The 144,179-nt window shown below is 35.6% G+C and overlaps 5 protein-coding genes and 3 non-coding genes across 8 annotated transcripts; 1 reads left to right on the top strand and 7 right to left on the bottom strand.

The window, feature by feature from the left end:
* Nucleotides 1-36,838: 36,838 nt before the first annotated feature.
* LOC112754762 (cationic amino acid transporter 2, vacuolar-like) lies at nt 36,839-45,230 on the bottom strand. Its single transcript, XM_025802519.3, has 14 exons — nt 44,784-45,230; nt 44,513-44,714; nt 44,177-44,261; nt 43,895-44,035; nt 43,703-43,821; nt 43,138-43,234; nt 41,898-42,070; nt 41,301-41,367; nt 40,708-40,866; nt 39,840-40,119; nt 38,891-38,996; nt 38,637-38,749; nt 38,224-38,299; nt 36,839-37,463 (listed from the first exon to the last, which is right to left on the bottom strand). The coding sequence occupies exons 1-14, from the start codon at nt 44,890-44,892 to the stop codon at nt 37,307-37,309; spliced, it is 1,884 nt and encodes a 627-aa protein (XP_025658304.1). The 5' UTR covers nt 44,893-45,230; the 3' UTR covers nt 36,839-37,306.
* Nucleotides 45,231-55,320: 10,090 nt separating this feature from the next.
* Nucleotides 55,321-58,655, top strand: LOC112758943 (uncharacterized). The gene is made up of 4 exons (XM_072219593.1): nt 55,321-56,355; nt 56,474-56,727; nt 57,686-57,793; nt 57,959-58,655. Exons 1-4 carry the CDS (start codon nt 56,337-56,339, stop codon nt 58,565-58,567), a joined length of 990 nt encoding a protein of 329 aa, XP_072075694.1. The 5' UTR covers nt 55,321-56,336; the 3' UTR covers nt 58,568-58,655.
* Nucleotides 58,656-60,722: 2,067 nt separating this feature from the next.
* Nucleotides 60,723-60,882, bottom strand: LOC112759845 (U1 spliceosomal RNA). The gene has a single exon (XR_003180313.2). It is a non-coding gene; the product is annotated as a U1 spliceosomal RNA (small nuclear RNA).
* Nucleotides 60,883-61,681: 799 nt separating this feature from the next.
* LOC112759844 (U1 spliceosomal RNA) lies at nt 61,682-61,841 on the bottom strand. Its single transcript, XR_003180312.1, has one exon. It is a non-coding gene; the product is annotated as a U1 spliceosomal RNA (small nuclear RNA).
* Nucleotides 61,842-64,146: 2,305 nt separating this feature from the next.
* Nucleotides 64,147-74,165, bottom strand: LOC112757426 (cationic amino acid transporter 4, vacuolar). The gene is made up of 14 exons (XM_025806016.2): nt 74,151-74,165; nt 69,320-69,545; nt 68,212-68,413; nt 67,815-67,899; nt 67,574-67,714; nt 67,367-67,485; nt 67,179-67,275; nt 66,585-66,757; nt 66,429-66,495; nt 65,924-66,082; nt 65,579-65,819; nt 64,785-64,893; nt 64,414-64,526; nt 64,147-64,226 (listed from the first exon to the last, which is right to left on the bottom strand). The coding sequence occupies exons 1-14, from the start codon at nt 74,163-74,165 to the stop codon at nt 64,147-64,149; spliced, it is 1,827 nt and encodes a 608-aa protein (XP_025661801.2).
* A 10,961-nt stretch (nt 74,166-85,126) lies between these two features.
* Nucleotides 85,127-89,208, bottom strand: LOC112754763 (pentatricopeptide repeat-containing protein At3g22150, chloroplastic). The gene is made up of 2 exons (XM_025802520.3): nt 85,563-89,208; nt 85,127-85,474 (listed from the first exon to the last, which is right to left on the bottom strand). Exon 1 carries the CDS (start codon nt 89,088-89,090, stop codon nt 86,544-86,546), a length of 2,547 nt encoding a protein of 848 aa, XP_025658305.1. The 5' UTR covers nt 89,091-89,208; the 3' UTR covers nt 85,127-85,474; nt 85,563-86,543.
* A 7,797-nt stretch (nt 89,209-97,005) lies between these two features.
* On the bottom strand, nt 97,006-97,113 carry LOC112760705 (small nucleolar RNA R71). Its single transcript, XR_003181134.1, has one exon. It is a non-coding gene; the product is annotated as a small nucleolar RNA R71 (small nucleolar RNA).
* Nucleotides 97,114-134,146: 37,033 nt separating this feature from the next.
* LOC112754764 (ferredoxin--NADP reductase, root isozyme, chloroplastic-like) lies at nt 134,147-137,510 on the bottom strand. Its single transcript, XM_025802521.3, has 5 exons — nt 137,204-137,510; nt 136,842-136,898; nt 136,146-136,474; nt 135,793-136,016; nt 134,147-134,873 (listed from the first exon to the last, which is right to left on the bottom strand). The coding sequence occupies exons 1-5, from the start codon at nt 137,225-137,227 to the stop codon at nt 134,374-134,376; spliced, it is 1,134 nt and encodes a 377-aa protein (XP_025658306.1). The 5' UTR covers nt 137,228-137,510; the 3' UTR covers nt 134,147-134,373.
* Between the last annotated feature and the right edge of the window lie 6,669 nt (nt 137,511-144,179).

Raw genomic sequence — 144,179 nt, forward strand, 5'->3', positions numbered from 1 at the left:
TTGGCTAAGGGGATTGAATGAATGAAGAAATGAGTTTCTTAGGTCATTCACAGTTCATTATAATAATGGTAACAAGTTAGAGTTTGACAATTAAACCATACTCTAAAGATTAACCAAGAGCTGAAAAGATGGAAGGAACTATACTTTGTTCTTCTCGGGTTTTTGGTAAAAATATATTATTTCATACTATCGGGTCATTAAGGAGTGTTGCTAGACGCCAATCTTGATTAGTAAATTTAGTATGACTAATTTACTAACTGCTTAGTATTGAACCTATGGGGTCACACACTAACGAGTGTTCTAATATTTGCTATAGAATTATTTAATTATTATTTTGATTTGATCAAATAAATAATTATATTAATTCAAAATAGAATATTATTATATTCTTTGCTAGCACCAAGAATATAATAATAGTATGATAATTGAGAATATTAAATGAGATTTGAGAATAATTAGTTATTTTATTTCTAAATTTGGATGAGATCCTAACTGATTCTGTTTCAAATTGAGTTATGATATGATTCATAAATTTGAAGGATTCAAATTTAGAATTTCAAGATATGTTTTAAATTTGAATTGAGATTCAAATTTAAAATCAGTAACAAATCTCATACTATATATATGTATGCCAAGAATAGAGGAAAGAGACGAAGATGAGAATAAAATACAAGAGTTTTATTAATTCCTTTACCTCTACATACATAAACGTATGTGAGTCTGATTCTTGGAGAAGAATTTTATGGCATGCAAAGAGTTGCAAGAGGTTTCTCAATTTAGATCAAATATCCATTGGTCAAGGAGTTGACAGCAAAGGTTGGTCTTGGTGTGGATACGCATAGAGTCTTCGTACAATCGAAGAATAAGTTTTTACTAAAGCGTCTAAAGGTATTTAGATCTGATCTATATTATATTATAGGAATAAAGTTTAAGCACAAAATAGATCTTAAGGATTACTTTATTTTCTTCCGCTGCGTGTAATGAACACATGGTAATCCTTCATGTGGCAGCGCAATAAGGTCTAATCTTGACGTCATCGGAATCGCAAAAGAGTGTAGGGTCTGTCCAACAAATTCCAATGTAGACGACGAAGAGGAAAAGGCAAATGTGGCGTCTTTCACTATCACATCCATTTTATTCTTTCTAGTGGCAGTGGTGTTTCTTGCTAGTAATGATTATTTTGTTGGATTAGAGTGTCTCAAAGTGGCCCCTTCTAAATTTGTTGGGTAGTGAGATATGTGGTTGATGTGTTTGATGATAAGTCATCTTATGCTAGCTTTTCAAGCATTTTTCACTTGTTTCATTAGGTTTTATGCACTTTCTTGCACTATAAGTAAGTGATTTGGAGTATATTTGCATGGTTATGTTAAACCAATCAACCATCATTTAATTGACACAAAATCATAGGGTTTAAGCTAGAATTAGTTGATTTTATGATTAATGCAGAGATCTTATGAATTTGGTGATGCTTTTTTTGGTTGGTTTAATTACTTGTAGGTGAAGAAATGATGAAGAAAAGAAAGAACCAGAAAAGCATGCTCAACCAAAGTGTGGCTGTAGCCATGAAAGCGTAGCCCATGGCCCAGGATATAAAAGCGTAGCACTCAAGGAACAAGGCCAAGCATAGCACTCACTAATTGAGCGGAGCGTTCAAAGAATGAACGCTAGTGTGGAGAGGCCAAGCAAGGGGAGCAAGGGCGCTGCGTTGAGTGCCCAAACGGAGCGCTCAAAGGAACCAAAGAAAGCAAGGGCGCTACGTTAACTCATTTACCTTTTTTGTGGCCTTCATGCAAAGAAAGCTAGGCGCAACACTCACAAAATGGGGCAACCAAGATTCGAAATGGGGGCAAGGCGCTACAAGGCTTGGCATGAGGAAATTGCAAGCAAGCAAAAGGAAACGGCCAGGGCTCGAAAGAGGGAACCATGCGCACAAGCAAAGGGCGCTACATTCTCTACTCCAACTGAGCGCTACATCACAAGGAGAATTGTCCCAAAATGAAAGGGCCAGGGCTCGAAGAAGGAAACGAATGCAAGCAAGGGGCGCTACGTTGCCTTACTAAACTGAGCGCTATGTATGAGGCCTGGTTCGAAGGGCTTGACACAAGCAAGGGAGCACTACGTTATTTAACTTCACTGAGCACTCCACTGGAGCCAGCACCCTTGGTCCAATTTCAATTAAAAAGCCATCTTGGATTCACTTCTTCACCAATTTGAAAAGCCCACTCCAAATCCTAAAAACCAAAAATTAGAAAGTGTATAAATAGGAGTTCATTTGATTTGTAGAGGATCTTTTTGGCTCATTTGAGTTTTACCTTTAGCTTTATTTTAGTTTTCACTTGGATTTGAATTGTTCTAAATTTGGGAATTGGATCTGGTTTTCTTTCTGCAATTTTTTCTTTCTTCTGCAACTTTTAATTTCTGTTCTTAGAATTTGAATTGAGATTGAAGAGCTTCATTGATTCTAAGTTTGAGAATCATCTTTTACCTCTCTTCTCAATTGTTCTAAGGATTGGATTTGAGTTTAATTTTCTGTTTTCATTTTCTTCTTCTGCAACTTTTAATTTTTTTTTGTTTTAGATCTTGAATTGAGATTGAGGAGCTCCATTGATTCAAATTCTGAGAATCATCTTCTACTCTTCCTCTCAATTGATCTAAGGATTTGGTTTTAATCTTCTCTGCTGTTTCTAACTTTCATTTTCTTTTGCAATTACTTTTCTACTTGATTAAAAGAGCAATTGAGATTTAGATCTGCTGTCTAATCTCATTTCTCTTCTTTGATCTTCAATTTCTCTTTAGAATTTCGTAATTGAGTTAAGTTTTCTTGCTGTTTGGTTCTTCAATCAATTTTACATTTCTGTTTGGCTGCTGAGCTGAATTTCAGCTCTCTGATCTGCTTTAACTTGCAATTCCTTATTCAATTCGAAATCCCAGCACCCAAATCCTTTTACTCTTCAAGCAATTTACATTTCTCAGCAATTTAGATTCAGTCATTTAGTTTTCTTGCACTTTAAGCTTCAGCCATTTACATTTCTTACAGTCTAAGTTTCAGTCGTTTACATTACTTGCACTTTAAGTTTCAGCTTAATCTACATTCTCTGCACTTTAGACTCTGACAATTTCCCCTCTCCTTTTTATTTCCATGTAATTTAGCTTCTGCTATTCAAGTTTCACTAAAATCAACAATTATTTGCTTAACTAAACTAACCACCTAACTAAAATTGTTCAATCCATCAATCCCTGTGGGATCGACCTCACTCATGTGAGTAATTACTACTTGATGCGACCCGGTACACTTGCTGGTGAGTTTTGGTGTGGAATCTGATTTCCACCCCATCAGTGTTGCAAGGGGCTATGTCCATTTTTGTTGATTTCAACAATGGTGGATTCGATGATGATTTTGGTGTCTCTAATGCAGTTTTTGAATGTGTCGATTTGCTTGACTTGTCCTTTAATGAGCGTAATTGGTTTGTTTCTGTCTACTTTTTCCAAATTAGAGCAACGTCAGATTTTTTTTATCTAGTTTTAAAAAACAAATTAATAACGAAATTAAAAACACACACGGTGTGAGGATGCTTTTTTTTAACCGCTATGTCCATTCTTAGCATCAGATTTTTTATTTAAATTAAATAAATATATAAATTACAAAAAAAAACATAAAATGTGAGGTATTTACAAAAATATGTATGCTTACACATCTCGGATGCTGAGGGGTAAGTTAAAAAGTGAACATATCTCGACGTCTGAGACTCCGTGCTATGACCGGGTGACGCCGAGACATATCTTGAGTGTACCCGAGATATGTGTTATTATGGATCGGGGACTGAGCACCCGAGATATGTGGCAACTATAAAAGGGGTCTTAGTACTCGAGATATATAAGATTTTTCTGATTGGGGTCTCAATATCCGAGATATAGTCAATGGTGTAATTTGGGTCTCAGCACCTGGGATATGTGTATTATGGTTTAGGTATCTTTGCACCTAAGATATATTGGAGAATAACTCTATTTATAGAGCCTATCCCTCAACCATCTCCTCACAATTCACAAGTCAATCTTTTCTTCCTCTTCTTTTTGTTTTGTTCTGATGGAGAATAATTAATTTATTTTTGTTATGATTTATCCCAATAGGATAGTAAAACACAGTGATGAAGGGAGTGATTTTCGAGTCTGATAAGACTGTCATGTTGCGCACCAATCGGATTGATACCCTACATGCGCTAAACATGGTCATACTGAGCAATACGGGGGAATAGATACCAAAGAGGTTGGGCAGGTTGCATATAGATTTTTGCACGTGCTTCCGAATGGTGAATTTACCAACAGGTTATTTTGGATTGATGGGATCAGCATTTGAGGGTCATGTTCGACGTACATACATGGCTAATGTCACAACATGTGATGGAGTTGTATGCTGTGGTTCATGACATAGTTGCTGGTGGTGGGCCGTCTCCTTCAAGTCCTGAAGTTGTCCCACTGGAGGCTACACCGACCCACTACTACATCCAGCCTCATGATAGTGTGACACCGATAGTGAGGGTGATTCAACTTATGTTGCTGGGTCCAAGTTGTCTAGCGATACTGCTTTCGCTAATGAGTATGTGCCGGAGACTCCTACCGGCAGTGTTAGTCGGTTTCTCCTGCCTCCCCCTTTGGCCATTTCTCAATTATCAAAAGTTCATAGTCATTATCACACTTTGAATTTGGATGCAATGCAACTGAGTGATCTTTTGAATGCCGGTGAAGGGAAGGATTACAATACAGATAGTGGGGTGGAATTTCAAGTTGGCTATAAGTTCAGGAACTGTGATGTAGTTCTAATAGCAGTGAAGAACTATAGTATTCGATGGAATGTGGAGTACAGAGTTTTGGAGTCGGATAGACTTAAATACTACTATCGTTGCAAGCAATTCACTCATAAGCTAGTTGGGCACAATCTAACGTAGCTGGAAATCCTCGTATGATGTACATTGAAAATGTTCACATAGTGTTAAAGTACCATAATTAGGAGCGACATACCAATGCATGAAATAATATAGAAACCAAAAAAGGTCATACCTGGTTAAATGTGAGGCCATCGATGCGACGACGTAGAGTCTGGATCCTGCCATCATGACGATCTTTACTTTGTTGCCCCAGTCCTGCCAACCTATGCAGAATAAAAATATTTGAATAGAATTTAATTAATTACATTAAGTAACACGCATTCAATGTCAACTACTTGTTAAATTAAAAATTATTTACAATATGCACAACCCAGGCACAACTCTCGGGAATTTGGCTGGGCCAATTGGATTCGCTCATCGACGCGTACACGTGAGCCACGCGCACGCGTGTGTAGTGAAAATTTGAAAATGACGCGTGCGTGATACGTAAAAATTAAGAATTCACGTAATTACCAGCAAGTATACCAGATCGTATCAAGTAGTAAAACTCACCGAAGTGAGGTCAATCCCACGGAAATTGGTGGATTAAGCAACTTTAGTTAAATGATATTCTAGTTAAGCAAACATTGTTTTGATTTCATGAGATTTGAATGCTTAAAAGAAATTGCAAGAAATTTAGTGACAAGAAATTTAAAGAACTAAAGTAAAGGGAAGCAAATTTAATGACTGAAAGTAAATAACGGAAACTTAGATTGCAAGAAACTTAAATGACATTAAAAGTAAATTGCAAGAATGTAAAAATGCAGGAATATAAAGTGCAGAAAATAAATTGCAAGTAATTGAGAGCTGAATTTAAATGGCAGGAATGCTAAATTACTTTAATATAAAAGAGAATTGGATAGTGGGCAATCAAAGAACTAGAGAACAAAGGAAATGAGAATTAATGGTGGAGAGATCATTAGGGATCAGAGATGGAAATTCTCATGAATTGATATTGATCAATTTCTTCTCAATCATGGATATAGATCCATGGCAGATTGTAGGTAATTGAATTCCAATCTCTTGGTAACTCAACATCAACACAATCAATTGCCACTCTCGTGATCTAATTGTTCATGAGAAGAGATGAAGCTCATTAACTAATCCTTCAAGCCACACAATTCCCAGGATCTCAACCAAGGGTGATTACATCTCACATACCAACCCAAGGTGTATTAATCAAGGAAATTATGAAAGGATGAACTCTAAACTGAATTAGGTGACTCCTTTCTCAAGTTCATCACACAATTCATGTAGATGCAACCCCTCTCTCGATGGTGATTGAATCTTTGAAGAACAAGAGTTTCCTCTTGGATGAACCACTTGAATTGAGAAGGAAAAGAAGAGTTATCAATTCATTCAAATAAACAGAGCTCTTCCCCCTAATGATAATGGGGTTTAGTAAATCATAGCTCAAATTTCAACAACAATTGCAAAGATGAAAATTAAACTAAGTGTAAAGAAGAATGAAGAAGAAGAAGAAGAAGAAGAAGAAGTATTCCTTCTAAATTCAAAGTTGCAAGAAAAACAAAATAGAAGACGGGTGAGATGCAGTAAAAAAATGATAGTGTAATAGTAAAAGTGTCTCTGTGTAAAAGTCTAAAAAAAAGTTATTTTTAAGTACAAAACTATTTTCTATTTATACCATTCCTAAAATTCCTTGAGATTCTCCATTTGGGTTAGAAATGTGGGCTTTGCTCTTGTTGATTTTGCTTAATGGAAGAATTGTTGCCAAACAGAGGAAGCAGAGCTCATTCCCATTGCTTCTGGCCCAATGGCCTGGCATTATCGGCAAACACGCCAGCCTTGTTGCATGTTGGCAACATGCTATGGCATTTCCTGGTCTTGGAGCTTGGTGCTTTGGGCGTTGTTGCCCAAGTTGTTGCCAAACACTTGGCCCATTCTTCCTTTGCAACTTCACTTTTCATGATTGATGTTGCCTGAACTTTGAGCTTCAATCCTTTGCTTCAATATGGACTATTATATATCATTGGAAAGCTCGGAATGTCTTCTTTCCAATGCATTTAGAATCATCTCAATTGGATCTTCCTAACTCAAGTTATGCTCCATTGAAGAGGGTAAGGTCAGGCTGCCTTGGTTGGGGCGTTTTTGCCAAACACGCCAGTGCCAACGTGCTAGTGAACTCCCCTAGCCCAATTTCTTGGCCTTGGCATTTTTTCTAGAGTTGCCAAGGAACATGCCAGTTCATCCCTTGCCTGGAAACGTGTTCGAGCCTCTTTTTGGTTCATTCATACCTCCTTGAATCTCATCTTCACATTCTTGTCTTTGGGGCCTACATATGACTCTGATTTGAGCTTCCATTTCATGTTACATTATAGATTATTATATATCGTTGGAAAGTTCTAGATGTCATCTTTCCAACGCAACTAGAAGCACTCAAATTGGATCTCTGTAACTCAATTTATGCATCTTTGAAGATAGTGAGGTCAAGCTGCCAACTTTGCTGGAGTTGTTGGTGAAGTTGTTACCAAACACGCCAGTGCCAACGCCAGTGAACTTCCTTTAGCCCAATTTCTTAGCTTTGGGCATTATTGCTGGCGTTATTGATGAACACGCCAGTTCAACCTCAAGGCAACAACGTCTTCGAGCTCTTCCTTGGCCCAATTTCTTAGCCTTGCGATGCCAAGGAACACGCCAACTCTCCCAGCGTTGGCAACGCTCAAGACCACTCTCCAGGACTACCTTTCAGTGGCCAGCATTGTTGCTGGTGTTATTGATGAACACACCAGTTCATCCTCTGCTGGGCAACGTGTTCGAGCTTCTCCAGAGATGCCTTGGAGTGGCCAGCGTTGTTGCTGGCGTTATTGCTAAACACCCCATGTTATCCCAAGCTAACAACGTGCTCGAGCCTTCCTTGGCCTAGCATTTCTTGGCCTAGCATTGTTGTGGGCGTTGCTGATGAACACGCTAGTTCATCCTCTGCTGGGCAACATGTTCGAGCTCCAATTCTTGCTCTGCTTCAAGATCCTGGCGTTGTTCACAAACACGCTGGAGTTGGCAACGTGCACTCCCCTGTTTCCTTGTAAAGATTGATGTATCTTCAAGCCTTCTGGCTCCATTGTCTTCTTGCTTCATCACCTAACATAAACCAAAAATCATTCTCAAAGTCTTGCCATCTTATGCAATGAATTTCAAGGGAATCATTCATATCAACTTGTTTATAAACTCCTTGAATCATTTGCATGGATTATGCCAAATTTTACTTAGTTCTTGGTTCATGAATGCATGGAGAGAAAACTCATAAAATTGCTTGTTTATTTTAGTAATAATGAATGAAATTAAACTAAAGCTAACCAAACTAACTAGTTAAAATAGCAAATATACGAATGCATCACAACACCAAACTTAAAATATTGCTTGTCCTCAAGCAAGAGATAAATAATTTGATAACAGAATTTAAGATGAACGAGTTAAGTATCTTAACAGAGAGGAACTTCTTTCAATAAATCTGTCATCCTCTGTTGTGTAGTTATTTGTTCAATGCAAATGATCAAGGCTAATTCAACTTCTTTAGTAAAGTGCTTGCTTCAATACTAAACTAGTTAGCTTCACTAGACTCCTTTTTCACGCCTTAGCATATAATCCTCAACTATTCTTTTTTTCTGCTTTTTTTTTTTAATTTGAGCTAAAAATCTTGTCTTAAGGCGGCTTTTTAGCATAAGCTTTCAATCAACAATCCCAAACCAGTTGGTTTAAGTTGTTAAATGTTGAAACACTCTTAAAGATTTACTAACTCAAGCCTCTCTCCTTAATACATTCAATTACAGGCATATAACTTTGAGATTTTACTTGGATAGTGGTATCCAGCACCTCTTTGGGCTGCTAAATGTTCTGTTGTAGGGCTACTCTTGAATGTGAGTTTTCAATCGATAATCCCGAGTTAGTTAACTCAAGTTATCGGGTGATGAAGCACCCCTCGGATTTACTAGCCCAAGTATATCCGCTAACATCAATCACCACAGACACATATCCAAATTTTGTCATTGATGCCTAGCTTTTCATCTTGTGTTCTCTGTTTTCTTTTCACCACTATATTACAACTTCTTGTCAAGGACTTTTGTGCTTCTAACTTCTTGAGTCTTGTAACCTTCAACCAACTAGTCTTGTGTGAGCAAGCATCCTTTTGATTTCTTGATCCCTGATTCATTCACAATGAAAGCAAGTATACTAGCACTTTTATAGGAAAAACTTTATTCTTACTAGGCTAGATTTCTCTCTGTTCTTGCTCAAATTACATCTTTTATTCAATTATCAAACAAAAGGGCTTAAGACAAGCATACATTCCAAGCATATGCGTGATACATGATGTAAACATGAAAATGCATATTGTAATCATGAAAGTGCAAAACATGAAAGTGCATAAAAAGAATCCTAGAAGGTATATCATGTTTCAGACATACATCTTCTTTATTTATTAAAATACTAAAAGAACTTTACCACCTTTAAGCTTTGGGTTCCTTTCCCTTGCTTGATTCTCCTTGCTTTCCTTTGCCTTTTGGATCCTCCCTTTTCTTCTTTCTTATTTCTCCTTGTTGTTTTGTTGTTGAACCCTCCTCCACTTTCCTCCATATCCCTGAGCTTACCATCTTATCTTTTAGCCTTTGAATGTTGAACTTCACCCTTGAGATTTCTTGTTCTTCCAACACCTTGTGTGCTTCATTGAATGTTTGGATTTGTTGGTTGAGCACTGGGAGTGTCCCACAAATGTAGCTGAGCTTTTCTTGAGTGGTCATATCATATTCAACTCTATCTATGTGTCTGGCCTCCTTGAACATTCTGTTTTCATTGAATTCTCTGTAAAGGGTGTCTTGTCTATCATCTATCCTTTGGAAGAGTTCCCTTTGTTGAGCTTGCTCTCTCCTCAACTGAACATGTTCTTGTATTACCTTATTCATGGATCTTTCATATTCAGCAGTTGAGTTGTTGATGGCTTCATGCATTTTGGTATATTGCTCTTGTTGTAGTTCCATCATGTGCATTTGCTGATCCATCCATTAAGCTTGAACTCCTCTTTGTTGATCCATCAATTGCCAAAGGTCCTTTTGTTGTTGAGCGTGTTCCTCTTGACTTCTTTGAATTTGTGAGTATTGCCCAGAGATTCCTTCCAAAGCGGCTTGGAGTTGATTCATGTTCAAGGCACTTGGTTCTTCCATTTCTTCATGCTCCTCCTCTAGTCTTGCTTCTTTCCTTTTCTTTCTTCTTGCTAGAGGCTGCCTCTCTAATTGGACTGTGGTGACATACTCTAATCTTTCCTTGGTGATAAGCTTCCCAATGGACACCACGTCTGTGTCTTCAAATTCTTTAAGTGGTACTCAAGCCTCTTCGCATAAGCGCAAGATAGTACTAGGATATCCTAGCCAACTATCTTGTTGGACATTTTCAGCTATGTGAATGATGTTCTTGGCTATGATTTCTCCCACATTGATCTCTCTTTCTTTTATTATGCAGTGGATCATTACTGCTCTATTTACTGTCACCTCTGAGTTGTTTGAGGTGGAGATTAATGATCTTCTCACTATATCATGCCATCCTTTTGCTTGAGGTACAAGATCACCCCTTCTAAGTTTGAGTGGTTATTTTTGTGAATCCAACACCCAATCTGTACCCACTTTGCATAGATCACTTAACACATCTACACACCTTGGGTCATATCCAATCCTCTCCTCATAGTAGGGTTGCTTAAACCATTTTAGCTTGGTCATTAGCACCCTATTGATGGTGTCTGGGCTAAAGTGGACCACCACCCCTCTTACATAGCTCAAGTATGGTTCTTCATCATCAGGTTTCTTTATGACATTGGCATAGAACTCATGGATGAGCGGCATACTTACAACTTGAGGTTGATTACAGAGAAGCTCCCATCCCCTTTTTCTAATCACTTTTTGTATCTCAGGGTATTCCTCCTTTCTTAGCTTAAAAGGCACCTCCGGAATAATGTCTTTGCTTATCATCCAATTAAAGATGCGCTCATGGTTTTTGGATTTGAACCTTCTCTCATCAAATGCGGTTTGCTCTTGTATGGGTTGCTTGCCTTTCCCTTTTTTAGCTCCTGATGATGAGGCCATTGGATTTCAATTGATGACCGAATCTTCCACACCAAACTTAGAGAAATGCTTGTCCTCAAGCATACAAGAAATGTAAATGAGTGAGGCTTAGAATGATAGGTTCATAAGGTAAGAAATGAAGGCTTGAAAATGATTGTGAAGGGGGGTAGGGAGTGGAGATGGTTTGGGTAGTCTTTAAGGAGAATGGTGCCTTATGAGCTTTGCATAGCAATTTTCAAGATTAAGGCTAAGATTTGTAAAACAAAGATGATTAATGGGGTGAGTGTGATTTCGGCTGAGGTGAATTGATGAAGTGTGGTGATGGAGAGTAGTAGATATAGGCGTGAGGACAAAGTGAGGTTTTATGGTTGTTGTTGGAGTGTTATGGCAACATTGATGATGGAATGTTAGTCTTGATGGCTCGGTCAAGTCATGGGGAGCATGAATCTTCTAGCTAATGCATGTGAAGGTGCTCTTCCCAATGCACAAAACCCAAGGCACATGTGACTTCTCCTTTCTTGTATGTGTATCCGTGATTCCGCTTCAAGATTCTCCCATCATTTCTTTCTTTCACTTTCCTGCAACAAGAATATAGAGGCTTTAGAATTCCTTGTAATGTTTGGACTAATACTACAATTTTTAAAGGGATTATGATGCAAAAAGAGACAAAATTGAAATCTAATGGTTGCTTCCATATGCCTAGGGGAAATGGCTACATGTTTGTTCTATGATCTAGCATTTCGTGTATATGTGGACACCAAACTTAGTTTGTGACTAAGTGTTAAAAATAACTTTTGCACTTGCTTCAAGATTAGCCACACCAAACTTAGTACCCTACACACACTATATGCTAATTCAATCGTTATTCCCTTAGATGTATATGGTTCAACCTTTTATTATTAATTACTAAAGCATGAAAGTAAAAGACTCCTGTGCATGGGTTGCCTCCCATGAAGCGCTTGTTTATTGTCCTTAGCTTGATATTGCAGCTCCCTTGCTTATGTTAATAAGTGTATTCTTTCCTCCTTGCTCCAAGGGCCACCAAGATAAAGTTTCACCCTATGCCCGTTGACTGTGAAAGTCTCTTTTGAGGTTTCATCAAGTTATTCCACATAGCCATGAGGAGATACTTTGGTGATGGTGTATGGACCAGTCCATCTAGATCTCAGCTTCCCAGGGAAGATCTTCAGTCTTGAGTTGAATAACAACACCTTTTGGCCTGGTTCGAATGTTCTTGGAGAGATCTTCTTGTCATGCCACCTTTTTGCTCTTTCCTTGTATATTCTGGTATTCTCATATGCCTCCAGTCTGAATTCTTCCAATTCATTGAGTTGTAGTAACCTCTTTTCTCCTGCTGCTTGAGCATCTAAATTCAATAGTTTAGTGGCCCAAAAAGCTTTGTGTTCAAGCTCTACAGACAGATGGCATGCTTTTCCATACACCAGCTGAAATGGAGATCTTCCTATGGGGTTTTGAATGCTGTCCTATATGCCCAAAGTGCATCATCCAGCTTCCTCACCCAATCCTTTCTTGTTGCTCTCACAGTTTTCTCCAAAATTCTCTTTAGCTCTCTGTTTGCAAGTTCAGCTTGTCCATTTGTCTGTGGGTGATATGGTGTGGCTACCTTGTGGGTTACTCCATATATATGGAGGAGAGAGTTCAATTGTTTATTGCAAAAGTGGCTTCCCTCATCGCTTATAAGTCCCTTCGGTACTCCAAACCTAGTGAAGATGTTTCTCCTTAGAAATTACAATACCACATTAGCATCACATGTGGTGGTGGCTATTGCCTCTACCCATTTTGAAACATACTCCACTGCCACCAAGATGTATTTGAATGTGTAGGATGGAGGGAAAGGTCCCATAAAGTCTATTCCCCATAAATCAAAGAGTTCCACTTCCAAAATGAACTTCTGAGGCATCTCATTCTTCTTTGTCAATCCTCCTGTTCTTTGGCATTCATTGTAATGACTCACAAATTCTCTAGCATCCTTGAAGATAGAGGGCCAATAAAACCCACTCTGGAGAACCTTTGCAGCAGTCCTTTCAGCTCCAAAATTACCACCATAGCTTGAGTTGTGACAGTGCCATAGTATGTCCTTCATTTCAACCTCTGGCACACATTTTCTAATCATTCCATATGGGCATCTTTTGAATAGGAAGGGCTCATCCCACAAGAATAACTTAGCTTCATGTAGCAGCTTCTGAACTTGTTTCCTTGTATACTCTTGTGGCATACTCCTTCCTGCTTTGTAGTTGGCCATGTCCGCAAACCAAGGAGTTTGTTGAATTTGCAAGAGGTGCTCATCTGGAAAATTTTCATTCACTGGTTGAGAGGTGTCTTGACTCGTCCCTTGTGGCAACCTTGATAGGTGGTCAGCAACTTGATTCTCACTACCCTTTTTATCCTTGATCTCAAAGTCAAACTCTTGTAGAAGCAATATCCATCTAATTAGCCTTGGTTTGGCATCCTGTTTTGACATTAGATACTTGAGAGCAGCATGATCAGTGTAAACTAAGGTTTTAGATCTAATCAAATATTGCCTAAATTTATCAAAAGTATACACCACGGCTAGTAGCTCTTTCTCCATTGTGGTATAATTTCTTTGAGCTTCATTCAATACTTTGCTTGCATAGTAGATGACATGGTGCTTCTTGTCCTTCCTCTGCCCCAGCACAGCACCAATTGCAAGGTCACTTGCATCATACATAAGTTCAAAAGGCAATCCCCAACTTGGGGGTGTGATAATTGGTGCCGTGGTGAGCTTAGCTTTTAGAGTCTCGAAGGCATGTTTACATTCATCATCAAAGGAGAAAGGATTGCTCACCACCAGCAAATTGCTTAGTGGTTTTGCTATTTTAGAAAAATCTTTGATGAATCGTCTATAGAATCCAGCATGGCCCAAGAAACTTCTAACAGCTTTTACATTTGTTGGCAGTGGAAATTTTTCTATAATCTCTACTTTTGCATTGTCCACCTTTATACCCTTTCTTGAAATTTTGTGACCAAGAACAATTCCTTCGAGTACCATAAAATGGAATTTCTCCCAGTTCAAAACTAAATTGGTTTCTTGGCACCTTTTCAAGACTAGGGTAAGATGGTGCAAGCAAGCATTGAAAGAATCACCAAAAACGGAGAAGTCATCCATAAAGACTTTAATAAATTTTTCTACCATGTCTGAGAAGATTGATAACATGCATCTCTGAAAGGTAGCTGGGGCATTACACAATCCGAATGGCATTCTTCTGTAAGCAAAAACTCCAAAAGGGCAGGTGAAGGAGGTCTTCTCTTGATCCATGGGGTCAACTACTATTTGATTATAGCCTGAATATCCATCAAGAAAGCAGTAATAAGCATGGCCAGCCAGCCTTTTGAGCATCTGGTTAATGAAAGGGAGGGGGAAGTGATCCTTTCGTGTGGCATCATTCAGCCTCCTATAGTCAATGCACATTCTCCATCCTATCACTGTTCTTGTTGGAATAAGCTCATTCTTCTCATTGACAATGACAGTCATCCCGCCTTTCTTGGGTACTACTTGCACTGGGCTAACCCATAGACTGTCAGAGATAGGGTAAATGATCCCAACTTTACGTAGCTTTAGTACTTCTTTTTGAACAACCTCCTTCATTGTGGGATTTAACATTCTTTGAGGTTGTACCACTGGTTTAGAATTTTCCTCCAAGAGTATTTTATGCATGCATATGGCAGGGCTTATGCCTTTCAAGTCATCAATGGTCCACCCCAATGCATCCTTGTGAGCTCTCAACACTACAAGGAGTTTTTCTTCTTCCTCTGCACTCAATATAGAGTTGATGATCACTGAGAAGCTATTCTTTTCACCAAGGAATGCATATTTAAGATGAGGGGGTAGTGGTTTCAACTCTTGTTGTGGCGCCTCTTCTTTCTTGGCTTCAATTGGTTCCTCTGGTGCTTGCGATGTGTTCTCTTCTTGTTCATGGATGTCCTGGACTTCCTCCTGATTCACTTGATGGCTTGCTTCAAATATTTCCTCAACTAAAGAATTCACCACATCAATCCTCATGCAGCTCTCTTTCTCAGCTGGATATTGCATTACCTTGAAGACATTTATGGTCATCTGCTCATCATGTACTCTGAAGATCATCTCCCCCTTCTCCACATCAATGATTATTCTAGCAGTGGCCAGAAAAGGTCTACCAAGAATGACCGAGTTACTCCCTTCTTCATTCATGTCCAACACTACAAAGTCGGCTGGGAATATAAAGTTTTCCACTTTTACCAAGAGGTTCTCCACTACTCCATTTGGTATTTTGAGGGATCTGTCAGCAAGTTGTAGTGACATCCTTGTAGGTTTAACCTCTTCTATCATCAGCTTCTTCATCATGGCAAGAGGCATTAAGTTAATGCTTGCTCCCAGGTCACAAAGTGATTTATCAATGGCCATGTTTCCAATTGTGCATGGTATGAGGAAGCTGCCTGGATCCTTAAGTTTCGGTGGAAGTCCCTTTTGAATGATGGCACTACACTCTTAAGTAAGGAGCACGGTTTCTTTCTCCTGCCAGCTTCTCTTCTTGGTGATCAATTCTTTAAGAAACTTTGCATATAATGGCATTTGCTCTAAAGCTTCGGCCAATAGAATGTTGATTTCAAGTTTCTTAAAGATTTCCAAGAATTTTGGGAATTGTTGGTCTCGTATTCCTTTGTGTAACCTTGTTGGGTAAGGGAGTTTGGGTGCATAAGATTTTACCCCTTCATTTCTTTCCTCTTGTTATGGCTTCACAATTTCCTTGTTGTTGGCATTGTTGTTTTGGGTTGGCAACTTGCTTAGTGGCTCCACAAGTTCTTTGCTCTTTTTGGATGTTGATGCCTTTTCATCCTCCTTCTTGTCTATTGTATCTTCCACTTCATGCCCTATTGCTTCTTTGTTGACTTCTCTTCCAACTACCTTGCCACTTCTCAACTGCACAGCTTTACATTCTTCCCTTGGGTTGGGGATTGTATCACTTGGGAGTACATTGGTTGGCCGTTCAGCTTGTTTGGCTAATTGTCCCACTTGTCGCTCAAGTTTCCTCATGGTGGCTTCATATCTCTCTTGTCCTTTGAGCAAATTTTGAGTGGTCTGAGCAATTGATTGTGTGCTTTGAGCAAGGTTTTGTAAGGCTGCTTCAAGACTTGAGATCCTAGTTTCATGATGGTCAATTGGTGGTATGATAGGGTGTGATTGTTGTTGCTGGAAGTTATTTGGGGAGATGGGATGATAGCTTTGTGAGTTGGATGTTGGTGCGGGGAAGGTATTTTGGTGAGTTTGTGAGTTGTTGTGAGGTGGTTGGTATGTGTTTTGTGGTTTCTTGTATTGGTTAGTGTTGTTAGATGAATGATTTTGGCTGTTTGTGTTGCAGGAATGGTTGGAGTTGTTGTTCTTCTGCCAATGGTTTTGATTATCACCCCCATCTCAGATTGGGGTGATTCCTCTAGGATGAGTTGTATGTGTCACCATAGAAGTCATTTTGAGAAGAATTTGAGGCATTTTGCACATATTGAACATGTTCTTGTTGCTGCTCAACGTTGCCTGCTTCATTTTGACCCTATTCAATTGAGGGTTGATTTGTTGTGTTCACTGAAGCTAGTTGGAGGCCATCTATTCTCTTAGCCATAATTTCCATTTGTTGCTGGATTTGTTGGTGCATCAACTTGTTCTGTGCCAAGATAGTGTCCACTCCTTCTAGTTCCAACACACCCTTCTTTTGAACGGGTTGGCGTTTGATAAACCACTATTTTATGGTTTATCTTGTACTCATTCGAGTGGTTTTTATCAAGTCCTTACTCACTTATTCATACTATTTGCATGGTTTTACATTTGCCTTCCTAATTATGTACTTTGATTGAAAACATGCTTCTTTGGCCTTAAGTTTCCTATGTTTAATCCTCTCTTATTACCATTAGATGCCTCAATATGTGTGTTAAGTAATTTCAGAGATTACAGGGCAGGAATGACTCAGAGGATGGAAAGGAAGCATGCAAAAGTGGAAGGAATACAAGAAGTTGGTGAAATTGCTAAAGTTGTCCAGCCTGACCTCTTCGCACTCAAACGGCTATAACTTTAGCTATAGAAGTCCAAATGACGCGGTTTCAGTTGCGTTGGAAAGCTAATGTTCGGGGCTTTGATTTGATATATAATTTGCCATAGTTGCCCTGACGCTAGGTGACGCGAATGCGTGCTCCATGTGGACGCGTTGCAGTGACGAAAATCAGCGTGGTAGATTTCTTCTCCAGCAATTTCTGGGCTGTTTTCGGCCCAGTTTTTGGCCCAGAAAACACATATTAGAGGCTATAAAGTGGGAAAATACATCCATTCATAATAATAAGCTCACAACACACAATTTTAGGTTTTAAATGTAGTTTTTAGAGAGAGAGGTTCTCTCCTCTCTCTTAGGTTTAGGATTAGGATTCCTTTTTAATTTTATTGCTTCAATACCAGGTTCAATATTTTCCTTTAATTAATGTTTCTCTTCTATTTTTAATTATTCCAATGCTTTTACTTGTTAATGTTCTAATTTAGCTTATGAACCTTCCCATGTTAAGATTTGAATGTTCTATTTAATATATTTTGAGGTATTTCAGAATTACGATTGCTCTCTTTAATTTATGTATTCAAATTATTTTCATTCAAGTAGATTCTCTTACCTTTTGGCTTTGGTTAAGTAATTGGTAACACTTGAGTTGTCAAACTCAGCAGTGGTTGAAATTGGCAGATTACCAATTGATCTAGATCGCTCTAAAACTAGTCTTCCCATGGGATTGACTAGGACTTGAGGGTCAAGCTAATTAGTCCACTTGACTTAACTAAGTGGGATTAAAACCCAATTCTCATCACACCTGATAAGGATAACTAGGATAGAAATTCCAAATTCTAATACCTTGCCAAGAGATTTTATTATTATTAATTTATTTTTCTTGTCATTTAAATTACTTGTTCCTTATTTTCAAAACCCCCAATTTACAAGACTCATAACCAATAATAAGAACACCTCCCTGCAATTCCTTGAGAAGACGACCCGAGGTTTAAATACTCGATTATCAATTTCAAAGGGGTTTGTTACTTGTGACAACCAAAACATTTGTAAGAAAGGACTTTTGTTGGTTTAGAAGCTATACCTGCAACGAGGATTTATCTGCGAATTTCTAGACCACGCAAAAGTCCTCTCTTCAAAATGGTGCCGTTGCTGGGGAATTGCAAACGTGTGCCTTATTATTGGTTATTGTAAATATTTACTTTCTGCTTGTTTATTTGTTTTTATTTTTGTTTTTATTTTTGCTTTTTCATAAATTAAGAGGTTATTGGTTTTTATTTAGTTATTAAAAAAAATTTCAAAAATTTTTTTTCTTGGTGTTCATTTTGATCTTCAAGTTGTTCTTCGTGTTCATCTTGACCTTCAAGTTGTTCTTAGTTGTTTTCTTCGTTTTGATCTAAAAATTTTAAGTTTAATGTCATTTTATTGTATTTTCTCTCTCCTCATTAAATTCAAAAAAATTCAAAATTTAAAACTCAAATTTCAAATTTCAAATTTCAATTTTCAAAATTCAAATTTAAAAAATTAATTAAAATTCAAATTTCAAAATTTAAATTTCAATAACCTTTTAATTTAAAATTTGTTTTTATTTTCGTTTTTAATTTTTATTTACTATTATGAGTTCTCACCCCTCTCGCTTTGAGTTTTGTTCCAATGTTGTTGCAAGGAATGGAAATTATAACAGAAACATGCATCAAGGTCAAAATAATCAAAAATGGAAGGAGTCACGAGGATCTGATCAACCCTTCCGGCAACAACACCTTCCACAGTACCACAGACAAAGACCTTTCCACAATGCATACCAAGACAATAGTTATGGTGGACCCTTCCGTGACAACCAACAACCACCAAACTACTATGGTCAAGAGCCATTCTAGGGAGCATACCAAGATGATGAATATGGTGAACCCCCTTGTAATTACCAACAAGGCCCACCACATGATTATGAACCGCCTCCTCAACACAACTCTGGACCACCATACTCACAAGCCCCTCATCACCAAACACCACCATATGACCCTAACCTATATCTACCACACCAACCATATAACCCACATCCACCATACCAACCACCCTATGAACCAAATGAACCATACATAGATCCACCCCAACCTCCATTGGATAATAATACACTCATCTCTAACATCATTGGTCTCACCTCTACACTCCAAAATCTTATATCCTGCATGAACCAACCATCTACCTCCAATATTCAACCCTCAAACTCTAGTGCACTTCCTTTTCAACCACATAATGATCTTTTCATCCCATCACCACCCTCCATAGGAGAGCACCGACATCCATCAATCCAAGAGCAAGATGAGATATGCTATTGATATAGAACAGGAAAAAAGGAATCATCTTCGCGAATCCATACTTCATAAGGAGCTAGAGGAGGCCCTACGGGTAAAGGTAGGAGAGACCCTTGAAGATGAAAGAGTAGTTGAAAGGAGTTGTCATGGAAAGAAAATCATCGAGGATGAGTACGATTTTATACTTAAACAACTGGACAAAGCATCAATTATTAAAAAGGAAGAAGTGGTTGCAGACTTAAGAGATGTTGTACCTCCATTGGAAAGTCCAGTCACAGAGCCTCCTTCCACGGTGTTTGATGTTGATGTTGAGGAGAGCGTACAACCTCCAAGGCAGATCATGGTTGAAGACTTTGTAGAGGTTGATCAAGAGATGGAAATTAAAGAAGAAGAAGCACAACCTCCTGTGCCCTTGGTAAGTAATGAAGAAGAGATTGAATTGGAAGAAAGCTACCAAGAGGAAGAGGTTGAAATTAAAGAAGTTTGCAAAGAGGTGGAAGTTGTCAAAGAGCACAAGGGAATGGAGCTTGAAATCACCTTGCCAAAGTTATTGGAGACCCCTCCCTCTAAGTTGTCATCATCCTTCACAACATTCAAGTAGGTAAAATTCATACCCCCTAGCTTTCTAATTCCACTTGAATATGGGCTACTGGAGACGGATGGTCAACTTAGAGCTCTTTGTGGCATTAAGAGTAAGAGGAAGATGGTTAGTGGTTGGAGTTGTCAAGCAAGGTTCAACATGGTTGCATATTCAAAGTTTAAATACAAAGGTTGGTATAAAGCTCAACTGAATGGGTCTAGGAAGTTGTTTGGATGCTTTAGTGAGAATTCAGATTGCTTATCACCCGGATAGAATCATGATGATCAACAAGAAGACGGGTGTAAAAGAAAGGTTTGGGACCCCGGAATTCAGTCCAGCAATCAACACTCTTGGGGCCTTGTCACTTGCTTCAACTTACTTGAAGGCTTTCTGCGCCTAGTTTGGGATCCCGGAGGCTACTGGAATTCCAAACATTGGTGGAGATTTCTGGATGAATTCAAGCACAAGCCACCATAACAGGAAGCTCATCAAATGTCCAACTTAAGGACTTTAACTAAAAGTGCTAGGTGGGAGACAACCCACCATGGTATGATCGTTCCTTTTTCATTTTTTATTTAGTTTTATTTATTTTTGAGTTTTATTTTATTTTATTGTATTGAACCTGGAGTTTTGCATAACATTCATATTAGCATTGCATTCTGCATCCTGCATTAAAAAAAAACACGCACGCGACGCGGCAGCGTCGCTGACGCGTCCGCGTCACCAGTACGTTTTGAAGAAAAGAGAATTGAACAGAGAGTCACGCGAGAGCGTGGATGGAGGCGTGCCTTTGGCACAAATTACCCCACGCGACCACGTCGCTGACGCATCCGCATCATTTTTGAAAACATACCTCCCACGCGTCCGCGTCACCCACGCGAACGCGTGCCCTAAAAATCGACGTAAATGGGTGTTTGGCAGCAAGTTAGGCTGGAATAGGGCTGGACTCGTGCTGGAAGCCCAAGCCCTCCCACGCGAACGCGTTCCCCACGCGGCCGCGTCGTTTTCCAAATATGGCCATCCACGCGATCGCGTCAACCACGCGACCGCGTCACCCAAAAATCTGGTGAAAAGAGTTTCGAACAGAGAGTTGCGCGAACGCGAGGCTGCACTCGCGCCAATCGCACAAATCAGGTCACGCGATCGCGTGACCCACGCATCCGCGTCGCCTGCGCCGCACAACTTATCTAGATCAGCGCCAATTATCTTTTCTTTTCTTTTCTAATCCTAATTTCTTCTATCTTTTCTTCTTTCTCTCTCCTTTCTTACTTACTTCTTCTTCCCTTCTTTCCCTTCCCATTCTTTTTATCTTTCATTTTATTTTACTTAATTTATTTGCATATTTCATTCATTGTATCTTAATTTTGTGCTTATTTTTATTTTCTTTTCTAAATTCATTATTTTTCCTTTGGTGTTAAAATTTTCTTATTTAACTGTTGCATCTTCTCTTGAATTATTTTGGGTGCTTAGTGACTTGTTTTATTCTGATTGGGTAATATTATTTAAATCAATGCCAATCTTTTATATCTGTATTACTTTTGCATTGACATGAATTTATATTATCTCTCCTTCCCCACTCTCTTTCCCATTGTTGCAAATTCTGCACCTTTGGTATGCCATGTGCTTTTATTATTTTTTCACGTACATGTTGAAGCTTCCATGTAAATGAGACCCTTATCAATTGGCATTAACCCACCCATACTTCATTTATTTTCTTATCTTTACTTCTGGGTTACTTTTCTTCCCTTTTTCTTTCAGGATGGCCACCCGGAAGGAAACCGGAAGACGTTTACATGGGGAGACAGACAAGTCCATCTGCACAATCTTTGGAGAAAAGCATCAGTTGGAGCAGCCCGTCCACTTGTACATCTTAGCATGCACCGAGGACGGTGCAATCTTTAAGTGTGGGGAGGTCGATACCGATCTCCATGGGTTAGCTATTTTTTTCTTTCCAACACCATTGTTTTATTTTCTTTGTTTGTTCATTTTGCATTTGCATGTTTAATTGCATGTTTGTTTGATTTTATGCATTTAGCTATTGCTTGGTTGAAAAATAATAAGTTTCTTTTTAAGACCCTATTTTTTGAAAAATTTCACTAATTTAAAATTGAAAAATTTTTATGTTAAATTTGTTTGAAGTTGTATTTGGAACATGGTTTTTTGAGCTAAAGAACACACAACCCGTGAGATTTTGAGCTTATTTACATGGTTACATTATTTAACCATAAATTTTTATTCTTGTGTATTTTCTTCTCTATGATTGTAATCTTTACTTTGTTCCACTCTATATGTCCATTATTTAGTGTATTTACATGCTTGCATATGATTGAGGCCATTATTTATTATTAGCTCACTTATCCCAAATAAGCTTACCTTTTACATCACCCTTGTTAGCCACTTTGAACTTTTTAACCCCCTTCTATTTCATAACCACATTACTAGCCTTAAGCAGAAAAATAAAATAAAAATCCCAAGTTAAATCCTTGGTTAGCTTAAGATAGATATTGTGTATAATTTAAGTATGGAGAATTTTATGGGAACATGGGATGATATAAAAAAGTAGGAAATTAAATTATTTGAAAATTTGGGAAGCATGCTCAGGTGAAATCAAAATAATTAAATTACCACGTGTATTGAAAGAAAAAAGAAAAAATATATTAAGTAATTAAATAAGGGGATACAAAAAAAAAGAGAGAGAAGAAAAGAAGAAAAATAATATTACCCCAAATGCAAAATAAAAAGAATCAATGCACATGGGACAAAAATTCAAAAATAAGTTTGATACATGAGCATGTAATACAAAAGTGGGAAAAATTTGGGTAGCTAGGTAAAGTATTTTAAAATTGTATAAAGTATGTATATGTTAGGTGAGATCTTAGACTAATCAAGGATTCACTTTATAAAGCTCACTTGGCCATACATATATCCTTACCTTTACCTCAGCCCCATTACAACCCTAAAAAGACCTCATGATGTTTGCATTGGAACATTAAATATTTGTTGATTGGTTAGATGAAGAACAAAGTTTTAGAAAGCATGACTAGAGAAGAGTAGAGTGATTGACCCTAGACACTTGAGAGTTAGAGTGATATACACTACTAGTAAAGGTTCAGTGCCTAATTTTATGTTCCCTGCTTTCATGAGCTATCTTCTTACAAGTTTACTTGTCTTTTATTATATGATATGAATTAGTGGAATTTGAATTATTTTTGTCTTGGAGAACTTGTTTATTCTTAACCAAGTAGATAGAAACATCTTAGCATATAGTTGCATTCATATAGATAGGTTGCATTTCATACTTTCTTACTTTCCTCATTCACTTTTATAGCTTCTCTTGAGCTTAGCATGAGGACATGCTAATGTTTAAGTGTGGGGAGGTTGATAAATCACTATTTTATGGTTTATCTTGTGCTCATTTGAGTGGTTTTTATCAAGTTCTTACCCACTTATTCATACTATTTGCATGGTTTTACATTTGCCTTCCTAATTATGTACTTTGATTGAAAACATGCTTCTTTGGCCTTAAGTTCCCTATGTTTAATCCTCTCTTATTACCATTATATGCCTCGATATGTGTGTTAAGTGATTTCAGAGATTACAGAAAAGGAATGGATCAGAGGATGAAAAGGAAGCATGCAAAAGTGGAAGGAATACAAGAAGTTGGAGAAATTGCTAAAGCTGTCCAGCCTGACCTCTTCGCACTCAAACAACTATAACTTTAGCTACAGAGGTCCAAATGATGCGGTTCCAGTTGCGTTGGAAAGATAACGTCTGGAGCTTCAATTTGATATATAATTTGTCATAGTTGCTCTGACGCTAGGCGATGCGAACGTGTGCTCCACGCGGACGCGTCGCAGTGGCAAAAATCAGCGTGGCAGATTTCTTCTTCATCGATTTCTGGGCTATTTTCGACCCAGTATTTGGCCCAGAAAATACAGATTAGAGGCTATAAAGTGGGGGAATATATCCATTCATAATAATAAGCTCACAACACACAGTTTTAGGTTTTAGATATAGTTTTTAGAGAGAGAGGTTCTCTCCTCTCTCTTAGGTTTAGGATTAGGATTCCTTTTTAATTTTATTGCTTCAATACCAGGTTCAATATTTTCTTTTAATTAATGTTTCTCTTCTATTTTTAATTATTCCAATGCTTTTACTTGTTAATGTTCCAATTTAGCTTATGAACCTTCCCATGTTAAGATTTGAATGTTCTATTTAATATATTTTGAGGTATTTCAGAATTACGATTGCTCTCTTTAATTTATGTATTCAAATTATTTTCATTCAAGTAGATTCTCTTTCCTTTTGGCTTTGGTTAAGTAATTGGTAACACTTGAGTTGTCAAACTCAGCAGTGGTTGAAATTGGCAGATTACTAATTGATCTAGATCGCTCTAAAGCTAGTCTTCCCACGGGATTGACTAGGACTTGAGGATCAAGCTAATTAGTCCACTTGACTTAACTAAGTGGGATTAAAACCCAATTCTCATCACACCTGATAAGGATAACTAGGATAGAAATTCCAAATTCTAATACCTTGCCAAGAGATTTTATTATTATTAATTTATTTTTCTTGTCATTTAAATTACCTGTTTCTTACTTTCAAAGCCCCCAATTTACAAGACTCATAACCAATAATAAGAACACCTCCCTGCAATTCCTTGAGAAGACGACCCGAGGTTTAAATACTCGGTTATCAATTTCAAAGGGGTTTGTTACTTGTGACAACCAAAACGTTTGTAAGAAAGGACTTTTGTTGGTTTAGAAGCTATACCTGCAACGAGGATTTATCTGCGAATTTCTAGACCACGCAAAATTCCTCTCTTCAGCGTTGCCTCTGATGAGCATAGAAATATTGGTTGTTTGCTACCATGTCTATGAGATTCTGGGCTTCCTCGGCTGTCTTCATCAATTGTAGCGAGCCTCCTGCAGAGTGATCCAAGGACTCTTGAGCTTTTAGAGTTAACCCCTTATAGAAATTTTGAAGTCTATCCCATTCACTGAACATCTCAGGTGGACATTTCCTAATCAGAGCTTTGTATCTTTCCCATGCATCATACAATGATTCCCCATCCATTTGAGTGAATATTTGCACCTCCGTCTTCAATCTGATGATCCTCTGAGGTGGGTAGAACTTAGATAGGAATTTATTCACCAAATCATCCCAAGTGTTGATGCTTTCTTTGGGGAATGTCTCAAGCCATTGAGATGCCTTGTCCCTTAAAGAAAATAGAAACAACAGCAGTTTGTAAATATCTGGATGCACACCATTTGTCTTGACAGTTTCACATATTCTTAGGAAGACAGATAGGTGTTGATTTGGATCCTCAAGGGGACCTCCTCCATAGGAACAATTGTTTTGCACCAGAGGGATAAGCTGAGGCTTCAATTCAAAGTTATTTGCGTGAACATTGGGAGTGAGTATACTGCTCCCACAGTTTCTGGGATTGGAGAAAGTGTAAGAAGCTAGAACTTTCCTTTGTGGTGGGCCGTTATTGTTGGCAACTCCCTCAGGATGGTTATGCAGATTGCCCTCCATGGTTTGGTCTTCTCCTTCTGAGTCTTCTTCACCGATTACTCCTTTCCCTCTTGCTTCTCTTCTCAATCTTTGGAGAGTTCTCTCGTCACTCTCACAAAAGGTGGAGACCTCTCTCCTTGCTTCTGACATACAACCAAACCAACAACACAAGTAAAATACTCTATTGCTAGAGTGAAGTTAAAGTTAATGAAACAAAATATCAAACAGTTAGTGGGTCTTAACAAAGAAAATAAAAATGCTTAATCTAAACTACCATTCACTTAATCATTGTTAATCTTTGCCAATCCCCGGCAACGGCGCCAAAAACTTGATACGTAAAAATTAAGAATTCACGTAATTACCGGCAAGTATACCGGATTGTATCAAGTAGTAAAACTCACCGGAGTGAGGTCAATTCCACGGAGATTAGTGGATTAAGCAACTTTAGTTAAATGGTATTCTAGTTAAGAAAACATTGTTTTGATTTCATGAGATTTGAATGCTTAAAAGAAATTGCAAGGAATTTAGTGACAAGAAATTTAAAGAACTAAAGTAAAGGGAAGCAAATTTAATGACTGAAAGTAAATAACGGAAACTTAGATTACAAGAAACTTAAATGACATCAAAAGTAAATTGCAAGAATGTAAAAACGCGGGAATATAAAGTGCAGAAAATAAATTGCAAGTAATTGAGAGCTGAATTTAAATGGCAGGAATGCTAAATTACTTTAATATAAAAGGGAATTGGATAGTGGGCAATCAAATAACTAGAGAACAAAGGAAATGATAATTAATGATGGAGAGATCATTAGGGATCAGAGATGCAAATTCTCATGAATTGATATTGATCAATTCCTTCTCAATCATGGATATAGATCCATGGCAGATTGTAGGTAATTGAATTCCAATCTCTTAGTAACTCAATTTATCATCAACACAATCAATTGCCACTCTCGTGATTTAATTGTTCATGAGAAGAGATGAAACTCATTAACTAATCCTTCAAGCCACACAATTCTCAGGATCTCAACCAAGGGTGATTACATCTCACATACCAACCCAAGGTGTATTAATCAAGGAAATTATGAAAGGATGAACTCTAAACTGAATTAGGTGACTCCTTTCTCAAGTTCATCACACAATTCATGTAGATGCAACCCCTCTCTCGATGGTGATTGAATCTTTGAAGAACAAGAGTTTTCTCTTGGATGAACCACTTGAATTGAGAAGGAAAAGAAGAGTTATCAATTCATTCAAATAAACAGAGCTCTTCCCCCTAATGATAATGGGGTTTAGTGAATCATAGCTCAAATTTTAACAACAATTGCAAAGATGAAAATTAAACTAAGTGTAGAGAAGAATGAAGAAGAAGAAGAAGAAGAAGAAGAAGAAGAAGAAGAAGAAGAAGAAGAAGAAGAAGAAGAAGAAGAAGAAGAAGAAGAAGTATTCCTTCTAAAACTCAAATTCAAAGTTGCAAGAAAAACAAAATAGAAGACAGGTGAGATGCAGTAAAAAAAATGATAGTGTAATAGTAAAAGTGTCTCCGTGTAAAAGTAAAAAAAAAAAGTCATTTTTAAGTACAAAACTATTTTCTATTTATACTATTCCTAAAATTCCTTGAGATTCTCCATTTGGGTTAGAAATTTGGGCCTTGCTCTTGTTGATTTTGCTTAATGGAAGAATTGTTGCCAAATAGAGGAAGCAGAGCTCATTCCCATTGCTTCTGGCCCAATGGCCTGGCGTTATTGGCAAACACGCTAGCCTTGTTGCACGTTGGCAATGTGCTATGGCATTTCCTGGGCTTGGAGCTTGGTGCTTTGGGCGTTGTTGCCCAAGTTGTTGCCAAATACTTGGCCCATTCTTCCTTTCCAACTTCACTTTTCATGATTGATGTTGCCTGAACTTTGAGCTTCAATCCTTTGCTTCAATATGGACTATTATATATAATTCGAAAGATCAAAATGTCTTCTTTCCAATGTACTTTGGATCATCTTAATTGGATCTTCCTAGCTCAAGTTATGCTCCATTGAAGAGGGTAAGGTCAGGCTACCTTGGTTGGGACGTTTTTGCCAAACACGCCAGTGCCAACGTGCTAGTGAACTCCCCTAGCCCAATTTCTTGGCCTTGGTATTGTTGCTGGAGTTGTCAAGGAACACGCCAGTTCATCCCTTGCCTAGCAATGTGTTCGAGCCTCTTTTTGGTTCATTCATACCTCCTTGAATCTCATCTTCATTTTCTTGTCTTTGGGGCCTAAAGATGACTCTGATTTGAGCTTTCATTTCATGCTACACTATAGACTATTATATATCATTGGAAAGTCTGGATGTCAGCTTTCCAACACAACTAGAAGCACTCAAATTGGATCTCTGTAACTCAATTTATGCATCTTTGAAGATAGTGAGGTCAAGTTGCCAACTTTGCTGGAGTTGTTGGTGAAGTTGTTACCAAACACGCTAGTGCCAACGCCAGTTAACTTCCTTTAGCCCAATTTCTTAGCTTTGGGTGTTGTTGCTGGCGTTGTTGATGAACACGCCAGTTTAACCTCAAGGCAACAACGTCTTCGAGCTCTTCTTTGGCCCAATTTCTTGGCCTTGCGTTGCCAAGGAACACGCCAACTCTCCCAGCATTGTTGCTGGCATTATTGATGAACACGCCAGTTCATCCTCTGCTGGGCAACGTGTTCGAGCTTCTCCAGAGATGCCTTGGAGTGGCCAGCATTGTTGCTGGCGTTATTGCCAAACACCCCATGTTATCCCAAGCCAACAACGTGCTCGAGCCTTCCTTGGCCTAGCATTTCTTGGCCTAGCATTGTTGTGGGCGTTGCTGATGAACACACTAGTTCATCCTCTGCTGGGCAACGTGTTCGAGCTCCAATTCTTGCTCTGCTTCAAGATCCTGGCGTTGTTCACAAACACGCTGGAGTTGGCAACGTGCACTCCCCTGTTTCCTTGCAAAGATTGATGTATCTTCAAGCCTTCTTGCTCCATTGTCTTCTTGCTTCATCACCTAACATAAACCAAAAATCCTCCTCAAAGTCTTGCCATCTTATGCAATGAATTTCAAGGAAATCATTCACATCAACTTGTTTATAAACTCCTTGAATCATTTGCATGGATTATGCCAAATTTTACTTAGTTCTTGGTTCATGAATGCATGGAGAGAAAACTCACAAAATTGCTTGTTTATTTTAGTAATAATGAATGAAATTAAACTAAAGCTAACCAAACTAACTAGTTAAAATAGCAAATATGCGAATGCATCAGTGCGCGTCGGCCACGCCTACGCGTGGGAGTGCTTTCTGCCAAAAATTTTTCTAAGTTAAAAAGCTGCAGAATTTACAGTTTAAAATCCCAATATTCCGATGGGCATAACTTCTCCGTTTCAAATCATTTTTCGCTCATTCTTCGAACGGCATAAACATCCCGGATCCAATTTCATTTCTAAATAAGTTTGACACAAAATAGGGATCCGGAGTCCAAGTTATGCTCCGCCAAAGTATGCCCAAAAACTACATTTTCATACAAAACCACAAAGAGCCATTTTCAAAACAAACTAATTCCAACCCTTTTGAAAATCAACCAAAACATATCAAAAATCAACTTCAAGCCTTCTCAACTTAAATGTTAACATTTTTATCAAAACCATAACCATCAACCCACTATATTGGCCAATCTCATCAAATAATCCAATTTAAAACACAATACCATTATATATATTTTCCTCATTCCAATTTCCAACAATACCATTTCCAATCAATCATCAATACATACAATTGTCACCACCCTCATTCTCAACATGGTTTCACCCACATTTCAACCTCAACTAATTATCAATCATATATCAAACATGCATATCTCTCATGCATCACACCACCAAATTATCAATATTCATAATCACATATATGACCATACAATTGATTTCAACCATTCAACAACATCAACAATTCAAAACCTATCTTAGGGCCTCTAGCCTAAGTTTTCACACCACATTACATTTTAGATACAGGAAACCGAGATCATACCTTAGCCGATTTCTCCGCTTAATCTGGAGCACTTCCAAATCACTTTTCCACAAGCCCTCAAGGTCTCAACACCTCCAAGAACAGATTTTTATCACACGAAAGTCCTTTTCCAACCTTCCCAAAATCTCAATCAAGCTTCAATATTCACATACGCACTACCTAAGCCACAATTATCACATCCAAACACAACAACTCAATACCCAACATCATAAATTATCAAATTCCACTAGGGTTGAGAATCTTACCACACCAAAGGATCAAGGAGACAAGATTACTCTTCTCCTTCAAGCTAGTTGGGTCCTATAACATCAAAGAGCCCAAAATCTCAACACTTTTAACCCAAAAATTCGAATTTAAGGGATGAGAAACTGGACTAATTTCGTGGCTTACCTCAAGTATAAAGTAGTGGATTTTTTAGATCTCTCCGCGGTGAACACGTGGCTGCAAACGGTGCGGAGATCGGAGCTCCGGATCAAAAGTTATAGTGGTTTGAAGATCAAATGAGAGGTAGAACTTTGAGAGAGTGTTCTTCCCCTCTCTTACTCTATTTCAGCGTGTTCTTGTGTTTAGTGAGGAGAGAAAGTACTGAAATGAGGGTTTTAGGTTTAGTTTGGTTAGACTAAGGGCCCAATATGGGTCCGGTTGGCTCGATTTGATCCGTTCGATCCAATCTTGGGTCGATTTCTATAAAATTGGTATCAAAATTTTCGTCTCAAGCTCCTCTATCATATTAAGCCATAAAAATTACATTTTTGGCTTTCTATAATAGATTCTCATTTATGGGATAATTAGTCATTAATTAACCGGGTTTTACATATATTCAATGAAATACAGATTCAGTCATTCATAATGTGAGAGAGAGAGAGAAAAAATTATCTGCAGACAGATAAATAGAGGAGGAAGACAGCGACACGCTCAGGAGAAAGGGGCTCCGGTGACAGGCTCACACAAAGCTGTAGCGACGACCAAGTGATAAGTCTGTGAAAGAAGAAAAGAAGAACTTAATAGACTCACAATGTGATGGGAGAGAGAGAGGGAGAGGAATTTACCTAGATAAAAGGGGCTCAACAGAAGGAAGGCGGCGACGGGCTTAAGGAATTTACCTAGAGGAAAATGGGCTCAGCAGAAAGGTAGCGACGGGCTCAACAACGACGGTGACGGGCTCAGCAGCGACAGCGACGAGAGCTGTGAAGGTAGGCAGTGACGGGTTCAGTAGCGAGACGACAGAAGCTGTGATGGCAATGAGAGCTGTGTGGTTTTCTGTGGAGAAGCCGAGAAGAAGAAGACTTTGGGTGAGGATGACTGAGTCTCTCTGATGTGGCTATAGAGTATGGACTCAGGCTGTGAATCATTGAATCTGTGATGTGAGGCAAATTCTAACCCATAAAAGGTATTTATATGTATATACCTTGAGGTGGGTACACCTTAAACCCGACCCCATTCTGTCTCGCTCGAACACTCGCCCTGAACGAAACCTGCCTCGCCTCGGGTCGAGTTATTATTCGTTTTGGCCGGGTAGGGACGGGTCGGATACTCACGGATTTCGATACTCCTGCTAAGTCTAACCACGTAGTGATACTCCATTTATTAAGGGTCAATCGCTTGCCAATGGATTGCTATGCACGCAAAGTGAGATTCGAACATCCTAATACTTGCTTAAGCGGACGAGTGAAATGGTCACTTAACAAACTCAAATTAATTAAGACAAATATTAATTATTTTTAATATTAAAAATCCTTAGAGTTTGATTTTAATTATAACTTTGTAAAATATTTATAATATTATTATATATATTTTTATTTAATTTTCTTTACTAAAAGTCTTTATATAATTTTATATATTATCCCGTACAGAGTACGGGAACATACACTAGTTCTATTATATAAAAATCGGATTTTTGCATTTAATGATAAAGCTGACGTGGTATACTTCTGAAAGTATTTTCTGATTTATTTCTTTTAACTCATTAAATACAATTTATTATGATAGATTAATTATATTAACTAATTGATTTGATTAGATATTTAAGTATCACACAATTTAATATTATGTATATTAATTAATTGAATATAATTGTTAGAGTATAATTAGGATCAATTAGATCAATTAACATTATTCAACATATCTGAATATTTATTATAAGATATTACGTTTTTATTATTTTGATTCTCTTAGCACCTATAAATACCCTTCTATATTGTATCATTCTACACAACTTGAATGCACACAAACTTTTTCTCTACTACTCTCTCTTACCATTTCTAATAATAATAAATACAATTTAATTTAGTTAGAAGTTCGTTGTTTTATATATATATATATATATATATATATATATATATATATATATATATATATATATATATATAAACATGACAAAATAAAATTATAAAAATAATCTTTTTATCATTTTGGATATTTTAACTCTTTTTTCTTTTTTTGTTCTTTACGTGTAATTTTGTTTTGTGTTAACTTTGTTTATTTAATGATAAAATATACTCATATTAATTTTATCATATAATAGTTTATTTTTTTCTATGTATTTTGATTGTATAGTTACTATTGATCTTGCTCTTTTCGTTTTCTTGAATTGTTCTTTATTTTTTGTATGACTTTATAATTTAAATAAAAAAAAAGCAAAAAAAAAATGATGGCCAAAGACGGAGGTTAGAAGCTTAAAGTAGTAACATCATTACTCAGCATTATTATTATCAATATGAATTTTATTATTTCTTTTCTAACATTCTTTAATATGAGCTTATTTTTTCTTCTTTATGATTATTAATACTTTTATTATTTTCTTTAATTATAAATCTCCCTATAATACTTCTTTGATAGAATAGTTTTTTGGTCTAATAGATTTTTTTCCTATTTTTTGTCAAAAATAATTTATATTAGGAGAAAAAAGAAGATATAAATTAAATTTTAAAATTCAAATTTAAATAAGATGTGCAAAGGGTAACTATTGAATTCATTTGATAGATTTAAACTCTTGTATTATCGTCATTGAAAATTTCAAATATTATTATAAAATTTTAGATATTTTTTATTTTATTGTTCTTAAATTATACATTATACTGTGTATTTGAAAATTTTCATCTTTTTTGAAATAAGTGTGACATTATATATTTTTTTGGATACAAAGAGATAATATGAAGTTGAAGTGAGTAAAATTAATTATATAATAAGATACAAATTTTTTAAATTTCTAACACAATTGACAAATTTTTAGTTTTAAAATAAATTTTTACTCTATTTTTTATCTTTTATTTGATTTTTTGTAATTTTTTTCTTGATTTTTTTAATTAACTGTGATTGTAATAATTCATCACAAATTTGTGTTTTGTAGAGAAAATTTATCAATCATAAAATACAGAAGACTTAACTAAAAAATTTAAAAAATATTGATTAATCACAAAATAAAAAATTATGAATTGTGCTTTAGTTATGTTGTAAAATACAAATTGGGACTATTTAAAATTAGTTTTTTACCATTAATGTTAACTTAAATTATAATAAGATAAAAAAATAAAAATTGTATATAATAATTTAATTTAATTATTTATACTACCAAAATTAATTTTTATTATATCTCATTTATTTTTACTCATTGGTGATCTTTAATTCTCTATTAAAAAATAAAAATTTGAATTGATTAATTTAATTTTTTTAATTAGTAATATAATTCTTATGACATTTGCTTTGCTCAGTAATATTTTTAATTTATTTAATATAATTAATAATCTTTTTCTTATTTTATGCTAATTTAATTAATTAAAGTTAATAAATTTCAATTATTTTAATTCTTGCAACTTTTTATTCTAATAATGTATTTCAATTAATGCACTAATACAATTTTAATATTTATATGTTACTAATAATAATAATAATCTCATTTTAAAGTGATATTTTATCCTGAATATTTATATATATAAAATATGTCTTTTTTTTTGTGACTATATATAAAATATGTCTAATTATATAAAAAAATCTATTATTTCTTTATACGATTATATTAGACGTATTTATATTTAATTTATTTGATTACTTAATTAGAATTAATTATATTAAATTGGATTAAGATGATGGTAGACTAATTATGTTGTTATTAATTAATTATAATAAAAGATTAAGATTATGATGAATTATTATTATTTTGTTACTTTTTATTTTTTATATTAATTCAGATATTTAGTTTTTTTTATTAATTTTTGTTTTTTTATTTTTATGCATTCATTCTCATAAATCTTGCTAAATTAAATAAGGTACTGTATATCTTCTTTTTATTCTTTTTTTATATACACATGCATAAAATTTATTAAATTATTTTTTTCTGTCTGATAATTTTGTTTCTCTTCTATTTATATTTTTTTCTTTAATATTTTATTAGTTTTTATTTTTCTAAAATTTATTTTAATTTATGTATTTGTTCTTATTACACCTAATATTTTTTATTTATGTGTAATATACATTCTTATATATGTTATAGAAATACGATTTGATTTCATTAACTTGTCAAATTTTTTTGAAAAATTTAAAGCTAAAACACAAAAATATATTTATAGATATTTTATTTTTTTAAATAAAAAATATAATATTTTTTTCATATTTGTTGAAATCCTAAGTTAAATATGAATATTGATTTTTGAAATAGAATAAATATATTTTAAATTTTTTGTATCTAAAAATAATATTCTATCAATGTTAAAATTATTTAGATGGATAAGTAACAGTGAATATAGAATTTTTTAGGATGGATAGAATTAAGGGCATCTTTTTTATTGAAAATACGAATTTAAAAATATTATATTCAATTCTCAATAGTCAACATCTCATTGAACCATTATATGTTTAAAAGATTTTTGAAGAAATGAAATAATTTTAGGTATATAATTTTTTGTAAAAATTTAATTAATTCAAGATATTTATTGTCGTTGATTAAAAAGGTAAAGTGAAATGACAATTTAATATTTCTATGCTCTTAAAATATTCTTTATTTATTTATTTAGCATTCTTTATCATCCAATGATCACATTAATATAATTTAATTCAAAAAAATTATTTATCATCATTTGATTGAATAAAAATTCTATTTTATTTAAAAATTTTAGGATTTTTCAATCTCAATATCATCCATGTTAAATTATTAAGAAATATAACTCAGGCGAGTTTGATGTGTTGGAGACCAAAATTCTGAAGTCATTGTTTACATTTGAGTGTGACACTTATTAAACCCTAAAACTCAAATAAAATAGTATCTATGGTTTTAATCTCATTTATCCAAATCAAAAAAAATAATAATTTATTTAATTTAATATTTATGACAATAAATGAGATCACCGTTATATAAGTCATTTAATGTAAAATTATGTAATTTGCGATTAAAATTAATATATGTATTATCCATAAATATATTAAGAAATAATAATTTTCTAACGATCTTTCACTTGGGCTATACATATATATATGTTCCTGAGATAATCACATCTTATAAATTTTTGCACACATCTAAATGTTATTTTCCTGATTACTTTAATAATCTGGTCTGTCTCATATATTAGTTATAAAATTACCGCAGTTTTTATCATATTAGTGTCACAACGAAACCACGATGATCGCCATACTAAAATACTCAACCACATAGATCAAAATTGGATGAGAAATTCAGAAATTACGTGCAAAACTGATCTCATGCATGCCTATTTTCAACTGGTCCAACTTAAATAAAGTTTCTATTTTATTCAGTGACAGGCTCAGATGAAACTGCAACGGCAATGCCAGGGCTCATAGTGACGATGACTAAGTGATAAGTCTGTGGAAGAAGAAGAGAAAAACTTAACAGACTCACAGAGAGAGAGGGAGAATTTACCTAGAGAAAAGGGACTCGGCAGGAGAAAGGTGATGACGGGCTCAGTAGCGACAGTAACAGAACATGAGTTGTGAAGGAAGATGAAAGCTGTGAAGGGGGTAGGCAGCAATGGGCTCAACAACGACAATGACGGGAGCTATGAGGTTTTTTTGTGAAGAAGTCGAGAAGAAGAAGACTATGAGTGAGGATGACTAGGTTTCTCTTGCATGGCTATAGAGTATGGACTGAAACTGTGAATCACTAAATCTGTGATGTGAGGCAAACCCTAAACCCGACCATGCCCTGTCCTGAGCAAAATCTGCCCCGACTCGGGTAAGTTATTACCCTCTCCAACCGGGTATGGACGAGTTGGGTACCCATATATTCGGGTACTCCTGTCAAGTCTAACCATATATTGATGCTCCATTTATTAAGAGTTTACTGCTAGTCAATGAATTGCTACACACACAAGGTGAGATTCTAACTCCTAATAATTGTTTGAACAGATGAGTGAGATGATCACTCAACAAACTCAAATTGATTAAGACAAATACTAATTATTTTTAATATTAAAAATTCTAAGAGTTTGATTTTAATTATAACTTTGTAAAATATTTATAATAATAATTACTATATATATTTTATTTAATTTATTTAAAAAAATTATATAATTTTATGTATTATCCCGTACAGAGTATGAGAACATACACTAGTTGAAATAAGAATGATGTTCTAATTTAATTTGCACAAAGAATAAAGTTGGAATTAATTAATTGAAATTGAGGTATTTTAGGTATAAAATGTTGTTAAAGTTTCAGTTTCTGTCCCCAAAAATTTTAGTCATCTATATTCCCATTTTTTAGAGGTACTGCAATATTGAAATTTTAGGGACAAAGATTAAAATTTTAGTACCAGTTTCTGAATTAATAAACATGGTACTGATTCTTAGTTTTTTAATTTCCGTCCTAATACTTCAAAATAAATGCTACCTTAGTAATAATCTTCTTGTGCATTAATAAATTAATGAAAAATATTAGGAGTCAACACTTTTTATCAATATTAGTCAATATTTTTATTAATATTTTATTTTTATATTATTAAAATTTAAAATTGATCAAATATTAGTAAAAAATAATAAATTTTATTAGTTAGATAACATTGCTCTAAATTAATTAACGACAGAAATGCAAATAAAAAGATACTTACTACTTAGTGTAAATTGCAAAATTTTCTTGAAAAACTTAACTGTCGACAAATGAATAACGTGAGCGACTGAGCGCCGTGAGAATATTTTATGGTGGATGTTATGGTGTTTATATATATATATATATATATATATATATAATTTATTAAAAAAGATAAAAATTAATATTTAATTTAAAAAATATAAAAATAAATAAATTTTAAATATTTAAAATTTATTATAAAAAGATAAGTTCGACAATTTTAACACTAAATTTATAAACATTACAAAATTTAGAGAAAGTCTAGTGAGTTAGCATTTTTATTAAAATTTGCCCAACATTTAACCATAAAAAAAAAAAATGAGTAATCTCATCTTATTAGATAAAATTTTACATCATTAAAAATATCAATAATAACTAATTGATAATTACAAATTACAAAACTTGGTTATCCTAACATTCCTATGTAGCCATATTTTATTATGCTTCTTCATATATTGCCTTCCCAATAGAGATACACTTTTAATATAGCTATCAGTTTCTGACCTGTTATTTTACTCTCACTGTTTCTCAACGAAAATTCTATTTACAATTTTAGATATTTACATGGTACAAAACTAGCTCTACACTACTCACTCAACATGACATCTTTCAACTTGTAACAACCAGTAATGAGAATAGTTGAGATAAAAATTTAAGTCAGATAGGAATAGCCTGGCCTTCTTTCTTGTAATAAACAAGTGATAAGCACAAATCGTAGAGAGATGCTTTTGTGGCATAAATTCCTTAGAGCCTAACGTATTGAGGTTTAAACAAGACAAGTTTTGGAAGCTCGATAAATTTCGTCGACTTGAATTGCTGGCACATAAATGACATCTTTCAAAGAGCTATGAGTTCTGCCATAAAATGCATAAACTAGCACTCCTCCTGCTAGCCATACAGAAACGCGCAACCACGTCCCCATGCTGAAACACATACACAACACCATTATATATACAACTTGTACATTGAAATTAAATATTCATAGTTATTCATAAAAAATATTATGTGTACATAAAAAATCAGCTACTAAATTAATCTTTATATATTTATGTAGAATTATACGTATAGTTTAACTTATTTTTATTGTGTATGTTATATTGTGACTGATTATAGTGTACATATAATAGGGTTATTATTCATATATACTATATAGTTTACGAAAAAAATGATATTTTAAGATTTTTTTTAATTTAATTTTAATATAATATTAGTGTAAATTTATATAATTTACGAAAAAAATGATATTTTAAGATTTTTTTTAATTTAATTTTAATATAATATTAGTGTAAATTTATATATATATATAGCCAATTATACAATGTCACATTAATAAAAATAACTATTTATTATGTTGACTGCAAATAATCATCTAAATTTGGATGTAATTTATAAAAATTTTAAATTGTTATTTTATTAAAATTACACTTTTTTTTACAAAAATAGTAAATAAAATTCAATTAAAATTTTTATTTATTATAAATATTCAATTACAAATTTTTAAATTATAAAAATTTCATTCAAAATTTGGTAAAATTATAAAAAAGAACAATAATTATCTAGCACCACACCTCAACCTTGGCACCCATATCAAAAAATTTAATTTCTTATATAAAGAAATAAATTAAAATTAAAATTAAAATTAAAATTAAAATTAAAATTAAAATTGTCAGCATTGATACTTACCTAAGATTAACTAGTAAATATGAATTGATGAGAATGCTAACTATGGGTAATAGTGGCACAAATGGGCAGACAAAACCTGAAAAAAGATATTAATATGAGAGTATTAATTTCTTTTTTTATACTAATGATGATAGAATTCAATAGTATAACATTAATTAAAATGATCTTCATGACATTCCTTAAATATTAATTAAAAAAAAATTTAGGGGCAGCAACTTTATTAAATTCTGACCAGCATGTAATTAGCAAAAGAAAAGTGAGTCATTGGATGAAATCTCACACCATTAAAATTATATTAATGACTACTTATTAATAGCTACAAATTAAATAACAAAAATTACTAGCCTAGCACTCCTCATTAATTAATACGAATGGAACACTCGCTAACAACACAATGGTAGCTAGGGCCATACCTCCAGAATGCCCAAAATTTTGACTTGCATCATCTTGCTCCATACTGCTTAGAAAGGCAAGAGTAGATAAAAGAGTAATGCCTCCAACTCCACACAATGTGAAGCGAACAAAACTGGTAGTAGTTATAAAAATAATGACAAATAAAACAACTTAATTAGAACATGAAAAAAATGCCCCCAATGCCTTAACAAGAAAAAAAATTTAACTATATGAGTTCCTGAGAAAATATATGGCAATATTCAATTGGACTAACCTATGAAGAGATAAATTAGAAGATGAATATGTGAGGACAAATGCCCCTAAGCATGTAAGTGCTATCATGCGTCCAGCAACTCTGCGCCTATTTTCGTTATTTACATCTACACATAAAAATAAATAAATAAATAAAAGTTCAAAAATTACAATAAAGTAATTATATATGGTCATAATTTGGCAGCACAGTACACAAATATCTCATCTTAATGCAGAATCTGAGAAAAGATCATATCCAAAAAATATAATGTAACTAGTTTATTCAATAACTAACCAATCTCGTTACGTTATCAACAGCATTTCTACCAACTTCTGCCAACTCTTATTTATAACTATGTTTAATGGAAGTGGGTTTATGGATGTGTCTAACAAAAATATCTGTTTTATAGCTGTGTTTAATAGAAGTGTCTTTATAGATATATTTTTTAGATGTGTCTCTTTATATATGTGTTTAAAATATAATAATTAACTATTATTGGTAATAAGTTGGCAGATAATATGTTGGTACCCTATACTTTTCCTTAACAAAAATACTATTCGTACACCAAAATCAGCCACTAAAATCAACTATCAATATATTTGTGTATAAATATATATGTGATTTAATTTATTTTCAATATGTATTTGTATTCCAACGTGTAGTTTATATTAATGGCTGACTTTGGTGACTAATTTTAATATACACACGGAGCATAGTCCATTTGATAATTACATCAGTGACTGGTTTTTTATATGATTTGGACTGAGAACTTAAGATGACAGAGACAACTTGATTGTTACTCCAAGTCTCTTTATATATGCTCATAGTTTGAATCAAATTAAACCCCAATGTGTGTATTATGAACAGGAAAGGTATTTGCTACTTAAATAACACACATTACAAATCTTGGGCACTAAAATAACATTATTTATAGGTTACTAAAAAGTAAGAAGTAAAGGTCAAAACTCACAGCGTTTGAGGGTAAAATATTCAGCAAAAAATGAACGTTCAATCCCAACATCATCATCCTTGACAATTAAAGGTTTTGTGTCCTCAGAAGTACCAGCAGCTTTTGTGTTTTCATATTTTGAACTAGTCTTTGCATTGTTTATATCATCATATTGCTTTGACACTGCAGCAATAGAGTCTTTGAGAGAAGGGGGCAATGGGACTTTATTTGGAGGAATATATCTTAGAATTAATACAGATGCTGCCACCATGGTGAATGCAAAGAGTGTACCCAAACTAACCTGCAATACACAGATGCTACATTCGGATTAATAATAACACTAGTTTCATGCCATAAAAATTGCTACTGAAACCATAGACAGAGATAAAGAGAGCTTTTGGGATAATCAGTAAATTTTATCCCATAATATTCGAGTCTTTATGAGTAATAAAAAAATGTAAATAGTCGTTTTTTGCATCTAAAATATTATAATTTTAATAAAATAGACTCTAAAATATGCAAATGACAAAATGATGATCTCCAAAAATATACTCTATTTAATAAAATAAACTAAAACTTATATAAATATATAATAAATTGACGAAATGTTTGATTTAGTTTGTCAAACATTTAGAGAGTCTTTTTGTCATTTGTATCTTTTAAAGTTTATTTTGTCAAAATCCTAATCTTTAAAAGTTAAATAGTTATTTAGACCTAATAAAAAGTTTGCATAAGATAAAAATAGATTTATATATAATTTACATTTTTGACACATATAATTATTCAAAAATATTATGCACATACAAAAAATCAGTTATCAAATTAATTATTATGTGTATTTGTGTGCAAATATATATGTTGGTAACAAAAATTAAGAAAGAGGACTTGCCATCCCTGCTAGTTCAGAAACTTCCATAAAAAATGCTAGGATTGCAGCACCAAGGCCAGTAACTATTGTGCTCTTCACAGGAATCTGAGTATGCTTATTTATGTCAGAAAAAAATGGTGGCAGTAACCCATCCCTTGCCATGGCCATCAAGATTCGTGGCTGAAAAATATTAAAAAAGAAAATTCAAAATTTTCTGGCAAATGAAATACTTTATAAGAAAAAAATGGTGGAAATTTGCAATGAAATGAACAAACAACTTAAACATAAAAAATGTTTGTGGGCATGAAAATAAGCCAAAAGCAGTTTATAGTTATTTTATATTCATTCATTATTAATAAAATAATTATTAATATTAAATATAATAAATATGAATTATAAATATTATATTAATAAAATTAAATTAAATAAAATAATTTTAAATTATTATCTTCTTAATATTTCGGAGTTTATACATAGAATATAACAATTTAAATGAAATCCAATACACTATACTTGAGTTAATTCAATACACCACATTATCCATTTAAATGTGTTACTATAGTTACCATTCATATATAAAGCAAAGCACAACAAAATTACTACTAATTATTTACCTGAGGAAGTATACCACCCATCAATGCTGAGCAAAGAGCTGTAAAAGCTCCAGCATTTATAATGTATCTGCAATCAAATAATAAGAAATAAAGTTTATTTGACTTTGATAATACTGAACCATCCAAATTTAATGACAAATTAGACACATGAGTACACAATAAAATTTTGGAAGTCGCTAATTTAATTTTTAGAAATTTTGGTTAATATTTGGCCACTATAAATATTAAATTATCTTTAACAAATAAATTTTATTTATGTGTGTAAATTATAATAAATGTGATTATATGAGTGAAAATTGTGTTAAATTATATGTTTAAATTCTAATTGATTAATATTTGGCTACTAAAAATATTAAAAACAAATAAATTTTATTAATTTATGTGTGTAAATTATAATAAATATGATTTTATATATATATGAAGGAACACTGTGTTAAACTTATATGTGTAAATTTTAATAAATATAAATATAAATTATATATTTTATGTGTATAAATCTTTATAAATATTAATATAAATTATTAATGATTAAATACTGATTTAAAATAATAATATTTATTGATTATATATATAGCATGATTGATATAATAAACTTACGCTGCCCAGTGCATGCCATGTTTGGCAAATGCAGATGAAATTGGGGTATCTGGATCAATTGCATAATAAGGTACTAATCCAACAACAACAATGGAAATCATCATGTAAAGTCCACAACATAGAAACAGGGCTCCACCGATACCAAGTGGTAAGTTTCGTTGAGGATTTTTCACCTGCTCATCCATCAAATAAAACCATTATATTTTATGTCTTTATGATGTTTCAACAAATATATAGGGAAAATTCCCCTCCCCTCCCCTGCGAGATTCTAAAATGACACTCTTCTCCCCTCTATTTTATAAATGTACATTTTTTTTTCTTCTAATTTTTAAAAAATCCCCTTTTTAGTCTATTTTAAATTTTTTGTATTAACTAATGTTAACTTTATCCATTTTTTAAGAAAAAATTATTTTAAAAAAATATCCATTAACAAAAATTTTATTTTTTATCATTAAATTTTACTTACCAAAATATCCTTTAATAAATTATCTTTTATTAATTAAATTATATTTTTAAAAAAATTTAATAATTATATTATTTTTTCTAAAATACCCTTCAATAATTTTTTAATTATTAAATTATAATTTTACCAAAATTTTCGTTAACAATTTTTTTTATATTTTACTATTCATTTTTCGATATCTATATATATATTATTTTAACATTAAATAAAAAAATTTTAGTAAAATTATTTTTTAATATCAATATATATTAATTATTATACATATTAACAGTGGTAAGATTTTTGTATTTAATGTTAAAATAATATATATTGATATCAAAAAATTAATAGTAAATATAAAAATAATTGTTAATAAAATTTTAGTAAAATCACAATTTAATAATTTAAAAATTATTGAAAGATAGGTATCTTAGAAAAAATTAATTTAATTATTAATTTTTTAAAAAATATTTTGGTAAAAATACAATTTAATCAATAAAAGAATAATTTATTAAAGGATATTTTGGTAAGTAAAATTTAATGATAAAAAATAAAATTTTGTTTAATGGACATTTTCTCAAAAATTAATTTATTTTTTCTTAAAAAATGGATAAAGTTAACATTAATTAACACAAAAAATTTAAAATGGATTAAAGAGGAGGTTTTTTAAAAGTTAGAAGAGAGAAAGATGTACATTTATAAAATAGAGGGGAAAGGAGTGTCATTTTAGTATCTCGCAGGAAAGGAGAATGGAATTTTCTCTAATATATATAATTGAAAATGCGTACAATACAATACCTCTTCAGCAGTGCTAGCAATTGCATCAAAACCTATATATGCAAAAAAGACTGTTGCAGAACCAGCAAGCATTCCATCAACCCCAAAAGGAAAATACCTATATATAGCATATGCAAAACACAAACAGATCATAATTAAAAAGAAGTGCTCATGTTTTCAGTAGTATCGAATGGAAATTTTATCAAACATTACCAAAAAAATTATTTTAGTTGATAATTTATTTTGTTTTTAACCGTAATAAGAAAAATAACTTTTAATAGACAATTAAACTTTGATCATCTTATATGTTATTAAAAAAATTTAGTAACAATTATAACAATCATCAATAAAAATCTTTTTAATCGCTATAAAAACTCTATGGCTTATCACCAAAAATAAGTTTAATAAAAGAAATAAGAATGTAATTTTAATACACTGACATTACAAGAAAAAATAACTATTTTTAATGATAATTAATGTCTGAATAACCATCTAATATACTATTAGTGTATTAAAGTTAAACTCAAGAAATAATAGTTTTCCACTCAAACTAGTTTTTCTTGAAAGGAAAAGAAAAGATAGGTACCCATTATGAAGATCATATCCAACCCATCCAAACTTAAAACCCAAGTAACTTCCGGCTGTTACGACAAAAAGCAAAGCGCATACGTTGATTGATGTAATTGTGCCTTGCACTACTGCAATCTGCATGTACGTATCAAATATTTCTTAATTGGTACAACATATTTGGGAATGGAGACAATTTAAAGAAAAATACCTCCTTAATCCCAATACACAAGAGTGCGGTTATAATGAATACTAGAATTGCTGCACATGGGTCCACAATAATATCTATTCCAGGAATATGCTGCCGTGATAAAAAGATGGGCAACTTGTCTGCTCCTCCAATAAGCGCAGCCTGATTAATGTGAATACTTATATCACTTACTTTAACCAACTTGCATTAAAAACATTGAAGAAGGCTATAAAAGATCAACCACAAAACATATAGTTGGACTAGGGTGATATAATCAACAGTCCGTTATGGAAATATATATACCAAATTAGGGGTTATGCCACGTGCAACAGTAGCGCTGCCAATTGTATATTCCAGTATTAATGCCCAGCCTATTAGCCAAGCAACACTGCAAACAAAGTAATTGCTTCAATTGATGATCAATGTATACAGCCCACTGTCAATCTGTATATATATATATATATATATATATATATATATATATATATATATATATATATATATATATATCTCCAAACCAAAGTTGCCAATAGATAGATAAAAGAGAAACCAATCTTTCTTCATTCCCTTGGCTTTTCACATATTGAAATGAAAGAAGAAGGATAAAGCAAAACTTTTATTTAAAATAAAAGAAAGTACCCTTCTCCAAGGCATATGTATGAATAGTGATATGCACTCCCAGCAGAAGGGCAGCGACTTGCAAGTTCTGCATAACAAAATGCTGAAAGAGCAGCTGCTATTCCCGCCAACAGAAATGAAATTGTCAAAGCTGGTCCTGCTTCCTCTCTTGCAACCGTTCCAACAAGAACATACACTCCAGCACCAATTGTTGAACCAACACCTAATATATCATCATCAATCAATTAAAGAATCAAAATAGTAATAAAGAATTATTTAATGAATTGATTACCAATTGCAATTAGATGAGGAACAGTTAACTCCTTGGCAAGGAGACCCTTGGTTTCAACTTCTACAGAATCAACTTGCTTTCTTCTGGTAAAAAATTTGAACGACCCCATGAACAAACCCAAACACCCATCAAAAGTTAGGGAACAAGCTTTGGTCAGCCCACAATAACCAACCAACCCAATTACAAATTATAATTAATCAAAATGAATTATGGGCACAAAAAAAGTGGTTGTTGTTATTGTTTCTTTTTTCTTTTAACCAGTGTGTTATGTTGTGGTCGCTCCTTCTCACGTTATTTGTGCCTAAGAAATGATTGAAAAGCTACGATTATACAATGCAAGGAAGATGATGACATGGAGAAAGGGATAAGTTGACAAAGATGGAGAAGTTGTTGGGAAGCATGCTTTACATTCTATGCTAATACATGAACTGCGTTTATCCACAGGATTGCTTGCAAGTAGGGGCACTCAAATATACGCATTTCCTAATTTTGTATCATTTTGGGCGCCCGAATTTCATTCTACGGTCATAGTTTTTCTTTTAGACCAAAATATTAGACTAATCATTAAAAATACTAATAAATTTTAATGATGCTTTAACTTTTATTTATTAATATTCTAATAGATAATTGGTTGTATTTAAAAGAATAATATTAGGTAATTAATTTTTTTAGCTATCAGTTAATTTTTTAAAAATTAATTTATTTATTTTAAATTCTAAATTTTAAAACATAAACTTTTAATCATATATAAATCCTAAATTTTAAACTAAAACACTAAAATTGATTAATAAAAATTTAGTTTTTTATACTTTCTGTTCGTATCTTAGTGTATAACTTAAAAGGGCCCAAAAAAAAAATTAAAGTCCAAAATATATTCTATAGATAATTAGGGCTGGTAATATATATCCTGCAGAATTTAAAGTTCACAAATTAATTAACAAGTACACCGGGTCATACCAAGTAGTACCTCAAATGAATGAGAATCGATCCCACGAGAATTGATAGACTAAGCAACGATAATTATGTGATTTACTTAGTTAGACAAACAGAAAATGGTGTTTTGAGAGTTCACAAGCATGCATTAACAGTAAATTTAGAATATCAGAAAGCAAGCAGTAAATTGGTGTGAATAATATGAGAGAAAAAAGTTAAAGTTTCAGAGATATTTATTTTTCGGATTAACTTTTCTTACCAACTATTTTAATCATGCAAGATTCAATTCATGGCAAACTATATGTGACTAAACCCTAATTTCTTAGACCTTTTTAGTCTCCTCTAACCTTCATCAACCACCAATTCCTTGGTCACTTGATTCCAATTAGAAGGTTAAGTTCAATTCTAGTTTATATGCCACAGGAATCCTAATTACCCAAATATAAGAGAATTATATGTCACGTATCCTGTTAAGTCCAGATAATTAGAAATTTAGGAGAAATTATTTTCAAGCTGTTGTTCAAGTAAAGAGCTTTTCCAAGTTTTACAAGAACTCAATTAGAATAAAGGTCATACTTTCGTTCCACCCAAATTCATAAGATAAAGAACGAAAACAATTCTTGAAATTGAAATCAATACATGAATTAAAATAGAACAGTAATAGTATTAATCCATGGAATAAACAGAGCTCCTAACCTTAATGGTGGAGGTTTAGTTGCTCATGGTTCAGAGAGAAAATAAGGATTCTGAAAAACTGTAAAGTGCGGAATGAGGTATGAGCAAAGAGAAGAGATGAAGGGCTGATTCTTTTTCCTTTTATATCTAATCCTAATTAATGTAAAATATATTTTCTAAAACTAAATAATATATTTTCCTATTTGTAATTAAAATAAAGTTTTAATCAAAATTAATAAAAGATCTTCGAATGAATGCTTGGAGGAGCGTGGGAACCATGTCTTGATTCAAGGTTGGCGCCTAACTTGGAGTTTTCCAAGTTAGGCGCCACTATGGCAGTGAACTTGGGAGTGCTTTACGTTGAACTGGCGCCTAAATTCACATTCATGGCGCCTAACTTCGTTGGTTTGGCCTTCCTGGCACCTAATAACTTTGAAATCATGGCGCCTAACTTGGGAAATTCCAAGTTAGGCGCCACATTGGCCGAACAAAATAAAGAAGAAGGGCATACTATTATAAATTGTTGGAAAGTTCTAAAAGTTAGCTTTCTAATTCCACTGGAATTACGTCAATTGAACCTCTATAGCTCAAGTTATATCCGTTAGAGTGCAGGGAGGTCAGGGTTGACAGCATCATCCACTTTCTGCCTCTTCTTCTATAAAACTCCGTCAAATCAATCCGAATGCTACCTGAAATAAACAGAATTGTACACAACTCAAAGTAGTATTCATAGTGGCTAAGAAGTATTTAAATCTTGATTAAACTCACAAATTTGAATGCAAATTCACTAAGAAAAGATAGGAAAGATGCTCACGCATCACAACACCAAACTTGAATTGTTGCTTGTCCTCAAGCAACCAAAACTAATATAGGCTTAGGGTGTGAATTTGCATGAGAAGTGAGTGTTCAATCAAGCTCCTGTCTCTTCTTAAAGTGGAGTTTATACACTGCAATTCTGAATAGTTTTGGCATCTCACTATCCTTTGAATAAGAGGAATGTCACTGTCATTTGGAATTAGATCCGGATAATATTATAAATTCTCTAATCTTTTATACTTCAGCTTAATCCTTGAACACAACAAATTTCCCTAGCCGTGACTTTAAATGCTTTGTTTCAAGCTTTACTTGACACAAAAATGCCACAAGTACTTAAATGGGGAACTCTCTTTTAGTTCTGATTTTTCTTTCAGTCACTCCCAAGCAGTAGTGCTCAAAGCCTTTGGCATACTTTGCTAAATACACTTGATCTCGACTCTTAGTGCTCTATCTCAAGGATTACTTGACACATTTACACCACAAGCATATGACTAGAGAAATAACTCTTTGAGCTTTTAATCATGTCTGACCACTCTAATCATTGGAACTTAAAGCCTTAGCTTGGACCTTGCTTTTATTTTTCTTTTGCTGTTTCTTTTGCTTCAAGGATTAAGCTTTTGTTTACTTCAGAGAATTCATAATAGTTCTCTAAATTCCTGTTCCTTGTACATCAACATCATTTGATTCAAATTCAAATATGCATGGTTCATGTCATGCATTCAGAATCACAAAAATACCACCACATTTAAGTAAATAAGACTACTCTTTCATATAAACTCTATTTCTCATGTAATACATCTTTTTCTTCTTGTTTTTCTTTTGAATTCTAGCTTAGTGAGCGGTACATGAGAAACTTTTTAGAATTAAAAGCAAATAACATAATGAAACTAAATCTAAGAACTGAAAGTACCAAAGATCATGTAGGCAATCAAAGCAACAGAAAACAGAAGACAACAAAATAAGAACGGAAGGAGAAATAGAATGAAAGGAATTCAACCACTTCAGTTATGCTGGTGGCCATCTCATTCCTTCGGCTGTGCTCCTCTATGAAGAACATTCATCTCCCTATGGTGCCACTGATGATAAGGTAAATAGAGAGCGCACTATACAACACCAAACTTAAAAGTTTGCTTGTCCCCAAGCCAAGGAGCTACCCCCTTGCTGGCATTCAACGCCCCAAGGAGACAAGCCAGCGTTGAACGCCCAAGAACCACCCTTTTTGGGGCGTTCAACACCCACCAAGAAGCAAGGAAGCATGGATCAACTCCCTAATGGGCGTTCAACGCCCCATTCCCTAAGTTGGACGCCAAGCTCAGCACAAGTACTCAACCAAAGTGGGCCCAAGGATGGATTTTCGCACCTCTAGTCTAGTCTGTCATACTTTTTGTACTTCTTAGCTATTAGGTTAGTATATATAAAACAAAGATCACCACTGTTAAGGATCTTTTCCCATTCGTACATTTCACCATTGGTTTCTGTAAAGCATGAGCAACTAAATCTCCTAAGTTAGGGTTAGGAGCTCTGCTGATTCTCATGGATTAATAATATTACTATTTCTATTTTAATATACGTTTGATTTCATTCTCTTGTGCATTTTCGTTCTTCATCTCATGAATTGAGGATGACCCGTGACAATCGTCCTTGTTCTACATGGGTTCCGTGTGAGTCCTGACCCGGATAGCATTGAACCATAGCTAGAGAGTGTACTGCAGATTCCAAGAGCGTGCCTGGGCGACTTTGGATAAGTGACATAAAATTTCGTTGACCCTGGGTTACTGAGGTCTCTGTGGCATTAAGGTTAGAGTCTGAGAAGCAGCGTTCCCTGATCCGGAAGATCCAACCTTGTCTGTGGCGTTTTGAGTATGATCGCGAAGGGGAGTGGATTGCTTAGTGCTTCACCTTCGGCTATAGTGGGAAGCCATGAGTTAACTTGATGAGGATGCTACATGAGTTAGTCAATTATGGCTGCTATTGAATGAATCATTCATTATTGAAGTAGACAGTAAGAAAAGTTAATTCGTAAAGAATACGCATCTCCGAAGCCTTAACTGAATATCTATCATCGCTTTCACACTAATCTGGTATTTCGTTTCCTTTACTATTTTGTTTATGCTTTCAAACAAACAATCATCTTTTCTAATCGCCTGACTAAGATCTACAAGATAGACACTACTTGCTCAATCTGACAATCTCCGTAGAATTCGACCCTCACTCACCTGAGGTATTACTTAGACGACCCGGTGCACTTGCCGATCTATCTGTGCAAAACTTGCGGAGTCCAATTTCGTGCACCAAGAATCAGGCCTAAATTCAAAACTCAGAATAAACAATTTTTCCTTCTTTGTTAATTTTCTTTTACTCATGCTTCTTATTTTTTGTTTTAGAATGTGGCGACTCACCTTTTCTATTAGGATAAGATTCTTTTTCTAGATTTGTTAATTGTTATACAGATTTGCTAAGCTGTGTGTTTTTCTTCCTGTATAATATATAACTTTTGTAATCATTAATCAATAATGAAAGAGTAATACACACTTCATTCATCTTTACACTTCTCTGCCTAATTCTTGTTTTAGTATTAGATCCATTACGGCTCTGTTCATACCCAAGCAATTGGCTAAAACTTCAAATCCTAATGTTCAAACACCATTATCTTTTCCTTCTTCTTAACCATATACCATGGACGTCTCTCAAGACCAATCTAGTCCCTATTATATACATCGTAGCAAAAATTTTACATCTATTCTTGTTACTCCTGTTCTAATAAGAAATAACTACCATTCTTAGAGCAGATTATTCACCATGGAAGTTATTTCTAAAAATAAACATAGTTTTCTCACCAGTATAATACATTTTTCTCTTCCTAATGATCTGCTTTTTTCAACCGGGGAACGGTTTAACAACCTTGAGCTTTCTTGGATTTTTCATTCCCTTTTTCCTTTCAAATTGTGCACGTTTTGTGGAAAAGGGGGGCATATTGTGGACGTTTGCTATAGGAAGCCCAATCCCTCCCCCCCCGGCATCCGCGATTCCTAGGACGATCGCACCTCTTCAGCAACAGGGCTCCTTCTTCTGTGATAGTGTCACGGCCTCTTTCCTTTCTTCCTTGCCACATTCGTCACAAACTCTAATTCAAAGGGGGTAGGGATACACTGAAGACAGTCCAGGAGCAGCCAATAATGAGCTTCATTTCCTCTTAGCACACAACTCTAGTGGCTTTTTTGAAACGGGTGAAGGCCCATGCCTCAGAAAACAAGGATAAAACACTACAAGAAAAAAGCCTTTTTTCGACGCCAAAAATCGATGGCTATTTTTGCCGTCGATATTTTTCGACAGCTTGCTGTCGATATTGTCAAAAATACATAATTAAAAATAAATTATTAAAATCGACAGCCAGGCTGTTGATATATTTATAATGAATTAACTTTCACACTATTATCGTCACACTATTGACAAACAAGGAGGGAAAAATACTTTTATTTTAAAATTGACGAACATGGCGTCGATTTTGTTATTTAAAATATCGACAACATCTACCGTCAATAAATATAAACGATCTAGATCGCTTTCTAAATTAAGAAAACGGTGTAGATTCGGCGTCCAAAGTTCAGAACCCAATTCCCCCAAATTCACCATTTCATCCCCAAATTCCCCAATCACCAGAAACACAATTCCCTTTTGTTCTACCCCAAATTCACGGTTGCGCCACCGTCATTCTCCACTGTCGTCGTTCCTCCGTCACGGTTACCCCTTCTTCTTCCGTGAACCTCCTTCTCTTCTCTCCTTCACTCACTCCTTCTGTTCACCCACTCTCCACCACTGTCCTCCTTCGGCGACGCCGTTTCAGCTGCCGCACCGCTTCCCCCGGTCCACCTCCAGCTCCCCGAACTGATCCTCCTCCCGAAAATGATTCCGGCATGCTTCGAGGTTTCATTTTTAATTTCCTGATTTTGCATCTTTCATGTTTTATCTGGAATTTTATTGTTTGGAGTTATTTATATGAAGTTCGTGACCATGGTTCTATGTTCTATTGTCATCTGAATTCTATGTTTATGTATATTTGTTCCGTATAATTGAAAAAAGAATTAGATAGTTGAGTAGTTGCTATTTCTATCTTGTTTGGTGTTGGTTCCAATTGAGTGATATAAGATTAAAAAAGTTCAAGGAGAGTTTATTAAGTATGATACATGATGAGCGGATAATTTATACGCTTTTTGGCATTGTTTTTACATAGTTTTCAGTATGATTTAGTTAGTTTTTAATATATTTTTATTAGTTTTTAAATAAAATCACATTTCTGGACTTTACTATGAGTTTGTGTATTTTTCTGTGATTTCAGGTATTTTCTGGCTGAAATTGAGGGACTTGAGCAAAAATCAGATTTAGAGGCTGAAGAAGGACTGCAGATGCTGATGGATTCTGACCTCCCTGCACTCAAAGTAAATTTTCTGGAGCTACAGAACTCCAAATGGCACGCTCTCAATTGCGTTGGAAAGTAGACATCTAGGGCTTTCCAGAAATATATAATAGTCCATATTTTTCCCGAGTTTAGACGACGCAAACTGGCGTTTAACGCCAGCTTCCTGCCCTATTCTAGAGTTAAATGCCAGAAACAGGTTGCAAAATGGAGTTAAACGCCAGAAACAGGTTACAAACTGGCGTTCAACTCCAAGAGAAGCCTCTACACGTGTAAAGCTCAATGCTCAGCCCAAGCACACACCAAGTGGGCCCCAGAAGTGGATTTCTGCATCATTTACTCATTTCTGTAAACCCTAGTAACTAGTTTAGTATAAATAGGACTTTTTACTATTGTATTTACATCTTTGGATTATCTTTTGATCCTTGGATCACGTTTTGGAGGCTGGCCATTCGGCCATGCCTGGACCTCATCACTTATGTATTTTCAACGGTAGTGTTTCTACACACCATAGATTAAGGTGTGGAGCTCTGCTGTTCCTCATGAATTAATACAAAGTACTATTATTTTTCTATTCAACTCAAGCCTATTTCTTATATAAGATATACACTTGTTCTTCAACCTGAGGAAGGTGATGATCCGTGACACTCATCATCATTCTCACCCATGAACGCGTGCCTGACAACCACCTCCGTTCTACTTGCAATCGCTTAAGTGCATATCTCTTAGCCTTCTGGTTCATGACGCATGGTTGCCTCGCCTGACAACCGAGCCTTCCATTCCATGAGATCAGAGTCTTCGTGGTATAAACTAGAATTATTGGCGGCCATTCTTGAGATCCAGAAAATCTAAACCTTGTCTGTGGTATTCCGAGTAGGATCCGGGAAGGGATGGCTGTGACGAGCTTCAAACTCGCGAGTGCTGGGCGTAGTGACAGACGCAAAAGGATGACTGAATCCTATTCCAGTATGATCGAGAACCGACAGATGAATAGCCGTGCGGTGACAGCGCATTTTGGACCATTTTCACTGAGAGGACGGGATGTAGCCATTGACAACGGTGATGCCCTGCATAAGCTTGCCATGGAAGGGAGTAGGAATGATTGGATGAAGACAGCAGGAAAGCAGAGGTTCAGGAGGAACGAAAGCATCTCTATACGCTTATCTGAAATTCTCACCAATGAATTACATAATTATCTCTATCCCAGTTTATATTTTATTTATATTTTTATTATCAATTCACCATAACCATTTGAATCCGCCTGACTGAGATTTACAAGGTGACCATAGCTTGCTTCAAGCCGACAATCTCTGTGGGATCGACCCTTACTCACGTAAGGTATTACTTGGACGACCCAGTGCACTTGCTGGTTAGTTGTGCGAAGTTGTGACAAAGTGTGATTCACGTTTGAGAGCACCAAGTCTTTGGCGCCATTGTTGATGATCACAATTTCGTGCACCAATACACCATAAGGCCTAACACTTGTGGTAGCTCATTAAGATTTAGGCACATTTAGGGATTGTTAAGGGTTAGTTAAGAATTATGGAGATAAAGAAGGACTTGTTATCATTATGATCAAGACATTGTGAGAAATTTATTGGTGAATTCAGAGTATGTTTTAGTAGAGTTAGCAACCGATTCGAAGAGGTTGTGTAGTTTAGGACCTTAAGTTCATGAAATCAATTTGATATTTGAGACGCAGATTTTAGGTGGTTTCATTTTAGATGTATGTGTGAATAATTACTTGGAATAGTGACATTTTTGTGCGAACTAGTGGAATCGTGACCTTGTAAAATATAGGTTACCAAATTTGGTTTAAAGAAAAACATTGAGCTAACCTTTTGGTCGCTAGCGTCCGGGTTTAGCTAGTGGCATGCTTGCTGATCTTTAATCTTAATGAACTTTTTTTCAAATTGGTATTTGAAGATCACTTGGGAGTTAATGTAATATGTTACATGATGGCATCTGCTAATATCTATGTATTGTTACATGTGTAATTAAACATATTCTATACATGATGGCATCTTCTAATAACTAGTCAAGTGTTGTAAGAAAATGTGTAGCTAAGAATGCATGATTCACATTTGACTATTTCTAATTAGCTTATTTGGTGTAGGCTTACTCATTCTGTCCTGTGTCTAAATGTGTTACTCCTTTTCTTACTCTTTGCAAGTCTGGTTCTGGTTTACCTAATATCAATGATTCATCTAAATATGCTTTATTAACTAATAAACAAAATTATAACCCAATTGAACTATGGCATAAAAGACTTGGCCACACAGATGTACCTGTTATAAGAGTTCTTTATGAATGTAATTACTAATTACCAATGATAAGGGTTCGTTAGTTAAGATAAGAGTGTTAGCTTTATGTATAAATAGGAGTAGTTTGTATCTCTGTAAAGTTAACTCACACAAACGAATAAACTTCAGTTTAGTATTCTTCCTCTCTTCCGCTTTTACACTGCTTTGCTCATCACAACAGTGAGGAAAGAAATCGTGCTAGTTTTTAGCAGCATTTAAATTTAAAGTGTCGCCTTCAGTTTCTTCTTCATGATGCCAATTATGAACAAGAATTTCCTACTTCTAAAGGGCCAAGACCAACTCCCAAGTATGCTCTGTAGGTGGAAGCAATCATAGCTGCCATTCTAGCCATTCCGTGAATAATGGCAATTTGTAGCCTTCTTTCTCTCTCGTATCTGAAAGCAACAATGCCAAAACAGATTCATTATCAAATCAACATTCAGAACTGATTCCTGTATGATTAACCATTATTTTCAAAAGCCTTATATTCAAATAAAAAAAATGATGTGTTTCCATCTTATTAGATATGAGTGTGTCCGATACCTCAAGGTTAATGTCAATCTTAGATCCTAATTTTATACTTTGTTCCCAAGCATTGTCCAACTCCCAAGCAAGTTGATAGCCATCCTGTAACAATATGATAAGCCAGACAGAGAAGTTTTCACCTTGCAGTTTTAAAAGTTCATTAACTATAAGATCTATAAATATGCAAAATTACTCAAGTTAATTGGGAAATGAAGATAAATTCACATTTCTTTCAATTTTATTGTTATACCTTCATGTTTTGTTTGTTTAGGCATCTGTTACCTCCATTAACCTTCATGTGGCATTTTACTTCTCTATAGGGTAAAACATTGGGTTCAGGAGGGACTTCATCTGCCCAGGTATATTACTTTCTCAATCTTATTGCTTTTCAGAGGTTTTTTCCCCTTCTTTTTTTCCCTTGCCTCTTTGTATTAGCTAGTGTTTGTGCATGCGTATGACAAGCTTCCAGCAATCCATGTTATGTCAGATGCTGTTGTGATCCGAAATTTTGAATAATATAAGAATTTATATACCATGTGATGTGCCAATTTCTCTCTTGATCTGTCTCTTACTATTTTTAAGAATTGCTAGGTCATGGAAACCAAATGATTAATACTAACGTGCCCTTTACTAGCCAGATATAATCACATAGCTGTATGCAATTACATTGACCAAAAATCTCTTCCATTATTATAAACTGCCATATTACTACTATTTCACACACACACACATAAAAATACAAGCTGCCATATTATATAGGGAAAATTTTCTTTTGGTGAAAAGTTAATTTCATTGAAGAGACAAGTTTTTAATTAAAAAATAATTTTCATTCTATTAAAACCTAATTTCAATGTGTACAGGATATGGTTGGTAGAGACGGAGATCGCGGTCGTGGTCGTGGCTGTGGCCGAGGCCGAGGCCAAAAGGGTGATCCAGCTACTATACATATCTCTGGTAAAGACAGAGATCGTGGTCGTGGCCGAGGCCGAAAGGGGAGGCCTAGGCTTTCTACCGGTCGCCCGCTTGACTTACATGCAGATCCATACACTCTCGTTGGGTCATCATCAGGCATGACTGTTCCGACTAGTGGGAGACTGCCACCTATTGCTACTACTACCCCCTCTCGTCAGGAGCCTCAGATACACATGATGCCTACTCCGGGTGCACCAAGATTATGCGCTCAACAAACCAATGAGCATCCCAACATTGCCTCACATGGTGTGCAGAGTGATCCAGCTATCGTAGCTCCCAGTCGAGCAGGATCTTGTGGGGAAAAATAATCCACATCTACTGGTACCCAAGATACTCAGGGTCCAGGAACATCCACTGCCACTGGTCACTCCGCCACAAGTGCTCCTAAGCTTAGATATGATGGTGCCAAATGGTTTGTTATTTGCTTTAAATTTTATGAATAGCATGTCTCAGTTTTATGAAATAATATGTCTTTATAATTAGTTAGAATCTAGGCTAGCTGATATAAACTTCTGCTAATCATTGGCCAAGGAATATACACAATAATCCCTCTGATCTCCTCTTTTAGTTTAAATTAATGTTGGTGGTATATAGATATTGATGATATAAGCTAATGTCCCTTTCTATATATTATGAGATTTTATTGTGAGAACTTGTCGGGACCTCACACTTTTTTACTGGAAATTCAAGAGTATTCTTTCAAACTTAAAAGCTATTTTTCATTTTTCTTTTTCAATTATACTGTTCCTATGATTATGAAAATTGCCTATCACACTGAACAGATATACCTTGAAATTATTGATGTAGTTGGCACCCATCTAAGCCTGGCTTGAAGCGCATTTCTCAAGTTTTTAAGGAAAATTACAACAAGTCTTGGCTGAGTTTTGATGAGGGAGATGATGATACTTGAAAAATATGGTGGACAGAATGGAGGGTAAATTTTATCTATCTTTTTTTACGTATTTTACAATCTTATATATTATAGTATGTTATATAATAGCAAGATGTTATTTCTTTTTTAAAATAGAAATGCTTTGACATTCTTGATACAGAAGAGGATGACATCTATCAAGCTTGGAGGTTCAGGGCAGCCAAGCACCTACGAGGTATGCTCCATGCCATTCGCAAAAAAGGAGCCCGTCCATATTGGATCCCACCAGAAGTTCTTGGTGAATTGATGAGACGTTGGGACACTGATGCCTATAGGAAATTACAGGTGAGAAATACAGCTGCTAGAAAATCAACTCGAGGTACCTCTCTTCACACTGCAGGAGGCACCACCTTTCCAGAAGCGAGGTTACGCTTGGTAAGTTGTTTATAGACTCAAATTGTTAGCACCTGCATTTAGAATTAGATATGAGATTGAAATGATTTAGAATCTAGTTTGTTGATGTTTATGAATACTTCTTACAAAAAATATGTAATCTGGTTTGATGCACTGTTTTTCTCATTGTTCCTTAGTATGTTTGTCCTAGCTTGAACAACTAGCTGAAGTAGGATTTTTATGAGACACATTCTTGTTCTATTTAATTTTTTGATAGATTTTGAGAGATAGAAATAATGAAATCTACAACTCTGATGATGGATGAGATGCTAACAATTAAAGATTATAAATAATGTTATATGTACGAATGGGCCTACCTGGTCTCACTGTTTTGTGAAGTTCTAGAGATATTCATGCCAAAATAAAATCTATTAACGAGGAATCTAGAATCAAATTGACTAGTTTAAAAGTAATAAACCTATTGTGTGTAATAAATGGTACCTTCTTAATTAAGAATGAGCTGGGAAGTTGGTCAACACTCATGGAGAGGCACGGGATCACTCTTGTCAGCTCTTGTTCTACTAGTTCTCCTTTGCAGTGTTTATCTTTACTTTGCTGTCACATTAGGAGCTAGTCAACACTCATGGAGAAAGCTTCATGTCATATGCATCATCTTACGGCTTCTGTTGCCGAGGGTAAACTGAAACATCATTGACATTTGTGATTTAAATATTATTTTTGGTGGAGATTGTGTTAGGTGACATGAAATGGAAACATAGTCAGGTAATCATTGTGTTATATGTATACATAGTATTTATCTTGGTTATTATGAACACAAATGCATACAGATCCCTTGATTGTTTCCTTTTTGCTGATTGTTCTAATTTGCCTAATTATGCAAGAACGTTATTTGACTAGTAATAATGCAAAAATTGAGTTTTTTCTAAACCTTGACAATAATATCAACTTCTTTCTTTTGATTATTACTTATATTATGTAGAATCAATCGCTTGAAAGACCATCGCGTATGGATGAGTTTTTTGAGCACACCCATACTCGCAAAGAGGATAGGACTCAATGGGTTGATGAACACTCCCGAATGGCAAAGGTAACTTACCTATTTTCATTGTAATTGCTTTTTGTGTAACTTAGAATGTGAAAAAAAAATGACTTAATACTTTCCTTCATTGTAATTTTGGACTTATTTTTGTCACATATCTTCTTAACTTTTGCATTATTATTGATACTTAAACTAGTTTACCAATCATTGTAGGAGACATTTCAAGAGCGCATGTTTCAGGCTGAGCAAGAGCGACAGGCTACTATAGAGGCTGGTGTAACTAATCCACCGCTTGTCTCTGAGGAAAGCATATGGATTGAGACAGTGGGTGAAAAACGAAGAGGTAGGGTATATGGCATGGGTGAGGTAAGGAACTCTTTCATGGTGCGACCCCGAGTTGATGGGCCAACCACGACCACCAGCACTGATGTTTTGGATCTTAGAGAACAAATCATAATACTCAATAGGGAAGTTGAACAACATGCCGCTAAATATAGAGAGCTTGAAGACCGCTATCAAAGGGAGAAAAGAGAGTGGCAACAGACGGTTGAATCCTTGCGTGAGGATCTCAACAATAGTAACTCACAGATGGATCAGTTTAGTCATCAACTTAGTAGCTTGACTGAGTATGTGAGGGTCATGGGTCCTAGTAGTTCTAGATCATGTGTCCCTCCACCTCCTCCTTTTACTTTTCCAAGCTCCCAGAAAAGCGCAGCCCCAGGAAGAAAAGTCCCACCTATCTTGCAGCCCCAGGACAATCACAGGGCGCTCATATGGAGGATAATTCTGAAGATCTCGATGACTCAGATGAGGACTATTTAGATGAGTACGAGTAGGATTATTTACTTTGTTTTGAATATTTTGTATTATTAGTGGAGTTTAGTTATTTATCTTGTTTTAAATCTTTAAGTTAGAGGATTGTTTATTATTGTTTTGATATGTAAACTCATTATTTAATATAAATTTTATTTTTGTATTTAAAAGTTTATTTGTCTCATATTTAATATTTAATTGACTATTATTTTTCAAATAATAAAAAAAACTGTAGCTATTAAAATCGACGGTAGTAATGTCGATTTTTAAATTCAAAATAGACAAAAGAAAATAAAAAATAGACAGAGAAGTTGTCAATCTTTTTATAATTTTATCGATGGTTCACTTGTCCATTATTTTAATAAGTTAAAAATCGACGGTTTTTTTGTCCATTTTAGTAAGTCCAAAATCGACGGTATGCTTGTCCATTTTAATAAATCCAAAATCGACAGTTAGTTTTCGATTTTATTTAATATCATCGACGACAGACGCGTCGCTTTTACTTAATATGGGAAAAACTTAACCTCATATTATCGACGCTAGAATTGTCGATTTTATTTAAAATATATCGACGGTTTGACATACCGTCGATTTTATTAGAATTTTAAAAAATCGACAAGCTTAATAGCGACCACCACTGCCGTCCATTTTGCCGTTGATTTTTAATATTATCGACGGCCTAGCCGTCGATTTGGCCGTCGATTTTAATGATATTTCTTGTAGTGAAAATGACTCGACTTTTCAAATTGGACTGCTTCCTAGCCCAAATTTGGGTATTCATTTGTTTTGTTCTTCATACACTTTCTCTATTTTAAACAATATTGCATCTTCTTCTAATTTTTCTCGTGTTCGGATAATTGATTCTAGTGCCACTGATCATATACCTTCAAAATTGTCAAATTTTGTTTCTTATACAAAATTTAAACCTATTATTGTTCACTTGCCAAATGGGTTACAAGTTATTGTACAATATAAAGGTGTTCTCAAATTTTCAACATCATTATTCTTGAATGATATCTTGTATTTGCCAATGTTTTATTTCAATCTAATTTCTGTTTCTAAAATTACTTCAATGCTTCTATGTGATCTCACTTTTTCTCAACATTCATGTTTTTTACGAGAATCAAACACATTGAAGACTATTAGTTTGGTAAATTAAAAGAAGGATTGTACATCCTTGACAAAGCCTATGACACCACCATATCTTTTCCTTCAATAAACTTCACACACCATCACACCCATCATTATATTTGTGGCATCTCCCTTTGGGTTATGTTTATGGAGAACGAATCAATTTTTTACATAGGTAATACCTTTTTATTTTACCCCACCAAAATAAAGTTTGTGATGTATGCTTTTTTCTAAACAAATAAAACTTTTTTTTTACCTAGTCTAAATCATGTAAATGCTATTATTTGAATTATTACATTTTAACATTTGGAGACTTTTTAGAATTGTCTCTATTCATTATCATAAATATTTTTTAATTATAGTAGATGATTTTAGCTGATTCACTTAAATTGTTTTACTAAAATCTAAAAGTGAGGTTTCATAATGTATTAAAATTTTTTTGGCTTTAGTGGAAACTTAATTCAATTCAAAAATTAAGATTATTCGTTTCGATAATGGTCTTGAAGTTTTTCTTACTGAATTTTATTCATCCAAAAGAATCATTCATCAATGAAGTTGTGTTGAAATACCTCAACAAAATAGTACGGTAAAAAATCAATATATTTTAAATGTTGCAAGAATCTTCATGTTTCAATTTAATTTATCTCTTAATTTTTAGTTTTATGCTATCAATCATGCTGTTTATTAAATAAATTGAGTTCCATAGTATATTTTAACATTTAAAACTCTTTTGAAGCCTTATATAATAAATTACCAGATTACAATGGTTTGAAAATTTTTTGATATTTATATTTTGTTTCTACTCTTATCAACGCCCTTTAAAAATTTGCTTGGAACATGGCTTGATTCAAGTAGTGGGGCATTTCTTGCAGTGGCCAGAGCTGTTTGATCTTATCTGCGGCCGAACATAACACGCCTTCAGTGTGCGCTGTAGCTGCTTAGTTCTTAAGTTTTCAAGTGAGGAGGCTTACATAAAAAGAAAAACAAAGTAATAAAAGTTAAAACAAAAGCATAAGTTTAAACTGAAATTGGATAGGGGCCGCGCGAACGCAGGCCCCCTCTACCACAAATTATGATGTAGGTTCTCCTACTTGAGGAGACCTTAGGCTAACACCCCTTCTAAGTGCAATGAAGGTCATCAACCTAAGCGATGGGCCTTCTTGATTACCCATAGACCCCATCCAGGTAAGTATGTTATAACGAAGCTATTTCCTTCTTATTTAACTAGCAACCACGGAGCACCTTAGCTCTTCTTCCAACGATGTGGAACTAACTTGACAGACTTCATTCAAGATTTTTTTTTTCTCACTGGAATACCGAAGCACTTTTTACACTAAAAGTGAATGAGGGTAGAATGATATGTCCCTATGTTATTTTAAAGTTTTTCCAATAATGGTAATAATCTTTTAGTATCGGAATATTACAATTTCATGGCAAGCATATCCTATAGGAAAGTTATCAGTGTACTTGGGAATACCGATATTCCAAATATTTTAATTAATATATATTATATATATTTTTTATAATTCAGATCAACTAAAACAACTGAAACATCGATATTCCGGTATACCTAAAACTCTTTCTATCCTATAATCTCCCTTAAAAAGAGATATGTTATTGCAAGGATTCATCAGAGAAGACGCGGATAAAAAACCACCCCCCCCCCCCCCACCCCCTCTTAAAGCCTTGAAGCTTGCAAGGTTGTAACCTTTAATTGATGAGTCCTTTTAAGACGCACATCCTTTTCTTCTTGCAATTGCAAGGAGCTTCTTCCATCTGAGAATTCATCTATTCAATGACAGATCCATGTGTCGTTATGCTGAAATATTCTGTTACATGTACCATACGCTAGTTATGCTTAATCATAGCTATTTTTTCCCCTAACATACACATTACATATACATTACGGACGTCTTAGTGCTGAAAAATCAGTCAAATAATGTATTAAACATTAAATATTAAAACATATTAATAAATTTAAACTATAGTTGGACAGGGGCCGCGCGAACGCAGGCCCCACTATCACAAATTATGACGTAAGCTCTCCCTCTTGGGGAGACTTTAAGCTGGCACCCCTCCAGAGTGCAATGGAGGTCACCAACCTAGGCCATGAGTCTTCTTGATCACTCATTGACCACGTCCAGGTAAGTATATTGTAATGTAGTTACTTGCTTGTTATTTATTGTGTACGGGAAGAGCTTCTTGTCATGCTTTGAATGATGTGTGACTAGGTTGTCAAAATTAGCTAAGGGTTGCTGCAAGTACATTTGTGTATTATTTCTTGTCCTTAGCCAGATTGGTGCTATACGAGCACAATCTTTGATACAGTTTAGCATACAGTAGAACACAAATAACAAGTGAAATTTGCAGTGAATGGAGTTGGGTTCAGTTCAGTTAAAAGAAATTAAATAATGATTGGCTTTTGCGAAAGCACAGTTTCAGTCTCAATAAAGTGTATTATATGGTTGGATGATTAAAGATATTGTTAACAGCATAAGTGTGGTAGCAGCAATCAACTTGCTGGGTGTATCTATTTATTGTGTGCCATTATTACTTGTTTTAATAAATTTGCTAATCAACTCAGCTATGTGATAAACAAGGATTGCTTTCAACTCAATCTCAGAAGTTGTGTGATGATTGGAAAAGCAACCTAATCATGCTTGTGTAATTTCAGAGATTCGGAACACTAATTTTGACTCTTGGAATTTAGACTACAAAGTTTATGTAGATAGGAGGGGTTAATGAACAAGGTAATATTTCAGCAGCCATAAGGTATGCTGGAAAAGTATTATAACGGAGACAATGCATAGAAGGAAAGTATTGGAATGAAGGATGAAGGCGTTAATCTATCATATACATTCACTACTTTTAGATTTTGGGGTGCACCACTTTGATATTTGAACTCTCAACTCTTGTTTTTCAAAATTTTTTTTAATCTTTTGATTCTTTTCTAAGTGTCTATAAGACATCTGTATTTTGATACTCAAAGTATAAATAAGTTAACAAAGAAAATAAATCATGATTAACATTTTGTTACCCAAGGTTGCTCCATAACATCTGTATCTTAACAAGTCTATAAGGAAAAAGGTGCTGTGTCACACAACACATGAATAGCTCCTTTCGCTCCTTCTCTTTGTTGGAGTGAAACATGTGTACTTTGCATTAATAGCACCGATGAGAGCATATCATATGTATTTTAGGTGCCAATTCTCATGGAAAGTGTGGTAGTAGTGTCAAACTGTCAATGCTTAGTACTGAGTAGCATTTGGGTAATGTCAGATAATCCAAAGAATGATTCTGAGTTTCGGAGTGAATTTATACGTCACATAAGCAACTATATCTACAGTGAAAATTGAATTGTTGCTTATACATACATACCCTTTCAGATGAAATGAACAAAAGCACGGGTTATTAAAATGTTGATAAAAATTAGTTAACAAAGAAGTTGAATCATGTAAAATTTTTTTATTCACCAGAAAGAAAAGTGAGAGAGGACATGACAACAAAATAATTTATTGCTTTAACATCCGTTTTCTTATTCTCTTGCATTTTGGCAGCAGTAAATCAGACAAGAGAACTATGTTTTCTGAAAGGAATTATAATTTTCTGTCAAATATTATTGCAAATGATATTACTCCATGAGTTAATAGATAAAAGTGCAGATGAAAGAATTTGATATTGACAAAAATATACACCAAAATTCGTAAAAATTAAAATATACCTAGAGATTGTTTTCAATAGACACAAATACACATTAAAAATTTGTAAACATCAAACCCTTACAACATGGCACTTTGTCCATCAAAAACAATATTTGAGGTGTACTCTGATATTTACGAATTTTTTATGTGTACTTTTATCTCTTCTAAATTCTTTCGTGTACTTTTGTCTATTTATGGAAACTCTAGTACTCTGTAAATCTTTATTATTCCCTCTCCTTCTATGCAATAATGCCCTCTTTTTTACCTACTCTGCATACATAAATTCACAGGCAGTGTTGAAGAAACAAATAACTGAAATAAGTTATCTATATAGACAAGGAATGCAACAATAAGGGTCCTCCTCCCCCATCAATTTGTTACCATTAACAAAGTCCTGATTTTAGAATAGTAAATTTACAATTGGTGTAACTAAATAAATAATAAATGGAGAAGGTCATGCATCAACTCTGGTCCCTGCTGTGTGAATACTAACTAGGCTAGATGTTCTTCTCGAATTCCAAGGATTTCATTAGCACATGCTGAGGGAACATAGATCGCATTTAACAGCGAGCTGTGGGTGCAGCCATAGAATAAGTATATAAACACTCCTATCAGCAACCACACGGACACTCGCAGCCAAGTGGCAACTCTGAAATTCAATCACAAGAGAGTGGTCAGACATTGGTACTCGTGTTTATCGTCCATAAACTCATCTATGCATACACAAAACAAGAAGCATAGATGTGAAGAGATTTCTCACCCAAGATCAATTAGGAGGTAGGTGTTTATAAGAATGCAGGCAGCAGGTAAGAATGGAACAAATGGGCAAACAAAACCTGAAATATAAGGTATCAGGAACAATTAAGATTTCAGCAAAAGCTCCTTAGGAAAAGAGACAAACAACGGAGGAAGATTTACACTTTGCTAAAGTTTAACATCTGAATGAGCTAGCTACAAAAATTTACTTTTTACCAATGCATCAGAATCTGACTAGTTTAGATATTTTAATTCGTATGCCCATACCTCCTGTGTGTCCGAAGCTGTGCCTTGCATCATCTTGTCCTATGCAGGTAAGGACAATAACACTGCACAAAATAAGAACTCCACCCACTCCGCACAATGTGAATCGCAAAATGCTGCATATGCAGAACAAAAGGGAATTCAAGGCATTTAAATTGCTAACCCAAATGAAACAGTCTTTCTTCGTTTATTTTTCTTTTCACTTTTTTTAACAAAAATGTATACCACATGATTACACACTTACTGCAAATAAGTCAACCAAAAATATCTAATAGAATAGCAATATTTAGTGGAAAACCATCTCTAAAAAGGAAAGTAAGATGATTTTCATGTTAATCTAAATGGAGGAATGAGGATTGCCAAAATTGACAGACCTGGGGCACCTGTTGGCTGAAGCAGCAAAGGCAACTATGAGAATTCCTAGGCATAGAAGAGCAATAGTCCATGCAGCAAGTTTCCGCCTACTTTTCTCCTTTTGTTCTTCTTTGCAAATAAATTGAAACACAAGTTCATTAACTAGCACATCATAAAAGATGGATGCAATCATGCAAAGATTGATACAGTAAAAAAACACAAACTTCTACACAATCAAAATGGGCTTTGTGTGCATGTGATGTTGTTATGTAACTAAGGAAAGTGGAAAACCACACCTTAAAAGATATCTGTCACAAGGGAAGAACCACTCTCTTTAAATACAACATCAATCATCCTATGCTACCTGATGTGAGACTTTGGGCACCAATAATACCCAAGTCCCTAACAGATATAGATTGAAATTTTCAAAATAGGTTAAAAGAGATACTAAAATATGCTCCCGGTTTAAAATGTAGAGATTACAGTTCTCTTTCTTGACTCAAAAAAGTAGTGTTTTGAGCCGATCCCAAAGTAGAGTATTGTCAAGTTAGGTGGGCCATAATTATGGGATGTCACCATAACAGCTTAGACAATGCGAAGTTACAGCAAAATTACCTGAATGCATTCAAGCAGAAATAACCTAATCCACACCAATTACAATTAGTCCAATGAGTAACATTTCCAATCCCATCTCACATAAATCATCAACCAGGACAAGAAGCCTTTCTATACTTGCAAAATTACAGATACGCCTAGACTCTTAAATCTATCCAAAACCATTTCATAAAGGGATCAGAAGATTCAAAATATTTACCTTTGATTTCTTTTATAATTAAAGGTTGTCCAAGCAGAGCCTCTGACTTGCCATATAGGTGATTATCACAATAACTAGCAGTATCTATAGGACTTGCCCTATCTTCATCATCACCACAAGAATGCCGATCAATAGATTTTTGAAGCGAGGATGGGATAGGTATCTCATTAGGTGGAACATATCTGATGATCAAAACCGAGACTGCAACAGTGGTAAATGCAAGCAATGTTCCCACACTAACCTGTATTCCCAAAGCAAAGAACATATCAACTGGTTTATATTTAAAATCTAAGGAAAACACATCTTCCAAGTTATCATCACTAGCTCCTGTCCACCTGAACTTACCATCCCTGCCAACTGGGAAACATCCATAAAGAATGCAAGAGTGGCTGCAAGGACACCAGTGACAATAGTGCTTTTCAAAGGAACTTGCGTGTGTTTATTGATGTCTGAGAAGAATGAGGGCAACAAACCATCCCTAGCCATCGCCATAAAAGTTCGTGGCTGCAAACATAAATGCCAAGTATATAATGAATTAATGATATAAAAACTTCCTTAGACCAACACCAAAATGCCTTTCAGAATTTACCCACATCCATCTTTGCTTGCAGTTTAAATAAGAAAATGTTATTTTGAGATTATTTTGACATTTTGACCAATCTCAGTTCCTGACTTCTAGTTGTACCATTTATTCTAATGCTATACCATTCATAAAGAAAATAAAATAACCCAAACCAATCATAGGACCTAGATGAATGGGAAAAGTAATTTAAAAATAAATAAAAAACAAAGAAGACCGTGACCAAGTGAAAATCAACAAAGATGTTAAACAAATCAATTAAATTAGCACCTGAGGAAGAAGTGAACCCATCAAACTGGAAAAAAGAGCAGTGACAGCTCCAGTTGTTATTACATAGCTGCCAAGAGGAAAATGGAGTTTAAACTAAAATGGAAACAGACATCATATATTTAAACAATGAAACAGTGTGCCACTTGCAAACCTTACACGGCCCATTTCATGCCATAGCTAGAAAATGCAGACGAGATCGGTGTATCAGGGTCCAACCTATAATATGGTACCAAGCCAACAATAACTGCTGATACAAGCATATAAAGAATGCAGCATATAAATAACGCTATTGATATGCCAAGGGGCAAATCTCGTTGAGGGTTTTTAACCTGCATGATAATGACATAGAAAATCTTAGATACAATAATCAAGAGAATGTCGTTTTTTATTTGTTTCCCTAAGAAAGATCAACAATTACCCACTCACAAGTTTAAATAGTGAAAAGAACCATCTTTTTGGAAAGATTAAACTATTATTCACATTTCATTAAAAGAATGGAGACCAATAAGAGTCAAAACTATAAACTGTTTTATCACATATGCTGATGTCATACTATGAGACAGAGACATGAATGTTATATACTTAACAATATCAACTTCAAAGAACAAAAGAAAAGTTGTGGATGCTTGTGACAGCTACAAAGAATTATTCTGCCTACAACCGCGCTACCGGAATAATGACAGGTCTGACATTCTTATTCATCAAATTAAATGAAATGTGCAACAATGATTGGATGCACTGAATATTTACCTCCTCAGCTGTGCTGGAGACTGCATCAAACCCAATGTATGAAAAGAAAACTATTGCAGACCCAGCAAACACCCCATTCACTCCATAAGGAAAATACCTGAGATAAAATCGACATTTCATCTTATATCAATCAGAGTTGTGTTATAGATGATGCAGATAGCCACACACAAACACACACCATACGTTACCCGCTAGGTAGCTCATATCCAATCCATCCAGATTCGAAACCCAGATATCCACCAACTATAATGACGAAAAGCATTGCACAGACATTTATTGTTGTCACTATTGATTGTGCCATTGAACTCTGAAACATCAACATTAGATGACATAGGTAAGTGAAAAACTAGAGAGGGAAAGAGGGAGATTACATGTTTGTATTTTAAAATGCATACCTCCTTGATTCCAAGGCACAGGAGTAAGGTCACAATAACAATTAATGCAGCAGCACATGGATCAACAACAACACCAAGACCTGGTAATGTTTGCCGTGTCAAAAAGAAAGGTAGATTGTCCCACCCTCCGAAAAATAAGGCCTATAATAAGCAAGACAAAAATTAATACGACGATGCAACAAATGGAAAAAGGGAAAAGTAGTTCGCACTTCAGACAAAACAGTAAAAAATCCTAACAAACCAGATTTGGGGTTATGCCACGAGCAACAGCTGAACCACCGATAGTATATTCAAGAATCAAGCCCCAACCAACCAACCAAGCAACTCTGAGAATAGCAGCAATAATGAAATCATGGATTTAATATGATGAAAGCAAACAAGGAAAACATAGTAATCACCAAAGCAAAATTCTTTTCAGAAAACAAAATCATCAATATCACCAAATGCATTAACCTCACTCCGTTAGAGACATTTGGTAGCAGGATAGTATTACTAACCATTTAAATATTCTGGCAGTGTTGAAAAATTACCAGAGTAGTTCTTCAAATAACATAGTAGTTCAGTTAATCAATATAACTATAGTTCAAATAACATAGGAGTTCAGTTAATTAATATACCTATAGTTAATTGTTACTTACCCTTCTCCAAGGCATATGTATGCATAATGATAAGCACTCCCTGCGGAGGGGCATCGACATGCAAGCTCCGCATAACAAAAAGCCGATAGTGCAGCAGCTATTCCTGCAATGAGAAGTGATATCACAAGTGCTGGTCCTGCATGCTCTCTAGCAACTGTTCCTATGAGAATATATACACCAGCACCTATTGTAGATCCAACCCCTGATTTCAAAGAATGGTTACTTAACTCCGGAAAAGAATATGTTTGGTACAAAGAAGATAAATGCTATATGCACAGGTACTAGAGGAAATGCAAATTAAATCCAAAGTTAGCAATTGTATATGTGGTGTCAATTAGGCGTTGTTTCTTATGAACAACCAAAAATGTAACCGGAATAATTCAGAAGAGAAAAGAACATTAAACCAAATTAGCTTCTATAAAGTAAGAAAGCTCCTAAGAAACTTGGTGTCATTCTTAGCGACCACAACAAAAACAAAAATCAAGTCTTTTCTCACCAGCTGGATTCAGAAAAAAAAGAAGCAGCATAATTTACCATGCAAAAAATCAGTAAATTACTTGAGCACAAACTTTTCAAGTATTTGTCCTGTTTGTGAAATCTACTCTAAATTGTCTAGTTCTGGTAGAATACTCCTTAACTTTCACTTAACTTCATCAAAGACAATACTTGAAGTAGCAAAGAAAAACAAGTTGTCTAAACTAAACAAATTCATATAGTAATTATCTGCACAATCCTACTTCGAATTTGCAAACCCCAGAAACAAGACAAGGCACTCCACCCTAGCAATATCCACCAAGAACACCAAAACAACAAACTCATATAGAAACAGAAGAAAGAAAGAAGGGGGGGGGGGGACAAAATTAATAAATAAATTAAATAAAAATATCACCAAACTTGTTTCAAACACGCTTCAAAACCAACAACCTACTTGGTTAGGGAAAGTAAAAGCAAATGATCATATTCAAGTACAGTATACACACATAACAGATACAAAGTAAACAACAACATTACAAATTACAGCATCAACTAACATACCGTATACTCCAAACAAATGCTCAAGAACTCAATCACAATTACTAATTCAAAGTTAAGGTCTTGAATAGTTTACCAATAGCAACGAGGTCCACAGCAGATAACTTCCTAGCCAATTGATGATGATGACCACCATGTGCCTTGAATTGAACTGAATCAACTTGCTTCCTTCTAATCAAGCTCCCAAATCCACTTGACCACCTTCCTCCAACACCAACACCAACACCACCATTCTCAAAAACAAGATTAAGAGTTGTTGATGATGATGATCGGCCTAATTCTGAACCCTGATCAACCTTTTTCTATTCCAGGAAAAGCTGCAAACTTCTATGAACCCATCCACCGGAGAATTTTGTGCACAAATAACGCTACCGCTATGAGTCAGAAGCAGTTGTTGCGTGTGACACTGCGGTGCCTGAAACCATATTAAGTATTAATCTTGTTTTTTGGTGACTATATTAAGTATTAATCTAATGATATGATATTGTGCCTGAAACTATATACTATATTATACTTACTATATTATAATATAAATTATATATATATATATATATATATATATATAACAGAAATTTAAAAGAATGTTTACTGGGATCCACGCCAGTATTTTGCTATCATCTAATCACCTTATCCGTATCAACATTCAACAATCAACAATCAACAATCAACAATCAACAGGCAATAGATTCTATCCTAAATTCCTAATTTCGTCTCTTGATTTTGGATTTTTCTTTTTCCTCAATTTTATTCCGGAAAAACTCGAAACCTTAAGGAGAACAAAGTGGAAGACGACGATAATAAAAAAGACACTATATAAACAGTTTTAATTCTTGAGTGAATACCCGTCCGGTCCCCTGACAATTATCTCGAAAGGACAACGAGGCCCCCAAGAAAAAAAACATCCAATCCGGTCCCTGATAATTTTTTTTGGACTAATTAGCCCTTGTACCAAAAAAAATAACATTATTTTTTTTTGGCACAGGAGTTTCGTTGTCCTTTCGAAGTAATTGTTAGAGGCCGGGTTGGGTTTTATTTTTTTGTCAGGAGTCGGATTGAGGTTTTTTTTGTCAGGGGCCTCGTTGTCTTTCGAGGTAATTGTCAGGGGCTAATTTGAATTTTTCTCTTAATTTCTTTAATTCTTATCTAAATTAAAATAGTCAATTCAACGATTATTAAGTTAATAATCTTGATCCTAATGAATTATAGTTCAAATAGTATAATATTTTTTTATATTTTAAGAAATCATAAATTTGAGTTTTATTATTTTTAATAAAAAAATAAAAATTAAAAATCCTGACCTTATTATTTTGAAACAACATAATCATTTTTTTTTAAAGAGTCATTAAATACAAAGAGCAATTAAATTAATGAAAGTTTTATTTATAATTGGTGGGTTTTAAACCTCTACTCCTCTAGTATTTGATGAATTTTTAAATAGAAGAATCATTTTTTATCAAAATAATAAAGTTAAAAATTGTGTTGTCTCTTTCCAGTAAATACACAGGGGGTCAAATTAGGTATTTTATCTTTTAAAATTGACTAATTATCATAGTTATTATACATTAGATAAATAGGGAACATCAACCTTTTTTCTCTATCAAATATAGTTAGGCGAATACATAAAAAGCAAATGTACAACTTTGGAAAATTTAGCAAAATAAAATAAAATAGTTTTAATATTACCTGATTGTCTTATACCAGCTTTTATTATAATATATATTTATCCTATTTTCATGCATGTAAATCATGGGAGAATTTGAATATTAATTACATTTGAACGTAAAATCTATAGGCTCATTTTTTTGGATATAAGAAGTGTGTATTGTGTATTATTGTGAAAAATGTAGGTGTTAAACATAGATGTGAGAATAGCTTTGTCTGAAATAGAGATTAAGAAATCGGATTATTTGATTTTTTTATAAAAAAAATTAAGTTTACTAATAGGACAGTCCAATTAGAAGGAAATTTAAATTTTGGTGAAGGTAATCGAATCCTCTGATTTGTATTTAAAAAATAAAAAAAATTTAGAGATTTGTGTACTCTGCTCCTGACACCAAAATTGCGTAAAGCACTTATATATTCCATATCTGCTTTCTACACCATTTCCCCTCCCACGTCTAAATTAAAAAGTGAAACCTATACATCTCTCGCAGTCTAGTAAAAAAAGACTAAACTTCAAAATGTTACTAAATCGTGGTAGTGACATACATAATGTCGAACAAGCTGAATTTTGGCCACCTACTAGGATTTAGCTTGAATAAATAGACAAATGTAAAACTCGTGTATCCAGTATCCACTCCGATTTCGTGTTGATGAGAAACATAAAATCAAATTAGCCACCCCGAATTAGAGTTAGGTTGAGAAATATATTGCGTAGATGCAAAATTTTCTTTTTTTTTTTTCTTGTGTGGACCTGAATATTAAATTTTTTTTATTTAAATAAAAAACCATTGAAAATTACATAACTCAATTTGATCTAAAAGAAGTATAATTTACTTTTTAAAAGATATTAATATAAGTTAAATTGGTCTAATTATCTTTTGTTTTACTATTATTAAAATACTGATATATAAGATAAAACTTACCAGGTCTTATGTTATTAATTTATCAATAATGAATCGGTGATACATCTGCTAAAAACTAATATTCATGCTAATATGTTTTAGGAATGAAAATTGAGGAATTAAATAGCAGATATAGAAATGTAAAGCATTTTTCACGTGTACAGAAAGTGGCAACTGGCATGTTAGTTTGGAACTATGAGGAAGAGCTTTCTCGAGAAAGATTGTCGTTATGGAGGCTTGTGGATTGTGCGTTATTAAACCAAAATAGTAAAAAGAAAATAATTGTCATGCAATAACGTTCAAATAATAGACAATTTTATAAAATAAAATTAAAAAATACTTTAAATAAAAATTTTTTAGAATCTACAATAATTTTTGTTTTAAAATTATATTATATACTTTATTTAAGATTTAAGTATTTGATATTTATTAATTTTTATTATATAATATAATTAAAAGATATTAAATCTATTTTATCTTAATTATAATAGAATGAACGTAATTTTTATTAAAATAAATATTCTTGTAAAAATCTCATAGCATTATATCTTTTCAAAAAAAAAATAAAAATTGAGAGAAATATTTTCCTTTCATAAATATGAGGATGAAAAAAATTGCAGATGTGAAATGAGAAGTAGGAGTACGGGTGACAAGTGACAACAATATACCTAAGAGTGAATTTTTGTCCTATTTGACTCTGCTCCACTCTACAATGACTTGTAAAAAGTGCATTCCATTTCTATTTACAAATAGTAAAAGTTGAATCCTAACTCGCTTTTATCCTACCTTACCTATCTGTCCGTATAATTATTAAAATCCAACAAATAAAATTAAATTTTAAAATTTATATAACTATAATTACATATATAACATAAATTAAACTAAAATTATAAGAATAATACTGTTACGATGGATAACCAGAGATTATTGGGTTGGATTAGTTGGGTTGGCCCAATCGTCTGAGGAAGGAAGCCTTTGAGCAGGTTTGCGATCCAGGGCCTCCGTCCGACTTGTGTGTGAGAGAATTGGGGGGGGGGGGTGGTACCTGCAAGACCACTCCGATGCCTAAGTCAGCAAGGGAGCAAAACATGTCTAGAGAGTATTGGGCTTAGTGATACCTGAGGAGTGTCAGTGTATTTATAGTGGTGAACTCATAACCACCGTTGGAGTAGTTCCACCATTTAAGGGGGAATAACCGTCCCTTTATCTTAGGAAAGTTGGGATATGGCTCCTGGAAGTGGGTGGAGAGATTTTAGGGGCAGTTACTCATTTGAGTGAGTGCTTATCTGCCAGCTAATCTTCGTTCCCGACTTCTTTAGAGCAAGTCGTGGCAAGAACCGACTTCGTAGGTCAGAGGTCGGCGTAGGGTGAGGCTCAATCCTTTAGATTGGGCCTTTCGTTTGGACCTGGGCCTTAGCGTTGGGCCAGGGTATGAACAGTGCCCCTACTCGAGCCCAATTTCTTTCAAGACTTGGGTTCGAGTATTCTACTCGGGGTCGTAGCCGACCTGTAGAGGAACCGATGTGATCATTTGGAACCGAAGTGACTTTTCGTGACTTTTGAATTTTCACAATCGCATCTAATCAAACGTCGCGTCCGTTAGAGGTTCGTGTATCTATACGTAGGGATTAATTACCTTGGTAACGATGCACCTATTATGACCGCTTCTACTTTTACCATTATGCCCCTAACGTGTTTATAAATACTTTCCCTCTCTTTCGTTGTTTCGTTTCTGCGAATTTTCAAACTTCCTCTCCTCTGTTCGGAAGAAATTCTTACTTGAAGGAATTCATCTTTCTCTGCCCCTATCCCTTTTCCAGGCGAAGATTAGTTTTTCTCTCTTCTCTTTTTATAAAGTGCTTCTATTTGCATACTTTTATTTTAGAGAGAGGAGTTGGCTTGTAGGCTTCTGTTTGATTCCAGGCCCCTTAGAGACCCTGTTTTTTATTCTTTTCCTTTTTTCCTTTGTAGGTTTTCACTAATCCTTTTTAGGAAAAAATGTCTTCCATAGAAATTCTGGCTCAGTGGGTGGATGTCACGGTTCTGGGGGAAGAACCTTTTGTTGATACCGATTTTATCATCAACCTTCGCACTCATCATAGGCTCTGTACCTCTGATGAGGATGAGCCAAAGTATGAACTGCTTGCCCCGGGTCCGGAAGACCGAGTTTGTTTCGGGAGGGCTTCTGAGGCAGCCCCTCATTTTTTCTATATGTATGAGAGTATGATCACTCGCCTGGGCGTTTTTCTGCCTTTTTCTGATTTTGAGATTGTTGTTTTACGTCATTGTCGTATTGCTCCTACCCAGCTTCACCCTAATTCCTGGGGTTTTCTGAAAATTTACCAGTTTGTTAGCCATGCTTTAGACTTTCCGACTTCTTTGAGGATTTTCTTTTTCCTTTTTCACATGACCAAGCTCTTTAGTGGGCAAAATAACAAACAGCAGTGGGTGTCTTTCCGAGCTATACAAGGTCAGAGAGTCTTCACCCTTTTCGATGAATCCTTCCATGACTTCAAAAATTATTTTTTCAAAGTTCAAGCCGTAGAGGGTCACCACCCCTTTTTTCCTGGATGAGAATCTTTCCCCTCACTTCCCTCTGTATTGGTTAGAGGCCTCCCCCTGTGAGAAATATAGTTTGGAAGATTTGGATGAGGTGGAGGCGGCCATTGTGGGGTTCCTCCGAGAAGTATGGGGGAGGGCCCCTATCTGGATACCAAAAAATTTTTCCAGGGGTCGCCGACCTTTGTCCAAAGACAACTAGGTAGTCTTTTATTTATCCTTGTTTCCGACTTGTTTTTACTGACTTGTTTTTCTGATTTTAACTACCTCATTGTTTTTTACAGAGATGGCAAAGAAGAATTCCAGGGAGTCTTACCAGCGAGTTCAGGAGGCCAAGGCGAGGTCCCGCGCCAGGGTCGGCGGCGCTAGGGCGGCTGGTTCTTCCCTTCCTTCCCCTCCCCTCTCTTCTCGCAATTTGGGGACCCCTACTCAACCCATTGTCATTTCTTCCTCATCTTCTTCTCTGCCGTCCCCTCCTCCCCGATCCTCCCCTGAGCCAGAAAAGAAGAAGCGCAAGACTTTAGAGTCTAGCTCTTCTTTTGAGGGTGAGGTCAAGGTGGATGCACCTCAATTCGTTCGGAAGTACATCTATCCCCATACCCGTATAGGTATGGATGATGTTTCTGTTCGGAACCACCTTACTATTCTGGCTCAGGAGAGTATCAGGGCGGCGGGGGTGTGCACGAAGTTCCTTGATATTTTTGAGAAGACCCCTCTTAGCTCTCTGGGTTCCTCCTCGAGGGTTGAGGAGTTGGAGGGGAGGCTTCTCTTATATCAGGAGCAGGAGAGGGGGCTGAGGGAGAAGGTCGCCAAATTGAAGGAGGAGAGGAATGGCTTCCAGGAGAGGGAAAGTAAGTTGTAGGCCCAATACAACATGGCGGAGGGCCTGAGGTTGAAGGCGCAGGAGAGTTATTCGAGCTTGTTCGAGGACCTCGTGGCGGTGAAGAAGGATTTGTTGAAAGCTCAGAATGCCTATACCGAGTTGGAGGACTCCATTGCTGATGGGGCCGAGGAAGCATGGAGGATCTTTAAGGAACAGGTCGGAGTTCTCGCTCCCGACCTGGATCTCTCTCCCTTGGATCTGGACAAGGTCTTCATTGACGGGGCTATAGTCTCTCCTCCCTCTCCCCAATATGTCACCGAGTCAGATTTAAAGACTCGGGAGCAGAGGATAATGGAGTCTCCTCCCCGACCAAAGGATGCTCCGAGTTCCTCGAAAGCTCCCGGAACCTCCACTCCGTCTCCTATGGATACTTCTCTCCCTAGTCCTGATGGCACTTCGACTACACTTCCTGACTCTGGTGCTGCTCCGACTACTCCTCTCGGCTCTGGTGGTGATGTTCTTTGAAAAAAATTGATTGTGGCTATTGGGGGCCCGGCTTGTGGGTCCCCTCTTTTTTAAACTATTTATTTTCCTAGTTTTGTAATGGTATTCTGCTGACATTTTCTCAGCCTTTTATGGCCATTAACAAAAAATACCCTTTTTTGGATAAGGGTTTAAGTTACCTCTGTCTGTTGTGTGCATGCTTTTCTGTCTTAGGCTTCGAAAAAAATCTTTTTTGATCTTTGCGTTTTAGAAACCTTTTCCTTGGCTGACTGCCCCTTCTCTTAAGTTTTCCTTTGGAACAGCCTTTGCCTTAGTGCTTTCGATAGGTTTTCTGGTCTCTTTTTGGTATTCCTTATACCCAATTTTTTGGATTTATTGAGCCTTTATGACTTAGATTATTTTTGCAATGCATTTTGTGGTTTCTCGATTTTCCGACTTGTAAGTCAGATACTTTCCAAATTTATCATGATCGACTTTTATAACCTCTTTACACCGACTTGTACCTCTTCGTTTTATCATGACGACCATCTAGGTCGGTTCATGGGATTTTCACGCTTTGTCAAGCTTAAGTCGGCGCGTTTCGTAGAAGGAAAAAAGCAAGAAGGAATTTATAAGAGATATCGTAAAAGATCTTTATTTATTTGGGAAGGTATTTTTACTGCTACTAAGGGTTTTTGATAGTCTATTTTCCCTTAGTCTCTACTGTGATGCCTCGTTAAAAACCCTTTCTTTAGAAAAAATCCTTTGATTTTTGGGAAAAAATCATGAAGTTGGGAAAAGAGTACATCAGGGAGTAGAGTTCACTTTTAACTATAGTACCTTTTCATATTACAAGCATGCCACGACCTTGGTAACTCGGTGCCGTTTAGGTCGGTCACCCTATAATAGCCTTTTCCTAAGACTTCCCTAATTTTGTATGGTCCCTTCCAATTAGCGGCGAGTTTTTCTTCCCTAGATTTGTTGACTCCAATGTTGTTCCTGATTAAGACTAAGTCGTCTGAGGTGAAACTCCTTCGAATGACTTTCTTGTTGTATCTGGCAGTCATTCTTTGCTTTAATGCCGCTTTTCTTATTTGGGCTTGCTCTCGGACTTCGGAGAGCAATTCAAGTTCCTCTTTGTGCCCCTGTATGTTCCCGACTTCATCATGGAGGATCACCCTTGGACTTTGTTCGTCGATTTCTACTGGTATCATGGCTTCTACACTATAGACAAGTCGAAAGGGTGTTTTCCCTGTGGCAGATTGTGGCGTCGTCTGGTAAGCCCATAACACTTGTGGGAGCTCTTCCGCCCAAGCTCCCTTTGCATCCTGCAGCCTTTTCTTTAAACCTACTAGTATGATTTTGTTAGCTGCCTCGGCTTGTCCGTTTGCTTGTGGATGTTCTACCGAGGTGAACTGGTGTTTGATTTTCATACTGGTTACCAAGCTTTTGAAAGTAGAGTCGGTGAATTGGGTTTCATTATCTGTGGTGATGGAATGAGGTATCCCATATCTTGTGATAATGTTTTTGTAGAGGAACCTCCGACTTTTCTGAGCCGTGATGGTGGCTAATTGCTCTGCTTCTATCCACTTCGTGAAGTAGTCTATTCCCACGATTAAGTATTTGACTTGTCCTGGGGCCTGGGAAAAAGATCCTAGCAGATCCATCCCCCATTTTGCGAAGGGCCATGGAGAAGTTATACTGATTAGCTCCTCGGGAGGAGCCACGTGGAAATTTGCGTGCAGCTGGCATGGTTGGCACCTTTTCACGAATTCTGTGCATCCTTCTGCAAGGTCGGCCAATAGAACCCAGCTCGGATTATCTTTCTGGCAAGCGACCTGGCTCCGAGGTGGTTTCCACAGATCCCATCATGAACCTCCTCTAGTACTTCAGTCGTCCTTGAGGTCGGTACACACTTCAGCAATGGTGTTGATATTCCTCTTTTATAGAGGATATTTTTCACCAGAGTATAGTATTGTGTTTCCCTCCGAATTTTCTTGGCCTCTTTTTCCTCTTTGGGGAGGATGTCGAATTTTAGGTATTCTACCAAGGGATTCATCCATCCGAGGTTTAGCCCGGTTATCTCAAGGACATCTTGTTTGTCCTCTGTTTTCACCACAGAGGGTTCTTGGAGAGTTTCCTGGATCAAGCTTCTATTATTCCCTCCTGGTTTGGTGCTCGCTAACTTGGAGAGGGCGTCCGCGCTGCTATTGAGATCCCGAGTTATATGTTTGACCTCGGTTTCCACAAAGCGCCCGAGGTACTCCAGAGTTTTTTTCCAAGTATCTCTTCATGTTTGGGTCTTTGGCCTGATACTCTCTATTTATTTGGGAGGTCACCACTTGAGAGTCACTGAATATCAGTACTTTGGTGGCACCGACCTCTTCTGCCAGCTTTAGTCCTGCAATCAGGGCTTCATATTCCGCCTGATTATTAGAAGCTGGGAATTCAAATTTGAGGGAAACCTCTATATGTGTTCCCCCTTTATTAAATAGTATTATGCCTGCACCGCTTCTTGTCTTGTTTGAGGATCCATCTACGTATAGCTCCCACATAGTTGGTCTTTTCTCTTGTTCTCCCGCGTACTCTGCTATGAAGTCGGTGAGGCATTGGGCTTTGATTGCTGGTGTGGGGAAATCGTGATCGTTCATTCCTTGGTAACGGCACTGAAAACTTTATATGCACGTTCATAATCTTAGTTCTTTGTCACAACTTCGCACAACTAACCTGCAAGTGCACTGGGTCGTCCAAGTAATAAACCTTACGTGAGTAAGGGTCGATTCCACGGAGATTGTCGGCTTGAAGCAAGCTATGGTCACCTTGTAGATCTCAGTCAGGCGGATTTAAATGGTTATAGAGTTTTAATAATTAAAAGATAAATAAAACGTAAAATAGGATAGAGATACTTATGTAATTTCATTGGTGAGAATTTCAGATAAGCGTATAGAAATGCTTTTGTTCCTTCTAAACCTCTGCTTTCCTACTGTCTTCATCCAATCCTTCATACTCCTTTCCATGGCAAGCTATATGTAGGGCATCACCGTTGTCAATGGCTACTTCCCGTCCTCTCAGTAAAAATGGTCCAAAATACGCTGTCAACGCACGGCTAATCATCTGTCGGTTCTCGATCATACTGGAATAGGATTCAGTAATCCTTTTACGTCTGTCACTACACCCAGCACTCGCGAGTTTGAAGCTCGTCACAGCCATCCCTTCCCATATCCTACTCGGAATACCACAGACAAGGTTTAGACTTTCCGGATCTCAAGAATGGCCGCCAATAATTCTAGCCTATACCACGAAGACTCTGATCGTAAATCAGGAGGCTAAGAGATACACATTCAAGCTTGCTTTCATGTAGAACGGAAGTGTTTGTCAGGCACGCATTCATGAGTGAGAATGATGATGAGCGTCATATAATCATCACATTCATCATGTTCTTGGGTGCGAATGAATATCTTAGAGAAGAAATAGGCTTGAATTGAATAGAAAAACAATAGTACTTTGTATTAATTCATGAGGAACAGCAGAGCTCCACACCTTAATCTATGGTGTGTAGAAACTCTACCGTTGAAAATACACAAGTGATAAGGTCCAGGCATGGCCGAATGGCCAGCCTCCATGATCTAAGAACTAAACGTCCAGAGATGTAAATATACTTGTAAAAATTTCTATTTATACTAAACTAGTTACTAGGGTTTACAGAAATGAGTAAATGATGCAGAAATTCACTTCCGGGCCCACTTGGTGTGTGCTTAGGCTGAGCATTGAAGCTTTCACGTGTAGAGGTCTTTCTTGGAGTTAAAAGCCAGTTTGTAACCTATTTCTGGCGTTTAACTCTGCTTTGCAACCTGTTTCTGGCGTTTAACTCCAGAATAGGACAGAGAGCTGGCGTTGAACGCCATTTTGCGTCATCTAAACTCGGGAAAAGTATGGACTATTATATATTGCTGAAAAGCCCTGGATGTCTACTTTCTAACGCAATTAAGAGCGCGCCATTTGGACTCCTGTAGCTCCAGAAAATCTACTTTGAGTGTAGGGAGGTCAGAATCCAACAGCATCTGCAGTCCTTCTTCAACCTCTGAATCTGATTTTTGCTCAAGTCCCTCAATTTCAGCTAGAAATTACTTGAAATCACAGAAAAACACACAAACTCATAGTAAAGTCCAGAACTGTAAATTTTATTTAAAAACTAATAAAAATATACTAAAAACTAACTAAATCATACTAAAAACTATGTAAAAACACTGCCAAAAAAGCGTATAAATTATCCGCTCATGAATTGCTATTCGAGTTTCATACTTCAGGTCGAACTCGGAGAGCTCTATTGCCCATTGAACCATTCTCCCTGCAACATCCGTCTTTTGGAGGATTTGCTTCATGGGTTGGTTCGTTTGGACTCTTATTGTATGGGCTTGGAAGTAAGGTCGTAGCCTTCGAGAGGCTATTACTAAGGAGTAGGCAAACTTCTCGAGTTTGTGGTACCTCAGCTCAGGGCCTTGTAGAACCTTACTGGTGAAGTATATGGGATGTTGCCCGACCTCATCTTCTCGTATCAGCGTTGATGCCACAACTTTGTCTGCTACGGACAAGTATAGAACGAGCTCTTCCCCAACTAGAGGTCGGGTTAGGACTGGAGGTTGGCTCAAGAACCTTTTGAACTCCTGGAATGCTTCTTCGCATTCTGGAGTCCATTCAAACTGACATCCCTTTCTCAGTAGAGAGAATAGTGGAAGAGATCTTAGTGCTGATCCTGCCAGGAACCTGGAGAGGGCTGCAAGTCGGCCATTCAATTGTTGAACCTCTCTTAAGCAAGTCGGCCTTTTCATTTCCAGGATAGCTTTGCACTTGTCGGGATTTGCTTCGATCCCCCTTTGCGTCAGCATAAACCCTAGGAATTTTTCAGCCTCAACCGCGAAGGCACACTTTGCGGGATTTAGCCTCATCCCGTGTAACCTTATGGTGTCGAAGACTTGCGAGAGGTCTGTCAAGAGGTCGGCTTCTTCCCTAGTTTTTACTAGCATGTCATCTACGTAGACTTCCATTAAGTTCCCGAGGTGGGGAGCGAACACCTTGTTCATCAGCCTTTGGTATGTGACCCTTGCGTTTTTTAATCCAAAAGGCATGACCACGTAGCAATAGTTGGCTCTAGGCGTGATGAATGATATTTTCTCTTGGTCCGGCTTGTACATCGGGATTTGGTTGCATCCCGAGTAGGCATCCATGAACGATAAGTATTGATATCCCGAGCTAGAGTCCACTAGAGCATCAATGCTTGGGAGTGGATAAGGGTCTTTGGGACACGCCTTATTCAGGTCGGTATAGTCGACGCACATCCTCCACTTGTCGTTTTGCTTTTTGACTAGCACTACGTTTGCTAGCCATGTTGGATACTCAACTTCTCTGATGAAGCCGGCTTCCCGAAGTGCTTATACCTGCTCCTCCACCGCTTGAGCTCGTTCTGGGCCAAGCTTACGCCTTCGCTGTTGTACAGGTCGTGACCCTGGATATACTGAGAGCCTGTGGGACATGAGCTCGGGATCTATCCCTGGCATGTCGGAAGCTTTCCAGGCAAAGAGGTCAGAATTGTCTCTTAAGAGCTTGGTCAACCTTTTCTTTAAGACTTCCTCTAGGCTGGCCCTTATGTTGGTGTTTTTCCATTCCTCTTTGCCGACCTGTATTTCCTCAGTTTTTCCTCCTGGCTGTGGTCGCAGCTCTTCTTTGGCTCTCGTACCACCGAGCTCTATGGTGTGGACTTCTTTGCCTTTTTCCCTCAAGTTCAGGCTTTCATTGTAGCATTTCTTGCCAATTTCTGATCTCCCCATACTATTGTTATCCCCGCAGGTGTCGGGAATTTCATGCAAAGATGAAGGATAGACACCACCGCTCCGAGTCGATTTAGGGTAGCTCTGCCTATTAGGGCATTATATGCTGACTCTACGTCGATGACTATAAAGTCTATGCTCAGAGTTTTGGATTTTTCTCCCTTTCCGAAGGTAGTGTGGATGGGTAGAAATTCTAGTGGTTTTATCGGCGTGTCGCCTAGTCCGTACAAGGTATCGGGATAGGCTCTTAACTCCCTTTCATCCAACCCTAGTTTGTCGAACACGGGCTTGAAAAGGATGTCTGCTGAACTCCCTTGATCTACTAGGATTCTATGGAGGTGGGCATTCGCTAGGATCATGGTGATCACCACTGGATCATCGTGATCACCACTGGATCATCATGTCCAGGGATTACTCCCTGCCCATCCTCCTTTGTAAACGAGATAGTCGGGAGATTGGGGGCTTCACTCCCGACCTAGTAAACTCGCTTGAGGTGTCTCTTGCGAGAGGACTTGGTGAGTTCCCCTCCCGCGAATCCGTCTGAGATCATATGTATATGTCTCTCAGGAGTTTGCGGTGGTGGGTCTCTTCTGTCCTCATCATCTCGCTTTCTTTTCCCATGACTTTCCGATCTTTCCATGAGATATCTATCAAGTCGGCCTTCTCTAGCCAACTTTTCTATCACATTTTTTAGGTCGTAACAGTCGTTTGTTGAGTGGCCATATATCTTGTGGTACTCGCAATAGTCACCGCGGTTCCCTCCCTTTTTGTTTTTGATGGGTCTGGGAGGCGGCAGTCTTTCAGTGTCGCAGATTTCTCTGTATACATCCACTACGGAGACTTTTAGAGGAGTATAGGAGTGATATCTCCTCGGCCTATCGGGACCGACCTCCTCTTTTTTCTTGGGGTCCCTCTCCCTCTCTTTTATTGAGGGAGGGTGCCCCGGTCGCCAACTCGGCTCTCGTAATCTGGCATTCTCCTCCATATTGATGTACTTTTCAACTCTCTCTTGTACATCATTTAAGGAGGTGGGGTGCCTTTTTGATATGGACTGCGAAAAAGGGCCTTCTCTAAGTCCATTTACTAGCCCCATAATGACTGCCTCAGTGGGCAGGTCTTGAATCTCCAAGCATGCTTTGTTGAACCTTTCTATATAGTCCCGTAGAGGTTCTCCGACCTCCTGCTTTATTCTCAGGAGGCTCGGTGCATGCTTTACTTTATCCTTCTGGATGGAGAACCTCATCAAGAACTTTTTCGAGAGGTCCTCAAAGTTGGTGACCGACCTTGGAGGGAGGCTATCGAACCACTTCATCGCCGCTTTCGATAGGGTGTCGGGAAAGTTTTGCAGCGCGTTGCATCAGAAGCGTCATCCAGATACATCCGACTTTTAAAATTGCTTAAATGATGCTTCGGATCCGTGGTTCCATCATAGAGGTTCATATCAGGGCTTTTGAAGTTTCTTGGAACTTTTGCCCTCATTATGTCCTCACTAAATGGGTCCTCCCCTCCTAGGGGCGACTCTTCTCGATCGCCGCGGGAGTTCCAACCTCTGAGGGGGGATTCTAGTTTTAAGAGTTTTTCCTCTAACTCTTCGTCTCGCCATCTCCTCCCTTAGATTCCTCTCTGCCTTCCTTTGTCGTTCCAGCTGTTCCAAACGATCTTGGTGGCCATGGACTAGTCCCATTAGTTCGGTCGCATGGGGTGGTCCATCCTTTCCTGATTCGCGCCCTCCGAGGAGTTCATCTTTGGATTTTTTAACCCAGAGGTGCCTTCCCTATGTTGGTCATTGGTTCCTTGGTGATGGGTTAAATCTGCGTCATTGTTTCCAGTATCCAGATTCTCTTGTTCGGAATCTGACGCTACATGACCATCTTCAGGTAATATATCCGCCATTACTGGCTGATCTCTCGGTTCCCCGGCAACTGCGCCAATGTTACGATGGGTAACCGGAGATTATTGGGTTGGATTAGTTGGGTTGACCCAATCGTCTGAGGAAGGAAGCCTTTGAGCAGGTTTGCAATCCAGGGCCTCCGTCCGACTTGTGTGTGAGAGAATTGGAGGTGGTACCTGCAAGAACACTCCGATGCCTAAGTCAGCAAGGGAGCAAAACATGTCTAGAGAGTATTGGGCTTAGTGATACCTGAGGAGTGTTAGTGTATTTATAGTGGTGAACGCATAACCACCGTTGGAGTAGTTCCACCATTTAAGGGGGAATAACCGTCCCTTTATCTTAGGGAAGTTAGGATATGGCTCCTGGAAGTGGGTGGAGAGATTTTAGGGGCAGTTACTCATTTGAGTGAGTGCTTATCTGCCAGCTAATCTTCGTTCCCGACTTCTTTAGAGCAAGTCGTGGCAAGAACCGACTTCGTAGGTCAGAGGTCGGCGTAGGATGAGGCTCAATCCTTTGGATTGGGCCTTTCGTTTGGACCTGGGCCTTAGCGTTGGGCCAGGGTATGAACAAATACAATATCGAAATTAATAATCATTTCATTAATTCTTTTACGTATTATATATATTTATATATATTAGAGTAAAGTGATAATTAAATCTCTAAAAAGTTTGAATTCGAACTAATTAATCTTTAAAAAAAATACCAATTTGGTCTTTCACAATAGCAAACATGAATACATGATGTCCTTCTATCAATATATCACAAAAAACTTACCTGTGGTGTTACTTACTATGACATATTTGATCGTCATCTAGATAACTTTTGAAACAAAACTTTACCTGTTTTAGTAGGATTCATAATAAATAAAAAGCAAATAATAAAGGTTATATGAAGACTCAAAAGATAATAAATGATTCACGGTTCAAAACTACATCTTTTTCATTTTCATGTGGCAACAACGAAACACGCACTATTGTAGATAGCGAAATACGTGGACAACTCTATTTCGTTTCGCACTATCCATGACGAAAGGACATATATGTCCATCGTAGAGAACCTAATTAATATTTTTTTTTTCAAGGACTAATTAATCTGAAGTCAAAATCCAAAGATCTAATTGTCACTTTACTCTATATATTATACTGAGACGGATATTTCCTAAATCCATCCCACCAAAAACCTGCCTTGCACCTACCCGTCCCAACCGGTAAGGACAGGTGAGTACCAGTAGATTTGGGTTGTGTTGCCATCATATGAAGAATTTAGATTCTCTAAATTGTGAATTTTTACTTTAAAAAATAAAATGTAATTTTTTACCATTAAATAGTTTCTCTCTCATATTTACTCTTAGTCCCACTTATAAAATAGATGGTGTGATCTCTCACACTTTATTCTCTAAAATAAAATTTAAAATTTAGAGAATTTAAATCCTATGTGCGAGGTCGTCCTGTCTCCCATACTCCCATCCATATACGAAGCTTATCCGCAGGCAGAGCCAGACACAACCTCTCAATCAAAAAATTATAATTTACGTCAGATGGAGACAAATATCGTATCATCTCATATCAGTGGCCAAATAATTGTAGATATGATCATTTATGAAGTAGGGACATCTATCCTCGTGTATAGGTGTCAATTTAACAGATGGAATAAAAAGGCCTCCTGTTCACTTTAGAGGGAAAAAGAAACAGATCACTATGCATTTATCGATTGTTAAAACAAGAATAATAAAATGAAATGAGATGGGGCGGAAGTTTACCTTGTCCCTTAACTATATATAGTAAGATTTTATCTACAGTACCTGAATATCAAATATTAATTCAGGTATAGTTTTGGGGGGAAAAAAAAGCAGGAAAACTCACCAATGAGGTTCCCATAAAAAAAGTTTGTAGACAGATGGATCAGTTCTATAGCATGAGAATGATCAGCAAAAAGTGTGAAAGAATCTCTAGATAAGTCTTCAAAAAGTAGAAAATAAGCACATCCACTCAAGCCTTGGACTTTTCAGCAGCAGCCAATAATTTCGTCACAAATGTGTCAAGCATTGAAGGGAAGACGGAAAGCTCGTTTTCTTCAGTAAGAGTGTCTGTATAAATAAAACCCAATAAACATTAGTCAACAAGCAAAAGATATGCTACCCTAACTAATCATAAAAAGATTGAGGGAAGTGCTACCTTGAAAACCTTAGCAACCATTGTAAAATGTGATTCAAATTCAGGTGATTTGAGCAGCAAAGTCAAGCTTTTGTGCAGAAAACATTTCTCCACTAGCAAGTAACATCAGACCCTTGCTCATTCTCTAACAGCATCCCAAAATGTGCACTGACATCAGATTCAGTAACTTACTAACTTGTATTGAGTTTAATTTCTAACTATCTATAGAGGACAAAACAATCCCAATCCCAACCATGCAGTTTATCTTCCAACTTATCATCTTTATGGAAGGTCAATGCCTCTAGCATAACTTGTATGGGGAATCACCTACAGCATCTTATACACTTACATTGGTCACTTTATGAAGCACAACAAAAACGCTAACTTCCTGATGTACATCCCAATTACATCATCTGACATTGGTTGCGGTGATATGATCAAAATATTATTAGATTGAACACTTAGTACCAGGAACAAAGGTATCTAACTATCTATGCAAAAAATGAGGTGAAACTATTGGATAATAAAAACCACACAGAATTTCCAGCACGGACGTGCATATTGTTATGTGTATAACATACTAACATTGGCAGGATAACTGACGATCTGAGCCAACCCATCCGAACCAAACAGATTAATTTTCATTAGATGGGTTCTTATTCTCCCTCAAACCTGACCTAACCCAACCCGTTTACATGCCTAAAACATTGGCAGGGATAACGGACGATCTGGACCAACCGATAAACATCCCAGGCTGAGATTCAAGACAACTGTACAACTGTACAACTGTATTGTACATGAATTGGTGGAGGCAATCAACAACAATCTGTTTTGAATAAATAGCTAGCCTAGTTAGTTGTCACAAAGCAGCAGTCCCAGTAGTCTGGATAAGCATATGCGACCACTATTATCAATTATGCTTATCCCTGACAACCATGACATTTCCTCAGCAAATGCACGCTGTAAAATGCTATTTGTAGCTCACTTTCATAAAATTTTGTTTTAAACCATTGACTTTAATTCATTGGGCTCCAAAGTCATATTTAAATTTGGACCAAAAGATGGTTTATAACCTGCATCTTTCATGTCCTTGGTCAACTGATCCAGGACCTTATATATCTCAGCATTCTGAGGGTGCTTCTCATCTCTAGATACAAAGCAGTTCAAAAACCCAGATGTCTCAACCCAACTACAGCCTATGTCCTTTTGCAAACCTTTTTCCTTCATCTGATTCCTCACTCTATAAACATTTTGCCACTCTCCTTCCTCGGCATAAATATTTGAGAGCAGAACATGGTAGCCTGCCATCCGTTGTTCTCTCTCCATATTTAGCAGCTTTTCTGCAACAACCTTTCCCAATTCAAAGTATCCATGATTTTTGCAAGCACCAAGAAGCGATCCCCAGATTTCTATTGCATTGCCATCTCTACCCAATTCATTAACAAACTCATATGCCTCAACCACCCTCCCGACCCTCCCTAACATGTCCGCAACACAACAATAATGCTCAATGGATGGCTTAATTTTATGCACTTCTTCCATAGACTCATATATCTGAAGACCTTCATCGACCAAACCAGTATAACTACAAGCAGACAAGATGGCAACAAAAGTAACCGCGTCGGGCTCAATGCCAGATCTCAGCATAGAATCATACAAGGTAAGAGCTTTTCTTCCCATCCCATGCTGTCCATAGCTCATCATCATTGTAGTATATGTGACTGAATTCTTCTCAGGTGTTCTGGCAAAGACATCTTCAGCATAAGCAATGGCCCCTGTTTTGGAATATGTGTCAACTAAAGCAGTTCCCACAAAAACATTTTGGTCTAATGAATGACGAATGGAGAATCCATGAATTTGCCTAGCAAAGGCTATGCTTCCCATTGAGCTGCAAGCTGGGAGAATTGAAGCCAAGGTCACTGCATTAGGCACTACATTGTGTAATAATGCCTCTCTAAGAATTATAATCGCTTTCTCATTGAGCCCATTCTGTGTATAACCAGCAATCATAGAATTCCATGTGGCCTGATCTCTGTCGCTCGGGAAATTCTGCTCGAATAGCAATTCAGAAGTTCTAATGAAGCCAGATTTTGCATACATATCTATCAGATAACTCTCCATTCCCTCAAATTCTATCCCATGCCGAATTAGATATGCATGAGTTTGCCTTCCAACATGTGAGTTCCTAAGGTTAGAAGCTGCGGAAAGAAGGGCAGTAACCGTGACAGAATCAAAAGCAAACTTCTGCTTCTGCATCTCACAGACAAGCATCAATGCTTCCTCATCTAAACCATTCTGCACAAAGGAAGAAACTATAGTATTCCATGATACGGGATCCCTTTCCACCATCTTATCGAAAACCTTAAACGAAGTTTCAACAGAACTACATCTCGAGTACATAACCATGATTGCATTGAGAATCATAACAGGCAAAACCACCAAACACTTCAGTACAATGGCGTGTATCTGCTCAGCCAATTTTACCTGCTGCAGCTGCGAAACAGCACTGATAACAGAAAGAAACGTTACATCATCGCATACCGCCTCATCCGAATCTAATGCCGCAACAAAAACATCAATGCCTTCAACCGGACAGTTATTCTGAACATAACCTGCAATCATGGTGTTCCACACCTCAGTATTCTTCTCCGAGCACCGCTCAAAAACCACCCTCGCCCGTTCCAAACAACCAACCTCAGCATACATAAGAATAGCAGAGCTCACAACAAACAAGTCATCCACATACTCATTCCCAAACTTCACAACCAACCCGTGCAAAGCACGTGCGGTTCTCGAATCCCCAGTCCCAGCCACAGCGGGGAACACATTCACGAAAGAAACGGCGCTGGGCGTTATTCCCCGTTGCATCATCTGGCGGAAGGCTTTAACGGCTTCCACGTGGCGCTCCGTCTTGACGTGCCATGAAACCAAGGTGTTCCAAGCAACGACGTCTCGCTTGGGCATAACGGAGAACACCTTGAGTACATAATCGCGTTCCGGTTGGGTCGCGTTTGGCGGCAAGCAAGTGGAGTACATGTGGAGGAGGGAGTTGTAGACGATCCGGCTGGGGTTAGGGTTTGTTTGGAAGCAGCGGAGGAAGTGCGAGTGAATGATTTTTCCGGTGGAGAGGTTGAGGGAGAGGGCGCAGGCTTTGAGAGTGGCGGAGAAAGTGTAGGAGTCGAAGCGCGTGGAGGGGGTGGACTTCATACGCGCGTAGAAGTGGAGGGCGTGGAGGGGCAGGTTGTTGCAGACGAAGCCGATGATGATGGTGTTCCATAGGACGGTGGAGGGGAAGGGGAGGGAGTCGAAGAGGTGGCGCGCAAGGTGTGGGTCGCCCTGCTGACACAGCTGGCTGAGGCGGGAGCGGATGGTGGGAGTTGTGGGCTTCGGAATGGGCTTGGGCTTGGGCCTGGGAGGGTGTGTATCTTCGGAGAGTGTGGGAATTGGTGAGTATGAGATGGGCCTGGGTGAGTCAGAGGAGGAAGAGGCGATGGTGAAGAAGGTGAAGGAGCGGGAAGGGGATGAGCTAATGGCTGTACAAGAAGGCATTGCTGAGAGTGGGACTGTGAGAGTGTGTCGGAGAATATGATTTGATATTAGAGGTGAACCGGTGATTGGACTTGAAATTCATTGATGATAGGGTGAAAAAATCATCCTTGTTCCTTGAGACCTTGACCAATAAGTTCTCTTCTTATTTTTATGTGAACTTTGTTGGAAAAATTAAAAAATATTTTTAAATTTTATTTTATTTTTAATTTTGTTTAATAATTAATTTTTTTTTTAATTTAAGACTTACGAAACAAGATCACTTCATTGAATTATTATATCCAAGTGTTGAACATATTTCGAATACAATATACATCGATACTTATTGGATATGTGTGTCTGCTATGTTCAATCGTATCTTAATAAAAAATAAATTTTTTTCTCCGGACATATTTAGAGTTTTAAACACACTTAAATATCATCACGTATCAACATGTATAATCTTATTCTTAAAATAAATTTAGAAATAGTATATATTATTATTTATTAAAAAAATATTTTAAATACTTTATATAATTAAAATAAAATATTAAAAATAATTAAAAATTAAATTATATTTTTAATTTCAATAAATTATCAAAATATCATTATAAATTATCTAAAAAATACTTTATATTATATATATATATATATATATATATATGTGTGTGTGTGTGTGTGTGTGTGTGTCATGTGTGTCTTTGCGTCTTATAAGATTTTAAAATTCATATGTCCATGTGTCCTATGTAGTATCTCGTGTCCGTATCCCGTGTCCATGTCAGTGTTCATGCATCATCGTTTAGAACCAATCAATCAATAATACATCACAATTATGTTTTATTTGTTTATATTAAAGGTTTTTTTGTGAAATTATTATTGAATTAGTTTTAAATTTTTTAAAAAATTAGCCGCTACAAATATATTTAATGAAAATAAAAAATTTTTAAAATAAAATTAAAATAAAATAAAATCTAAAATTATTTTTAAAATTTTTATCAAACTTTAAAGCTAAAAATTATAGTTTATCCATTATTTTATTATTTTTAGTATTTTTTATTAGATTTTATAATATAAAATAAAATATTCACATTCTCTTTTAATAAATTATTTTCTTTTTAAAATAATCCAAAAAAAATTTTAAAATATTCTAAGATCATTTCAATAGAAAATGAAAAGGTTAGTTATTGAGGTTTTTATTAAAATTAGTAAAAAAAACTCAAAATATAAATAATACAAAAGCTAAATTAAAACAAGTCTCTATTATTTTACTATCACTAAAATGGATTTATATAATGGGTTCGACTATGGTGCTAAAACAAAAGTTTTTCAGCATCTGCTGAAAGGAGTTGGCATTAAAAAAGAAGAACACGTGTGGTTGTTGTTTTTATAGGAGAAGACAAGTTCTGAGACAAAGCAGCGATGGCAGATGGCAGAAATTTTTACAGATTGATTACCGTGTGAAGTCTGATAATATTATAGTATTAAGGAATTATTAATTTGGATTATATTTTTTTGGTTATTGTTGTTTTTGAGCATGGGCTTGTGTTTTAGTTTTTGGCGGATGTAAATTGGAAAGGTGTATACTTGGTTTTTGGTGAATAACTTATTTTTTCAAGGTGAAAGTAAGATAAAAACAGAAACCATAATAATAATAATAATAATAATAATAATAACAATAATAACAATAATAATAATAATACATTTAAAATGATTGAAGTACATTGTCCCCTAATTTTTTTCAACCCGCAATGATTGATAAACCATTATTTTATGGTTTATTTTGTATTGAATTGAGTGGATTTTATCCATGATTCTCACACTTATGTATATAATTCGCATGTTTTACATTTTCCTTCCTAACTCTGTGCTATGATTGAAAACATGCTTCTTTGGCCTTAAATTTGCTAATTTTAATCTTCTCTTATTACCATTCGATGCCGTGATATGTGAGTTAAGTGTTTTCAGGTTTTCCAGGGCAAGAATGGCTTAGAGGATGGAAAAGAAGTATGCAAAAGTGGAAGGAACACAAGAAATTAAGTATTTCAGAATCTGGTAGCGACGCGCACGCATGGACGACGCGTACGCGTGACTGGTGCATTCGACAGATGACGCACACGCGTGGCTGATGCTTACACATGGCCAGTGAAAAGTCCAATGACGCGTACACGTGACTTACGCGTACGCGTGACAAAGCGTCATGTGCTGCAGGGATGATAAGTCCTTGACCCCTCAGGATCTGTGGACCCCACAGGATCCCCACCTACCCCTACCTCTCTTCTTCTCTCCTCCTCACACCTTTCCATAACACTCTTCCCCAAAATAACCTCCACCAATCACCTCCATTACTCCTCCAAAACCATCATACAACCCACCTACACCCACCCACTCAAATTCAAACCATCACTCCTTCCTTTTCACACATCATAACCACCTACAAGTCCCCTTAGCCGAACCACTCACACCTCTCCATCTCATCTATTTTCTTCTTCTTCTACTCCCTCTTCTCTTCTTTTGCTCGAGGACGAGCAAACCTTCTAAGTTTGGTGTGGTAAAAGCGTTGCTTTTTGTTTTTTCATAACCATTTATGACACCTAAGGCCAGAGAAACCTCTAGAAAGAGGAAAGGGAAGGAAAAAGCTTCCACCTCTGAGTCATGGGAGATGGAGAGATTCATCTCACAAGCCCATCACTAAAAAAAGGATGGAGCAAACAAGAGAGCCCACTCATGGACCTTAACAAGAGCATGAGGAAATTCCTCATCATGAAATCTCTGAGATGCCTCAAGGGATGCACTTTCCTCCACAAAACTATTGGGAGCAAATTAATACCTCCCTAGGAGAATTAAGTTCCAACATGGGACAACTAAGGGTGGAGCACCAAGAGCATTACATCCTCCTCCATGAAATTAGAGAAGATCAAAGAGCTATGAGGGAGGAGCAACAAAGGCAAGGAAGAGACATTGATGAGCTAAAGCACTCCATAAAATCTTCAAGAGGAAGAACTAGCCGCCATCACTAAGATGGACCCGTTCTTTAATCTCCTTACTCTTTATTTTCTGTTTTACATTTACTATGCTTTATGTTTAATTATGTTTGTGTCTTTACTACATGATCATTAGTGTCTAGTGTCTATGCTTTAAAGCTATGAATGTCCTATGAATCCATCACATTTCTTAAATGAAAAATGTTTTAATCACAAAAGAACAAGAAGTACATGATTTCGAATTCATCCTTGAAATTAGTTTAATTATATTGATGTGGTGACAATACTTTTTGTTTTCTGAATGAATGCTTGAACAGTGCATATTTTTGAATTTGTTGTTTATGAATGTTAAATTTGCTGGCTCTTGAAAGAATAATGAAAATGGAGAAATGTTATTGATGATCTGAAAAATCATAAAATTGATTCTTGAAGCAAGAAAAAGCAGTGAAAAAAACAAGGCTTGCGAAAAAAAAAAAGAAAGAAAAAAAATGGCGGAAAAACAAAGAAGAAAGAAAAAGAAAAAGCAAGCAGAAAATGTCAAGTGCTCTTTAAACCAAAAGGCAAGAGCAAAAAGCCACTAACCCTTTAAACCAAAAGGCAAGGGTAAAAAAGATCCAAGGCTTTGAGCATCAGTGGATATGAGGGTCCAAAGGAATAAAATCCTGGCCTAAGTGGCTAAACCAAGCTGTCCCTAACCATGTGCTTGTGGCGTGAAGGTGTCAAGTGAAAAGCTAGAGACTGAGCGGTTAAAGTCGAGATCCAAAGCAAAAAAAGGAGTGTGCTTAAGAACTCTGGACACCTCTAATTTGGGACTTTAGCAAAGCTGAGTCACAATCTGAAAAGGTTCACCCAGTTATGTGTCTGTGGCATTTATGTATCCGGTGGTAATACTGGAAAACAAAGTGCTTAGGGTCACGGCCAAGACTCATAAAATAGCTGTGTTCAAGAATCAACATACTGAACTAGGAGAATCAATAACACTATCTAAATTTTGAGTTCCTATAGATGGCAGTCATTTTGAGCTTCAAAGGATAAAGTGAGATGCTAAAACTGTTCAAAGGCAAAAAGCTACTAGTCCCGCTCATTTAATTGGAACTAAGTTTCATTGATATTTTGGAATTTATAGTATATTCTCTTCTTTTTATCCTATTTGATTTTCAGTTGCTTGGGGACAAGCAACAATTTAAGTTTGGTGTTGTGATGAGCGGATAATTTATACGCTTTTTGGCATTATTTTTAAGTAGTTTTCAGCATGTTTTAATTACTTTTTAGTATATTTTTATTAGTTTTTATTTAAAATTCACATTTCTGGACTTTACTATGAGTTTTTGTATTTTTCTATGATTTTAGGTATTTTCTGGCTGAAATTGAGGGACCTGAGCAAAAATCTGATTCAGAGGCTAAAAAAGGACTGCAGATGCTATTGGATTCTAACCTCTTTGCACTCGAAGTGGATTTTCTAGAGCTACAGATACCCAATTGGCGCACTCTTAATTGCATTGGAAAGTAGACATCCAGGGCTTTCCAGCAATATATAATAGTCCATACTTTGTCCGAGTTTTGACGATGCAAACTGGCGTTCAAACGCCAACTTTCTGCCCTATTCTGAAATTAAACGCCAGAAACAGGTTACAAACCAGAGTTAAACGCCAGAAACAGGCTGCAACCTGGCGTTTAACTCCAAGGAAGACCTCTACATGTGAAAGCTTCAATGCTCAGCCCAAGCACACACCAAGTGGGCCCGGAAGTGAATTTCTGCATCAATTACTTAATTCTGTAACCCTAGTAACTAGTTTAGTATAAATAGAACTTTTTACTATTGTACTAGGGGTCTTTTTCCCTATTTTTTCAAATTCATATGCCATTTGGGGAGGCTGGCCATTCGGCCATGCCTAGACCTTGTTCTTATGTATTTTCAACAGTGGAGTTTCTACACATCATAGATTAAGGTGTGGAGCTCTGCTGTTCCTCGAGAATTAATGCAAAGTACTATTGTTCTTCTATTCAATTCATTATTATTCTTATTCTAAGATATTCATTCGCACACAAGAACATGATGAATGTGATGATTATGTGACACTCATCACCATTCTCACTTATGAACGCGTGATTGACAACCACTTCCATTCTACATGAAAACAAGCTAGAGTGTGTATCTCTTGGATTCCTGGTCCACGACGCATGGTTGCCTCTCCTGAAAATAGAGCCTTCCATTCCGTGAGATCAGAGTCTTCGTTGTATAAGCTAGAATTTGGCAGCATTCTTGAGATTCAGAAAGTCTAAACCTTGTCTGTGGTATTCCGAGTAGGATCTGGGATGAGATGACTGTGACGAGCTTCAAACTCGCGACTGTAGGGCGTAGTGACAGACGCAAAAGGATAGTAAATCCTATTCCTACACGATCGAGAACCAACAGCTGATTAGCCATGCAGGAAATCGTAGAGGACCATTTTTACTGAGAGGATGGGAAGTAGCGATTGACAACGGTGACACCCAACATACAGCTTGCCATAGAAAGGAGTATGATGGATTGGATGAAGGCAGTAGGAAAGCAGAGATTCAGAATGAACAATGCATCTTCATAAGCTTATCTGAAATTCTCACCAATGAATTACATAAGTATCTCTATCTTTATTTTATGTTTATTTATCTTTTTAATTATTAAAACTCTATAACCATTTGAATCTTCCTGACTGAGATTTACAAGGTGACCATAGCTTGCTTCAAGCCGACAATCTCTGTGGGATCAACCCTTACTCACGTAAGGTTTATTACTTGGACGACCCAGTGCACTTGCTGGTTAGTTGTATCGAAATTGTGAAAAAGAATTTAAGATTGCAAACGTGCGTTTTGAGTTTTTGGCGCCGTTGATGGGGAACAAACAATCGCGATTTCGTGCACCAAGTTTTTGGCGCTGTTGCCGGGGATTGTTCGAGTTTGGACAACTGACGGTTCATCTTGTTGCTCAAATTAGGTAATTTTATTTTATTTTAAAGCTCTTTTATTTCTTATTTTTGAAAAATACAAAAAAAATTTCTTCTTTTTCGTTCTTCCCAAAATAATTTTCGAAAAAACAAAAAAAAATTAATAAAATCATAAAAACCAAAAATTTTGTGTTTCCTGTTTGAGTCTAGTGTCAAATTTTAAGTTTGGTGTCAATTGCATCTTTTTAATTTTTCTTTAAATTTTCGAAAACCCATGCATGATGTTCTTCATGATCTTCAAGTTGTTCTTGATGATCTTCTTTATTTGATCTTTGCATTTTCATGTTTTGAGTCTTTTCTTGTTTTTCATATGTATTTTCAATTTGTTAGTGTCTATAGTTTGAAAATTTCTAAGCTTGGTGTCTTGCATGTTTTTCTTTTCTTAAAAATTTTCAAAATTATGTTCTTGATGTTCATCATGATCTTCAAAGTGTTCTTGGTGTTCATCTTGACATTCAAGGTGTTCTTGCATATTTTCCTTGTTTTGATTCATAAATTTTATGTCATGTGTCATTTAGATGTTTTTCTCTCTCCTCATTAAAAATTCAAAAATAAAAAAAATATCTTTCCCTTATTCTTCTCATAAATTTCGAAAATTTGATTTTATTTAGTCAAAAAGTTTTAAAAATCTAGTTGTTTTTTATGAGTCAAGTCAAATTTTTAATTTAAAAATTCTATCTTTTCAAATCTTTTTCGAAAATCAAATCTTTTTCATTTTTTCTTTCATATTTTCGAAAATTTCAAATTGATTTTCAAAAATATTTTTCTTATTTTTATCTCATATTTTCGAAATTAATACTAACTATTAATATTTTTATTCAAAAATTTCAAGTTGTTACTTGCCTATTAAGAAAGGTTCAATCTTTAAAATTTTAAAATCATATCTTTTAATTTCTTGTTAGGCAAGTAATCAACTTTAATTTCAAAAATCAAATCTTTTTAAATCTCTTTTTCAATTCTTTTTCAAAATAAATTTCAATCACATCTTTTTCAAAACTTAATTTCAAAATCTTTTCTAACTTCTTATCTTTTCAAATTTGATTTTCAAATCTTTTTCAATTAACTACTTGACTTTTTTGTTTGATTTTAAAAGTTTTCTATTTCAATCATATCTTTTTCAAAACCACCTAACTAATTTTCTCTCTAATTTTCGAAAACTCTTCCCCACTTTTTCAAAATTCCTTTTAATTAACTAATTGTTTTAAATGTTAATTTAATTTTATTTTGTTTCTCTTTTTAAATTTCGAATTATAACTAATATTTAAAATAAAAACGAAAATATTTTTTTATTTTTTTATTTAATTTTCGAATTCTTCCCCCTCTCATCTCTTTCTCCTCTCATTCTTCTATTCTTCTCTTCTTCTACTCACATAAGGGAATCTCTATACTGTGACATAGAGGATTTCTCTTCTTTTCTGTTCTCTTCTTTTTCATATGAGCAGGAACAGAGATAAAGACATTCTTATTGAAGCTGATCCTGAATCTGAAATGACTCTTAAGAGGAAACTAAGAAAAGCTAAAGCACAACTCTCTGGAGAGGACCTGACAGAAATTTTCGAAAAAGAAGGAGACATGGCCGAACCCAATAACAATGATGGAGATGCAAGGAAGATGCTTGGTGACTTTATTGCACCCTCTTCTAACTTTTTTGGAAGAAGCATCTCAATTCCTGCCATTGGAGAAAACAACTTTGAGCTTAAGCCTCAATTAGTTTCTCTGATGCAGCACAATTGCAAGTTTCATGGACTTCCTTTGGAAGATCCTCATCAGTTCTTAGCTGAATTCTTGCAAATTTGTGACACTGTCAAGACCAATGGAGTTGATCTTGAGGTCTACATGCTTATGCTTTTCCCTTTTGCTGTAAGAGACAGAGCTAGAACATGGTTGGATTCACAACCTAAGGAAAGCCTGAACTCTTGGGAAAAGCTAATCAGTGCTTTCCTGGCCAAATTCTTTCCACCTCAAAAGATGAGCAAGCTTAGAGTGGAAATCCAAACCTTCAGACAGAAGGAAGGTGAGTCCCTCTATGAAGCTTGGGAAAGATATAAGCATTTGATCAAAAGGTGTCCTACTGACATGCTTCCAGAATGGAACATCATATGTATATTCTATGATGATCTGTCTAAGTTGTCAAAAATGTCATTGGACCATTCTGCAGGATGATCTCTTCATCTGAAAACCCGTACAGGAGCTCAGGAACTCATTGAAATGGTTACAAATAACCAGTTCATGTACACCTCTGAGAGGAGTCCTGTGAACAATGGGACGCCTCAGAAGAAGGGAGTTCTTGAAATTGATACTCTGAATGACATATTGGCTCAGAACAAAATATTGACTCAGCAAGTCAATATGATTTCTCAGAGTCTGAATGGATTGCAAGTTACATCCAACAGTACTAAAGAAGCATCTTCTGAAGAAGAAGCTTATGATCTGAGAACCCTGCAATGGCAGAGGTGAATTACAAGGGAGAACCCTATGGAAACACATATAATCCTTCATGGAGAAATCATTCGAATTTCTCATGGAAGGACCAACAGAAGCCTCAACAAGGCTTCAACAATAATGGTGGAAGAAATAGGTTTAGCAATAGCAAGCCTTTTTCATCATCTTCTCAGCAACAGACAGAGAATTCTGAACAGAGCCATTCTGACCTAGCAGCCATGGTCTCTGATCTATCTCAGACCACACTAAGCTTCATGAATGAAACAAGGTCCTCCATTAGAAATTTGGAAGCACATGTGGGTCAACTGAGTAAGAAGATTACTGAAACTCCTCCCAGTACTCTCCCAAGCAATACAGAAGAAAATCCCAAGAGAGAGTGCAAGGCCATAACCATGACCAACATGACCGAACCTGGAGAGAGTGAGGAGGACGTGAGTCCCAATGAAAAAAGCCTCATGGGACGTCCTCTGGACAGAGGAGAGTTGGTCCTTCAGTTGAATGAGGACTACCTTGTATTCAAGACTCAAGGTTCTCCTTCTATAACCATGAAGAGGAAGCATGAAAAGCTTCTCTCAATCCAGAGTCAAATAAAACCCCCACATTCAAACTCTAAATTTGGTGTTGGGAGGCCACAGCCAAACTCTAAGTTTGGTGTTGAGAGGCCCCAACCATGCTCTGATTATCTGTGAGGCTCCATGAGAGCTCACTGTCAAGCTATTGACGTTAAAGAAGCACTTATTGGGAGGCAACCCAATGTTATTTAATTATATCTATTTATTTTCTATGGTTATTTTATGTTTTTTGTAAGTTGATGATCATGTGAAGTCACAAAAACAACTGAAAAATCAAAAACAGAATGAAAAACAGCATTAAAAATAGCTCACCCTGGAGGAAGAGCTTACTGGCGTTTAAATGCCAGTAAGAAGCATCAGACTGGCGTTTAATGCCAGAAAGAAGCATCAAGCTAGCGTTAAACGCCAGAAACAAGCAGCAATCTGGCGTTAAACACCAGGATTGCACTCTAAGGGCGTTTACACCCCTAAATGGAGCAGGGATGATAAGTCCTTGACCCCTCAGGATCTGTGGACCCCACAGGATCCCCACCTACCCCCACTTCTCTTCTTCTTTCCTCCTCACACTTTTCCATAACAATCTTCCCCAAAATAACCTCCACCAATCACCTCCATTACTCCTCCAAAACCATCATACAACCCACCTACACCCACCCACTCAAATTCAAACCATCACTCCTTCCTTTTCACACATCATAACCACCTACAAGCCCCCTTGGCCGAACCACTCACACCTCTCCATCTCATCTATTTTCTTCTTCTTCTACTCCCTCTTCTCTTCTTTTGCTCGAGGACGAGCAAACCTTCTAAGTTTGGTGTGGTAAAAGCGTTGCTTTTTGTTTTTTCATAACCATTTATGACACCTAAGGCCAGAGAAACCTCTAGAAAGAGGAAAGGGAAGGAAAAAGCTTCCACCTCTGAGTCATGGGAGATGGAGAGATTCATCTCACAAGCCCATCACTAAAAAAAGGATGGAGCAAACAAGAGAGCCCACTCATGGACCTTAACAAGAGCATGAGGAAATTCCTCATCATGAAATCTCTGAGATGCCTCAAGGGATGCACTTTCCTCCACAAAACTATTGGGAGCAAATTAATACCTCCCTAGGAGAATTAAGTTCCAACATGGGACAACTAAGGGTGGAGCACCAAGAGCATTACATCCTCCTCCATGAAATTAGAGAAGATCAAAGAGCTATGAGGGAGGAGCAACAAAGGCAAGGAAGAGACATTGATGAGCTAAAGCACTCCATAAAATCTTCAAGAGGAAGAACTAGCCGCCATCACTAAGATGGACCCGTTCTTTAATCTCCTTACTCTTTATTTTCTGTTTTACATTTACTATGCTTTATGTTTAATTATGTTTGTGTCTTTACTACATGATCATTAGTGTCTAGTGTCTATGCTTTAAAGCTATGAATGTCCTATGAATCCATCACATTTCTTAAATGAAAAATGTTTTAATCACAAAAGAACAAGAAGTACATGATTTCGAATTCATCCTTGAAATTAGTTTAATTATATTGATGTGGTGACAATACTTTTTGTTTTCTGAATGAATGCTTGAACAGTGCATATTTTTGAATTTGTTGTTTATGAATGTTAAATTTGCTGGCTCTTGAAAGAATAATGAAAAAGGAGAAATGTTATTGATGATCTGAAAAATCATAAAATTAATTCTTGAAGTAAGAAAAAGCAGTGAAAAAAACAAGGCTTGCGAAAAAAAAAAGAAAGAAAAAAAATGGCAGAAAAAAAAGAAAAAAGAAAAAGAAAAAGCAAACAGAAAAAGCCAAGAGCTCTTTAAACCAAAAGGCAAGAGCAAAAAGCCAGTAACCCTTTAAACCAAAAGGCAAGGGTAAAAAGGATCCAAGACTTTGAGCATCAATGGATAGGAGGGCCCAAAGGAATAATATCCTGGCCTAAGCGGCTAAACCAAACTGTCCCTAACCATGTACTTGTGGCGTGAAGGTGTCAAGTGAAAAGCTTGAGACTGAGCGGTTAAAGTTGAGATCCAAAGCAAAAAAAGGAGTGTGCTTAAGAACTCTGGACACCTCTAATTAGGGACTTTAGCAAAGTTGAGTCACAATCTGAAAAGGTTCACCCAGTTATGTGTCTGTGGCATTTATGTATCCGGTGGTAATACTGGAAAACAAAGTGCTTAGGGCCACGGCCAAGACTCATAAAGTAGCTGTGTTCAAGAATCAACATACTGAACTAGGAGAATCAATAACACTATCTAAATTCTGAGTTCCTATAGATGGCAGTCATTCTGAGCTTCAAAGGATAAAGTGAGATGCCAAAACTGTTCAGAGGCAAAAAGCTACTAGTCCCGCTCATTTAATTGGAACTAAGTTTCATTGATATTTTGGAATTTATAGTATATTCTCTTCTTTTTATCCTATTTGATTTTCAGTTGCTTGGGGACAAGCAACAATTTAAGTTTGGTGTTGTGATGAGCGGATAATTTATACGCTTTTTGGCATTGTTTTTAAGTAGTTTTCAGCATGTTTTAATTACTTTTTAGTATATTTTTATTAGTTTTTATTTAAAATTCACATTTCTGGACTTTACTATGAGTTTGTGGGTTTTTCTATGATTTCAGGTATTTTCTGGCTGAAATTGAGGGACCTGAGCAAAAATCTTATTCAGAGGCTGAAAAAGGACTACAGATGCTGTTGGATTCTGACCTCCCTGCACTCGAAGTGGATTTTCTAGAGCTACAGATACCCAATTGGCGCGCTCTCAATTGCGTTGGAAAGTAGACATCCAGGGCTTTCCAGCAATATATAATAGTTCATACTTTGTCCGAGTTTTGACGATGCAAACAGGCGTTCAAACGCCAACTTCCTGCCCTATTCTAAAATTAAACGCCAGAAACAGGTTACAAACCAGAGTTAAACGCCAGAAATAGGCTGCAACCTGGCGTTTAACTCCAAGGAAGACCTCTACACGTGAAAGCTTCAATGCTCAGCCCAAGCACACACCAAGTGGGCCCGGAAGTGAATTTCTGCAATTACTTAATTCTGTAACCCTAGTAACTATAGTTTAGTATAAATAGAACTTTTTACTATTGTACTAGGGGTCTTTTTCCCTATTTTTTCGAATTCATATGCCATTTGGGGAGGCTGGCCATTCGGCCATGCCTAGACCTTGTTCTTATGTATTTTCAACGGTGGAGTTTCTACACACCATAGATTAAGGTGTGGAGCTCTGCTGTTCCTTGAGTATTAATGCAAAGTATCATTGTTCTTCTATTCAATTCATTATTATTCTTATTCTAAGATATTCATTCGCACACAAGAACATGATAAATGTGATGATTATGTGACACTCATTACCATTCTCACTTATGAACGCGTGATTGACAACCATTTCCGTTCTACATGAAAATAAGCTAGAGTGTGTATCTCTTGGATTCCTGGTCCACGACGCATGGTTGCCTCTCCTGACAACAGAGTCTTCCTTTCCGTGAGATCAGAGTCTTCGTGGTATAAGCTAGAATCAATTGGCAGCATTCTTGAGATCCGAAAAGTCTAAACCTTGTCTGTGGTATTCCGAGTAGGATCTGGGATGGGATGACTGTGACGAGCTTCAATTTCGCGACTGTAGGGCGTAGTGATAGACGCAAAATGATAGTAAATCCTATTCCTACACGATCGAGAACCAACAGCTGATTAGCCATGCGGAAAACCGTAGAGGACCATTTTCATTGAGAGGATGGGAAGTAGCCATTGACAACGGTGACACCCAACATACAGCTTGCCATAGAAAGGAGTATGAAGGATTGGATGAAGGCAGTAGGAAAGCAGAGATTCAGAATGAACAACGCATCTCCATACGCTTATCTGAAATTCTCACCAATGAATTACATAAGTATCTCTATCTTTTTTTTATGTTTATTTATCTTTTTAATTATTAAAACTCTATAACCATTTGAATCCGCCTGACTGAGATTTACAAGGTGACCATAGCTTGCTTCAAGCCGATAATCTCCGTGGGATCGACCCTTACTCACGTAAGGTTTATTACTTGGACGACCCAGTGCACTTGTTGGTTAGTTGTATTGAAATTGTGAAAAAGAATTTAAGATTGCAAACGTGTGTGCTGAGTTTTTGGCGCCGTTGATGGGGAACGAACAATCACGATTTCGTGCACCAGTACGTCACGTCTTATATCTGAAAAATAGAAAATCCACGACGAGTGAGAACTCGAAGGTTCCCATTAGGGTAATAGTTCCAAATAAAGACTACATAAAGAAATATGAACCCTCTAAACAATCTTAATTCCAATTTCACAGAAGTTCAAGCCTAGGATTTTAAAACTAATCCCAACATGGTTAATCCGCTAAATCTCAGCTCGGTGACTACCTCTAGTCTTAATCATTTCCAATACATCATCATCTTTCCTCAGTCATAAGATCTTTCAATCACATATTCAGTTCAATAGGATTAATCACAAACACAAAGTGAATACAAAGTAATCACAATTAAGCACAATTAGAATAAGTAGTACAACTAACAGTTAAGTAGGATAATCAGTTAGGCAAACCAAAACAATTATGCACACTCAAACAATGACAAACAAATGCAGTATGATGCATGTCTGTCATACTGTCCGTGAGCTCACGTGTCAGTTAAAGTGCCAGACTCGACACATCCGGCCAGTAGCTAACCCAGACATTGTCTCTTAGTTGCGCATCCCCAGGAGGAATATTATCGAAGGAGAGTGCCTTTCTACCTTCTCCTAGAAGAATTACGAAGGAGTGTGCCTTTCCATATTCGAAGGAGTGTATATTTTCACCTTACAACCAATAGAAATATGAGAGAATAATATGGAAAAGAGTGTCTTTCCACCTTCCTCACATCCACACCGCAACAAAAGAGGGAATCATTCATCTTCAACTTGCCTATTCGTGAGCGGAATAAAACTACTGTCCTCACCGTGGGCAGGATGAACCACCATTCCCACAATGTTAGTAACGCAAGCGGGACTAAACCCACGACCTTGCCAATCAATAATCATTATCAACCAAAACTCACTATCATCATCAAATTCATCATAATCATAATCTTAACCAATCATAACCCCATTCCTTTATTAAATAATCAATCTCATCATTCCATGAGCTGGATTAAGCCAACATCCTCACTGTGGATGGGACAAAGCCACCATCCCCACATAATAACCGCATACTGAGCAAGCGGGACGATACCACCGTCCTTGGTCAAGCAAGTAATCAATATCACATTTACAATTAATTCACAATTCCAACCAATTTTGGGAGATATAACTCATCATAACCCCATTCTTTTATTAAATAATCAACTTTATCATTTCGTGAGCGGGACTAAGTCACCGTCCTCACCGTGGGCAGGACAAACCACTATTCCCATAACATCTAATACATCTTATTTTACATGTTTTATAGAGGAGTACCCCCAATTTAAATTCATTAATTCCATCCCTAATGATATTAAGGTCAAAAAGATGATTTCTAGAGTTCATACAGAGGATACAGGGGGTTACAAGTTTACCAGAAAAGTTTAATAGTACAAAAATAGTATTTTTCAAAAATCAGCTATGTGCACACGCACACATTATAAAATTCTGCAATTCTGCAGAATTTTCAACAGTGACGTCCGAACTTTAAAAACTCATAACTTTTAGTACAAAAATTGTTTTCCCTCCATTCTTCGACAATCTTAAAGTAGAAATTTCCAATTTTAATTCAACATAAATTTCATCCAATTCCAAACTCCAAGCGCCAAGTTATGCCCCATTGAAATTGGCCAAAATTTTCAGTTTACACTAATTTTCTGCATAACCAAAATTTCCATTTCTCATATTCTTTTCTTTCCAAACCAATACAAAATGCTCATTTCAACACTCAACTCAAACCATATCTATCCATTTCACTCTACAACACATCTAACAACAAACTTTCACCAAACATAAATCTCCATTACCAAAATAATGTCATTTTTTATTAAAATCAAAATCAATAATTGATCATCCAAACCTTCATTTAACCATTTTCAAAACCATATCATTTTTTCTTTATTCAAACTTATGTTAACAATTAATCATCCAAATTCAGTTTTATGTATCACTTACAACAATTTCAAGCTCAACCATTATACCACAATACAATCAATGTATATCCATAGTTTACATGACTCAAATCAATTCCGCTAAACTTATCAAGGGATACAACTCATCCAATTATGGTCTCCGATCCAATTTTCATTCAACCATCAATCAACAATTCAATTTTCTACTTCATTGATAATAATTCAACCTCAACACAAACCAAAACATACAATTTACTCAATCAAGGCCTCCAGCCACAAATCCACTCCACATATAACAATTACCCAACATAAAAATTCACACTAAGGCATCTAACTTAGGTTTTCACATAACATTTTATGGTGTTTACTTGAAACCAAAATCCGTACCTTAATTGACGGTGGTTCCAACCTCTTGAACCTTTTCTCCGGCCAATTTGAATCTCTACGAACTCCTCACCAAGCAAGCCAAGCACTTAAATTCGCACCAAATCAAGCCAAGCATTCAAACTACTCCATTTAATCTAATTACATCAAATTCTCAATTGTTTATACCAGCTTTTCGCATAAACTAGAGAGAAATAAAGGAAAAATATTCCTTACCCTATTCTATATGATCTTGGATCAAAACCTCGCTAGAATTTGAGATTGAGCTTCCCCTAAAGCACCAAATTATCAATTTCAACCAACACATACCAAAAACGCGAAAATGGATGAAAATTGAGTAATGGAGTAAGGTTCTCGTGATTACTCACTGCAAAAGTTATATAAAATCTGAGACGAACGCGTAGCTGCAAACAGATCGTTGATCGGAGCTCTGGCTTGTGGGGATAGTGTTTTAGGAGATGAATAGTGTTTTTAGATTTTGGAATTTCTCCCCCATCTTCACTCTCACTCTCGAGCTCTCTGTCCCCTCTTTGGCTAAGTGTGTTGAAACGGGAGGGTGAGTCACTTTAGTGACTTTTAATGAGGGGCGTTTTCATTCTTCCGCCTATTGACCCACCTAGGGCAAAATTTTAAAGATAAGTGTTACAGACTTAAGTCTGTACAGTTAAATATAATGTCAGTACACGTTTTTCCATAAATAATTATATTTTCGCGCTCCAATTAATTTTCTAAGTTAAATTTTTATCTATAAATTTTTAAATTGTAAATTATAAATTTTTAACCCAAACCGAACTATTTAAACCCTCTTAGCTCACTTTTAATAAATTAATTAATTAATTAACTAGTTAATATTTTTTCGGATCTTACAAGACTCACCTCACTTGTAGCGTTTGGGAATTAGGTCAACTTCTGTATTTGCATTAACTCTCACGAAATAAATTACATTAATGCTAAGCTCATTTTGACACCTATCCACATTTCATGGGTCATTTTCATGTGTATTTTGCAAGAATCTATCTATTTATTATCTATCTATTTATTATTATAAAGTTGAGTAGTCCCAACAGTAGGCTACTACCCAATCCATCGACATCTGGCCAAAATTTTTGTTCCTGCTTTTTCTAAAACTAAAATAGAGAAGAAAAGGATTTGCGAATTTTCTCTCAACCCAAAGTGTGTCCCCGATTCCGCCTCCATGGGCTCGACGCGTGGAAACAGTTGTATTTCAATTTGTGTTATCGGGGGAGATCTTTGCCCAACGGGTTGAAGAGAGTCATTCTCGCGGCAATATCAAAACGACCATCTAGGGGAAGAAAACGGAAATTCTAGCTTCTGATTGGATGATTGGGGTTAATAATGGATTGAGAAGTCATTGTCCCTGATGGAGAAGAGGAAAAGAAGCAGCAATTTTCCCCCTAATTCTAAGCTACCTTCTTATCCATTGTGTTTAACGCATGTTAGAGCATTAGCAATCCCAAAACGATGGAAGGGTAATGGAGCGTACTGCAATAATTTGAGCGGGATTGATGGAAATCTTTTTTCCTATCTAATTATGGGTTTCTCTCTCCTTCACCCACAGAAATTAGAATCATTCTCTTCTTTTGACACTCTTTCTCCTTTTTCTCTCTTCTCTGGTCATCGTCCTCATTTTATCTTCATCTCACCAACTGGAAATTGTGTTTCAAGTCACCAGAGACGGCTGGACATTCACTCATCAGAATAGAGCTAGAAGTTGCAAATGTCATCGCCGTGGAAGGAGCAGAAGCTAGCCGGAAAACCTGTAAGGTTCATCATCAGCACTGGCACACAAGGAGATAAAAGAGCCCCATTAAAGAGCTCATCAACGATGTCCACTCTTCCACTTCCTCTCACCAACTGTAGCCTTATTTTCTCCTGAACTGTTAGCTTTCATTTTTGGCCTCAAGGAGCAGTTAATTGAAAACAGAGTCTCTTTTAAGTCTTTACGTTTTTTAACAGTGTTTATTTACATGTATTCTTATTAAACTATATTAATGTTCTTATTAAACTTCATATTTTGGTGTTCATAGCAACGAACAAAGCACAGAACAGAGTTCCAGGAAATTGTGTTTTGCTGTTATAAATGTTTTTTCTTTATTTTTTCAGAGTAAAGAAAAAGGAAACATTTTAATAGCAATGCTTGGTTCAACTGTTTCTTCTTGCGGAAGGGAAAAAGAGTTTGCCAAGGTGGACGAAGAATGGACCCTCGGTAGGTATTCTTTTTCTTTGAGAAATCATTTTTGGATAAAGAATGTATTATTTATTTATTTCTTCCAGAAATGGTATAAATACAGTTTGAAAATCGGCTATTGAAAGATTTAAGGCTTTATAGGATGCCATTGAAAGCATTGATTTGTAGATGTATAACATTCAGTAGTTACACAATCAAACACACTTACTACAATATTCTTTTACTAGAATTGTATGTATGCTCATACCCATTTTATTCTTTTTAGTTTGGAATGTAGTGAGAAAATTGAAGACTTTTTTTTTAAAATATTTAGATGCGTATTCATTTTTGTGCATTTTAAATATTGGAACGTCAAGTAGACAAATTGGACTTTAGACAAATGTTCTACTTGGTGAAAGAAAATGCTTTGCTTTCCAACACTGTCATGAGCTTAGACAAAGATGTCTCCAAGGTGCGAATTATTAGTATATAATAAAACAAATTTGTCTTTAAAGAAATAATTGTTAGCTTCTTGTGTAAGACCCATAATTTTCGAAAAATATTATTATGAGTTAATTTCAATTTATTTATTCATTAAAGATGCTATTTTTAGAAATTATTTCATTAAAAGTAATTAAATCAAATTTTGACAATTAAATTAGAAATTTTACTAAATTTTATAATTATTGAATAATTTTCTATATTTAAATTATACAGCTTAACAGTAGCAAAAGAATATGAATTTTATACAATTTAGTTAAATAATAGAGATTCTAAAATTTAATATTTTAATTTTATAAACAAAGAAAATTAATTATATTATCTTTAATTTTAAATTAAAATATTCTATTAAAAGTCAATTAGTAAACTAATAATCAAATAACATTTTCAAAGTAATTTTAATAGATTAAAATTAGGTTTTTAATTAATACTCTATACCCCTAATTTTATTAAAACTATCTAAGACACCCCATCCTAATCCTAATTTACCACCGCCACCCCCTCAACCCTTATGCAGACCTTCAGAAAAAAGAAAAGAAACAAAAGAAAGGGAAGAACGAAGTGGGGCAGGGAAATCAGGGAAGAAAAAAAAGAAAGAAAGGGAAAGAATAGAAAGGGGGAAAACAGGGGAAGCTTGAAGAAAGAAAGACAAGGAAGGGAGAAAGGGGTATCGAGGGAGAAGAGAGGAGGAACGGCGCCGGCGAGGAGCCCACGGTCGCCGCCGTCACGCCGCCAAAGAGATCAGAGCCGCGAAGAGAGAGAGCTCAGGAGAGAGAGGAGCGTCACCATCGTTGTCACGGTCGCAGGCGTGAAGGCCGCCGTTGTCGCCGTGCCTTGCCCAGTCGCCGTTGAGATGGCTGAGCGCGAGGAAGAAGTAGCTTTCGTCGTCACCAAGCCGTCACCGCCGGTCCATCCACGAGCCACCGCCAGAACCGCGAGGAGAGGAGATGCATGTCTGACCTGTCGCCGTCGGCCCGTCTAGCCCGAGCCTCGTCGCCGTTGCCACCGCATCCTCGGTGCATCTCTGAAGCTGCGTCGTCGATTAGGTTAGGGGGAGGGAGAATCGTGAATGAACAGAGGAGGAGGAGAACGCGTGGTGGTGGGTGTTCTCTTAGCCATCGCCGTCGAAGGATGCTCCACCGCTGCCGTTGAAGGAACCATTGCCACCAGAGCCCTAGCCGTCGTCGCTGTGGGAGCTCACCACCACTATGAAAATGAACTGAGGCAAGCATTCTTGCTTTTGGTTTTCGTTCTGTTTTTATTTTTTGTTTTTGTTCTGTTCTTGCTTCTAGCTTTTATTCTAATTATTAGGGTTTGCGGTTCCGTCTCCTTTGAAGCTACTACCAGTTGTTTTGAAGATTTTGTCGTAAACCTCACCGTCAAGCCTAGAAGGAGTCGCCGCTGTTGTTGTCTCGGGTAGCACTATTCTTCCTATTTTGATTTCAACTCCTTTAATTCTGAAATTTATAATGTTTCTGCCTTTGTTCTACTACTATTTGGTTTCCCTGTGCTACCCTTACTCTAATTACAGAAATATGTTTTCATTCTAGCCACTGTCGATTTATCTATTGCAAAGTCATAATTGATAATGGAACTGCTAAGATCGCTGCTGCGGCCATGAATTGGGGATAAAGGGGATTATTGAGTTAAATTCTACGATTGAGACATTGAGGTAGGGGCGCTTTTCTTAAACTTGTTTACTTTTCAGAGTTGTTATAAATCGATATTAATGCGTAAAATACATTTTTGGTGATTTCGTAAGTCTTATGAATTGAATTGAGTTGTTTTGGATGAATGAGGTTATTAGTTATATTGATTGATGGATTGATTGAGAAAGTTGAATATTATGATTAGTTGAATGATGTTGTTAAAGTAGTTTTTCTAGAGTTGTTGGAAGAGATTTAATAATGGCATTTAGTTTAATTTTGGAAACGATTCAATTTTTAGGAAAGGTTTAGTATTGAAATTTGATTTGATATTGAACCCGATTTGATATCGGAATTTGATTTTAAAAACAAATTTGGAAAGGACTTGATATTTGAAAACGGTTTGTTTATTGAGAATAATTTACTATTTTGGAAATGGTTCGAACAGGGTTTGAGGAACGGTTTGGTTTGAAACTGTTTGAGAAAATCGAGAGTTCTTAATTATTGATTAATGTTGTTGAATGAGGTTGATTTAGATTGCGATTTATAGGATTGGTTGATTGAATTCTGGATTTTGCAATTTCCTTGTGTTGAGTGTGGTTGTTGTGAAAATTGTTATTGGAAGTGATTTGAGTGATTAGCAGGTGTTTGGCTTGGTTTGGTTGGAACCCGAAAAGAGTGGCAAAATCCGAGTTTTAGAGGAGATACTGCCAAAATTTTATAAAATTAAAAGTTTCGTTTGAAGTAATTGTCTAAAAAGATTTGGTTTTAAACGTTATATGTTTTAAGATTGATTTATTTAAAAGAAGGAATTATGTCTTGAATTGGAATTGTTAATGAACGGAATGGAAAGAAGGATGATGAGGATTTTCTTTGAAACATGAGTTTTGAATGAAATTGGAAATGAGATTTGAGTTGATGAATGATGATGATGTTGAGAATGTTGAAATAAGATCTTTGAATTACTCATGTGGATTATGAATTTGAATTATCTGAGATACGAGGTTCCCTCGATAAAGTACCATGGCTTGCCACCACGTGTACCAGGTTGAAAACTCGATACTCTGTTGACCCTACGACGTAAGTGTGACCGGGCTATATATAAATTTCCGAGAATGTTACCCCCATTGAACAATATTGATTATTTGAGAAAAAGCTATGCATAGACTCTTGGGGATGCACGTCGGGGGACAGTCTAAGGACAATTCAGACTTGTCGGGTTGGCTGGATAATCGGCAGATGAGACTCATCAGCTATAGGACAGGCATGCATCATATGCATTTGTATGCTTTGCTTGGGTTTGAACTTGTTTTGGTTTGCCTAATTGCTAAACTGTTCTTAACTGCTACTTGAACTATTTGCTGTAACTACTACCTACTTGTGCTTTCCTTGTCTGTCTTGCCTGTGTTTGTCCTGGCGTGCTACATTTGAGAATGAACTTTGGTGCTGAATTAATGATTATGTTGTTTGATTGCGTGGTTAGTTTCTGATTGAGATTTTCCTATAAGAAAGGAAAGGTTTCGGATTTCTGAAATATTAAACATTGTTTCTTTGAAAAGGTTTTTGAAATATTACCTATTGGATTTTTTTTAAAAGATTCATAAGGCAATGATAATCACTGGAGCTTGAAAACAGTTTTCTTATTAAATATCTTCTTATGACAACTTTGAAACTCCGTGGTGAGACCATGTGGTTAGGTTCTCACCCCCTTACAGCTTTACCTTTTCAGGAACCGGATGCACCATTATGAAGAGTTATACTGCGTTTGGTTTATATGTTGTTGTATTAATTAGATTATTTTCTTCCCTCATCTTTGTTATTACGAGTTTGTAAGAGGGATAGGAGGTGTATGTTTTATATATATATTATATTATAAGATATTATTTAAGAAGTCTTGTATATGAATCTATGCCTGCTTGTTTTTTTTAATTATAAAGTATTTATTTCCGGTTTTCAAGAAAATCAGCGATACGGTGTTAAGTCACAGGCTCCTATTTTAATATTAAGTATATAAAGTAGTCGTAATACGTCTTGCTATCAGAGTGGCGCAGCCAGAAGCGTGACTTTCTGGTAGTGAGAGTGTTACATCTTGGCTTCATTTATCGATTTTATTGAAGAGTTTAGGACACATCAAATTCTAATTATGTCTCTCACTTGAATCTTTCTCTCATTTCTTCTCATAACCACATTCTTCCATTCGAATTCAAATTGCAGACAAGAAAACTACATGCAAATGCAAAGCAAAGAGAACATGGACATAGGAGGAGCATACTCTGTGTCTAGGAGCCATAGTGTTATATGGAAGAATGGCAGAGCATGGAAGGTAATATTTTACTCCCCATCTACACTTACTTTTATAATTTTTTATTCTTGTGGCATTTCATCTGATGCATATTTGGTTTGGATTGCCAATTAATCTAGAAATGTATCCAGGCTCAAAATTTTGAAATTGATGTCACTGTTTGTTTCATTTGCTTTTATCTATTGAAATTTGATATGGTAAAAGAAAATTCGTTTCAGTTACTATTTCTCCTTTGAAATTTAGTGGCTTAGGCATTTATAGGTTTGGCAATTTTAATATCTATTTACAGGTTTGCTAGGATCAACTTCCATAAATTCAGAGTACTTTGCCTCTGCCTCAACACTTGCCCTACCATTCATGCTTTGTTTCTGATTATATGTATGCTTTTTTCTTTTGTTTTTTATTAATTTTTCCTCTGCAAGGCCTTTTATTTGCTATTATGAGAGCAACAGTGAGAAAGAATAACAAAAAAATATTTTAAAATGAATTTAACTATTTAGCTATATGAATTTTGTTCAAAAGGCGATCCTTATCCTTTTTAATGCTATAATTGTTGTTGTATTTAGTTGATAAGGTTGACCAAATAACCATTTTAGTTGTTTTAAAAGTAAGCTAAAATTTATATTTAAGCATATCTTGATGAAGAAAATCAAAATGATTACACACCTCAGCCCACTCCTAAGCCTACACCTAAGCCTACTCCTCAGTCCAACCCCCAACCCACATGTACGCCCACACATAAGCCCACTCCAAAGCCCAAAACTAAGCCCATGCAAAAGCCCATCCAGCAGCCCAAACCTTGGACTAAACCCCATGCTGCTAAAGGGAGTGGCAAGGCTACAGCAGCCGACAAGATCAACAAGAAGGTGAAAGCCACAACCAGTACAAGATCTGAAAGGCAGGTTAAAGCAACTCCAGTTACAGATGATAGTGAATCTCATGCTTCATATGATAGTGCTGAAGACAGTTTGTACAAGCCTCAAAAAATTGCAGGAGATTCCATATACAGTAGTGACAGTGATAATGGAGTTGATGAAGTAGAGTCTTCTAGGGCCAAGAAAGTAGATCACAGAGAGCAGCCTAGGCCTACTGCTGACAGAACAAGGGACAAAGCTATTGACACTGATGACTCCAGCTATGAGGACATCGAATCTGATGAATGCTCTGATGGAGGTATTATATAATTAATTGTGTATCTGTTATTGAATTTACTTGTTTAATAGATCTGATTCAACTAATTTTTTTTCTACACAAATCTTATGGTATTTTCATGTAATTTCAAAGTCAGACGACGAATTTGATTGGGAAGAATCATCAGATGGAGATGAATGGAAGTCAGAAGATTCTGCCCATGAGTTAGACTCTGAAGATGAAGGGCCAGCTGTGTATCCACATTATAATGACAAGGCCAAATTTGGTGATCTGAAGTTTGAGGTAAGTATGGTTTTCAAATCCAAGCAACATTTTATGGCTGCCACTAGAGATTACACTATACAATGGGGTAGGAATATTAGGTTCTGTAAGAATGACAAGGTTAGAGTCAGGGCGGTTTGTAAGTGTGAAGACTGTCCATGGGTAGTATATTGTAGACACAACCCCAGTGATGGTTCCTGGCAGATAAAAACACTAGTTGACAATCACACTTGCGCAAGAAAGCAAAAAAATAGAGCTGCTACATTGGAATGGACTGTGAACAAGTTATACCCAAAACTTAGGAAGCACCCTAAGATGAAGCATAAGGAGGTGTATGAGTGGTTTGTTAGGAAGTGCAACGTGAAGCTGAATAGTTCATGCATTACCCGAGCTCTTAAGGCATCTAGGAAGATAGTTGAAGGGGATGAGATTGCTCAATATGGGTTGATATGAAATTATGCACATGAATTGCTCACTGCTAACCCAGGTTCCACAGTTCAGGTGGGTGTGATTCCCATAACTGATAATCCGCCTCAGTTTGAGAGATTTTATGTCTGTCTAGATGCTTGTAAGAAGGGTTTCAAGGCAGGCTGTAGGCCATTGATAGGTCTAGATGGGGCATTTCTTAAAACATTACACGGAGGACAACTTCTCACTGCATGCAGACAGGATGCAAACAATCACATTTTTGTGATTGCATATGCAATTGTTGATGTTGAGAACAAAGAGAACTGAAAATGGTTCTTGGAGCTGCTCCTATCAGACCTGGGAGAATATGAGGCAAAGAACTTGTGTTTCATATCAGACATGCAAAAGGTGAGGACCAATTTGAATCACGATTCGATTTTTAAGGACTTTTTTTATTTAATGATGCTTCTTTGAGGATTGTAATGACTGTAAATCTTGTCGGGCTTATTTGTTTGTGCAGGGGTTAATACCAGCTGTCAAAGAACTCATCCCAGCAGTTCCACACAGATTTTGTGTCTGGCATTTGTGGAGGAACTTCTCCAAACAGTGGGGCAGCGTAGAACTTAAGGACTTAGTCTGGGAGTGTGCAAGATCGAGGACCCTGGTTGAGTTCGAAAGGAATATGAATAGAGTCAAAAGGATTAATCAAAAAGCTTGGGAATACTTAGCCAAGTGGCCGAAGGAAGCTTGGACCAAAGCCCATTTCAGTGAAGGGCCAAAGGTCGACAACATTTGCAACAACGCTTATGAATCCTTCAATGCAAAGATGAAGCATGACAGAGGTAAGCCTATTCTGAGTCTGGCAGAGGAGGTACGAAGAATGGTTATGAAAAGCATGTCTGATAATAGACTGAAGCTTCTGAGTTATCAAGGAAAACTTGCTCCAGTTCAGCAAAGTAGGCTATAATCTCTTATTAAGTTATCCAGAAACTGGGCTCCCTACTAGTCGGGTGATGCGAAAGAGGAAGTTTACGAAGTTTAAGGATGGCCTACTAATATAGTGGTAGATTTGGGGAAGCATACTTGCTCCTGCAGGTTTTGGCAGTTGACAGGTTGAATTCATAACTGATTTCTTCTTTCATATGCATACCATGATTCATACTTAACTGAATGAATTTTTTTGTGTGAAATATATAGGAATGCCTTGTATGCACGCAATATTAGCCATTCAAGAAAAAAATGATAAGAGGCCTGAGGAGTATTGCCACGAATGGTTGAGCATGGATGCTTACAGAAGAACATACCAATTCAATGTTAATCCTGTCAAGGGACAAGATGTATGGGAGAAAACTGGTTCTCCTGCACCTGTTCTACCTCCTATCAAACCTAAACCAGGCAGACCAACAACAAATAGAAGGAAGGACAAGGATGAAGGACCCACTGACATGAAGACAAAAATGAAAAGGAAGTATGCTCCAATTCGGTGCATGTACTGTGGAGAGGTGGGCCACAATAAGAGAACTTGCAGCAAGAAAAAGTAAGACGATGCTCAGGAGAAAGCAAGGATGATGCAATTGTAGCTTGCAGTTGTTCAACAACCATAACCTGCACCTGGTCCAGAAGCAGAAAAGGAAGATCACACTCAACCCATACAGACACTACCTGCAGTAGCAGCAGCTGCTCCAGATGAACAGACTGAAATTTCTATTACTCAGCATGCTCAGCTTCCACTGACACAACAATCCCACAACTCAACCAATGTCACTCAGGTAATCTTCTAAAGAGTTTTAATTTGAGCATTGGTTACTTGTAGCTATTTTTTATTTCAGACAATGATGATAACTGTTTGATGCAGACTAGAAAAAGAAGAAGGCCTCAACCAATGCCTCTCCAGGAGCAGTTGCTGTATCTGCTGAAACCATCAAGGGTAGCAGCTCCGCAACAGCCAAGAAACTTGCCAGCTTCATGACATTTGTTCCAACTCCGGGTTTCAAACCTCCCAGGAAAAAAGACATGGAATGACTTCAAGACTTGAAGACATAAAATATAGGGCATTTAGTATCTGTTATTTTGTCGGGGCTAAATTTTACCATTTATAAACAATGTGGTAGTTGTGGTATCTTCAATAGCCCTGTTTTTTGTATAGCCCTTTATGGTATAATGCTTTCAACTGTCAGCTACTACCTTTTGGATTATTATCATGTTAAAACAATGTTGTTATTTGAATTTGAGACAATGGAAACTAGTACACCATTGGTGATGTTATGATGTTATGATATTCCTACTTCACTTAATTTTAATTCTGCTTATTCTGATTTGCTTACATTATGTTATGATCAACAACAATATAATGTTGCATGTAAATAACCTTTTTACTAGTAAAGAAACATGAACATATAAGGTTTTCACAACAACAGAAAACTATCAAGGTTCGTAGCATCATCCTTTTCACCTTTTCACAGTAACTGCTTCACTTCCCACTAAAGAACATACAGATAATCATAAAACCACAATCACAACTATTAATTCAAAATACAGTTGCATCCTAAGTCCTTTTACTTCAGCTTCTAAGGTCATCATTCTCCAAGATATGTTATGGTTCAACAAAGCAGCATCACTCTCCATTTGTGCATCAGTTTTAACTTCTCCTAAGTGCTCTAATCTGTCATACTCGTCGTCCTCAGCCCACCTAAAGTAATTACAGTGGCTGCCCTTCTGCACAACATCAGGGTACCAAAATGTCAAAATCCAACTCAAATAATTTGAAGTTTCAAGAAGACTGCATTGATAACTCACCCGGTATCTTGGACAAGCATGGAACAATCTATCAAGATTTTCTCTTGTCACGGACTTCTTGATCACTGTCTTCAGCCCACAAAAGCAAACTTGGTCGGAGTTCTTCCTCTGCCACCGCAGCGAAGAGCTCGAAGCATGGCTTCCGTGTGATTGCGACACTTGTCGACTGCGACCCCCACCTACGCTACCCATCGTGCAATCGGTCATGAATTTTCGGCCTCTGCAGAATCAATCTCAAGCTGTAGCAACAATGGCAATTTAAAATGAAGAGGGGATTAGGGTTTACAGACCTAGGACTAATTTGACATACATATGGAAACATATCTTGTCACCAGCCACTCTGCGCCAAGCTGGTATGCTGATATGCCACACTGACAACCACATAAGCAACAGTTAACGGCGTCACTGACAGAATTCACGAAACATTGACGGAAGGACTAACGTTACCAATTTTAAATTTTTCGGGGACAATTTTTATTATCTTTTTCTTACGGGGACTCGTTTGGAGATCGAGCTATCTTTCGGGGACCAATTTGACTATTTACTCAACTTTAAACTCATTGTATATGAGAGCAGCAAAGTTTGTTACAATGGAAATGGAAGGTGGTGTAAATGTGGAGGGAAAAAATAACAACTTTTTATGAAATCTAACCGGAGTCAGTGAACATCGCGCGCCGTGACCCTGGCGGTGCTCGAGGGCGACCAGCACGGCGGTGGAACCACCATGAGCTGGATGACGTCATTTCCTTCTTCATTATTTTGTTCAGATTTTTTCTTCTGTTCAGACTCAATAAGAAGTGTTTCCTGCCTTTTCATTTTTTCTTGTTGAGTCTCAGATTTCTTCCTTTCTCCGTTTGTATTTTGAAAATGTTCACCGGCGCTGGAGTAGGGTCATCGGAGGAAAGATCGGCGGCAACAATTTCCGACGGTATTATCTTTTGAGTAGTGTGTATGAATGAAGGAATGATGTCGGCATTGTTTTTGTCTTGGAGAAAGAGAGAAAACAATGATTAGGACTAATGCTTTTCATTTGAAGGGGAGAGAAATTGAGAAAAACAAAAGCTTTGACTTGACACCATTTTTCAAGAAAGTAACAAGTAATTTAATCAAACTCACTCAATTTTTTATAAGTATTAAATTAATAAATAATATTAGATAACTAACTTTTTTTTAATTACTTTAAATATCTTTTAATTATACTCTTTTCGTTACTCTTTTAATAGTATATTTTTTTCACTTTTAATCTTTTTTAATTTTAACCTTAATTTTTACTCTAAATTAAAAAATCATGGGTTCATTAGAATTTTTAATTTAAGATCAGAATTAAAATAAATAATAGTGACTATATATAGTTGATTATTAAAAGATTAATAAAAGATATATTTAAAATATAATTGAAACATCAAAAATAAAATTAAAATAAATTAAATATTAGAGACTTTTTTAAAATTTTTAAAAATAGAAGCGGACTTTATCGATTGATTTTTTTTAGTAATGAAATTTCTGATTGTGTTATTCATTATTATGAAAAAATTGGGTGTTCTAATTTATTATGGATATTTATTTTTTTTAATTTAAATCTTCAAAACTGAGGCTCAAAATTGCATGAGACAAAAATCAATAAAAATTTTCTTATGATATGTATATATTAAAATTTTTATCTTTAAATTGTACAAATATGCAACAAAAAATAAAAAAAAATGATAAGATAATCCTAATAAATTAAACTAAAAAGATAAAATCTTTTGATTAGAATTTATATTAATTTTATCTTAAAATTAATTTATAAAAAATTATCTTTTACTTCATATAAAAATAAGATGTACAAGTTACTGTCATATAAAGTCAACTACAAAATCTATTTTTATTTTAAAAGAGATATTTTGTGTGTTTTTTTTTTTTTTTTTCTAAATTAAAGATATAGTGTTTGATACAACAAATGCTTTAAAAGAAGGTTTGTATCCTAATATAAGACTACCCTTATGAAGCAAATATTTATTATTATTATCAATCATAATTCATAACACTAATTTAGTCATTCTGTCCACTTCATTTAAAACTATTAGGATTAAATTTAATAAAAAATATTTTGAATAAGGCCATGCGAATGCACCCGTGACTTACTAGTATAATTTTTGTTCTATGAATGTCTTTTCTTTTTCCTTTTGTGGAATGAAAATCATTTTTTTCTTCTATAAGCAGAAAATAATTCTATTACATCTTGCTTTTATTTTTCGATTTAAGGCTGTTATGGTAAACATGATTTAAACTTTACGATAAGTAAGAATAAAAATACAATTACAAACTATTTTGATTCGTTGAAAAGAAGCAATAATAACATTTATAAAATAAAATTTTATTAGTGATCCCTTGTAAATACATCAAAGTAAGTTAAAGTAATTCACTAATTGTATAAATACTTAACAAGTTAATTAGTATCAAATTCTTCGTCTATAATCTAATTTATATCAAGCTCTTTTTATACTAACTCTTAACTCTTTCCTGTAATAAACAAATAAAATATGAAAAAATAATCATTAATAACAAAATAAAAATTACAAAAAAATATTTTATAATTAGTTTCTATGGATCAAATGTTTTCAAAAAGTTCTTATAATCTATCTATTTATTATTATAAAGTTGGGTAGTCCCAACAGTAGGCTACTACCCAATCCATCGACATCTGGCCAAAATTTCTGTTCCTGCTTTTTCTAAAACTAAAATAGAGAAGAAAAGGATTTGCGAATTTTCTCTCAACCCAAAGTGTGTCCCCGATTCCGCCTCCATGGGCTCGACGCGTGAAAACAATTGTATTTCAATTTGTGTTATCGGGGGAGATCTTTGCCCAGTGAGTTGAAGAGCGTCATTCTCGCAGCAATTCCAAAACGACCATCTAGGGGAAGAAAACGGAAATGCTAACTTCTGATTGGATGATTGGGGTTAATAATGGATTGAGAAGTCATTGTCCCTGATGGAGAAAAGGAAAAGAAGCAGCAATTTTCCCCCAAATTCTAAGGTACCTTCTTATCCATTGTGTTTAACGCATGTTAGAGTATCAGCAATCCCAAAACGATGGAAGGGTAATGGAGCGTACTGCAATAATTTGAGCGGGATCGATGGCAATCCTTTTTTCTATCTAATTTTGGGTTTCTCTCTCCTTCACCCACAAAAATCAAAATCATTCTCTTCTTTCGACACTCTTTCTCCTTTTTCTCTCTTCTCTGATCGTCTTTTTCATTTTATCTTCATCTCACCAACTGAAAATTGTGTTTCAAGTCACCAGAGACGGCTGGGCATTCACTCATCAGAATAGAGCTAGAAGTTGTAAATGTCGTCGCCGTGGAAGGAGCAGAAGCTAGCCGGAAAACCCGCAAGGTTCGTCATCAGCACTGGCACTCAAGGAGATAAAAGAGCCCCATTAAAGAGCTCATCAACGATGTCCACTTTTCCACTTTCTCTCACCAACTGTAGCCTTATTTTCCCCTGAACTGTTAGCTTTCATTTTTGGCCTCAAGGAGTATTTAATTGAAAACAGGTCTTTTTTAATTTTTTAAGTTTTTACGTTTTTTAACAGTGTTTATTTACATGTATTCTTATTAAACTGTATTTATGTTCTTATTAAACTTCATGTTTTGGTGTTCATAGCAACAAACAAAGCATAGAACAGAGTTCCAGAAATTTGTGTTTTGCTGTTATAAATGTTTTTTCTTTATTTTTCAGAGTAAAGAAAAAGGAAACATTTTAATAGCAATGCTTAGTTCAGCTGCTTCTTCTTGCAGAAGGGAAAAAGAGTCTGCCAAAGGTGGAAGAAGAATGGACCCTCAATAGGTATTCTTTTTCTTTGAGAAATTATTTTTGGCTAAAGAATGTATTATTTATTTATTTCTTCCAGAAATGGTATAAATACAGTTTGAAAATCGGCTATTGAAAGATTCGAGGCTTTATAGGATGCCATTGAAAGCATTGATTTGTAGATGTATAACATTCAGTAGTTACACAATCAAACACACTTACTACAATATTCTTTTACTAGAATTGTATGTATACTCATACCCATTCTATTCTTTTTAGTTTGGAATTTAATGAGAAAATTGAAGCCTTTTTTTTTAAATATTTAGATGCGTATTTATTTTTGTACATTTTGAATCTTGGAACGTCAAGTAGACAAATTGGGCTTTAGACAAATGTTCTACTTGGTGAAAGAGAATGCTTTTCTTTCCAACACTATCAGGAGCTTAGACAGAGATGTCTCCAAGGTGCAAATTATTAGTATATAATAAAACAATTTTGTCTTTAAAGGAATAATTGTTAGCTTCTTGGCTTCATTTATTGATTTTATTGAAGAGTTTAGGACACATCCAATTCTAATTATGTCTCTCACTTGAATCTTTCTCTCATAACCACCTTCTTTCGTTCGAATTCAAATTGCAGACAAGAAAACCACATGTAAATTCAAAGCAAAGAGAACATGGACATAGGAGGAGCATACTCTATTTCTAGGAGCCATAGTGCTATATGGAAGAATGGCAGAGCATGGAAGGTAATATTTTACTCCCCATCAACACTTACTTTTATAATTTTTTATTCTTGTGGCATTTCATCTGATGCATATTTGGTTTGGATTACCAATTAATCTAGAAATGTATCCAGGCTCAAAATTTTGAAATTGATGTCGCTGTTTGTTTCCTTTGCTTTTATCTATTAAAATTTGATATGGTAAAAAAATATGTTTCAATTACTATTTGTCCTTTGAAATTGAGTGGCTTAGGAGGTTTGGCAATTTTAATATCTATTTACAGGTTTGCTATGATCAACTTCCACAAATTTAGAGTACTTTGCCTTTGCCTCAGCACTTGCACCACCATTCATGCTTTGCTTCTGATTATATGTATGCTTTTTTCTTTTGTTTTTTATTAATTTTTCTATATTTCTATATTTGCACAGTTATTTTCAATCTTTGAATACTCGGGTATATCTGTTGATGTGCAGCTAGAAGTGCAGTTAGTATTTCTTTGATGTTGGAACAAAGCTTTAGAGAAGAGAACTAATTCAACAGGTGAGACATAGTGATCTTCAACACCATTTCCTATTGTTGAGTTACTTCCAATATTGTTGAAGAGTAGAGAAGTAGATTATGTTGTTGAAAGGTACTGCTTATGGTGGTGTCTGATCCTGCAAGTTGGAGTGAAAGTGGTCTTATAGTAGAAATTTAGTGATCTAGCGCTCTACTTTTATAAATTCTTATTTCAAAAAATATTTTTTTATATATTTCTTTTGATGTTTGCAGATCTTGATGGCACCTTTTATGCTTACAATACTGGGTTATCAGCTCAAAAGGCAAAGAATATTAAAGGTACCAGATTGTTAACATATAATGCTGTATTACTGTCTAAATGAATAATGTTTAATACTTCGTGGAATTTTATTAGGCATACTCTTTGGTTTATTAGATAGTAAACCATTTTATCTGTTGATGGCCATAATAATAACCTCTTCATTCTTTGCCACCCCTTTATAGTTTCCTTCATTACCTTGCTTCTCTTTTCTTTTTATTGCTCTTTGAATATTTGATTAGTGATACTGATCTGTGTATCACAACCTAATCCTCCTTTGATTTCATTGCTGTTATTGTGGTTGCACATATTAGTGTTATTTAGTTCTTTGGTTTCTATTGTTAGAAATCCTGCATTAACAAACACTAAGCAAAAGAATGAATGGCAATTTGTCACACATAATTTACACTGTCACAAAATATTCAAGAAACCAAATATTTAGTTCAAAAATTGCCTAATCATCGGACAAAATACATGTACAAGTTCTTTCTAATTCATATCAATAATTGGCACCAATTGCAAATCAACTTTATTGATGATAGTTATTTATTTAGTTTAGTTGATAGAGTACGTACAAACTCTCTTCGTCGATTTTCAATTCTTTTGTGTTTCATTTTTTAAAGTTGTCCATTTTAAATTGCAGTGATAGTGATGATAGAAAAGTTGGTTTAATTTGTCTCAAGATATATACATAGTTGATGTAACACCCTATTAGACAGAGTTTTACGCTTAAGTCGTAGAACAGAGGTAGTGTGGTGTTATGGACCTCTACAAAGTAAAATATATACAATAATAGTGGAAAAGATAATATACTAGGAGCCTTGAAAAATGGGTAAAACAAATTTGCAAAATGAAAAGCGCAATGCGCGAGGAATAGAATTACTTGCGTGCTAAGAAACCTAAAAGGTAATGATAAAGATAAGCAAGAGAGTAAAGGAAAGCCAAGAAAACAACATAACTAGCTCCTGACTCAGCATGCGAAGCCAAGGCTGGCCGGAGGATATTTATATATATATATACATAAGTATCCAAAATACCCAAAATACAGAAATAGGACCCTAGCTCTGCTGTAACCTCTATGAGGAACAAAATAATCAAGTTTCTTGGAGAATAAGCTAAGTACATAGGTACATATATATACAATCATAAAACTTAAAATAACCCAGTTCTCAGCATGGTAAAGGTGCCCACGCATATAATAAATAAGGTCCTGAAAATGCTAGAGGTAATCCTAGAACTCCGTCGTACAATTGTAAAACTTAATTACTAAACAGAAGCCATAAATAGGGGTAGGTAATCTAGACCTTCCTAAACTTACTCAATTTTAAACCTAACATAACACCAACCCACTTCACCCTTTCCTCCGTCCCTCCGTCATCCATAATTCAGCAAAGACAAGCAACCAAACAAGTTCACACACAAGTAATAAGCAGATGGTGCAAGTAGCAAGTATAACAGGTAGCAGGATGTATATATTCAATTAGGCAAATCCAGGAAATGCATAGCAATCAAAACAAACAAATGCACATGATGTATACCTATCCTATGGCTGATGAGGCTCATCTGTCGGTTATTCAGCCAACCCGACAAGTCCAAAAACCTTAGACTGTCCCCCGTCGCGCATCCCCATGAGTCTATCCATAGATTTCACATTCATTTATCATTCAAATCACTCACCCGGGAATTTATACGTGCCTAGTCACCCTTACGACGTAAGGTCAACAGAGTACCGAGTTTCGACCTGGAACACGTGGTCGCAAGCCACGGTTCTTACCCAGAAAAACTTGTATCTCCGATATCATTATTCATAAGCCATATCATTTTCATAATCAATATATAATCATTTATCAAGCCATGGCATTAAACTTCATTTAACATTCTCATCTCCTTCATATAACTCATCATTTTACCTCTTACCTCATCCCCAAGAAATCTTATTTTCCTAGCTTCAACTAGCTACTGGACTTAGTACTATACCTTAAGTCTAAAAGGAAGGAAAATGGAGGTTTAGAAGTGAAACTCTGGTTTAAAACACCAAAAATCCAGTTTTGCAGCAAGCAGAAGTCACGCGTTCGCGTGGGCCACGCGCACGCGTGGTGAGAATAGTATGTCACGCGTACGTGTGAGTCATGCGTACGCGTGGATGTATGTTTTTCCAAAAAAATGGCAGAATTCCCAAAAAGCTGCTAAAACCCAGTTTTGGTATCCTGTAAACATAGTTTTCACCCTAAATTTCAATCGTTCATAACTTTCTCTACAAAATTATATTTTTCACAAAATATATATTGTTCAAAAGTTTGCAAAACCGCCTTTCATTTGAAACAAATCACATTTCCATCCAAAATTTGAGGAGCAAGTTATGGACTTCCAAAGTTCATCAAAACCCACTTTTTACCAAATTACTTCCAAACCTCATTTTCACCAAATTCATATTCCTCATTCATAAAACCTACATACTCATAACATATCAAGCCCATTTCATTAACAACCACTCCTAAATTACCTTTAACTAATTCAACAAGCCATAACCACCAATATATATCAACATATATTACATATATGAGCAACCCTTCATTAACATATATCAACCCTTCACATATATTAACCCTTCAACACATATATCAACCTTTTATTAACATATATCAACCAAATTCCATTAACATATATCAACATCATCATCAACCCTTCATTAATAATTTCAAGAACACATATTCAATACCAACAACTCATGCTCATAAATTCCAACACTAGCTCAATTTCAAGAACACATATTCAATAATCTCAACAACTTATGCTCATAAATTCCAATACAAGTACAACCATAAATTTATCCAATATCTCCACAAAGCTAATCATTTAATGCATTTAACCATTTCAACTTAACATATGGTTCTCTAGCCTAAGTTTTCACAACACCTTAAATGTTAAACGCGCGAAACTTAAACCATACCTTGGCCGATCACTTTATTCAATTCAAGGCAGCCTCACAAGTTAGAACTAAGCCCCTCAAGCTCAAAGAAACCAGTCACAATCTAAGCTTCAATCACCAACAAGCCTCCAAATACTCACTTTTCAATTCCAATGCATGTATATGAACTTAATTCATACCTAATACACATATATATTCCAAATTCAGATTTTACTTAATGGAATCAAAATTGAATTAAAGTTTAGGGAATCCTTATCGCTCCCACACGCGTAGCAACTCAAACCCAGTAAGCTCCACAAGCTAAATCGAACCTAGAACACCAAATTGGCAGAATCCTACTATAGGGTTTCAATTTCAAGAATAGAAAAGGGGATAGCAATTCTGAAACTAAAATGGAGCTTAATGGTGAAATTGATCTTATAGAAATGTAGAGCTCGATCCACCGGACGTGTGGTCGCAAATGGTACAGCAATCGGAGCCCAGATGAGGAAGTTACGGTGGATTGATGGTGGCGTTAGGTTATGTTTCTTTCCCCTTTCACCATGGCATGCTTTCAGCGTTGTGCTGAATGAAGGAGGAGAAGAGGGTTTTCTCTTCTTAATTAATGGGCTGCTTGTTGGGCTTGGGCCCATTTTTGGATCCGGTTCAACCGGTTTGGCTCATTCGGTCCAATCTTGGGCCAAAATCTTTGAAATTAGTATCAAAATTTTTGTTTTGATGAGCTCTATCCTAATTTAATATAAAATTCACATTTTCAATTTGCTTTATTATAATTTAATTTATTGACTAACTATTTGCTAGTTTTATGGGGTTTAAATCCTACCCACCTAATTAGGAATTTTGCCCTCAAAATTCAGATTCAATTATCTGAAAGGAGGTCTGGCTAGTCCTTCCACCTGTCCGATTTGAGTTCTTAAGTGTATTTCCCACTTCTAGTTCCATTTTTTGCATCTTCTACTAACGTAACTTCTACTCTACCTAGCTACTTGGCAATGTTATCTTATTATATATCCTAATCGAGGTTACTCGAAGCGTTAGGTACTTCCTCAGTTGCACTAGTTCAAGTTCTAATACGTGATTGACATTAGAGGTGTACTCCTAAAACTGAGATGTGTTACATAGTACCAGTTTGGAAGATATGGGGGTAGAGTTACCTGATATGCCACTGGGCTAATTTTCTTCAGAATCCGAAAAAGTCCATCCTTGCCATTAACCCAGGTCCTAAAACACTTTGGTTTCAATCCCTTCATCTTGACTCACTCATTGATTCCAGCTTGTTAAGGTAACCTTCTTGAGTTCAGGACATCCTTGGTTTGTGTAATTCTTTTGTCGGCTTTTCATAGTGAGATTGTTAACTCGAATTTGCATAGTTCTTCTCCGTTGTCTCGGCTATTAAATTCAGGAACTAAGGTATTCGATGCTCTAGTTTTTATCAATACAGGAGCATTTAGCGCTCTGTAAATCTCCATCTTCTATTCTAGTGCTCGACAGTCTATTACGAAACTGATAATTACTCTTCCTTACTTCCGATGTAGAACCTTCAATGGTTGCCGCATTCCAAATGATTTCTGGTGGTCCCCCTTTACTTTCTCTTGCGTCAACACGGCATCACATGCATTGCCACTTTATTCTTTATTTCTGATTACCCAAAAACATCTTCTTTGATTCATGGTACGCCTTGGCAGTTCCAAGGTAAATTCAAAAATCCTTTCTCGTAAGTTTTGGACAATAATTTCTCGTCCCAACTTCTGATTTTGGACACATAACTCTCTCTTGGTATCTTCTTGATTCAACAGGCTTCAATACTCTTAGTAGCTCCTTATTACCAGTACTGCACTCCCTAAGTCCTTGATTCTATGATTTCTATTTCGGCATTTGCATTAGGCATATAAACCTCTTCTTAATTCCCTTTTGTTTACCAGACTTTGATATCTTTGGCGGCTCCTTATTGTTTCGTTACGCGTCCCGTATCTCATCGTTACTATGTTGTAAACTGGCAATGGATTTAGTCCGACACTTCCAACTACACTCTCACTCTCCAACTTAGAACTTTAACTCTTCTAACATATTCTCCTTTGAATTAACGTTCAAGAATCCCTTAGAAACTTCTTGCTTAGGGCGTCTACTACGATCTCACGATGTCGCTTCAGCACGCATCTTAAGTCCTCCAATAATGCATCGTAGCAATTCCCTAAACGATTCATTAGGCTCAAGTGATACAAGCATTGGCATAAAGATCAATCTTCTTTTTATGGTTTGAAGGTTTCCATCGTATCCTGATATTTTATTCATACGGTGCACCTCGTTGCATCTATTTAGTCACTAGCGATACGATCGGCGAGGATTAAGGCTCTAAGATCCCTAGTAATGTCGCTGGTTCATTTTCGTGTTCAAAAGTCTTACTCTAAAGGATTGACACTCTAATAGTTGCATCTAAGAGTTATGCGCGACGCAGAATCCAGTACGAGTTGATTTTTCAAAGAAATGTTATGTTCAAAGGGACGTACGAGTAGCACGAACAGTGTTCACAAGAATTCAAAAGAAAGTCCTGCATACGGTTAACTGGAGTTGTACATAACTAATGGAATGCATACGAAAGGAAACCTAATTGCATCTCAGGGAAGAAGTTTGAATCAAAGCTTGAATAGAAAGAAGAGGACAGGTCGAATTAAATAGATTCTAGTTGGCTTTAAAGGAATGCGAGTTTCCATAAGAGAGCAATTCCACGTACCGCAGGTTTCCAGGATTGCAGGATTACATGATTATATTAGGGCGAAGTCAGGCTTATTCCAAAAGAGACAAACTTTATACGAGTAAGGAATAAAATAAGAAGAACGATGAATTAGACTTTTACAAGAGAAGATTCAAGATAGAGTTTTCAACATAAGCTATAAGAGAAAGATTAGATCAAGTTGTGAAGATTAGTTGGCATGCTTTCGCAAAGAAACACTTAATTAAATGATTCTCCCTTCCAATACTCCCTTCAACTCGGTCCTGAGTTCTACTGATTATAATGATGTCTTCACTTGTGGTACAATCAACTCTGATCTGGCTTTCGGCACTAAGTCTATCTCAAACTCACGTTCTCTCTAAGGTGGAAATCCTGGCACATCTTTAAGAATGGTCTCGAAAACTCTCTCTCATATAGGAATTTGGTCTCACCTTGACTCGTCTCTTAATCCATTAGCAACTAAAGGTTGAATCCGCTCTGTTCCTCTTTCTCGAGGTCATAACGTCACTGGATTTCAAACGGCAACTCCTCATAGCTCTCGACAATTCCAATTTCTTAGGTATAATCCACACTGCTTCCACTACATCATTCTGGTTCTTATCTATCAAGAACCTAGCCACTCCTCTAAGTTAGCTAAGTATCACTCTATCTCGACAACTAATAGTCTTCGACTAACTATCGGCTCAGACTCCACAATCATCAAAACTTGTCATGCTTCACAAATGGATATTACATATCAATGATATGCAAGGTAGCAAACAAACTCAACTGCTAGTTCATGGTTACCTCGGGTCTGAGAATCAATTTTGACTGCATCCCGACGTTTCCTGTGTGGGCAGTCTCGAGCTATATGTCCCGACTTCCCGCACTTGTAACATACGCCTAATCCGACCCTGCATAGTCTGTTTGGATGGTACTTCTTGCATCTTGGGCACCTTAAGTCATCCGGTTGAGTACTAGTTTGCCCTTCTGAGTTTGGATTCGGACGGTTGTTGTTCCTTCGGTCATTGTTCCAGCGCTGGGAATGTGAAGTGGCAAAATTATTCTTTTTGAAATTTTGACTCCTAGGTGTAATATGTCCCTTTTTCTTTGTGAAGGGTTCCTGGCGATTATTCCTTGCGACCTTAGTCCTCCTTGAGCTCTCCCCCATTGCCTGACCCGTGTTAACTTGCTCCGGATAACCCACTGAAACTCCTGTATTCGGAACATTATGTCCACCTTCATATTCATTACCACCATCATTGCCAGTTTCAACTTGTGGTTCCATCCCATCCATCACTCGGATGGTCGCAGAAGCAACAGCACCAATGGCAGCGACAATACTCGTCATTGCGGTCACGATATCGGTAAAACTATCTACCAGTATGGTTACCTCATGAACTCTCCGTCCTCGACCTCGATTGCACTCACGACCGCGCCCACGAGATGCCATTTGGTTCCTGTTCATACCAAACAAGTAATATCAAGGTGATCAATCTTAATATCTCAAGTCCAGAATTTCAAAGTCCCAAATGCAAGCTCATGAGCATTCATGCCACATATATCAGTTAGATACCCTAAATAGCATGTACAGACACCCAGAGTATGCCCAGAAGCATAGTCAGTCCGTCCCTTAGGCTTCACAGGAACGAACCGCTCTGATACCAAAATGCAACACCCTACTACACAGAGTTTTACGCTTAAGTCGTAGAACAGAGGTAGTGTGGTGTTACGGACCTCTACAAAGTAAAATATATACATATAATAGTGGAAAAGATAATATACTAGAAGCCTTGAAAAACGGGTAAAACAAATTCGCAAAATGAAAAGTGCAACGCTCGAGGAATAGAATTACTTGCGTGCTAAGAAACTTGAAAGGTAATGATAAAGATAAGCAAGAGAGTAAAGGAAAGTCAAGAAAACAACATAACTAGCTCCTGACTCAGCCTGCGAAGCCAAGGCTGGCCGGAGGATATTTACATATATATATAAGTATCCAAAATACAGAAATAGGACCCTAGCTCTGCTGTAACCTCTATGAGGAATAAAATAATCAAGTTTCTTGGAGAGTAAGCTAAGTACATAGGTACATATATATATATACAATCATAAAACCCAAAATAACCCAAGGACTACTCCGCTTCAAAGATCCAGACGCCTAGCGAGGAGCCTCTCGACTTGCATCTGAAAACAACAATACAGTATGGGATGAGAACCGGAGGTTTTCAATATGGTAAAGGTGCCACACGTATAATAAATAAGGTCCTGGGAATGCTAGAGGCAATCTTAGAACTCCGTCGTACAATTGTAAAACTTAATTACTAAATAGAAGCCATAAATAGGGGTAGAAAATCTAGACCTTCCTAAACTTACTCAATTTTAAACCTAACATAACACCAACCCACTTCACCCTTTCTTCCGTCCCTCCATAATCCATAATTCAGCAGAGACAAGCAACCAAACAAGTTCACGCACAAGTAATAAGCAGATAGTGCAAGTAGCAAGTATAACAGGTAGTAGGAGGTATATATTAGGCAAACCCAGGAAATGCAGAGCAATCAAAACAAACAAATGCACATGATGTATGCATATCCTATGGCTGATGAGGCTCATCTGTCGGTTATCCAGCCAACCCAACAAGTCCAAAAACCTTAGACTGTCCCCCGTCGTGCATCCCCATGAGTCTATGCATAGATTTCACATTCATTTATCATTCAAATCACTCAATGGGGGCTATCCATACCCGGGAATTTATACGTGCCCGGTCACTCTTACGACGTAAGGTCAACAGAGTATCAAGTTTCGACTTGGAACATGTGGTGGCATGCCACGGTTCTTACCCAGGAAAACTCGTATCTCCGATATCATTATTCATAAGCCATATCATTTTCATAATCAATATATAATCATTTATCAAGCCATGGCATTAAACTTCATTTAACATTCTCATCTCCTTCATATAACTCATCATTTTACCTCTTACTTCATCCCCAAGTTATCTTATTTTCCTAGTTTCAACTAGCTACTGGACTTAGCACTATACCTTAAGTCTAAAAGGAAGGAAAATGAAGGTTTAGAAGTGAAACTCTGGTTTAAAACACCAAAAATCCAGTTTTGCAGCAAGCAGAAGTCACGCGTGCGCGTGGCGTGGTGAGAATAGTACGTCACGTGTACGCGAGATCATGCACATTGGCTTCTCACGTGCACGCATGGCTACTCGCGCATACGTCGTTTAAAATGCCACGCCACGTGTACGCATGGGCCACGCGTACGCGTGGATGTACGTTTTTCCAAAAAAATGGCAGAATTCCCAGAAAGTTGCTAAAACCCAGTTTTGGTATACTGTAAACACAGTTTTCACCCTAAATTTCAATCATTCATAACTTTCTCTACAAAATTCCGTTTTTCACAAAATATATATCGTTCAAAAGTTTGCAAAACCGCCTTTCATTTGAAACAAATCACATTTCCATCCAAAATTTGAGAAGCAAGTTATGGACTTCCAAAGTTCATCAAAACCCACTTTTTACCAAATTACTTCCAAACCTCATTTTCACCAAATTCATATTCCTCATTCATAAAACCTGCATACTCATAACATATCAAGCCCATTTCATTAACAACCACTCCTAAATTATCTTTAACTAATTCAACAAGCCATAACCACCAATATATATCAACATATATTACATATATGAGCAACCCTTCATTAACATATATCAACCATTCACATATATTAACCCTTCAACACATATATCAACCTTTTATTAACATATATCAACCAAATTCCATTAACATATATCAACATCATCATCAACCCTTCATTAATAATTTCAAGAACACATATTCAATACCAACAACTCATGCTCATAAATTCCAACACTAGCTCAATTTCAAGAACACATATTCAATAATCTCAACAACTTATGCTCATAAATTCCAATACAAGTACAACCATAAATTTATCCAATATCTCCACAAAGCTAATCATTTAATGCATTTAACCATTTCAACTTAACATATGGTTCTCTAGCCTAAGTTTTCACAACACCTTAAATGTTAAACGCGCGAAACTTAAACCATACCTTGGCCGATCACTTTATTCAATTCAAGGCAGCCTCACAAGTTAGAACTAAGCCCCTCAAGCTCAAAGAAACCAGTCACAATCTAAGCTTCAATCACCAACAAGCCTCCAAATACTCACTTTTCAATTCCAATGCATGTATATGAACTTAATTCATACCTAATACACATATATATTCCAAATTCAGATTTTACTTAATGGAATCAAAATTGAATTAAAGTTTAGGGAATCCTTATCGCTCCCACACGCGTAGCAACTCAAACCTAGTAAGCTCCGCAAGCTAAATCGAACCTAGAACACCAAATTAGTCAATTACATTTTCATCCCTAAAATTTTAATAATTAATCAAATTAGTTCTTATATAATTTTTTTATTTTTTCTTGATAATATTAAATTTGAAATAATTTTTGATACTACTAATTTTAATAGAAATGTAATTGACAAACAAAATATTAGTAGTTGTATCTTTTCTTCTTAAAAATATTTTCAATAAAATTATTTCTCTCCTTTAATTCTTCTCAAAATCTCTCTTATTCTTTTCTATTCTAAAATCTTTTTCTTACATTATTACATTTTGCTAGAATATATATATACTCAAAATAAAAATGTATATATTTGTTAACCTAAACAAAGTTATATGCTCAAAATCAAAATTTATATATGTTAACCTAAACAAAGTTATACCACTATTTTTTTCTAGTACATCTTTTTTTTTTCATTACGGTATTACTTACATATAGAATGTAATGGTAGTGATATTAAAAGTCAAAATTCAAGAAGATCCACAAATTTTGCTTCAATTTCAAACTTTGCAAACTATTAAAAATTTGTTGCTTAATTATTATTATTATTATTATTATTATTATTATTATTATTATTATTATTATTATTATTATTATTATTATTATTATATATGCTAAACGAATTGCTTCTTAAGCGTACTACATGCAAAGATCATAATAAATTTTTGTGTGTTTCATATGTTTGAGATAGATTATATAATTTTTCTTTTAATATCACTACCATTACATCCTATATGTAAGTAATACCGTAATAAAAAAAAAAAGATGTAGTAGAAAAAAATAGTGGTATAACTTTGTTTAGGTTAACATACATAAATTTTGATTTTGAGTATATATATATATATATATATATATATATATATATATATATATATATATATTCCAGCAAAATGTAATAATATAAGAAAAAAGTTTTAGAATAGAAAAAATAAGAGATTTTGAAAAGAATTAAAGGAGAGAGATAATTTTATTGAAAAAATTTTTAAGAAAAGATACAATTACTAATTTTTTGTTTGTCAATTACATTTCTATTAAAATTAGTAGTATCAAAAAATATTTTAAATTTAATATTATCAAGAAAAAATAAAAATAAATTATATAAGGACTAATTTGATTAATTTTTAAAATTTTAGGGATGAAAATGACTTACGTCTTAACTTTCAAGAGCTATTTTGATTCTAAATAACTTTTTTACATGTCAACTGACACGTGACATGCCACGTGTTACTGATATGACACGTGGCGTGCCAGGTGTCACTGATCTCACACGTCAACCAATCATCTTGTGATACGTGGTATTAACCCACCACGTCGTTATCATGCCACGTGGCACTTAACGTAACACGTCATCATCCAACTGACGGAAGGACTAATGTGACCAAGTCGTATATCTTTCAGGGACGATTTCAATTAATTTTGTCTTTCGAGGACCAAAATGAAAATCGAAATATCTTTCAGAGATGATTTTGACTATTAACTCTAATAATTAAACTTCTTCAGTGACGACACGTTGCCGGACTTAGTAGAGAAGTAAAAAAATTCCAAAATTCATCAGACGGCAATTTTCTCGCTTCTAATATTTTTTAAAAGAAAGTTTGTATTATCATTGAACATCTAAATGGACAACAAGATTACATACATTATCAGGAGCGTGCCAATTTGAGGGCCAAAAAACATGCAGAAGCTTCCACCTCCATGGGTTATCATGACATTTTGATCAAACTAAATTTGGATCCCTGAGAAGCTAAAGAAATAAAACTATATAATATTGTTTTATGAGTTTTTTTTTTTTTTTTTTTTTGCATTATCTATATAACAAATCTTATATAGTCATTCAATTAAATTCATATTTGTAAATTATTTTTTAAATAATAAATTTAAAAATTAGTTATTTTTCTTAATACGATAATACATAATTAATTATTTGTGTTCATATTTGTAAATTATTTTTTAAATAATAAATTTAAAAATTAGTTATTTTTCTTAATACGATAATACATAATTAATTATTTGTGCAAAATTCTTTTACACGCACAGTTGAATAAAAATTAAATTCTTGTTTTATATAGTAATAATTGTCTAATATTTTTAAAATTGTTACATTATTTTAAAATTGATTACAAGATACATAAATCTATTTATAGTTTTACATTATATAAAAATAGATACCAAACTATTAGAAAGTGAAGTTTTGCCACGTTACTCCTTCTAATTGTGTCGTTATTTTTATTCTTGTTGCAATGAAAATCTAACTTTTTTGTTTAAAAAAAAAAACAGATTTTTGAAATTATACGTATACAAATCTATATGTTTGATTGTTTCTTTGTGTCTGCCTTGTGTTTTTGTTGACATTGTTGTTAGTCAATAGTTTTTATCACCGCGGTCTCTCTTGTCTTTTTTACCTTCATTATTTTTGTTTTTTTTTATTTTATTGTTTTTTTTTTATTTTATTTGCTATTTTTCGTTACCATGGATAATAAAGTCAAGTCCTTTTTGGCATCTTTTTAGCCTTGTATTTACTAATGAAAAGTTGTAGATAATAATAAAAAGTCATTCCAATGCTTAACTTACCACAATCCACAAAACTGAAAATCATATTAAAAAAAAGTACATTATTATGAGCTTGATTCTTGAAAGTCAATTTCTTTGTAAATGTATTGTTTTGATTTTCGGGGTTTACGGGCATTGTTTACCTTGATAGAGTATAACACATCAACATGTGTCCATATTTTTTTGGAAAGTATAGAGAAAGAACCATGTCATGATGCCCCGGATCAAAATAAATCTATGATATAGATTTGAATCACTACTAATGTATCCTCTCATAAGTAAAAGAGATTTAAAATTTTGTTCTATGATTTGCATATCCAAATCTAAGTCTACTGGTTGCACTATTCAACTATTGTCTGGCATGCAAAGACTTGAAAAAACAAATACAACACAACACCTTTGTCGTCTATGGTATTATTACAATTCAATTGAGTTATCGCCTAGTTCTTGATACTATGATTCATTGAATATGCTTGAACATCATATTAATTAACTATGATGCATCTTTATTGCAAAATGGTCAAAACATGTCTCTACCGCCACCTTTACTTGGTTCTTTAAATTTGTATTCATCAAGATAACAATGTACAGTTCACTCAAGCTATCTAATGAAGATTATTAATAAAAACAAAAACAACCCTTAATTAAAACACCTAACTGAGACTTAAGGTAAATAAATGCAAGCATGTGATTATTCTGCGCTGCAGAATTATCAATAGACTTCAACATGCCATTGTTTGTTCTTCTTAAGTTGTGAAAGTTTTTCTTCCCAATTTTCTCCTCTTTGCTCTGCAACCTTCTTCAGTGTATCTTGGATTCCAGGCATCATCCCCTTTAGACCACAGAAGTAAATGTGAGCTCCATTGTCGAGAAGTTTGAAGATCTCATCGCTATATTCCTTGATCTTATCCTGAACATACATCTTGCCTCCGCTCCTATTCTTCTGCTCTCTGCTGAGAGCTTTGTCATAGCGGAAGTTGTCCGGATAGTCCTTAAGGTATTTGGTGAATTCGTCATCATATAAAAGACTATCGATATTGGCAACACCAAGGAAGAGCCAGGCTAGTCCACCAAACTTGAATTTAGGAACTAACTCCATAAACATTCGGCGCAGATAGCCTCTAAATGGAGCAACACCAGTACCAGTTGCAATCATTATGTGTGTAGCATTTGGATCATCTTCAGGCAAAAGCATGATCTTCCCAGAGGGCCCTGCAAAAACCAATGTAGATAACTCAATTCTCAGTTTCAATTCTCAATCAACAAGAAGTTTTCACATACATTTGCAATTGCATTGTGACTCATGAGTCAATAGGCTAATGGAATCATCTTAAGTTTAGCTTACCAATCTGTTATACATCCTATAAAATAACTTTCATGACTATACCAAATATTCAGTCTATACCTAATGAAATAATTGTTTGTCATGTTAGTTGAAAACATTATATGATATACACTCATAACTTCTAATTGATTAACAACCAACCAAACAGAAGTCAAATAGTGCCATACATTTAGTAAAACAAGTCCCAACATCATAATGTGAGGTGTATATTATCGAATTAGTGAATTACCTTGATAAGCTATAGCTTTGCAAAGCTGTCAACACCATTGTGGATGGTGAAAATCGAAGTTGTGAATGAAAAATAAAAAGAAGGAACCTTTTATAACTTTGTGTTAATTTTTTAGCTTCTATTTATTGGTAGTATGGTTAGAGCATACATGTGCTTCACCAGTTATAGTGATATATTTGTAATCCCCAAATATTTCTAATGGGTTTGGGTTAATATGTGTCAACAATTATTTATTGAAACTTGTTTCTTCATGTAGTGACTATAATTTTACTTAGAATTCCCAGAATCTAGGTTTGCCCTATCAATATCTTCAGAGTGTTGATTATTCTTCCCTCAAAGCTGCTGAATTTTTTTCAGAGGATTCCAATTAGATCTATCTCATAAATCAGTAGGGCAACCTAGGGTAAAAATTGAATAACATATTACAACTAAGACATGCACGTTAATAATAAAGATATTTGAAATCCACCCAATTGAGGAAGGTACACGAAGGAGTTACGCTATTGCAATACAAATTGGTTCTGAGAATCTGTAAAATAAGAAGAGATTTTTCCCACCTGTGATTTTAATTTTGTCTCCAGGCTTGGAGTTGCACAAAAAGTTGCTGCAAACGCCTTGCTTAGATGGATCTTCCTTTCTAGTCTCAGAATCATAATAAACGGCACGACGCACACACAAGCTGGCGGTTTTACCATCAAAATTGTCTCCATACCTCGTCGAAGCAATTGAATATAGCCGAACATTATGGGAACTTCCAGGTTTCTTCGGATTTTCTCCTTGCCACCCATGTGTAAATTCTATTCATTAGTACCAAATCATTCTAAATCTTTTAAGATGTCCATTTTACATGCCAAAATTCAAGCATTGTGGACTGTCAACAGAAAAATAACTCAATGATACTGCTTACAGTGGAATGACACCATAACTCTGTCCTTCCCAGTAGGGAACATTGCCACCATGATCAATCACAATATGACATGTTTCACCAGGAGCCTTTGGGCCAACGAGTCTCTCAACGGAAACAATAGTTGCTGTGTATGGCTCTTTAGGCTTGTATATATTCAATGGAGGTTCATTAGCATCTTCCAATTCTAAAGGGGAGACTGTAACTTTGGGTACACTAGCTTGTTGCACCGACATGCATGTCACATGCCGACTTCTTAGTTGAGAGTTGTTTGCTTTCAGGTCGAAAGTTAAGACCAGTGCCCATGATTTATCCTGGAAGTTTAAGTTAGATACCTGCAAATCAAGAGCTGATTTTCTTTAGAAACATAAATTGTATATCTAAAATGACAAAAGTAAGTTTCAAACAAAATAAAGCCAACATAATTTATCACTCTAACAACTGCAATGTCATTACCCATTGGTTTCAAAAATCAAACTTGCTTCTTCGTTTTAAAGTATATGTTTATTTGGACAAAGTAATACATTAAAAATATTCATTTCTATAATTGTTCTGCCATGAGCTTCTAAAATCATCACTAATCAAAGCGAAATCTCACATATGTAAGGAACTTTTAAAACAAACTAAAGGCACGTAAATATAATAAGTGTTTCCAAAAGTCAAAGGCCAGAAAAATAATAAGGATCATAAGAAATATCAAACCTTAAGCGCAGTTCTTTTGAGAGACAAATCGTTGCCAAGAGGAACAGCCACAGCTACCTGCTAAAATCAGTGGCAAAAAACAATTCAGAACTTTTGTTCAACTATGAAAGACAAAATTAATAAACAACAAAGTTAAACATATGGTAAAAAATCCTTAGTTTCCTTTTAAAATGGCCTACTTCAGCTCAAATTTCCAAACTTCGATAGTCTACAAAGTTAGTTGTATTCACCCACAGCTCAAACCAGGTAGCAAAAGTAAATATAAAAGAGAAAACGGTCAAAATCAAATTTTGATTCCATTTGGAGTGACCCTTTTGCCTAAGATGGAGAAAACGAAGGTAATTGGTTAGTGAATTCATTACCTGTGACGCAATCAAATGAGCCATCACAAGATCAACAACAACAAATATAGGACCAGTAATCTCAGCAGCAACAGGAAGTGATTGGAGAAAGGAAAAGGGATTTAATAATAAATAAATATTTGATTAGATTTGAACAATGAAAAGTGGTAGATGAGTGTATTATCTAAGATTAATCAAATTTGAACTTGTAAAGTAAAGTTGGGTTTCGTGATCCTTTCGAGAATGGGAGAAGTCGTTGCTTCGTCACATTTTTGGCTCCTCAGAGTGTCACTCCCACCCTTTTGTGAGGGTAAACAGTAGGCTGTAGGAACCATAAACTAGGAATCAATATTCTAAAAATTGGACCGGTTCTTCTTGTGAAATCAACCAAACCAAATCAACTAAAATTTGATTGATTTGATTTGGTTTTCGATTTTTACACTGATTCAAACAAAATTTTTTTTTTCTACTTCTCTTATTAAACGGTTTTATATTTGAGCGTTGGTGTCCAGAGACTCACCTTCTACTTGCCGTGGGGCAAGTGAATAATCACTCTACATGATGTTGTATATCACCTTGGGCTGTGCGCTAATGGAGAACTCGTGCGTGGTTGCTTTCGTGACTTTAACACATGGTACGGGACCGGGGCCTGGAAGTTGGTTAAAAAGCTACTCGGTGCTAGGCCTCCTGTAGTCCACTAGCAGGGCGCACAGAGGAAGGAGTCTTTCTCCCTGAAGCTGACATGGCTTCCGGAGCGTGTACGGCAGATGCCGCCCGATACTGATGATCTAGCCACCCTCTGACAGTATGCGAGGTGCTACATACTGTTGATGATCGGGGGTTATTTGATGACTGATAAGTCCAATAATCAGGTTCATCTCCGTTGGCTCCCACTACTGGACGACTTTGAGAGGTGCTAATCTCTGTCATGGAGATCTGCGATGCTAGCATAGACATTCCATTTTTTATGCTCTGTGGTCCATCCCTCTACCACAGACATCGCCGGATGCACTCATTTGCTGTATCTTGGATATACCAGAAGTTTCCTAAGTGATGTCCACCTGAGCAATAGATTCACATGTACCCTATGGCTGCGAGGTAACTGTTTAGTTTGGTTTTATTATTCTTCATTTTTCGCATAACAATATTAAGACAGATTGACTGAATGGTGGTTAATGATGCAAATGTTCACAGGTTGATCGGCATGACACAGCAGAGTAGAGACCAGCACGAGCAGATAGTCCAGCGATGGTGTCGGGAGTTGGATCAGTTATTCTGGGATGAGGTAAGCCATGTACCCTTTTATATTGGTTCAGTTGCATAGATTAGTCAAACTATTATAGCAACTGTCACTGACACCTCTTTCGATGCGTTCATTGTAGTTCACGTAGATGTCGTACGACGACTCTGCACTACAGGATATGTTCCCGCTATGACCACCAAGAAAGAGAAATGAAGAAGATAGAGAAAAATGATAATGACCACTAAGAACACTTGACATGCATATTCATATGCTTGCTGGTAGATTTGTAGGATAACTAAGTCCTCCTGCATAAGGCAATTGAAGAAGGTCTACCATGTCGGAGAAAGTGAAGAAGCTCCTGACCTGCCACAATAACCTTCACAAAGAAGATGCCAGGGGTGTAATACCTAGTCATGACAATCCAATGGTGATAACAATGATCCTAGCCAATGCTAATCTTCATAGGACCCTAGTGGATTAGGAAAGTTCAGCTGACATTTTATTTATGCCAGCCTTTAATAAGCTTGGCTTGAAGGAAAAAGATTTGAAAGGATGTCCAAACACTCTTTTTAGTTTGGGAGATTCTTCCATCCGACCTCTAGTGTACATTACTCTATACGCTATCTTTGGCAAATTAAAGGGTTATAAGTGCAAACTATAAGTGTCGATTATATTGTCGTAGATGTAGCCTCAACCTACAATGCCCTGATAGACCGGAAAACTTGAAATTGACTCACTGCACCACTCCTCACCTTTGTATGAAATTTCTCATTCATGAGGGAATAGCAACTATAAGAGGAGAAAAGAAACTTGCTAGAAGATGTTATAATGAAAGCTTAAACCTACGAGGCTGCCCAAGACGTTGAGGTCAGACATATAACTTGGAAATTGAATGGCCGAACTAATGCCCTCTCCAAGCTAACCAATACAATGTCAGGAGGTAATAATAGAAGTTTGATCTAAGAGACGCTGCAATCACCATTAGAGATAAAATAAGTCAATAAGTCAGACACGTTAACAGTCTCCAATATGAATTTGAGTTGGATGACTCCTATCATAGAATATCTCAAGTTCAACATTCTTCCTCAAGGAGAAAGTGAAGCAAGAAGTCTATTAAGAGAATCACAGAACTACATACTAGTTCACAATATTCTTTACAAAAGAGGAATATCTACACCTTTGTTAAAATGCATCCCGACCTCAAAGACAAAAGAAGTCTTAGATGAAATTCACAATGACATCTGTAAAAATCATCTAGAGGCAAGGTCGTTGGAAAAGAAAGTACTGTGAGTCAGCTTCTATTGGCCAACTTTATAAAGAGATGCAATTGACTTCATCAAAAAAATGTCCATTCTGGCAGCTGCATGCAAATTTTCACGTGGCATCCCCAGAAGAACTCATTAGTATTACTTCACCATAGCCCTTGGCAAAATAAAAATTAGATATGCTCGGGCCATTTCTCCAATCGCCGAGACATGTAAAATATCTCATCGTAGGGATCAACTATTTTACCTGAAAGATTACCATGTGTTCATAACACGCAGCGGAAGAAAAATAAGGTAATCCTAAAGATCTATTTTGTGCTTAAACTTTATTCCAATAAACAATATATATTTTAGATCAGATATAAATACCTTTAGACGCTTTAGTAAAAATTACTTTCTCCTTCGATGGTACGAAGGCACTATGCGTATCCACACCGAGACCAACCTTTGCTGTCAACTCATTGACCAATGGACATCTGATCTAAATTGAGAAACCTCTTGCAACTCTTTGCACACCATAAAATTCTTCTCCAAGAATTAGGCTCACATACATTTATGTGCGTAGAGGTAAAGGAATAAAATCCTTATGTTTTATTCTCACATATATTTTCTGTACTCTTGGCATACATATATATAGTATGAGATTTGTTACTGATTTTAAATTTGAATCTCAATTCAAATTTAAATCATATCTTGAAATTCTAAATCTAAATCCTTCAAATTTATGAATCATATCATAACTCAATTTGAAACAGAATCAGTTAGGATCTCATCCAAATTTAGAATTCAAGTTTGCAAATAGAATAACTAATTATTCTCAAATCTCATTTACTATTCTCAATCATCATACTATTATTATATTCTTGGTGCTAGCAAAGAATATAATAATATTCCATCTGAATTAATATAATTATTTATTTGATCAAATCAAAATAATAATTAAATAATTCTACAGCAAAGATTAGAACACTCGTTAGTGTGTGACCCCATAGGTTCAATACTAAGCGGGTAGTAAATTAGTCATACTAAATTTACTAATCAAGGTTGGCGTCTAGCAACACTCCTGAACGACTCGATAGTATGAAGTAATATATTTTTACTAAGAACCTTAGAAGAACAAAGTATAATTCCTTCCATCTTTCCAGCTCTTGGTTAACCTTTAGAGTATGGTTTAATTGTCAAACTCTAACTTGTTACCATTATTATAATGAACTGTGAATGACTTAAGAAACTCATTTCTTCATTCATTCAATCCCCTTGGCCAAGGTTTTATTCATCTCAGTTATTATAATCATAGAGCTCAAATTCTTTACCGAGAGTTGACGGATTCCTTATTGACTAATCATTAATTCTACAAGTATTTAAATCATACCCAATATCCATTCAACTAGCACCCTAGGGTATTAGGTGTCCGGAATCAAAGTATAATAAATACATTGTTAATTACTATGACAGTCGCAGGTCAAAGGAAACTCTATTACTATGTTCATCTTGAGAATATCCTATTGACAAATATACGGTAATTATAACCATTAGAAATTCTCAGAATGAGTCAGTTCAATGGTCATATCTCTATATGCACCATCTATATATATAATTTAATAAATGAGATCTATTAATCTTCATCTAATGAAGACTATTATATATATATATTGATCTTTCCGGATTATTAATGTCCTTTTTAATAATCCTATGACAAAGAACAATTTAGATTAAATTATAAAAGATTTATCTCTCAATATTATGATCACTATCACAATGATAAATCTATAAATTTAATCAAGGACCTCATTATATTAACATTTTAATATAATAACAATAACAAATTATTTGAAACGTGATTGATTGGATTGTGGTCATACTACTTATTCCCAACAATCTCCCACTTGCACGAGAGCCAATCATGATGGATTGGATCTTGGGCATACTATTATCACAATAATTTTCCACTTGCACTAGAGCCAATCAATCATGTGTATAATTTTTCAATGCACATCTGTGTTTATCAAAACTCTTTTGACCTTAAACACCTTTACTTTTTGTAAAATACACCTAGTGCATAATAAATATCACGTTTTCTCAAAACATGAAATCTCCCACTACAGTAATGCATAATTTTATTTTAAGGACAATCCTTATTAAATATGATTATAAAAAATCTAAGCAACCGTTAGATTTATCTTTATAGAATTGTATCATTATACAAATAGGATACTTTTTTTTTTAAAAAGTTAGTTTGACGATCAAACTTTTTATACTCTCAGAAAGTATATCCTCTATTGAGTGGTATACAATTCTAATAAAAGTAATTATACTCCCACTCTTTCTTTAAGATGGAATCCCTTTCCTAAAAAGGAGTTTAACCTCTTATCACAAACACTTTATCATAAGAAGAGTGATAAAAATAATCTCATTATTTCTTTAGGATAACTAATAAATCTCATTTATTGGACCTAATATCAATTCTATTGGTGTACAATCTCTTAACACATAAGACATCTCCAAACACTAATATTGTTGAGTTTCAGTTTATGCCTTTTTCATATCCCATATGGGTAAAAAATTGATTTAGTGAGAAATTTGTTAATTTAGCCACATTTCTAAAATGTAGTCTAAATATTTAACAAATAGTGATATTCAATTAAATCAAATTTCATGTTTCTTAAACATGATGGAGTACATAGAGTATTAGTATTTATGTACGGAGAGAATCTCATTCTCTATTTAATAGAATATCAATTAGATATTAAAGATTTTACTTTAAAACTCTTGTAATAAAAATACTCAATATTTTTATTATTGGTCAAACCAACCCTTAAGAGCAATTTTGATTCGCATCCTCAATACTCATTGAATTTTTCTAAAAAGATCACAAACCTTAATCATATTAAGAAAAATTTTATTTGTAACAAAATAAATCTCCAAAAATGGTTACAAGAACAATTCTCGCTAAAGCCATTTGCCTAATGGCATTCCAACTTCTAAAGTTGTTTAATTCAAAATATATTACCCAATACTCCCACTAGTTTAAATAAAATCTTTGATAGTCATACTATCTTACTTTGGGCACCATACATCTTCTCAAGATGTTCAGTAATAAATAGTGGGGAGGTGCCTTTGAAATTAGAACTTATAGTTGTCAAAACAACCCATGTAAAATAATATTACAAATACTTCAAAAGTTCTGATCATTCCAAAACCAATTTTATTGGAGGATATTATTTTAATAAAATTATCATCTCCATGATAACCCTTTCATACATGAGAACAATTCTCATATGTTAGCCATTATATTACTTTCAAGTATGCCACACAAAAGGTAGACATATTTAAAAATTTAAAATACGAAAGTAAATTAAGAAATCTATATTTCTGTTAAAATTATTTAGAATCATGAATGAGTACCTTGGTTGTCAAGTTGTTACTCATATCTATTCCAAATAAACAAGATTAAATTGCATCCCATACAATTATAATCTCAAATAATTATCTGGTTGTCAAACAATTATTTAACTGAATTATAGTTTATACCCCTAGGTTGTCTAGATTCGATTATAAAATTAATTCTCCTTATACATCATCATATGCATAAATAAATTCTATCTTTGAGTACAAGTGTCCTGGTTGTCAGGTTGTTCCTTGTAAACAAGAGATAAATTTTTTTTTTTGGCAAACTCCTAACTTTTAGGATTTATCTCAATTGTTAGAGAATTTTTACCAATATTCATGGATTAAATTTTATACTCCTAGGTTGTCTAGGTAAATATAAAATTAAATCCCTAATACATCAAATGTATATACTGATTAGTATCTTGAAAATAAAACTCCTGGTTGTCAGGCCGCTCTTTATAATCAAGAATATTAGAAAAATTAATTTCTAATATTATAGTGTTTAAAACACATCAATCAAATCAAAATTTGATTTTAAATAGACTAATATTTAGCTGTATAGAACTGTCAAATCAAATTTGACATTCTTGATATATACACTTATATATAAAAACAAATAAAAGATATTTGCATCTTATTCCTTTTATTGTGATCAAAATCACAATAAAATTTAATCAATAAATAAAATCAAACAAAATATTTAATTATAAATATAACTATTATATTAAAAGGATGATAATTTAATCATAATTAAATAATCAAACTCCAAATAAATTAACTATTAATTTATTAAAAATCATCTCAATGAAAATAACTACATCACATGCTTAAAAAAATTTTGAATTAATCTTATTAATTCACAAATTTTAAGAAAATAGGAATAAAATTTAAACACAAAAAGCCAAAGCTCTGATACCACTGAAAGATTACCATGTGTTCATAACACGCAGCGGAAGAAAAATAAGGTAATCCTAAAGATCTATTTTGTGCTTAAACTTTATTCCAATAAACAATATATATTTTAGATCAAATCTAAATACCTTTAGACGCTTTAGTAAAAATCACTTTCTCCTTCGATGGTACGAAGGCGCTATGCGTA

Source organism: Arachis hypogaea, chromosome 16 (assembly GCF_003086295.3).
Source record: "Arachis hypogaea cultivar Tifrunner chromosome 16, arahy.Tifrunner.gnm2.J5K5, whole genome shotgun sequence".
In the NCBI taxonomy this organism is placed as follows: Eukaryota; Viridiplantae; Streptophyta; class Magnoliopsida; order Fabales; family Fabaceae; genus Arachis; species Arachis hypogaea.

Coding starts and splice junctions, on each gene's coding strand:
- LOC112754762 (XM_025802519.3), bottom strand. CDS start 44,892: ATGGGGTCGTTCAAATTTTTTACCAGAAGAAAGCAAGTTGATTCTGTA. Junction 40,867..41,300: donor TGGGTGGTATACTTCCTCAG/GTAAATAATTAG, acceptor AATATTTTTCAG/CCACGAATCTTGATGGCCAT. Junction 38,300..38,636: donor AAATTTTGGGCATTCTGGAG/GTATGGCCCTAG, acceptor ATCTTTTTTCAG/GTTTTGTCTGCCCATTTGTG.
- LOC112758943 (XM_072219593.1), top strand. Junction 56,728..57,685: donor CAGAAGCGAGGTTACGCTTG/GTAAGTTGTTTA, acceptor TATATTATGTAG/AATCAATCGCTTGAAAGACC. Junction 57,794..57,958: donor AACACTCCCGAATGGCAAAG/GTAACTTACCTA, acceptor CAATCATTGTAG/GAGACATTTCAAGAGCGCAT.
- LOC112757426 (XM_025806016.2), bottom strand. Junction 67,486..67,573: donor TGTGCCTTGGAATCAAGGAG/GTATGCATTTTA, acceptor TTGATGTTTCAG/AGTTCAATGGCACAATCAAT. Junction 66,083..66,428: donor TGGGTTCACTTCTTCCTCAG/GTGCTAATTTAA, acceptor TTATGTTTGCAG/CCACGAACTTTTATGGCGAT.
- LOC112754763 (XM_025802520.3), bottom strand. CDS start 89,090: ATGCCTTCTTGTACAGCCATTAGCTCATCCCCTTCCCGCTCCTTCACC.
- LOC112754764 (XM_025802521.3), bottom strand. CDS start 137,227: ATGGCTCATTTGATTGCGTCACAG. Junction 136,899..137,203: donor CTCATTTGATTGCGTCACAG/GTAATGAATTCA, acceptor TGATTTTAGCAG/GTAGCTGTGGCTGTTCCTCT. Junction 136,475..136,841: donor TCAAAAGAACTGCGCTTAAG/GTTTGATATTTC, acceptor CTTGATTTGCAG/GTATCTAACTTAAACTTCCA.